Source organism: Scomber scombrus, chromosome 23 (assembly GCF_963691925.1).
Source record: "Scomber scombrus chromosome 23, fScoSco1.1, whole genome shotgun sequence".
Classification (NCBI taxonomy): Eukaryota; Metazoa; Chordata; class Actinopteri; order Scombriformes; family Scombridae; genus Scomber; species Scomber scombrus.
The window spans coordinates 8,692,005-8,827,508 of record NC_084992.1 but is presented as its reverse complement, the minus strand read 5'-3'; the positions used below and the strand labels follow the sequence as shown (position 1 = coordinate 8,827,508).

Genomic DNA, 135,504 nt, shown 5'->3' with positions numbered 1-135,504 from the left:
GTCCTGGTTAAAATATGTGCAGCAGCTTTCTGTATTAAGCTGCAATCACTTTTCTCAGTTTTTGAGAGAGAGCAGAAAAGAGACTATTGCAGTAGTCGAGTCTAAGGTTACAGCGAGCTTTATAAATAGTAAGCCAAATGTCAGAATAAGAGTTCTAGAGCAATGGAAATGTAACTGGCCTAAGCCACCAGGGCCCGGGAGTACAGTGACTGGGAAGTGCAAACCAACAATATAAAATGTGAAACACTTTACAATGTTTGAGACAAATTTACAGTTTGAAAAACATTTTGACATATCATAAAACAAAATTACATTAGCAAAACATTTTTACCAGTCCCGTAACAAATTTACATCTTAGAAAACAAATTAACAAGACGAGAAACACTTTTACAAGCGCCGAGACAAATTTACAAGTCCCAAAACACTTTAACAAATGACACAAACCGGAAAGGGCAAGTACCAAATACCAGACGTGACATGGAAGTGATAAAGTGAGGGGTGACAGTCTGTACCAGTACACCAGTATGTTTACTCAGCTGCTTGATAAACCATATATATATATGGTAGAAATATATATATATATATATATATATATATATATATATATATATATATATATATATATATATATATATATATATATATATATATATATATATATATATATATATATATATATATATATATATATATTTCTATGAACTAAGCTAGCTAGCTGCTACTGTCTTGCCATTTACAACACTGAACGGAGTTTTCTTCTTCTCTGGACACTTTCACAACTACAGTCTCTACAGCACCACCTAGTGACGGAATTTGTACAACGCTTAACTCGCTAACTCGTCATAAACTCCTGGGGCTGCTAACAACAGTTAATTTAAACAAAGAAACTGTGGTTCAATCATATACACTTGTGGGGTTTTTGTGAGTAATTTAGTTCATTTAATGGATTAGTTTGCATTGCAATCGGTCCATTCACGAGTTAAGCGTTGTATAAATTCCGCCACCAGGTGGTGCTGTAGGGTCAGTAAAAAGTGTTGAACATAGCATGACAGTAGCAGCTAGCTTAGTTCATAGACACGTATATGTATGGTTTGATGACGGTCCAACGTATGCTCAGGTTAACCGTCACAATAAAGGCAAAGCCAAGAAACACAAAGGTAGGTAAAGTTTACACTCATCATCATGTTGGTCTCAGACACAGTTAAAATCTTGCAATAACTGAGCACATTACACTGTTTGTGATGATTACATTGAATATCTTGTGTTTGAATGTGTGTTAATTTTACATTATGTGTGTAAAATCAGCTCCTGCAGCAACTGATGAAGCTGTTTATTCTGAAGTTAAACCAGGAACAGCTCATGGTAATAATTCTGTTATGTTATGTTCAGACTTAAATAATTAATCATACTTATAATTAGATGAATAATCTCATATTGCGATTTCCAAAGCGTTATATTCTGAATAACCCAACACGTCTATCTTTTTCTGCAGCAACTGATGAAGCTGTTTATTCTAAAGTTGAACCTGTTTTAGATGACGGTCCAACGTATGCTCAGGTTAACCGTCACAATAAAGCCAAGAAACACAAAGGTAGGCAAAGTCTACACTCACCATCATGTTGGTCTCAGGCACAGTGTCATGTATGTAATGTGCTCAGTATTTCCAAAATTCTAAGTATTTGTAATGATTACTTTTTCATTTCATACTTTGTGTTTGAATGTGTGTTTATTTTACATTATGTGTGTTTGCAGTGCTGAAGAACAGTATTTATACATCAGTGTGTATATTCATTATCAGTATGTTTACTAAATTCAGTAAAAGTCATAATACTCTGCTTTGAGCAATGTGAGCATCATTGTACCGTTATTCTTTAATTATCAGTGGAGACATTTACCCTGACAACCCTTCAGTACATTATCATTATAAATTATAACATTACTGACAAATGTTTAATCTTCTCTCCATTTAAAGGAAAATCAGCTCCTGCAGCAACTGATGAAGCTGTTTATTCTGAAGTTAAACCAGGAACAGCTCATGGTAATAATTAATCATACTGATAATTAAATAGATTATATGTCACAATAATAATGGGTATTACAACACCTTGCCAAAAGGACAGCCTGATGGCTAACTCTGGCACTTTTACAGAAATGTTGATCAATGTGCAATGTCCTTTTTAAATGAAATGAAAACTATATAAATAAATAAATAATAATAATAATAACATTTTGAAAGCATCTTTACATCTTGAATAATTATACATCTATTTGTTTTGTGCTTGTCTTTCAGGTCTGTAAAGACAGCTGTGTGGACAAGGCCAAATAAATATGCATTTTATAACCATTGTGTGCATCTCTGCTATCCAAATATCAGCCATGCTCAATGCTTCGTACAGTTAATATAATAAGATTATATGAAATAAATACATCATGTGGATTTACTACTTTGTTTTTTAGCAGAAAGTACAAGACTACTGAGGTTTAGTTTTTATGCACTGTATTATTATTTTATTTGTACAGTTTTGTTACTTAAAACTAATTTTGAAGTTTGATTGCAGCTATTTCAAAAAGCAGCAGGAGGTATCAGTTTGAAATGTGTAAATGATTTTAACCAGGTGATACTGCAGCTTTAAACTCTGCATATTTTTCAGTGTTAGATGAAAAAGCTTCAGGATGAACGTCAACAGTTACTTTTGTATTTGTAATAAACTGCTATCAAATGTTACGTGTAAGTTTTTTCTGTTGTAATACTGGAAAGTTTTCCTGAATTTACTGGTGTTATATGTGCTTCAGTGTTTTTTGGCATCAATAAACTTTTTAAAGAATCAAATAATCAGTGGTGTATTATTTTTTTTTATATATTTGAATCATATATATTTAATGTATTTATAGTGAGCTAGAGTTTAGTATGTTTAATTATTAAATTTGAAGCTCTAGGAACATCTGGGGGAACAAAACATTTAGCTTTTTCCTCCTGATCTTAAGAAATGTTGCCATCCAATATCACATGTGAATATTACCTAATATGATCTGATCAGAGAGCAGACAGAGTTGAGGAAGCAGAGAGGAGAGTGGTGCACTACTGATCCATATCTAATCATGAAAAGCTGAACATCAAATAACAAATACAGATTGCAATTAATGCCAACTGTTATGAATAGAAAGGTCAAACAATGAAGAGTCACCCATCAAATAGTGAATACAGAGGTAGAACAGTCATTAAACATGAAGAAAGAACCTCCACACAAATTAAATTCCATCCTTTTTTATTTGAGGGTCTATGTCTAGTTTTCACCACTAGATGGCACAATTTCATCATTTGATGTGAGCCTTCATTATTTATTGCTGCCACATTCATCATATTAGCTGTTTGCCTTAACTGTCAATCAAACCTGCCATCAAAGGCTCCACCCATGTCTGCAGAGCAAGAGTCCTGCAGGAGAGTTGAACCAATTAAAATGAGGAAATAGAGTTTTTTGTTAAAACCAAATGTATGCTGTCAGCCAGATGACGTGTTTCACAGCTGGTTGACAGACTGAGGTGATAGGGAGTGTTCAAGATGCATAGTGAGATCTTTAATGTCAGATTATCCCACAATGACCCTTCCGGCTTTCTGTGCTTCATCATCAAATCCATTCCTCTTTGCTTATTGAGAGAAAGCCCAAATCAATGAAAATCCATCCCACTGTAGCCCAATAAACCCCCTGCCAGTGTTTCAAGGGACAAGGATGTGAAATTGAGCTTAACTTTACTTTAATACTAGGAGGCATCTTGTCATATAATGAGAAATGTTGTTTTCAGCCAGATGACATGCTTCACACCTGATTGACAGCAGATAACAGACTGAGGTGATGAGGGAGCGTTCAAGATGTGAACTTCCTGTTAAATGAATGGTCAGACTAAGAAATGACTGTCCACTTCCTCATGTCATAGTATCATGCACCTCTTCTTTTCTGTGAATTAAAAGATTAGCTCTGGTGATAACACATGAAGTATGTGTTAGCATAAAACCAACATGTTTTATTTACTGTATGTGTAAAGAGGAAGTGGTAGCCTACACTGGTTTGCTTCTCTCATGCTGATCAGCAGTGGTTTGGCTTGTTTCCACTCTGACTCTTGTTGCTTAGTGTGTTTGGCACAATGGGGCAAAATGCAACAGTTTACTTTTAATATATTTCATTTTTTGTAATTTTTCCCCTTTATGCATTTATTAGTTATTTATCATTGTTATGATCTGTGGTTCTGGGCCATGTTTTGTTTTGCCTGTGTTGTGACGGCTCTCTCTCCCAGCTCTCAGTGACTGCAAATCCGGGTGTGTGGGTGATTGACTACAGGTGTTCTGGATGGTCTGCTGACGGATTGCTGATGGCTGATTGGTTGGACCTGGTTTTTTAAACTGGCTGCTGCTGGACCTCTGCTCCTCTCTCCTTCCCATTCCCAACAATGGAGGCCATGCTGTTGATTGTTCTGTGATGTCTGTTATCTGAAGTACTTAACATGTGTGCCTGTTTGTCATCCAGATAGCCAAAAGTAGGGAGGAGAAGCCCTTTCTTTTTGTTTGAAACATTTTTCTCCTGTTTATACAGTGAGGAGTTAGGTTTAAGTTTTGTCTTTTGTTTTCTCTTGTTTACTGTGCGAGTTAAGATCAGGGCCAGGTTTAGAAGTTTAGTTTATTGTTTTGGGCATTTGTTTCTCCTGTCCGAATTAAGGAAAGAAACGGCTATTTTCTGGACCTTCAACCATGGTTTGGCTGCACATTCTTGGGGATGGGAAGAGCGGGGACTCTTGATCATGTTGGGCCCAGGTTCCCTAGGCCAGGGTGTAACAATCATTACAAAGTTAGGTAGGCAGACAGCAACACTGATGTTGGAGGTTTATTTGTACAACTCCAAATTTTTGGGAACAAATCTGAATTTCAGACCATCGATCGATGTGTTGTTTAAATTTATTAGGTTATTCATGCTGCAAGTGTCAAATAATTGAAATATGATTATACTGTTTCTGAATAATGATGAGATAAAACAATTTGATTTTAATTTGTAATTGAAAAGGGATGTTTGACATTTTGATGGGTTAAGATGAGTCTTTTTATTTGCTTTCTTTTGTTTAAATCTATCATATCAATACAATTGCTTTTGTTCTTTGGAGGCAACACATTTGTTAGTCAGGGCTTCTACACACAACACTTATTGTTGATACCTTTTTAAATGACATTTTCACAAACCTTTGCAGAAGACACAAGCTAAAATAGTTCTGCAGTAGCCAGGAAGTGTAAAGGTGTCAACGTTTGCTGCGGTTAAACCAACTGAAGTGGTCTGAGCTTCGGACATAAGGGAAGGAAACACAGGCAGGCTAAACTCAGAGTTGAGAAAAACTCTGATCTCATATTCATATGAAATGCAACTTCTCTCTTTCTGCTGCATTATTATTGAAGCAAAGTAGAAACATTTGTCAGACTGGGAGCAGCTGAGTGACAGAGTGTCAGTGCTGGATGTGAGGATGAGGTCCACTTTGATCTGTGTGCTGGGATTATTCTGTAAGTACATTACTGACTTTGTTTGCATGGCACAGATTAAAGAACATGTTCCTGATTAGTCACAATTACAGAGTATCACTGGTTTCATCAGTTTCTCTGAGAGCTTGAACAGAGCTTGCTTATGGTTTTTAACTACAGGTTATTTTATAGTCCAGATGTTGGTTGGTGACTTGGCTCAGTTCAGATTGGAGGGCTGTTTTTTTTGAAGCAATTATTTCTGCACAAATACTGTACTGCACCATGCATGTACATTGTTTAAGGTATTGTTGTGTATGTGGGTTTTGAATTGAATCTTTTTAATTTATTTTACATATTTTCATTTTAAAGAGTTGTTTCCTTTTAACTGTTACCTGTATATACTACAGATGATGTAGTTTTAAATGACTTTTATTATGAATTGTGACTATTTTTCAGTTTGATTTTGTCTGATTAAGTTTCAATTTTCTTTTTTAGTGCTGAATACACTCTGCTACTGACTATATAAATGTGACTAATTTCTTAGTATTTATTATATATACATATTTATCTCTTATTTGTCATCCTATTTATTATTCTTAAACGTATCCCATTTTTATGTTTAAGTTTTATCATGTAAATATGTTTTTACTCCATGTATCAATACACATTTTGAAATGGCTTCATTATTGCCTAAAAGTGTAAAACAGCATTTCCCTCGAAATGCATGTTCATGCAGGCCAGATGTTGACCTTATGCTTTATGATAAATCCCACTTCTTTTCTGGGCAGGACTCACTCTACTCTCCGATTGGCTAGTACTTGTTGCTTTGGCAGTTAGATTTAGATATGAGGAGTTAGATTGGTTGCTTATATATCGGGGTAAGACAAACAGATGCAGAGTAGTGTGGGTCTTGCCAAGGAAAGCAGTGGGGTCCATTATAATACTATCATAATATTCTTACCTTAACCCTAACTAACCTCACTCTTAGCCAATCAGATGCAGAGTAGTGTACTTTATGTAATTGGTATATTAAATTGATATGCATTGGATTTGACTCAAGTAAATCGTTTTCACTTATTTTTTAACTTGCTATTGCCAAAAAAATATGATTGTACATGCTGCATAGTACCATGCACCTCTTCTGTGTATTAAAACATTAGCTCTGGTGTGAATGTGTATGTGTTGGGATAAAAACAACATATATTATTTAAGCTACTGTATGTGTAAAGAGGAAGTGCTTCACTGGTTTGTTGCTGATAAGCAGTGGTTTGGCTTGTTTCCACTCAGGCTCTTGTTGCTTAGTGTGTGCAGCACAATGGGGCAAAATGTGCAACAGTTTACTTTTAATTAGGAATGAGTCGATCAGATATTTCGAATCTCGATCCGATCTGAGCGTAGTGTTAATGATGCACTGACTGTCGGCCATTTCAAACATGCACCTCTATATATTCAGGCTTTGAGCATATTCAAAGAGAGCTGAATATGCCTCCGAATTGTTTCCATCCAGAGTCCAAAGAGTTAGATCAGCAGCTTTTACATGATCCAGATCGTCACTGAGCAGAAACACACAGTCTCATGGCTCCTTCCTGCAAACAGTCACCAGAGTCAGAGCAGAGGACGTGAGACGAGCCGGTGAAATAGTCCGCACACTGCTGCAGAGTTAGAGGCAAAGTAGAGGTAGCTTTTAGTCCTTCGTTCAACTCATTTACCTGTAAGTGATGGTTCTTTAACCAGATGTTATGTTTGCTGGTGAAGTGAAGAAGTTACTCCAGGATCATTTTGTGTTGTTTTTTTGACTGAGAAATGACTGCTGCTGCCACTTTGTAGTAATGCATTCACAATTTAGAGTTAGGTAGTCTGTCATCAATGACAGTAGCAGGTACATAATAATACGTTTATTAATTATTTTTCATTGCTGGTAACTGTTTCTAATTTTAAAGTTATTGCTATTTTATACTCAGACCTTTGCACAATACTGCACTTTAAATATCACTGAAAGTTAAAATAAAAAGAAGCATCAATATTTCACAGCTTTCTGATGTTGTGGGCTTCATGTTTTCCTTCAGTGGAAATTGTGTTTCACATGTGGACGTTTACTTTGGCAAGATTGGCAAAATGCATCCAGACAAATGTATTCTGATCATCAATAGTTGTTTAAGTGCGGGGAAAAAAACATTATATTTATATCGGTATCAACAGATACTCAGTTATGGTATTCGTCCTGAAAAAGTGGTATCATGCCATCCCTATATTTAATATACTGTAATTTGTTTTGTTTTCCCCTTTATACATTTATCATTTCTCAAAATAAAACATAAAAAAACAGGAAATGAAATTCATAAACAGAGGATGTAGTGCAGGTCAATGACAGTAAACATAAGCAGCCTTTATAACCTAATACCAGACATTTGTACAATGAGTCCTGACATTTGGCTTCTGTTTGAATATGTGATGTTTGCTCAGATTAACCAACCACAATAACAGTTAAGCTAACCATGATGAAGTTATGTAGGCAGACGGTAACACTGTGATGTTGAAGGTTTATTTCTACAAATTCAAGAATTGGAAATTCAGATCATAGATGGATGTTGATTGACTTTGAATTTAGTTGGATTATTCATGCTGTAAATGACAAATACTAGAAATAATGTGGTTATACTGTTTCTGAATAATGAGGTTGATATAAAACATAATTAGTTTGCTGTAAATGAAATATGAATATTCAACATTTAACTCAGTGATGGGTTAAGATCTTAAGATCTGTGCTCTAAGATATATCACCACCACTGCTTTTGCTCTTTGGAGGCAACAAATCTGTTGGTCAGGGCTTCTACACATAGACACACAACACACACCTCACCACAATGCAGCATTGTTGTTGCAAGAGCACTGAACGTGTTCTGTAAAACATGCACAAATAAACACCCAATTAAATGTTAATTATGTACAGTATATGATGTGATATGATTAAAGTAAATGGTTTTATGGTTCATGGATGTAAAATAAATAATTATTGTTCATATATTTAATAACATTTTCCAGGCCCAAACCTTTGCACAAGAATTAAGCTAAGATATTTCTGCAGTGGTCAGGAGGTGAAACGGTGTCAAAGTTTGCTGTGGTCAAACCACCTGATGTGGTCTGAACTTTCCCTATAAAAGAAAGAACCACAGGCTGACTAAACTCAATACCAGCTTGAGAAAAACTCTGATCTCGTATTCATATGAAATGTAGATTGGAGGACTGTTTTTTGAAGCATTTTTTTTGCCATGTAAAATGTTTAAGGTATCGTTATGTATGTGGGTTTTGAATTTCATGGTTTTTCTTATTTTATTTAAAAAAAAATGTTTTAAAGAGTTGTTTCATTTTAACTGTTAACTGTATATACTACAGACTATGAAGTTTTAAATGACTTTATTATGAATGTTTCAGTTTGATTTTGTCTGATTAAGTTTCAATCTTTTTTCAGTGATGAATAAACTCTGCTATGGACAAGATGAAGGTGAGTAATTTCTTAATATATGTTATATATAAATATTTCATCATCCACAATATTATTCTTAAACTCCCATTTTAAAGTTTAGATTTTATTAAGTATATCATTTTACTCCATGTATCAATATAACTTATTAAATGACTACATTACTGCCCAGAAGTGTAAAACAGTATTTTCCTCAAAATACATGTTCATGTAGAGAGCTGGGTCTGTACTATGAAGAAGTTCAACATATCTAGGATATCTTTATGTTAACTGGCTTCACTGAGTCTAACATTGGCCGTCCAGATAATCAGTACTACGAAGCTCGCCATCAACCAGCTCAGTGAACTCTGGGTTTTCCTATCCATGAATGAAGCACATGTGCTGTGAGATGAAACAGTGTTATTAAGTACCTGTGGAAAACTTCTGTTTTAGGGACAGAACAAAAGTCATATTTAAGTAAGTGAAACAAACTAAAATAAGATGTTGAAACACTAGAAATAATGTACATTTAGGCTTAAAATGAATGCAGGTAATCTTATCTATGATTTAACTCTGACTGGCTAGCACTGAGGTTTAGGAATGAGGAGTTAGATAACCAATCAGAGGCAGAGTAGTGCAGGTCTTACAAGGAAATGGGATCTGTAATATCACCTTAAATCCTGGACTTTGGCATTTTGACCGTCAACATCTTAGATATTAGGAGCAAGAAGTGATGAGAAGTGATCACATTTAGATGAGAGGGAGACTGCTAGCTGACAGTTTGGTTTGCATGGTGCATTTACAGTCTTCTGATAACTGTGATAATGCTGATACTAATGCTAGTTTACAGGAGGCGACCAGAATGTTACATTTAACTTTCATGAACTGAAAACACACTGAAATAGCGACGCTACAGCTATATATACTATGAATATGTAGTTATGCTATGTTCACGTTTTCTTACCACTGTTGTAACCATGGTAGCAACTTGTCAGTCACAACGTAGCCACACCCTAAAATATAGCATGCTTTATCTTTATCTTTAAATTAAACCATGAATTACATCATCATCATCATCATGCTGTGTTTAAGAGGACTTGAAACTAGTGATTGAGACCAAAAATAAATCAAGTGAGAGTAAGGTCATTTTCTCATGTATACAACCTGACTTCTTTTTGGAGCCAGTAGAGGCCATGTTTTTATTCATCATCTTATAATTGTGAAAGCAAAGTTCAGGATTAACCTGTATGAGCAATATTATGCTTATAACTGTGAAACTAAATATAGAGTTGCTTTTATTTGGGACAGACATGTTTAGTGGACATTTATTACAGTAAATGTGACTTCAACTAACTCTTAATCCAATTTGATGCTAAATTCTCACAACACACTTTAAAACCGTTATATATGTTTAACAATGATATTATATTTAGATAAATCACTGATGTAATAGCTTTGTTTATTTAAAATATTTCTAACAATTTACAGTAACTGACATGACTAATGAACCAAGACTACACCTTTGTTGTACAGATGTGATCTTGGAAAGTCCTTCATTCACATTGTTTGAGGGAGACTTAGTGATTATGTGCTGTAGGCATCGTCCTCCTGGAAATGAGAAGAAAGCCACTTTCTACAGAGATGGATCGCCTCTTGAAATGGACACAAACCATCAATCACGTAGAATATCAGTCACTACTGTAGAAATGACCATTCATTCAGTATCAGTGTCAGACAGAAACTTATATAAGTGTAAGTTTGATGGAGGAGGAGAATCAGGTGGAAGGTAATTAGCTGTTATACTGTGATGAAAAAATGTCCACAAAATAATCTTAGCTCAAAAAGTCCACTTAGCTTTTCTGATCTTTAACTACAGTTAAATATTTCTTTTGTCTACATCAGGGCTGTCAAAGTAAACGCTAATTCGTTTTAATGGCATTATTTTTTGTAATACATTATAAAATACATACACATACATTTGCATAAAGCAAGCATATGTATCCACTCCCATGTTAAGATTATTAAAACTTGAAAACATTTAATACATTTAGAAAAAAATATCGATTGACAGCCCTAGTCTAAATGTTTTCATAGAGTCACTAAACGAGAAACTGAAGTCAAGAAGTGGTTTGACTTATGTTTACTAAAGTCTTCAATTCAAAGCTTAATGCGCTGATTCACAGGTAAATGTAGCAGAAAACACATATTGAGCATTTAGAGAGAAAAGTTGGAGTTTGTTTATAAACAAATATGCAAACAGAGACTAAATTCATTTGATGTTCATTACAGTGATTTCTTTGTTTTATTGTTTTTCTAAACTTAACAGCAGGTAGACGTGAGATTACACTGACAGCAGACAGTTACACCATACGAGGACAGCAGAGTGTGACTCTGACCTGCAATGTGGAGAACTCTGCTGACTGGAAATATGAGTGGTCCAGACAAACCTCACCGGTTTCTGAAAAAACCTTTCAGACAGCAAACGATGGTGAATCAAACAGATTCAGTATCTCACAGGGAGGCATTTACACCTGCAGAGGAAGGAGAAGGGGATCAAGTGTTGTCACACCTGAAAGTAATCCAGTCACCATTGAGAAAACTGGTGAGTTAAGTCATTTGTTTTTGAATAAAACAACATTTATTCTTTAAATGTAATTCTTAAACAGTGACTGAAGTGTGGAAGAGAACCATATGTGGTAACAAGAACCTGAATGAATGGATGATGTAGTCCAGTACCTCTTAGCTCTCTGAAGGAAGTTTGAACATGTATTAAATCCTTTATCATGGTAATAATGCAACATTTGATTAATACTTCAGTTTGTATACAGATGTGGTGAGCAGAGTGCTTTAGGTACAATTATGTAATGTTACATGTCTGTACACTTTCAAGGGTTTTAGGGTAATAAGGTTAGGTGGGTATTAATACGCCCTTACTAACCTAACAAGTTACTAGACAACGACACCTTGGGAATTTCACCCCAATAATTATTTACCTTTTACAAGACACACGTTAGTATACTCCATAAGCAAGAGATGTGGTTCCAAGTTTAAAAAAGGTGAACATTATATAAAAAAAAAAAGTTTAAAAACTACAAAACACACCATTCATACAGGAAGGGGGAAAGAGAACCTAATCAGGAGCTGAGGCCTACTGGTGGGACAGGAACTAGTGAGGGGAGAGGGAGCCAACAATAAGTCACCCAGGCACACATGACAGTCACATACACTTTGTGAGATCACCTAAAATCCCAGGAGAGCACAGCACACAGGAAGGAGATACTGCCACCCAGATCACCACCGACCTGCAGCAACTGAAAGGGGGATAAAACAAATTAGGAGTTACACCAAGTAAAATGAATTAACCAAAACATAAAAAACAAATTATAGCTACAAACTGAAGGAATGGGCAGGTTACAACAAACAAGCTAAACAAAACAAATGATAGCAAAATAGGAACAAACAATGTAAAGTAAACACAGATTACATAAAGAAAATCACAAAATCAGCCATTGAAATTAAATGTGCAGTTAGGGGCGACTGAACCAAATTCAGTAACTCCACACAATCATAGGCCTACTATTAAAATGAGGGGATCAAACTCAGGCTAAAAGTGGTGTCTGCAGCTCACCGAGCAGCCAAGCAGACAGACTACGACCCGGGCCACGAAGCAACGCCAGTAAGAAAAGACTAACACAACAGCATAGAAAAATAAACACCAAGCAGAACAATATGAAGCAGATCCGTGGAGAAAAGCAGCAGTTAACACAAAACAGGGAGACAAAGCAGCAGCGGATCCAACCAGGTGATGGTGACGTCATGTGTCGAACCAGCTGATGAGTTTCACTTAATTATAAACCAAAAAGTTAGTCACATTTATACCCAGCCCGCTCTCCATAATTGGTTACCAGCAGCGTTCAATTAAATGCTGCGACTAGAGTATAGAAATAAATAATCACATTTCTATGCTGCTACACACAATAATGGAGTTGAGGGTTCTTCCCTAATGCTGCTCAGTTTAACTCATAAATATCTGGAAAACACATGACTGTTTAATGCAGTATTATTTATGGACTTTTCCTTGACATTGAATATCATTTAACTCAATGTTTCAGCTGAAATAGTTTTCCTTTGTTTCAATCTAGATTTTAAATAGGTGAGGTGGCTTTCAGATGATATTATTGAGTATATTTTAAAATGATCAGAGTCAGTGACGGTAGGTCAGATTCTTTACTCCAATGGCTCCCCCGAGTGGTGACTCCTTTCTCAGCATGAGATCTGACACATCATTACATTTACTGACAGTACTGTGATCCTCAGTTTATTACTTCACCAACTTTTTCCCTGCTACAAATCATCTTTTCATACAGTGAATGTTTATAAGAAACATGGCTGTGAACAGACTGTCCTGGAGTGCAAATAAAAGCTTTTCACAACAAACCTCAACATCTGTTTTTATTGTATAAATGTTAAATCGTAATGTTGAATAATATATAATAAAATTTAATATTTTTTTTCATTTCTAGTAATCTACCTGCTTGGTAACCTAGACAACAAAGACACAACTACAGGAGATTTTTTAAACTGTCCCTATAAATTGACTAATGTTGAACAGTCAGGTCTCTCTGCACTGTGAGATAAATGAATCCTGTAAGAGTTTAGGTTTAGGTGTTCTGGAGGACTGTTGTCCTCAGTAAAACCTGTTTATCTGACAAACACATGTGATTACAAAGGTCTGTTCATACTACTTGATTTTTTTTCTCTCTTAATTTTATATTTCTAGTTGTGTCCTAACTGTGTATTTCTGGTTTGAACAGTTTCCAACAAGGCTGTTGTGACTCTGCAACCCAACGGTCCTCTGATATACAGTGGTGAGACAATCACTGTCAGATGTGAGATAGGAGGCAGAAACACTCGATGGGAATATGAATGGAGAGTAAACAACACAAACATATCTCACAAAGATCATGAATACAAGATTATCAGAGCTTCTGTTTCCCACAGTGGAGACTACAGGTGTAAGGGTAGAAAGGACTCATATTACTCAACAGAGTGGAGTGATGTCTCCACATTGACAGTATCATGTAAGTCAAACTATCTATCATCCATTTTCCAAATGTCCTGTTTTTCATTTCACATCTAAGTAAGATAACAGAAAATATTTTCTCCCTCCAACTATGATGCAGCCTCCTATGAGCAGCGCAGTAACAAGAGGTTGTTTGTTAGTGTGGAAACAGAATTACTGAAAATGAGCTGTTAGTGTTTCAAGTCTGTTGTGTAACAGTATGATGGAGTAAAAACACTAAAAGTCAAATCTCATTACAATTGTTATAGTTGTTGTTTTGTGTTTTTCTCCCAGCAAATAAACCCAAACCCACACTGACAGCAGACAAAACCATCATACCAGTAGGAGGCAGTGTGACACTGACCTGCTCTGTGGACGGTTCTGCTGACTGGTCATACATGTTGTACAGACAAACCTCTGAGTCTTCTGAAGCTCAGCACATGGCATATTTTAGCCATGACGGAGACATAAGTGTTAATCAAGGAGGCATCTACTACTGCAGAGGAGGAAGAGGAGACTCAGTCTTCTACACAGAGGACAGCAATAAAGTTACTATTCAGGAAACTGGTGAGTTGAGTCATTTATTTTTGAATAAAACAACATTTATTCTTTAAATGTAATTCTTAAACAGTGTCTGAAGTGAGGAAGAGAACCATATGTGGTAACAAGAACCTGAATGAATGGATGATGTAGTCCAGTACCTCTTAGCTCTCTGAAGGAAGTTTGAACATGTATTCAATCCTTTATCATGGTAATAATGCAACATTTGTTTAATACTTCAGTTTGTACACAGATGTGGCGAGCTTAAGGCTCTAGATACCATGGTGTGATGTTACACGTCTGTACACTTTCAAGGGTTTTAGGGTAATAAGGTTAGGTGGGTATTGCGCCCTTACTAACCTAACAAGTTGCTAAACAACGACACCTTGGAAATTTCACCAAACTAATTTACTTTTTAACAAGACACATGCTCGTCTACTCAATAGGCTAGAGACGTGGTTCCAAGTTTAAAAAAGGTGATTATAAAACCAAATATATTTAAAAACTACAAAAACACACCATTCATACAGGAAGGGAGAAGGGAACCTAATCAGTAACTAAGACCAACTAGTATAAAACATGATAGCTACAAACTGAAGGAATGGGCAGATTACAACATAAACCAGCTCAACAAAATACCTGCCCAAATAAAATAAATTATAGCAAAATAGGAACAAACAATGTAAAGAAAACAAAAGAACATTTGTCCCAAACAAATATTACATAAAGAAAATCACAAAATTAAAATCAGCTATTGAAATTAAATGTGCAGTTAGGGCCAAATTAACAAAAGAAAAACACAATTGTACAAATCATACCATTAACATGAGGGGATCAAACTCAGGCTAAAAGTGGTGTCTGCAGCCCACCGAGCAGCCAAGCAGACAGACTGCGGCCCGGGCCACGAAGCAACACCAGTAAGACAAGACAAAATACACAAAATAAAGCAGATCCGTGGAGAAAGTGCCAGGGTTTTTTGCACATAAAATATACATAGGACTAGATAACATATAAATATAAATATATATATAAGAGCCCTGAGGGTTAGGGTTAGTGCAGGAGACTGTGCCAGGCACCAAAGAAAAGAAATATCTATTCTGCATTCAGCAGCTTAATCTCAGAGGGAATGAATGAACTGGAGTAGCGGTTTGTCTTTCTGGGTGGGGGCAAGTAACGCCGCCCTGACGTCATCAGTGTAAATTCTTTGGATAGAGCATACTCGCTGTTGATGATACTTATTGCTTTCTGGAGGACTGTTAGACAAAGCAGCAGTCGGGTCGTTAGTGTGCGTCCATAAAAATGTGAGTGTGCTTTGTTCTGTTATAGTTTATATGTCGCTATGAGAGCTAGCTGCCAGGTTGTTACTTTATGAATGTGAAGTTATGATGCTAGTCAACGCTTCTGTACAATCCCCTTCGCTTTTTATTTTAATTTTAATTTGATTTCAGCCAACATTTATTTTACTCAGTAACGGATGTAATTTAAAATGTGTCAAAGTACAACACTTAAAACAAAACATACTAAAGTAAAAGTAAAAATAAAGATTTTTAAAACTACTTTAAAAAGTACGAGTACACAAAACACTACAGTAATAGCCATTATTATATAATATGTATAATTAGCCATACTGTTGTCCTCAGTAAAAACCTGTTTATCTGACAAACAGATGTGATTACAAAGGTCTGTTCATACTACTTGATTTTATAATTTAATTTTTCAACTGTTCATTTGATCTTGCCTTGCATTTTTTGTCTTTTCTCTTAATTGTATTTATTTATTTATTTTTTCATTTATTTCCACATGTGTCCTAACTGTGTATTTTTGGTTTGAACAGTTTCCAACAAGGCTGTTGCGACTCTGCAACCCAACTGGCCTCTGATATACAGTGGTGAGACAATCACTGTCAGATGTGAGATAGAGAGAGGTGGAAACACTGGATGGGAATATGAATGGAGAGAAAACAACAGGGTGTCATCTCAGAAAGACAAAGAATTCAGAATCAGTGCTTCTTCATCCAGTAATGTAAACTTCATGTGTAAGGGTAGAAGAGGTGTTTATTTCTCAACAGAGTGGAGTGAAGCCGTCACACTGAGACGATCATGTAAGTCAAATATGTTCATATCATATTCATGTTTTTCTATGTTTCAATCTATCTCGATAAAGTAACAGTAAATATTTTCTCCTTCCTATAATAACGTAGCTTCCTATGAGCAGCAAGAGACTCGAATTCTGTTTTAGTTTGAGAACAGAATAACTTAAGAAGAGACAATATACAGTGTACTTTTGATTTATAATGATTCACATGGAAATGTGCAGAAAACAACATAAAATATAAAATATCAGCTGTCTTCCAACAGGTGAATAAATATTAATAAATATAATAATAAATGACAGTGAATCATGTGTTGAACTTAACAACAGAGGCTTAGCACCAGTGTTACCACATGATCATCACAACTTGTCTGGTGTTAATCAAAAATAAAACAAATATAAAATAATCAATAAAAACTGTTCTGCAACAACCCCAAATCAGTCAAAGACCAAGATGAGTCATATGTTGCTCTGTTTGTAACTTCTATATGATGGTTTTGGGTAAATGAGTTTTTCTAAGTGAAATTTCATCCAATTTGATACTAGTTTGTTTTTTCTCTGAACTGAACAGTGAATAAAGCCAAGCCGACACTGACAGCAGACAAAACCATCATACCAGTAGGTGGCGATGTGACACTGACCTGCTCTGTGGATTCCTCTGCTGACTGGAAATACTACTGGTTTAGACGTGACTCAGGTTCTTCTGCTCTTCAGCCCATAACAAATGTTAAACCAGTTAACAAGGTCTCAGAAGGAGGCATCTATCAGTGCAGAGCAGGAAGAGGAGACCCAGAGATCTTCACAGAGTACAGCAGAGCAGTCACTGTTAGGAAAACTGGTGAGTTTAATTATTTGTTGTGGAAAAATAAAACATGTATTATTTAAATCTATTATCAGTAGTGTAAAAATAGTCATTTTGGTATTTATAACAAAAAAGGAGAATATTAATGAAAAAGTGATTATATGTTAGTAGCTCTTGTTCCTCTGATGCCTGTTCAGGTTGTGTAAAGATGTGAAACAAGAGTATATTTTATTTATTGTATTTTTAATTTTATTTGGACATTAAAACATTAATCTTGTATAAAACAAAACGGGATGCACTGCACCATTTCATATGAAATTTTACAAGCATTGCCATTCCCATATTCCCACCCCACCTAATCAGGATATTTCACTTCCTTAAACCAGTTCGCCCACCACAACCCCAATTTTCATAAATATGTGCAAGGTATATATGTAATGTAATTAATTTTCATTCGTGTGTGTGTGTCTTTAGAATAATCCATTTTGGTTCATCTCAGGGTTTTGTCTCAATTTAATTTAAATGTTTTTGCCTAAAACATGTTGCTTGATACGTTTTCACACTTCTGTCTTCAAACTTTTTTTAATTAATAAATTTTTTTATGTGAACAGTCACAAATAAGGCTGTTGTGACTCTTCAACCCAACTGGACTGAGATATACAGTGGAGAGACGATCATGCTGAGATGTGAGATCCATGATGGAGACACAGAGTGGGAGTATGAATGGAAGAGTCCTCGTTACACATCTACAAATAACCATGAATACATGATTAGCAAAGCTTCTTCATACCACAGTGGAAACTACAGGTGTAGAGGCAGAAAGAAAAATGCAGAACGTATTTCAACAGAGTGGAGCGCTGACATCAAATTGACAGTATCTGATAGTAAGTCTGATCATATTTAATTTTATACTGAAAATGTCAAATGTTCAAAAAAATTATATTTCGGTGGTCCATATTTAGATATAAAATATATGAATATAGATTATAATTCTAAAATAGAGACTAAAGTTGTATCATAAAAAATGTGCAATAATATACTGTATTCTCAATTTTTAACATTTTTATTAATTTTCTTTTTATATTGTCAACATTTTTATCTCTGGTGTTTCCTAACTCCAGATTAATGAATTATGATAGTGTTTCTTCATCTTAATATCGTTCAGCTACCTAATAACTCATTATATTTATATTATATATTATATTTAATTTATTTTATATCTGAAATAATTCCTAGACGCTTTTGATTGGACACAAAATGAACAGAGAAAGAGTCTAACAGCACAAGCAACACATCTTTCATATTAAGATATAAAATATCTATATGATTTATTTACTGTTCATTTTATAAGTTTTATCATAACATGTTTTCATTCTGAGAAAATCACTTTCCAACAGATCCACCAGCAGCTGTCCTCACTGTGTCTCCATTATGGCTGAGTCCTGGAGACTCAGTAACTCTGAGCTGTGAGGTTGAACATCCATCTGCAGGATGGAGGTTTTACTGGTATAAGACTGTTCCCAAACTATCAGACAACTTCTACATCTATGAGCTGCTACCTGGTAGCATCAATGGGACTGAACAGGATTCCTACATCATTCATGGACCGACACACACAGCAGGATATAAGTGTAGAGCTGGAAGAGGAGACCCAGTGTATTACACTCAATACAGCAAACCTGGGTTTGTTTGGTCTGGAGGTGAGTTTGTTTGTTTTTGTCTCCTTCTGTCAAGAAGCAGTTGTGATGTCATTATCTGGGTATTGATTGTGGTGAACCTATGACCTTTCTCCATCAAGTCCAGATTTCAGTTTTTCACCAAACACAATGTTGATGTTCAATTATTTTACATAATGGACTGAGCTGGATTTCCTTCTTTACAACTTCAACAATCAAACACTAAAAGCGGATTTAAAAAGGTGAGTCTTTAGAAGTGATTTAAATGTGAGTTCCAGAGAGTCAGTACAGAAACAACTAGAAACCTGAGAAAACCCATCAAGGGAAGATGTGTCCAAACATTTGACTAGTACTTTATATAGAGACAATGAATAATAATAATAATAATAATAATAATAATAATAATAATAATAATAATGATATTAATACATCTTAATATAAAGTGCTTTTAACAATATTCAAAGACACTTTACAGAATCAAAGACAATTAAAACAATAAAACCGTACATAATGAATTAAAACAATCAATAAAAGCAGAAAAGAAGAAACAAAACAAATAAAATAAAACAACAAAAGAAAATATCAAAACAATCAAACATTAAAAGCGGATTTAAAAAGGTGAGTCTTTAGAAGTGATGTGAATGTGAGTTCAAGAGAGTGGGGACAGCAACTGAGAAGGCTCTGTCCCCTCAGGTCTGGTGCTTGGTCCTGAGAGGAGTGGAGAGGAGGTTAATATCTGATGAACGGAGGTTACAGGAAGTAGAGTACAGGTGGAGCAGGTCAGTGAGGTGAGAGGGGGCGACGTTGTGGAGGGATTTGAAGTTTATATTGGATGCGGTGAGGGATGAAGAGCCAGTGGAGGTTCTGGAGGACGGAGGTGATGCGGTCATTACAGGTTTGAGTGAGGAGTCTGGCAACAGAATTAATTATTTTGATGATTTGTTGTCGGTGAGAAAAGATTTAAACCAGGTGAAAGCGGTGCCAGTGATGTTGAGGAAAGATTGGAGACGGGAGAGGAGGCTGCAGAGAGATCGAGGATGATGTTGAACTGTCTAGAATCCGAGTAGTTCATTAGTTGGTTATTGAGGAGGGCTTCACAGTGAACAGTTGTTGTAGTTATCTTGGTAGCAAGTTTTCAAGATAGAAAAAATAATCCAAACATCCATAAAACAGCTCAAACCACTCTGTAGCACACTTCACGTCTCCACTGTCAGTCCATATGCTCTGTATGTTCTTAACACTCAGTTTCACCTAAACACAGCATCTGATGCACCATTTATATGATTCAGATGTTTTTATTCTCAACAATAAATAATATTAAAAGTACAAATAAGATAATTATTTGCATTGTGATCTTTTTAAATGTAATATCTCTCTTCTTGGTTTTTCATTACATGTTCATCAGATGTTCATTCAGCAGTGACTCTCAAAGTGAGTCCTGACAGAGTGCAGCACTTCACCTCTGACTCTGTCTCACTGAGCTGTGAAGGAAACTTTACTGAGTGGAGAGTGAGGAGGTTTCCTGAGGATCGCTACAGGTCAGACTGTTATAACTGGAGGTCCATGACTGGATCCACATGCAACATCAGCAGTTCACAGCAGAGTGATGCAGTGTACTGGTGTGAGTCTGGATCAGGAGAGTTCAGCAATGCAGTCAACATCACTATACAGAGTATGTTTTCATCTTGTATTTAAATTATTTTCAACATGGTGTCACTAACTACACTTCCTGTGTAGACAAACAAGTTATATACCTAACCTTTTGATAGAAATGATGTTATATTGTTTTCTTTAACAAATAACTGAAAGGTTATCAAACTATTATTTCTTAAGATTATCATAAAGAAATACAATGTAATCAATCAGAAAATCAGATGTACTCTGCACAATGTAAAAAGCAAAAAAATGCAAAAGCATAAAAAATATGAAATTACACCAACCAACAGATTCTTCATATTTATTTAAACAAGTAGAAATTAATATTTTGAAAGGTCAAATATGTTTTGTCCACAGCTTTTTTGGTGTACAGCAAGACCTTTTCAATCCATTCGAAAATTAAATATATATATTTATAGATTCAGTATATTTGGTCCACAACAAGATTTTTCTTTATTCTTGATGATATTAAAATGCTGATTTAGTCAGAGGTGTTTTTGTGACAGTAGCCATCCACTGTTTCTGTCATATGTACTGTTAGCTCTAGAGCTAACTAGCCATAGCTATATTTACAGTTATGTAATAAAGCTGAAATGTTGGGTCTTTGTTCAGCTACACTGATTCTGTGAGATTTATTAGTTGGAGAAAAATAAAGGTATATGTGTGATCTCTTCTTATAGTTTTATGTCACCTTGTTCTAAAGGTCTCCAGCTGGTCTCTGACTGAAACTTCTTATTCTTTGACTGTTTTACAGGAGCAGATATTATCCTGGTGAGCCCTGTGCATCCTGTGACTGAGGGACAGTCTGTTACTCTTGGCTGCAAACTGAAGAGAGGACAATTACTTTCCAACGTGTTTTTCTATCAAAATGACAAACTTATCCAAAATGATACCAGAAGAGAGCTGAAGATCTCTGCAGTGTCAAAGTCAGACGAAGGTTTCTACAAGTGTGAATACTCAGGAGAAGAATCAGCACAGAGTTGGATGTCAGTTCAGGGTGAGTAGGATTAAAACAATTCATACATTTAATTTTTTGTAAACTGTGTTGCTGTCTTTGGATGAAATGTGGTCGAACAGAAATTCCAATTTACAGGTTTAGTTTCAGCTGATTTTACATATTGTAATATATTATAAATAAAAACCCAAATCTACTGTAAATGAACGATCAGTCAAAGGTTGTTTTCTTTTGTGCTGAAGAGAAGTTGCATCAGCGGCTGGTTTATTGTGTGTTTAGTGTGTAAAGTGTATATTTGTGTTTTTATACTTCTAGATTTGTACATTAATGTGTTTCTTTTCACGTGTATGTTCTTTGGAAGTCAACTTCTAAATCAGATTTTAAGTTAAACGAGTTTAAGAAAAGTGCTGTGAAGTTTACCTGATTTTATTAATATTTATAATGTATTATCTCTTGCAGCAGTGTCCAGGCCTGAAAACTCTTCATCTCTTATACGATTAATTGTTGGGCTGGTTTGTGGAGTTGTATTTATTATTCTCCTGATCCTGTTGTATCTCTACAGACGATCCAAAGGTGAAACTTTTTCCATCTGATGTTGAATGTTTTATGATTTAATTATTCAGATACAAAGCTGTATTCTGATGTCATGATGTGGAATAGCAGAAACAATATTTACAAAACCAAACCATGTAATATTAAATATGCTTTTCACAGATTCTCACTCTGTCAGGTTGGTACAAACCTCTCCTCTCTTTTATTATGATCATAACAGCAGTACCTTCAATGTAACTTATTAAATTCATTGTATTTGCTAAATGTTTTAGACCAATCCAGTCTGAGAGCACCAATCAGGACTCTGCCACACATCACATGGTCAACCTGAATGAAACTCAAGATCCCATCTACAATTCTCTTCTTCATGGTCAGTCTTCAAACTAATCTTTATCAATTCTGTCATTTTATATTTACTTTAACTGTAACCTTACATTTCTATTACAGTCTACAAATACAGTAAAGGCTCTAAAACATTTAAGATTCCGTCTTTGCAATATTAAAATCACATTTAAAAAAGAAACCTGAGGATTTTTGTTGAAAAGGTGATAGTTGATTGGTATCATGCATTTAAAATATTACATTTGACCTCAGTTTGATTTTAACTTGTTGCTCACAGGTGATGTTTGTGTCTATGAATCAATCAGAGGCTCTGAACACCCTGAAAACGGTAAAGTATAAACCTTAACATGGAGCAGTCTGAAATGCAACTATTGTATAATTTAAGAGAAAATCATTTACAAAACAAAACCATTTAACACCAAATATCCTTTTCACAGATTCACACTCTGTCAGGTTGGTACAAACCTCTCCTCTCTTTTATTATGAACATAACAGCAGTACCTTCTATGTAACTTATTAAATTCATTGTTTCTGCTAAATGTTTTAGACCAATCCAGTCTGAGAGCACCAATCAGGACTCTGCCACACATCACATGGTCAACCTGAATGAAACTCAAGATCCCATCTACAATTCTCTTCTCCATGGTCAGTCTTCAAACTAATACTCATTCATTTTGTCATTTTATATTTACTTTAACTGTAACCTAACATTTCTATTACAGTCTACAAATACAGTAAAGGCTCTAAAACATTTAAGATTCCGTCTTTGCAACATTAAAATCACATTTAAAAAAGAAACCTGAGGATTTTAGTTGGAAAGGTGATAGTTGATTGGTGTCATGCATTTAAAATATTACATTTGACCTCAGTTTGATTTTAACTTGTTGCTCTCAGGTGATGTTTGTGTCTATGAATCAATCAGAGGCTCTGAACACCCTGAAAACGGTAAAGTATAAACCTTAACATGGAGCAGTCTGAAATACAACTATTGTATAATTTAAGAGAAAATCATTTACAAAACAAAACCATTTAACACCAAATATCCTTTTCACAGATTCACACTCTGTCAGGTTGGTACAAACCTCTCCTCTTTTTTATTTTGAACATAACAGCAGTACCTTAGATGTAACTTATTATATTGTATTTGCTAAATGTTTTAGACCAATCCAGTCTGAGAGCACCAATCAGGACTCTGCCACACATCACATGGTCAACCTGAATGAAACTCAAGATCACATCTACAATTCTCTTCTCCATGGTCAGTCTTCAAACTAATCCTGATTCATTCTGTGATTATTTATTAACTCTAACTCTTACTCCAACATTTCTATTATATTGTTAGAAGTGATATTTGATTGGTGTCATGCATTTTAAAATGATTAATTTGACTTTGGCTTGACTTTTACTTTTTGCTCACAGGTGATACTTGTCTCTATGAATCAATCAAAGGCTCTGAAGACCCAAATTGTAAGTGTTTGTAATTATTACTTTTTCACTGAATATTTTGTGTTTGAATGTATGTTTATTTTACATTATGTGTGTTTGCAGTGCTGAAGAACAGTATTTATACATCAGTGTGTATATTCAGTATCAGTATATTTACTAAATTCAGTAAAAGTCATAATACTCTGCTTTGTGACTGCTTTGAACACTGTGGACATTATAATACTGTTATTCTTTTATTATCAGTGGAGACATTAACCCTGACAACCCTTCAGTACATTATCATTATAAATTATAATATTACTGACAAATGTTTAATCTTCTCTCCATTTAAAGGAAAATCAGCTCCTGCAGCAACTGATGAAGCTGTTTATTCTGAAGTTAAACCAGGAACAGCTCATGGTAATAATTCTGTCATGTTATGTTCAGACTGTAATAATTAATCATACTGATAATAAGATGAATTATCTCATATTGCGATTTCCAAAGCATTAAATTCTGAATAACCCAACACAGCTGTGTGGACAAGGCCAAATAAATATGGTTAACAGCATTTTATAACCATTGTGTGCATCTCTGCTATCCAAATATCACCCATGCTCAATGCTTCGTACAGTTAATAAGATTATATGAAATAATTACATCATGTGGATTTAATACTTTGTTTTTTAGCAGAAAGCACAAGACTACTGAGGTTTAGTTTTTATGCACTGTATTATTATTTTATTTGTAAAGTTATTTTGTTACTTCATCTTAAAAGTTTGATTGCAGCTATTTCAAAAAGCAGCAGGAGGTATCAGTTTGAAATGTGTAAATGATATTAACCAGGTGATACTGCAGCTTTAAACTCAGCAGTTTTTTCAGTGTTAGTTTCAAAAGCTTCAGGATGTAATAAACTTTTTCTGTTATTATACTGGAAAGTTTTCATGAATTTACTGGTGTTATATGTGCTTCAGTGTTTTTGGCATCAATAAACTTTTTAAAGAATTAAATAATCAGTGGTGTTTTAATTTGTTTATATTTTGATAATATTAATGTAATATATTTATATAACTGAGTGAGCTAGAGTTTTATTATTTTTAATTATTAAATTTGAAGCTCTAGGAACATCTGGGGGAACAAAACTTTTAGCTTCTTCCTCCTGATCTTAAGAAATGTTGCCATCCAATATCACATGTGAATATTACCTAATATGATCTGATCAGCGAGCAGACAGAGTTGAGGAAGCAGAGAGGAGAGTGGTGCACTACTGATCCATATCTAATCATGAAAAGCTGAACATCAAATAACAAATACACATTGCAATTAATGCCAACTGTTATGAATATAAAGGTCAAACAATGAAGAGTCACCCATCAAATAGTGAATACAGAGGTAGAACAGTCATTATATATGAAGAAAGAACATCCACACAAATTAAACTCCATACTTTATTATTTGTGGGTCTATGTTTAGTTTTCACCACTAGATGGCACAATTTCATCATTTGATGTGAGCCTTCATCATTTATTGCCTCCATATTCATCTTCTGATGTGGTGATTTGTTATTTGATGTGAGCTGTGTGCCTGAACTGTCAATCAAACCTGCCATCAAAGGCTCCACCCATGTCTGCAGAGCAAGAGTCCTGCAGGAGAGTTGAACCGATTAAAATGAGGAAATAGAGTTTTTTGTTAAAATCAAATGTATGCTGTCAGCCAGATGACGTGTTTCACAGCTGGTTGACAGACTGAGGTGATAGGGAGTGTTCAAGATGCATAGTGAGATCTTTAATGTCAGATTTTCCCACACTGACTCTTCCGGCTTTCTATGCTTCATCATCAAATCCTTTCCTCTTTGCTTATTGAGAGAATGCCCAAATCAATGAAAACCCATCCTACGTTTTCACTGCTACCTTACGCCCAGCCAGATTCTCACACAGCTTGCTGTCATCCTGCATCTTTGTATAACAAAGAGGGACAAACCTATGTGAGGAAATCCCCTCTGCACATTATTATACCCCAATTCACAATGTGTCAGTCTGTGGTGAGAAATTGATCCCAATGATTTAGTTTGCCACTGACGTTGTCTTTAAAGGTGTGGTGTGAACTAAACTAACAGTCATCATTATAGTTATCGTTATCGTTCTTGCTGTGTACGGCCCTTTACCCAGGAAAAAAAATCATCCTGTACAGCCTACATCCTATCACATTGTTCTTCATTGATTCACTCCTCCCTTTCTTCTCTCTTCCTCTCTCCTCAAATCCAGACTTCCATTTCCACTTCTGTCCTGCTCTCCTCCTAGCTCCTCATCACACATTTTTCTCTCTCTTTCTGTTAACTTCTGCTTTTCACTTCTTCCTCACTCTGCTCATCATTTCTCCTCCTCTTGCCCTGCTTCCTCCCCTCTGTCCTCTCCTTTTTGCTCTCACTCATTTTCCCTCGTGGCTCGTCCAGAAGTTAATTAAGTGACATGACAGAATGTAACACAACACACACATCAGCCCTTTATGACAATGGAGAGACTGAGAGGAAAAAGTTATTTTTATTTTTTGCACAAAGTTTAAGTTGTTTTAAAAACTTAAAAGGTTTGGGGCTTTATAAAAACATTTCGGGTGGAGCCCAAGAAACCTCCTGCCAGTGTTTCTATGGATGTTTCAAGGGACAAGGATGTTAAATTGAGCTTAACTTTACTTTAATGCTATGAGTCATATTATAAGAAATGTTGTTTTCAGGCAGATGACATGCTTCACACCTAATTGACAACAGATAAGAGACTGAGGTAATATGGAGTGTTCAAGATGTGAACTTCCTGTTAAATGAAGGGTCAGACTGAGAAATGACTGTCCACTTCCTCATGTCACAGTATTGTACACCTCTTCTTTTGCGTGAATTAAAAGATTAGCTCTGGTGATAACACATGAAGTATGTGTTGGGATAAAAACAACTCATATTATTTACTATATGTCTAAAGAGGAAGTGCTAAACTGGTTTGATTATCTCACGCTGATAAGCAACTGTTTGGCTTGTCTCCACTCGGACTCTAGTTGCTTAATGTGTTTAGCACAACGGGGCAAAATGTGCAACAGTTCACTTTTATTATATTTTATTTTTTATTTGTTTTCCTCTTTATGCATTTATTATTTCTAAAAAACACAGGAGATTAAATGCATAAACACAGAATATAGTATAAGTAAATGACAGTAAACATAAGCAGCCTTTATAACCTAGTTAAGGTTAGATGCAGAACTTATTCTCTTACATATACTCCTGGAACCTCTGCTCTACTTCACTCCTCTATTCTTCACTCCCTTCTTCTCAAACACATTTTTATCTCTTGTGCCTCTTCCTCTTCGCCTACTTTCTCCACAAGTTTCCACATCTCATTTCTTATTCTCTCCTATATGTGTTTCCTGACTTCCTCTTTCGCTCCTCCCTTTTTTCCTCTCTCTTCCTCTCTCCTCAAATCCAGACTTCCACTTTCATTTCTGTCCTCTTCTCACCAATTCTCTCCTCCTGGCTCCTCATCACACATTTTTCTCTCTCCTTCTATTAACTTCTGATTTTCACTTCTTTCTCACTCCACTCATCATCTGTCCTCATCTTGTCCTGCTTCCTCTGTCCTCTCCTCTTCAGTCTCTCATACTTTTTCCCTCATGGCTCGTTAATAATCTAGTTAGGTGACATGACAAAGTGAAACCCAACACACACATCAACCCTTCACAACAATGTCAGGACAGACCTACAGATGGCGATAACAGAACTTTTGCTTCATTGATTTTCCAGTGCACTCAGAGAGGCTGAGGGGAAATGGCACAAAGTTTATTTTAAAAAGCTAAAATGTGCCTTTAAAAAACATTTGGGGCTGGAGCCCAAGAAGCCCCCTGCCACTGTTTCTAGGAATGTTTCAAAGGACAAAGATGTAAAAATTGGGTTTTACTGTAATGCCTTGAGGTGTTTTTTCAGAGCATGAGAAATGTTATTTAAAAGATTAAAACGTATCTAATATTGATTATTTCCAGACACAGACATCTAACGCACTGTTGATGCAAAACCAGCAGGTGGAGACAACCACAGGGGTCTGTACCTACACCCAGGGTCTCTACCTCTTCAAATCAAATGTAGATTAAAATGTAGATGCACTATGTGACAGCCAGAGCAGAAACCCAACCATCAGCCCGAGGGAAGACTTGGGGTCAGTGCAAGAGTGACAACAGAAAAGATACAAAAGGACACAAGAAGATGTGAGAGGCTTCAGAGTCTGTTACCCTGGATGAGGCCGAGCACACCAGTGTGTTGAAAAGGCCCAAAAATCTGAAGTCACAACATCATAAACAGGCAGAATATGACGTGCAGAAACCAAAGACATGAACATGAATTTAGAAAGCACTCATTCATTGTGATTATTCCCGTTAAATAATGAATATAGAGGTAGAATATTGTAGACATTGATCTAGCTTTTGCCACTGGATGTTGCATTATCATTATTCATTATTTGATGTTGACCTTTTTTATTTATTGCTGCCTCATTCATCGTTCAATGCGGGAATTTCTTATTTGATGTGTGCTGTGTGCCCAACCTGTCAATCAAACCTGCCATCAAGGGCTCCACCCATGTCTGCAGAGCACAAGTCCTGCAAGGGAGACTCAACGAACCGATTAAAATGAGGAAATACTGTATAATCTTTATTTAAAGCCACATGTATCTTGTCAGCAAGATGACATGTTTCACAACTGATTGACAGCCGATAACAGACTGAGCTGATGAGGGAGCGGTCAATATGCAAAACACAGTGTTAACTTCCCACGCTGACCCCTCTGGCTTTCTGTTAAATTAAGTGTCAGACTGAGAAATGACTGTCCACTTCCTCATGTCACAGTATCGTACATCTCTTCTTTTCCGTGAATTAAAAGATTAGCTCTGGTGACAACACATGAAGTATGTGTTAAGATAAAAGCAACATGTGTTATTTACTGTATGTGTAAAGAGGAAGTGGTACACTGGTTTGCTTCTCTCATGCTGAGCAGCAGTGGTTTGGCTTGTTTCCACACGGACTCTTGTTGCTTAGTGTGTTTAGCACAATGGGGCAAAATGTGCAACAGTTTACTTTTATTATATTTCATTTTTTATAAGTTTTTTCCTTTATGCATTTATTAGTTATTTATCATTACAAAGTTAGGTAGGCAGACAGCAACACTGATGTTGGAGGTTTATTTGTACAACTACACATTTTTGGGAAAGAATCTGAAATTCAGACCATCGATAGATGTGTTAAGTTCAAATGTTGATTGAGTTTAAACTTATTAGGTTATTCATGCTGTAAGTGTCAAATAATTAAAATAATATGATTATACTGTTTCTGAATAATGATGATGATATAAAACAGAATTTGATTTGAATTTGTAATTGAAAAATGGATGTTTGACATTTTGATGTGTTAAAATGAGTCTTTTTATTTGCTTTCTTTTGTTTAAATCTATCATATCACTACAATTGCTTTTGTTCTTTGGAGGCAACACATTTGTCACTCAGGGCTTGTACACACAACACACAACACACAACACATACCTCACCACAATGCAGGAACTGTTGTTGCAAGAGCACTGTGCGTGTGCTGTGAAACATGCACAAATGAACACATTATTAAATGTGAAGCATGTACATGAAATTATATGATTAAGTTTGATGATTTTATGGTTTATGGATGCGAAATAAATGCTTATTGTGAATATAACGTTTTAAATGCAATATTTTCACAAACCTTTTCACGAGAATTAAGCTAAGATATTTCTGAAGTGGCCAGGAAGTGTAAAGGTGTCAACGTTTGCTGCAGTCCAACCAACTGACGTGGTCTGAGCTTCACGTATAAGGGAAGGAAACACAGGCAGGCTAAACTTAGAACTAGTTTGAGAAAAAACTCTGATCTCATATTCGCATGAAATGCAACTTCTCTCTTTCTGCTGCATTATTATTGAAGCAAAGTAGATACATTTGTCAGACTGGGAGCAGCTGAGTGACAGAGTGTCAGTGCTGGATGTGAGGATGAGGTCCACTTTGATCTGTGTGCTGGGATTATTCTGTAAGTACATTACTGACTTTGTTTGCATGGCACAGATTAAAGAACTTGTTCCTGATTAGTCACAATTACAGAGTATCACTGGTTTCATCAGTTTCTCTGAGAGCTTGAACAGAGCTCGCTTATAGTTTTTAACTACAGGTTATTTTATAGTCCAGATGTTGGTTGGTGACTTGGCTCAGTTTAGATTGGAGGACTGTTTTTTGAAGCAATTATTTCTGCACAAATACTGTACTGCACCATGCATGTACATTGTTTACGGTATTGTTGTGTATGTGGGTTTTGAATTGAATCTTTTTAATTTATTTTACATATTTTCATTCTAAAGAGTTGTTTCATTTTAACTGTTACCTGTATATACTACAGATGATGTAGTTTTAAATGACTTTTATTATGAATTGTGACTATTTTTCAGTTTGATTTTGTCTGATTAAGTTTCAATTTTCTTTTTTAGTGCTGAATACACTCTGCTACTGACTATATAAATGTGACTAATTTCTTAATATGTATTATATATACATATTTATCTCTTATTTGTCATCCTATTTATTATTCTTAAGCTTTTCCCATTTTTATGTTTAAGTTTTATCATGTAAATATGTTTTTACTCCATGTATCAATACACATTTTGAAATGGCTTCATTATTGCCTAAAAGTGTGAAACAGCATTTCCCTCGAAATGCATGTTCATGCAGGCCAGATGTTGACCTGATGCTTTATGATAAATCCCACTTCTTTTCTGGGCAGGACTCACTCTACTCTCCGATTGGCTAGTACTTGTTGCTTTGGCAGTTAGATTTAGATATGAGGAGTTAGATTGGTTGCTGATATATCGGGGTAAGACAAACAGATGCAGAGTAGTGTGGGTTTTGCCAAGAAAAGCAGTGGGGTCCATTATAATATTATTATAATATTCTTACCTTAACCCTAACCAACCTCACTCTTAGCCAATCAGATGCAGAGTAGTGTACTTTATGTAATTGGTATATTTAATTGATATGCATTGGATTTGACTCAAGTAAATAGTTTTCACTTATTTTTTAACTTGCTATTGCCAAAAAAATATGATTGTACATGCTGCATAGTACCATACACCTCTTCTGTGTATTAAAACATTAGCTCTGGTGTGAATGTGTATGTGTTGGGATAAAAACAACATATATTATTTAGGCTACTATGTATAAAGAGGAAGTGCTTCACTGGTTTGTTGCTGATAAGCAGTGGTTTGGCTTGTTTCCACTCAGGCTCTTGTTGCTTAGTGTGTGCAGCACAATGGGGCAAAATGTGCTACAGTTTACTTTTAATTAGGAATGAGTCGATCAGATATTCAGGATCGGTATCGGTTCGATATTGGCCAAAATCCGATCTGAGCGTAGTGTTAATGATGCACTGACTATCGGCCATTTCAAAAATGCACCTATATATATTCACGCTTTGAGCATATTCAAAGAGAGCTGAATATGCCGCCGAATTTTCTCCATCCAGAGTCCAAAGAGTTAGATCAGCAGCTTTTACATCATCCAGATCCTCACTGAGCAGAAACACACAGTCTCATGGCTCCTTCCTGCAAACAGTCACCAGAGTCAGAGCAGAGGACGTGAGACGTGCCGGTGAAATAGTCCGCACACTGCTGCAGAGTTAGAGGCAAAGTCGAGGAAGCTTTTAGTCCTTCATTCAACTCATTTACCTGTAAGTGGTGGTTCTTTAACCAGATGTTATGTTTGCTGGTGAAGTGAAGAAGTTACTCCAGGATCATTTTGTGTTGTTTTTTTGACTGAGAAATGATTTTAATACCGATGATATATACATTCACATTTAGAGTTAGGTAGTCTGTCATCAATGACAGTAGCAGGTACATTGGAAATACACATCATGATAATAATGATGATGATAATAATAATAATACGTTAATTATTTTTCATTGCTGGTAACTGTTTCTAATTTTAAAGTTATTGCTATTTTATACTCAGACCTTTGCACAATACTGCACTTTAAATATCACTGAAAGTTAAAATAAAAGGAAGCATCAATATGTCACAGCTTTCTGATGTTGTGGGCTTCATGTTTTCCTTCAGTGGAAATTGTGTTTCACATTTGGACGTTTACTTTGGCAAGATTGGCAAAATGCATCCAGACAAATGTATTCTGATCATCAATAGTTGTTTAAGTGCGGGGAAAAAAACATTATATTGATATCGGTATCGAGAGATACTCAGTTATGGATTGGACCAGAAAAAGTGGTATCATGCCATCCCTACTTTTAATAGGCTATATTTAATTTTTGTTTTGTTTTTCCCTTTATACATTTATCATTTCTGAAAAACACAGGAAATTAAATGCATAAACACAGGATGTAGTGCAGGTCAATGACAGTAAACATAAACAGCTTTTATAACCTAATAGCAGACATTTGTACAATGAGTCCTGACATTTGGCTTCTTTTTGAATATGTGATGTTTGCTCAGATCAACCAACCACAATAACAGTTAAGCTAACCATGATGAAGTTATGTAGGCAGACAGTAACACTGTGATGTTGGAGGTTTGTTTCTACAACTCCACATTTTTTGAATATAATTGGAAATTCAGACCATAGATGGATGTGTTGAGTTCAAATGTTGATTGACTTTGAATTTAGTTGGATTATTCATGCTGTAAATGACAAATAATTGAAATAATGTGATTGTACTCTTTCTGAATAACGAGGTTGATATAAAACATAATTTGTTTGCTGTAATTGAAAAATGGAGGTTTGACATTTAACTCAGTGATGGGTTAAGATGAGTCTTTTTATTTGCTCTGTGTTCTAAGATATATCACCACCACTGCTTTTGCTCTTTGGAGGCAACAAATCTGTTGGTCAGAGCTTCTACACATAGACAAACGACACATACCTCACCACAATGCAGCGTTGTTGATGCAAGAGCACTGAACGTGTTCTGTAAAACATGCACAAATAAACACATGATTAAACGTTAAGCATGTATATGATGTGATATGATTAAAGTCAATGGTTTTATGGTTCATGAATGTAAAATAAATACTTATTGTTCATACATGGAAGTGTAAAGGTGTCAAAGTTTGCTGCGGTCAAACCACCTGATGTGGTCTGAACTTTCCCTATAAAGAAAGAACCACAGGCTGATTAAACTCAATACCAGTTTGAGAAAAACTCTGATCTCGTATTCATATGAAATGTAGATTGGAGGACTGTTTTTTGCAGCAATTTTTTGCATGTAAAATGTTTAAGGTATCGTTATGTATGTGGGTTTTGAATTTCATGGTTTTTCTTTTATTAAATATTTCATTTTAAAGAGTTGTTTCATTTTAACTGTTACCTGTATATACTACAGACTGTTGTTTTAAATGACTTTATTATGAATGTTTGAGTTTGATTTTGTCTGATTAAGTTTCAATCTTTTTTCAGTGACGAATAAACTCCACTACGGACAATCTGAAGGTGAATCCACAATATTATTCTTAAACTCCCATTTTTATGTTCAGATTTTATCATGTATATCATTTTACTCCATGTATCAATATAAATTCTGAAATGGCTACATTACTGCCCAGAAGTGTAAACCAGCATTTTCCTCAAAATGTATGTTCATGTAGAGAGCTGGGTCTATACTATGAAGAAGTTCAACATGTCTAGAATATCTTTATGTTAGCTGGCTTCACTGAGTCTAACATTGGCCGTCCAGATAATCAGTACTATGAAGCTCATCATCAACCAGCTCAGTGAACTTTTCCTATCCATGAATGAAGCACATGTGCTGTGAGATGAAACAGTGTTATTAAGTACCTGTGGAAAACTTCTGTTTTAGGGACAGAACAATAGTCATATTTTAGTAAGTGAAACAAACTAAAATAAGATGTTGAAAGACTAGAAATAATTTACATTTAGGCTTAAAATGAATGCAGGTATTTTTATCTATGATTTAACTCTGACTGGGTAGCACTAAGGTTTAGGAATAAGGAGTTAGATAACCAATCAGAGGCAGAGTAGTGAAGGTCTTACAAAGAAAAGGGATCTGTAATACCACCTTAAATCCTGGACTTTGGCATTTTGACCGTCAACATCTTAGATATTAGGAGCAAGAAGTGATGAGAAGTGATCACATTTAGATGAGAGGGAGACTGCTAGCTGGCAGGTTGGTTTGCATGGTGCATTTAAAGTCTTCTGATAACTGTGATAATGCTGATACCAATGCTAGTTTACAGGAGGCGACCAGAATGTTACATTTAACTTTCATGAACTGAAAACAAACTGAAAGACGCTAAAGCTATATATACTCTGAATATGTAGTTATGCTATGTTCACGTTTTCTTACCACTTTTGTAATCATGGTAGCAACTTGTCAGTCACAACGTAGCCACACCCTAAAATATCTTTAAATTAAATTAAACCATGAATTACAACATCATCATCATGCTGTGTTGAAGAGGACTTGAAACTAGTGATTGAGACCAAAAATAAATCAAGTGAGAGTAAGGTCATTTTCTCATGTATACAACCTGACTTCTTTTTGGAGCCAGTAGAGGTCGTGTTTTTATTCATCATCTTATAATTGTGAAAGCAAAGTTCAGGACTAGCCTCTATGCACAATTTTCTGCTTATAATTGTGAAACTAATGTAGAAAACCTGTGAATATAGAGATGCTTTTATTTGGGACAGACCTGTTTAGTGGACATTAATCTTTACAGTAAATGTGACTACAACTTCCTCTTAATCCAATTTGATCCTGAATTATCACAACACACTTTAAAACCTTTATATGTTTAACAAAGATATTATATTTAGCTAAATCACTGATGTAATAGCTTTGTTTATATAAAATATATAAAAATGTACAGTAACTGAGATGATTAACGAACCAAGTACTTTGTTGTACAGATGTGACCTTGGAAAGTCCTTCATTCACATTGTTTGAGGGAGACTCAGTGACTCTGCGCTGTAAGCCTCGTCCTCCTGGATATCATAAAGTCACTTTCTACAGAAATGGATCGCCTCTTGAAATGGACACAAACCCTCAATCAGATAGAATATCAGACACTGCTGTAGAAATGATTTATTCAGTGTCAGTGTCAGACAGCGGTGCCTATAAGTGTAAGTTTGATGGAGGACGAGAATCAGAAAAGAGACAACTACAAGTGGAAGGTAAGTAGCTGTTATACTGTGATGAAAAAAAATGTCCACAAAATAATATTAGCTCAAAAGTTCTACTTATCTTTTCTGAGCTTTAACTACAGTTCAAATTATTCATACAGCAAAGATGTTTTTGTCTAAATTAGGGCTGTCAAAGTTAACGCTAATTCATTTTAATGGTTTTATTTTTATTTTTTTTATTTATTATAATAAAACATTTATGTATAAATATAAAATACATAAACATACATTTGCATAAAGCAAGCATATGTATCCACACCCATGTTAAGAGTATAAAATCTTGAAAAAAGTAAAATACATTTAGAAATTTTTTTTAAAAATCCCAATTTTAATCTAAAAAAAAAGTCAAGTACACATTTTTTCTGCCTTCACCTCACGAGTCACTAAACAAGTTGTTTGACACAAGTATTTTGACTAATACCTGTGAACTAAAGTCTTCAATTCAAAGCTTAATGCGCTTTCACATGTAAATGTAGCAGAAAACACATATTGAGCATTTAGAGAGAAAAGTTGTTGTTTATAAACAAATATGCAAACAGAGACTAAATTCATTTGATGTTTATTACAGTAATTTCTTTGTTTTGTTGTTTTTCTAAACTTAACAGCAGGTAGACGCAGGATTACACTGACAGCAGACAGAAAGACACTGACCTGCAATATGGACGACTCTGCTGGCTGGAAATATGAGTTGTTCAGACAAACCTCAACAGGTTCTGGAAAAACTAGTCAGACAGCAGACGGTGGTGAATCAGACAGATTCAGTGTCTCACAGGGAGGCATTTACACCTGCAGAGGATGGAGAAGTGACCCAGATGCCTTCACACCTGAAAGTGATGCAGTCATCATTGAGGAAACTGGTGAGTTAAGTTTGTTTTAGAATAAAACAACATTTATTCTTTAAATGTAATTCTTAAACAGTGTCTGAAGTGAGGAAGAGAACCATATGTGGTAACAAGAACCTGAATGAATGGATGATGTAGTCCAGTACCTCTTAGCTCTCTGAAGGAAGTTTGAACATGTATTAAATCCTTTATGATGGTAATAATGCAACATTTGATTAATACCTCAGTTTGTATACAGATGTTGCGTGCCGAGGGCTTTAGGTACAATGATGTAATGTTACACATCTGTACACTTTCAAGGTTTTTAGGGTAATAAGGTTAGGTGGGTATTACGCCCTTACTAACCTCACAAGTTTACTAGACAGCGACACCTTGGGAATTTCACCCCAATAATTATTTACCTTTTACAAGACACACGTTAGTCTACTCAATAGGCAAGAGATGTGGTTCCAAGTTTAAAAAAGGTGAACATTATATATATATATATATGTAAAAAAAAGTTTACAAAACTAAAAAACACACCATACATACAGGAAGGGGGAAAGGGAACCTAATCAGGAGCTGAGTCCTACTGGTGGGACAGGAACTAGTGAGGGGAGAGGGATCCAACAATAAGTCACTCAGGCACACATGACAGTCACACACACTTTGTGAGATCACCTAAAATCTCAGGGGAGCACAGCATACAGGAAGGAGATACTGCCACCTAGATCACCACCGACCTGCAGCAACTGAAAGGGGGATAAAACAAATTAGGAGTTACACCAAGTAAAATGAATTAACTTAAATATAAACAATTATAGCTACAAACTGAAGGAATGGGCAGGTTACAACAAACAAGCTAAACAAAACAAATGGAAAAATAGGAACAAACAATGTAAAGTAAACACACATTACATAAAGAAAATCACAAAATCAGCCATTGAAATTAAATGTGCAGTTAGGGGCGACTGAACCAAATTCAGTAACTCCACACAATCATAGGCCTACTATTAAAATGAGGGGATCAAACTCAGGCTAAAAGTGGTGTCTGCAGCTCACCGAGCAGCCAAGCAGACAGACTACGACCCGAGCCACGAAGCAACGCCAGTAAGAAAAGACTAACACAACAGCATAGATAAATAAACACCAAGCAGCACAATATGAAGCAGATCCGTGGAGAAAAGCAGCAGTTAACACAAAACAGGTTGACAAACAGCAGCGGTCCCATTCAGCTGATGGTGACGTCATGTGTCGAACCAGCTGATGAGTTTCACTTAATTATAAACCAAAAAGTTAGTCACATTTATATCCAGCCCGCCCTAAATAATTGGTTACCAGCAGCGTTCAATTAAATGCTGCGACTAGAGCATAGAAATAAATATCACATTTCTATGCTGCTACACACAATAAAGGAGTTGAGGGTTCTTCCCTAATGCTGCTCAGTTTAACTTATAAATATCTGGAAATCACATGACTGTTTAATACAGTATTATTTATGGACTTTTCCTTGACATTGAATATAATTTAACTCAATGTTTCAGCTGAAATAGTTTTCCTTTGTTTCAATCTAGATTTTAAATAGGTGAGGTGGCTTTTAGATGATTTTATTGAGTATATTTTAAAATGATCAGAGTCAGTGACGGTAGGTCAGATTCTTTACTCCAATGGCTCCCCCGAGTGGTGACTCCTTTCTCAGCATGAGATCAGACACATCATTACATTTACTGACAGTACTGTGATCCTCAGTTTATTACTTCACCAACTTTTTCCTCCTGCTACAAATCATCTTTTCATACAGTGAATGTTTATAAGAAACATGGCTGTGAACAGACTTTCCTGGAGTGCAAATAAAAGCTTTTCACAACAAATCTAAACAACATCTGTTTTAATTGTATAAACTTTAAATCGTAATGTTGAATAAAATGTTCTCATTCTTCTCTTTTCAAAGAAAATTTAATTTAATTTTTTTTTTCATTTCTAGTAATCTACCTGCTTGGTAACCTAGACAGCAAAGACACAACTACAGGAGATTATCAAACTGTTCCCCAAAATGATTAATGTTGAACAGTCAAGTCTCTCTGCACTGTGAGATAAATGAATCCTGTAAGAGTTTAGGTTTAGGTGTTCTGGAGGACTGTTGTCCTCAGTAAAACCTGTTTATCTGACAAACACATGTGATTACAAAGGTCTGTTCATACTACTTGAATTTTTTTCTCTCGTAGTTTTATATTTCTAGTTGTGTCCTAACTGTGTATTTTTGGTTTGAACAGTTTCCAACAAGGCTGTTGTGACTCTGCAACCCAACGGTCCTCTGATATACAGTGGTGAGACAATCACTGTCAGATGTGAGATAGGAGGCAGAAACACTCGATGGGAATATGAATGGAGAGTAAACAACACAAACATATCTCACAAAGATCATGAATACAAGATTATCAGAGCTTCTGTTTCCCACAGTGGAGACTACAGGTGTAAGGGTAGAAAGGACTCATATTACTCAACAGAGTGGAGTGATGTCTCCACATTGACAGTATCATGTAAGTCAAACTATCTATCATCCATTTTCCAAATGTCCTGTTTTTCATTTCACATCTAAGTAAGATAACAGAAAATATTTTCTCCCTCCAACTATGATGCAGCCTCCTATGAGCAGCGCAGTAACAAGAGGTTGTTTGTTAGTGTGGAAACAGAATTACTGAAAATGAGCTGTTAGTGTTTCAAGTCTGTTGTGTAACAGTATGATGGAGTAAAAACACTAAAAGTCTAATCTCATTACAATTGTTATATTTGTTGTTTTGTTTTTGCTTCCAGCAAATAAACCCAAACCCACACTGACAGCAGACAAAACCATCATACCAGTAGGAGGCAGTGTGACACTGACCTGCTCTGTGGACGGTTCTGCTGACTGGAAATACGACTGGTTCAGACAAACCTCTGAGTCTTCTGAAGCTCAACTCATAAGAAATGTTAACCCAAACAGAGTCATAAGTGTTTATCAAGGAGGCATCTACTACTGCAGAGGAGGAAGAGGAGACTCAGTCTTCTACACAGAGAACAGCAACAAAGTTACTATTCAGGAAACTGGTGAGTTAAGTCATTTGTTTTTGAATAAAACAACATTTATTCTTTAAATGTAATTCTTAAACAGTGTCTGAAGTGAGGAAGAGAACCATATGTGGTAACAAGAACCTGAATGAATGGATGATGTAGTCCAGTACCTCTTAGCTCTCTGAAGGAAGTTTGAACATGTATTAAATCCTTTATCATGGTAATAATGCAACATTTGTTTAATACTTCAGTTTGTATACAGAAGTGGCGAGCGTAAGGCTCTAGGTACCATGGTGTGATGTTACACGTCTGTACACTTTCAAGGTATTTAGGGTAATAAGGTTAGGTGGGTATTATTACGCCCTTACTAACCTAACAAGTTGCTAGACAACGACCCCTACTTTTTAACAAGACACATGCTCGTCTACTCAATAGGCTAGAGACGTGGTTCCAAGTTTAAAAAAGGTGATTATAAAACCAAATATGTTTAAAAGCTACAAAAACACACCATTCATACAGGAAGGGAGAAGGGAACCTAATCAGTAACTAAGACCAACTAGTATAAAACATGATAGCTACAAACTGAAGGAATGGGCAGATTACAACATAAACCAGCTCAACAAAATACCTGCCCAAACAAAACAAATTATAGCAAAATAGGAACACCAATAGCAATGTAAAGAAAACAAAAGAACATTTGCCTCAAACAAATATTACATAACGAAAATCACAAAATTAAAATCAGCCATTGAAATTAAATGTGCAGTTAGGGCCAAATTAACAAAAGAAAAACAAAATTGTACAAATCATTCTTAGATAAATCATACCATTAAAATGTAGGGATCAAACTCAGGCTAAAAGTGGTGTCTGCAGCTCACCGAGCAGTCAAGCAGACAGACTGCGGCCCGGGCCACGAAGCAACATCAGTAAGATAAGACAAACACACACAGCATAGAAAAATAAACGGCAAGCAGCACAATATAAAGCAGATCCGTGGAGAAAAGCAAAACAGGGAGACAAAGCAGCAGCGGTGAGTGTTGCTCTGAATAGAGTAAAGTGACAGGGTTTTTTGCACATAAAATATACATAGGCCTAGATAACATATAAATATATATAAATAAGAGCCCTGAGGGTTAGGGTTAGTGCAAGAGACTGTGCCAGGCACCAAAGAAAAGAAATATCTATTCTGCATTCAGCAGCTTAATCTCAGAGGGAATGAATGAACTGGAGTAGCGGTTTGTCTTTCTGGGTGGGGGCAAGTAACGCCGCCCTGACGTCATCAGTGTAAATTCTTTGGATAGAGCATACTCGCTGTTGATGATACTTATTGCTTTCTGGAGGACTGTTAGACAAAGCAGCAGTCGGGTCGTTAGTGTGCGTCCATAAAAATGTGAGTGTGCTTTGTTCTGTTATAGTTTATATGTCGCTATGAGAGCTAGCTGCCAGGTTGTTACTTTATGAATGTGAAGTTGTTGTATCATGCTAGTTAACGCTTCTGTACAATCCCCTCTGCTTTATTTTACTCAGTAACGGATGTAATTTAAAATGTGTCAAAGTACAATACTTAAAACAAAACATACTAAAGTAAAAGTAAAAATAAAGATTTTTAAAACTACTTTAAAAAAACACTACAGTAATAGCCATTATTATATAATATGTATAATTAGCCATACTGTTGTCCTCAGTAAAAACCTGTTTATCTGACAAATAGATGTGATTACAAAGGTCTGTTCATACTAATTGATTTTAATATTTTTTTTAACTTTACATTTGATCTTGCCTTGCATTTTTTCTTTTTTTTCTTTTTCTCTCTTAATTTTATTTATTTATTTATTTTTTCATTTATTTCCACATGTGTCCTAACTGTGTATTTTTGATTTGAACAGTTTCCAACAAGGCTGTTGTGACTCTGCAACCCAACTGGCCTCTGATATACAGTGGTGAGACAATCACTGTCAGATGTGAGATAGAGGGAGGTGAAGACACTGGATGGGAATATAAATGGAGAGTAAACAACAGGTTCTCATCTCAGAAAGACAAAGAATTCAGAATCAGTGCTTCTTCATCCAGTAATGTAAACTTCATGTGTAAGGGTAGAAGGTATTTATATTCCTCAACAGAGTGGAGTGAAGCCGTCATACTGACACGATCATGTAAGTCAAATATGTTCATATCATATTCATGTTTTTCTATGTTTCAATCTATCTCGATAAGGTAACAGTAAATATTTTCTCCTTCCTATAATAACGTAGCTTCCTATGAGCAGCAAGAGACTCAAATTCTGTTTTAGTTTGAGGACAGAATAACTTAAGAAGAGACAACATACAGTGTACTTTTGATTTATAATGATTCACATGGAAATGTTCAGAAAACAACATAAAATATAAACTATCAGCTGTCTTCCAACAGGTGAATAAATATTAATAAAAATAAATAATAAATGACAGTGAATCATGTGTTCGACTTAACAACAGAGGTTTAGCACCAGTGTTACCACATGATCATCACAACTAGTCTGCTGTTAATCAAAAATAAGATATATAAAATATATATAATCAAATAAAAAACAGTTCTGCAACAACCCCAAATCAGTCAAAGACCAAGAAGAGTCAAATGTTGCTCTGTTTGTAACTTCTATATGATGGTTTTGGGTAAATGACTTAATTTATGTTCAGAGTTTTTCTAAGTGAAATTTCATCCAATTTGATACTAGTTTGTTTTTTCTCTGAACTGAACAGTTAATAAAGCCAAGTCGACACTGAGAGCAGACAGCGACATCATACCAGTAGGTGGCAGTGTGACACTGACCTGCTCTGTGGACTCCTCTGCTGATTGGAAATACTACTGGTTTAGAGAGTATTCTGCTCTTCAGTCCATAAGAAATGTTAAACCAGTTAACAAGGTCTCAGAAGGAGGCATCTATCAGTGCAGAGCAGGAAGAGGAGACCCAGAGATCTTCACAGAGTTCAGCAGTGCAGTCACTGTTTGGAAAACTGGTGAGTTTAATAATTTGTTGTGGAATAATAAAATATGTATTAATTAAATGTATTATCAGTAGTGTAAGAAGAGTCATTTTGATATTGAGAGGAGGATTAAGGAGAATGTTAATGAAAAAGTGAGTATATGTTAGTAGCTCTTATTCCTCTGATGATGGACTGTTCAGGTTGTGTAAAGATGTGAAACAAGAGAAGCTTCCTCAACACATTTATCCTGTTAAAGTATTTGTGAATTTGTGTTGGCCTTTGAAGACCATTCAGCCCCATTCAGTTTTTTAAACTTTATTTAGACAGGGACAGTGCACAATAAGACATTAACCTTGTATAAAACAAGGAGAGATGCATTTCACCATTTCATGGAATTTGGCTGTTGAGTTGTGATTGTTTTCTTTTAATGTGAACAGTCCCAAATAAGACTGCTGTTGTGACTCTGCAACCCAACTCGACTGAGATATACAGCGGAGAGACGATCATGCTGAGATGTGAGATCCATGATGGAGACACAGAGTGGGAGTATGAATGGAAGAGTCCCCGTTACACATCTTCAAATAAAAATGAATACATGATTAGCTATGCTTCCTCATACGACAGTGGAAACTACAGGTGTAGAGGAAGAAAAATGAAAAATGCAGAATATAATTCAACCGAGTGGAGTGCTGACATCAAATTGACAGTATCTGATAGTAAGTCTGATATTATTTAATTTTACACTGAAAATATTCAATATTCAATACAAATATTTAGATAGAATGTAGCTCAATAATAGATAAAATGATACTTGTCTTATATGAGATATATTTACTGTGTAGGGACTAAAGTTTTATCATAACATGTTTTTCATTCTGAGAAAATCACTTTCCAACAGATAAACCAGCATCTGTCCTCACTGTGTCTCCATTATGGCTGAGTCCTGGAGACTCAGTAACTCTGAGCTGTGAGGTTGAACATCCATCTGCAGGATGGAGGTTTTACTGGTATAAGATTGTTCCCAAACTATCAGACAACTCCTACATCTATGAGCTGCTACCTGGTAGCATCAATGGGACTGAACAGGATTCCTACATCATTCATGGACCGACACACACAGCAGGATATATGTGTAGAGCAGGAAGAGGAGACCCAGTGTATTACACTCAATACAGCAAACCTGGGTTTGTTTGGTCTGGAGGTGAGTTTATTTGTTTTTGTCTCTTTCTGTCAAGAAGCAGTTGTGATGTCATTATAATATACATATAGTATGAGGTAATTACAAAAAATTATAATAATTTCTTCATTTCGTTTATTTCTTTTTTTTTTCAATTACAACTTTCTTCCTTTCTTTAAAATTTATAATGGGGTCAAAACGTTGGGTTATCTGCTCCACCTAGAGAACATAATCCTCCCTTGATAGACAGGTGAGGTTAAATAACTTTATGTATTGATCAGGTAACGTAAAAACATTCAAAACAGTCAAAATCTAGGAATGAAAAACCATAAAAGTCAACCATGGAGTCAAAATGTTCAGGTAATTTTTCACTTTCAATTTTTCTTCTTTTTTTTCTCTAATGGAGTCCCTTGTATGTTCTGTTAGTGAGCAGACTTACTGTACTGCAGCTCCTCATAGTCCTTCATGCAGCCTGTCGACCATTTCAGCAGCACTCCAATCATACTCTGTCAGATATGGGTGCTGTAAGATCTGGAAACAGCAAGAGGCAGTGAGGCAGCTCCACAGCTTTATTTCTTTTTGTAATATGTGGTTAGGACAGGAGTCAACATCATTTGCAGGTGCTGTGTCTGTTGATTTTGGTTATCCAGCAAAGCTTGGAGACATTTTGGGGCCCTGTCCAGCTCAGAAGGGCCTGCTGTAACTTCTTCAGTCATTTTATTATTTTGTTCTTGTTCATTCAACTTCTCCTCTCTCGCTCCTCCACTCTTCTCCAGTAATGGGATGCACTGTAACATACATACATACACACATATGTATATAGTATGTATATATATACCTACCTCTCTCTCTCTCTGTCTCTGTCTGTTTCCTGTCGGCCTCTTTACCAGCTACTGTTAAATTAAGGTGAAAGTGCCCAAACATAAAACTTTAAAACAAAAGAAATGTGACTCTTGCACCGAAACGTTAACACTTTTGTAGTTGTTGTGTGTATAACGGCATTTAGGTGTTGCTTTCAAATAGACAATATTAAATACTGGCAGTGTTGGGATGGCTGAAAAATTGACTTTCTTTTTTGCTTACAAGATTTCACTAAGTACTGAAATATATCACATGTTGAATATAGCCACTGAAGGCTGTTTAATGAGGGCAGGCTAAACAACATCACAGTTGCTTGTAATGAAATGATACCTGACTTGTTTGAGCTATATTTTTATATTTCATCTTCAGTTGCTGCCAAGCAGGCCTACGTTTTGTACCTGTTGGGGTCTGCATGAATATTAAATGCGCTCACACACACATACACAGAATATAAATGTCAAATAAGTGGGCCACTCGAGACAAAACATCAGTTTTTTTGACTCGGTCAGTTATTTTCTGCCACCTCAACTCATGTTCTTTTGCTGCTGCTACTGTATTGTTCTTTTTCTTAAATATATTCTTATCAACAGTCAAAATCTAGGCACGAATAACCAGAAAAATCAGCAGGCGAAAAATCAGATGAATGGACAAAGTACAGAAACAACTTGAGAAAACCCATTCAAGGGAAGATGTGTACAAACGTTTGACTAGTACTTTATATAGAGACAATGAATAATAATAATAATAATAATAATAATAATAATAATAATAAAAATAATAATAATAATAATAATAATAATAATAATAATACATCTTAATATAAAGTGCTTTTAACTATACTCAAAGATGCTTTACAGAATCAAAGACAATTAAAACAATAAAACCGTACATAATAAATTAAAACAATCAATAAAAGCAGAAGAAGAAACAAAACAGAAAAAAACAAACAAATAAAACAAAACAACAAAAAAATCAAACATTAAAAGCAGATTAAAAAAAAAAAAAAGTTGACTCTTTAGATGATTTAGTGATTTGAATGTGATGAGATCAGTATGGTCACGGAGGGATTTGGGGAGTGAGTTCAAGAGAGTGAGGACGGCAACTGAGAAGGCTCTGTCCCCTCAGGTCTGGTGCTTGGTCCTGAGAGGAGTGGAGAGGAAGATAGTATCTGATGAACAGAGGTTGCAGGAAGTAGAGTACAGGTGGAGCAGGTCAGTGAGGTGAGAGGGGGCGACGTTGTGGAGGGATTTGAAGTTTATATTGGATGCGGTGAGGGATGAAGAGCCAGTGGAGGTTCTGGAGGACGGAGGTGATGTGGTCATTACAGGTTTGAGTGAGGAGTCGGGCAGCAGAATTAAGGATGTACTGGAGTTTATTGAGAGCTTTGGAGGTGGAACCGTAGAGAATATTATTGCAGTAGTCTAGACGGGAAGTGATAGGTGTGGTGTGAATGAGATTTTCAGCAGCTGAAAAAGAGAAATGGGCGGAGACGGGTGATGTCAAAGGTGGAAGAAAGCAGTTTTGGTTATCTGATTTATGAATTTTTGATGATGTCAAATATGAATTTTTGTCAGTCAGTGAGAAAGGTGAGGGTGGTGCCAGTGATGTTGAGGGAGGATTGGAGACGGGAAAGTAGGATGGAGTGTTTGATGGTGTCAAAGGCTGCAGAGAGGTCGAGGAGGATGTTGAACTGTCCAGAATCCGAGGAGAGGAGGAAATCATTGGTTGGTTATTGAGGAGGGCTGATTCTGTGCTGTGTTTAGTGCGAAATCCAGACTGAAACGTTTCATAGAATGAAACATCATTTAGTATGAAAAACACACTCCTGTATGTTTGAAAGGTGACAGGTAAAGGTTGTTTACAGCTTCACAGTGAACAGCTTCCTGTAGTTATTTTGGTAGCAAGTTTTCAAGATAGAAAAAATAATCCAAACATCCATAAAACAGCTCAAACCACTCTGTAGCACACTTCACGTCTCCACTGTCAGTCCATATGCTCTGTATGTTCTTAACACTCAGTTTCACCTAAACACAGCACCTGATGCACCATTTATATGATTCAGATGTTTTTATTCTCAACAATAAATAGTATTAAAAGTACAAATAAGATAATTATTTGCATTGTGATCTTTTTAAATTTAATATCTCTCTACTTGGTTTTTCATTACATGTTTTTCAGATGTTCATTCAGCAGTGACTCTCAAAGTGAGTCCTGACATAGTGCAGCACTTCACCAATGACTCTGTCTCACTGAGCTGTGAAGGAAACTTTACTAAGTGGAGAGTGAGGAGCTTTCCTGAGGACTACTCAGACTGTTATAACTGGAGGTTCATGACTGGCTCCACATGCAACATCAAGAGATATCAGCAGAGTGATGCAGTGTACTGGTGTGAGTCTGGATCAGGAGAGTTCAGCAATGCAGTCAACATCACTATACAGAGTATGTAATCAGTAATAAAAATACAAATGTAAATGAATGATCAGTCAAATATTGCTTAAATACTTGTAAATTCAGCTTAATGAAATTGTTTTAGAAGTTTATTAAAGTAATTAATATTTATTATGTCTTACAGCAGTGTCCAGGCCTGAAAACTCTTCATCTCTTCTTCCATTAATTGTTGGGCCAGTTTGTGGAGTTGTATTTATTATTCTCCTGATCCTGTTGTATCTCTACAGACGATCCAAAGGTGAGAATTCTTCCTTTTCATGTTAAATGTTTTATGATTTAATTATTCAAATACAAAATTGTATTCTGATGTCATGATGTGGAATAACACAAAAATAATTTATAAAGTATAAGTATAAACCCTAACATGGAGCAGTCTGAAATAAAACTATTGTATAATTTAAGAGAAAATCATTTACAAAACAAAACCATTTAACACCAAATATCTTTTTCACAGATTCTCACTCTGTCAGGTTGGTACAAACCTCTCCTCTCTTTTATAATAACATAACAGCAGTACCTTCAATGTAACTTATTAAATTCATTATATTTTCTAAATGTTTTAGGCCAATCCAGTCTGAGAGCACCAATCAGGACTCTGCCACACATCACATGGTCAACCTGAATGAAACTCAAGATCACATCTACAATTCTCTTCTTCATGGTCAGTCTTCAAACTAATACTCATTAATTTTGTCATTTTATATTTACTTTAACTGTAACCTTACATTTCTATTACAGTCTACAAATACAGTAAAGGCTCTAAAACATTAAAAATAGAAACCTGAGGATTTTTGTTGAAAAGATGATAGTTGATTGGTATCATGCATTTAAAATAATACATTTGACCTCAGTTTGATTTTAACTTGTGCTCACAGGTGATGTTTGTGTCTATGAATCAATCAGAGGCTCTGAAGACCCTGAAAACGGTAAAGTATAAACCTTAACATGGAGCAGTCTGAAATACAACTATTGTATAATTTAAGAGAAAATCATTTACAAAACAAAACCATTTAACAACAAATATTCTTTTCCCAGATTCTCACTCTTTCAGGTTGGTAAAAAACTATATTCATTTCATTTTGAACTTATCAGAAGTACTTTAGATGTAACTTATTAAATTCATTGTTTCTGCTAAATGTTTTAGACCAATCCAGTCTGAGAGCACCAATCAGGACTCTGCCACACATCACATGGTCAACCTGAATGAAACTCATGATCACATCTACAATTCTCTTCTCCATGGTCAGTCTTCAAACTAATCCTGATTCATTCTGTGATTATTTATTAACTCTAACTCTTACTCCAACATTTCTATTATATTGTTAGAAGTGATATTTGATTGGTGTCATGCATTTTAAAATGATTAATTTGACTTTGGCTTGACTTTTACTTTTTGCTCACAGGTGATACTTGTCTCTATGAATCAATCAAAGGCTCTGAAGACCCAAATTGTAAGTGTTTGTAATTATTACTTTTTCACTGAATATTTTGTGTTTGAATGTATGTTTATTTTACATTATGTGTGTTTGCAGTGCTGAAGAACAGTATTTATACATCAGTGTGTATATTCAGTATCAGTATATTTACTAAATTCAGTAAAAGTCATAATACTCTGCTTTGTGACTGCTTTGAACACTGTGGACATTATAATACTGTTATTCTTTTATTATCAGTGGAGACATTAACCCTGACAACCCTTCAGTACATTATCATTATAAATTATAATATTACTGACAAACATTTAATCTTTTCTCCTTTTAAAGGAACATCAGCTCCTGCAGCAACTGATGAACCTGTTTATTCTGAAGTTAAACCAGGAACAGCTCATGGTAATAATTCTGTCATGTTATGTTCAGACTGTAATAATTAATCATACTGATAATAAGATGAATAATCTCATATTGTGATTTCCAAAGCATTAAATTCTGAATAACCCAACACAGCTGTGTGAACAAGGCCAAATAAATATGGTTAACAGCATTTTATAACCTTTGTGTGCATCTCTGCTATCCAAATATCAGCCATGCTCAATGCTTCGTACAGTTAATATAATAAGATTATATGAAATAATTACATGTAGATTTAATACTTTGTTTTTAGCAGAAAAACTGAGGTTCATGTAGTATTTATACACTGTATTATTATTTATTTATTTTGAATTTATTTGTACAGCTATTTTGTTAATTACTTTTAAAAAGTTTGATTGCAGCTATTAACTTTTTCTGTTATACTGTAAAGTTTTCATGAATTTACTGGTGTTATTTGTGCTTAAGTGTTTTTGGCATCAATAAACTTTTTAAAGAATTAAATAATCAGTGGTGTATTAATTTGTTTTTAGATAATATATATATTTTATATATTAGATATATATAATTTAGATAATATATATTTAATATATTCATATAACTGAGTGAGCTAGAGTTTAGTATTTTTAATTATTAAATTTGAAGCTCTAGGAACATCTGGAGGAACAAAACATTTAGCTTCTTCCTCCTGATCTTAAGAAATGTTGCCATCCAATATCACATGTGAATATTACCTAATATGATCTGATCAGAGAGCAGACAGAGTTGAGGAAGCAGAGAGGAGAGTGGTGCACTACTGATCCATATCTAATCATGAAAAGCTGAACATCAAATAACAAATACACATTGCAATTAATGCCAACTATTATGAATAGAAAGGTCAAACAATGAAGAGTCACCCATCAAATAGTGAATACAGAGGTAGAACAGTCATTAAACATGAAGAAAGAACCTCCACACAAATTAAACTCCATCCTTTTTTATTTGTGGGTCTATGTCTAGTTTTCACCACTAGATGTCACAATTTCATCATTTGATGTGAGCCTTCATCATTTATTGCCTCCATATTCATCTTCTGATGTGGTGATTTGTTATTTGATGTGAGCTGTGTGCCTTAACTGTCAATCAAACCTGCCATCAAAGGCTCCACCCATGTCTGCAGAGCAAGAGTCCTGCAGGAGTGATGAACCGATTAAAATGAGGAAATAGAATTTTCTGTTAAAACCAAATGTATGCTGTCAGCCAGATGACGTGTTTCACAGCTGGTTGGCAGACTGAGGTGATAGGGAGTGTTCAAGATGCATAGTGAGAACTTTAATGTAACATTTTCCCACACTGACCCCTCAGGTTTTCTGTGCTTCATCATCAAATCCATTCCTCTTTGCTTATTGAGAGAATGCCCAAATCAATGAAAACCCATCCTACGTTTTCACTGCTACCTTACGCTCAGCCAGATTCTTACACAGCTTGTTGTCATCCTGCATCTTTGTATAATAAAGAGGGACAAACCTATGTGAGGAAATCCCCTCTGCACGTTATTATACCCCAATTCACAGTGCGTCAGTCTGTGGTGAGAAAGGAGCAAAACTGCATTAAAATAAATAAAGTCATAAGTCAGTTATCAGAAGTAAAAAGACATATGCAGGTTTTGAAGTTTAATGTCAGGCTGGATGGAGATTTTCTCATGCTGGAAGGTTTAGGGGACATATTTTGATTTGCTGTCAGTGTTTCTATTGTTCATTTATATGTCCTGAAATTGATCCCAATGATTTTTGTTTGCCACTGCCACTGTCTTTAAAGGTGTGGTGTGAACTAAACTAACAGTCATCATTATAGTTATCGTTCTTGCTGTGGACGGCCCTTTACCCAGGAAAAAAAATCACCCTGCACAGCCTACATCCTATCACATTGTTCTTCATCGATTCACTCCTCCCTTTCTTTTCTCGTCCTCCCTCCTCACATCCAGACTTCCATTTCCACTTCTGTCCAACTCTCCTCCCAGCTCTTCATCACACATTCTTCTCTCTCTTTCTGTTAACTTCTGCTTTTCAGTTCTTTCTCACTCTGCTCATCATCTCTCTTCCTCTTGCCCTGCTTCCTCCCCTCTGTCCTCTCCTCTGCGCTCTCACTCATTTTCCCTCGTGGCTCGTCCAGAAGTTAATTAGGTGACACGACAGAATGTAACACAACACACACATCATCCCTTTATGACAATGGAGACACTGAGAGGAAATGGCACAAAGTTTAAGTTGTTTTAAAAACTTAAAAGGTTCGGGGCTTTATAAAAACATTAAGAAACCTCCTGCCGGTGTTTCTATGGATGTTTCAAGGGACAAGGATGTAAAATTGAGCTTTACTTTAGTTTAATGCTAGGAAGCATCTTGTCATATTATGAGAAATGTTGTTTTCAGGCAGATGACATGCTTCACACCTGATTGACAGCAGATAACAGACTGAGGTGATGAGGGAGCGTTCAAGATGTGAACTTCCTGTTAAATGAATGGTCAGACTAAGAAATGACTGTCCACTTCCTCATGTCATAGCATCATGCACCTCTTCTTTTCTGTGAAGTAAAAGATTAGCTCTGGTGATAACACATGAAGTATGTGTTGGGATAAAAACAACTCATATTATTTACTGTATGTCTAAAGAGGAAGTGCTAAACTGGTTTGATTATCTTACGCTGATAAGCAGTGGTTTGGCTTGTCTCCACTCGGACTCTAGGTGCTTAATGTGTTTAGCACAACGGGGCAAAATGTGCAACAGTTCACTTTTATTATATTTTATTTTTGATTTGTTTTCCCCTTTATGCATTTATTATTTCTAAAAAACACAGGAGATTAAATGCATGAACACAGAATATAGTGCAAGTAAATGACAGTAAACATAAGCAGCCTTTATAACCTAGTTAAGGTTAAATGCAGAACTTATTCTCTTACATATACTCCTGGAAACTCTACTTCACTCCTCTATTCCTCACTCCCTTCTTCTTAAACACATTTTTATCTCTTGTGCCTCTTCCTCTTCAGCTGTTTTCTCCACAAGTTTCCACATCTGTTTCTTATTCTCTCCTATATGTGTTTCCTGACTTCCTCTTTCACTCCTCCCTTTTTTCCTCTCTCTTCCTCTCTCCTCAAATCCAGACTTCCACTTTCATTTCTGTCCTCTTCTCATCAACTCTCTCCTCTTGGCTCCTCATCACACATTTTTCTCTCTCCTTCTGTTAACATCTTATTTTCACTTCTTTCTCATTCCACTCATCATCTCTCCTCATCTAGTCCTGCTTCCTCCCCTCTGTCCTCTCCTCTTCAGTCTATCACACTTTTTCCCTCATGGCTTGTTAATAATCTTGTTAGGTGACACAACAAAGTGAAACCCAACACACACATCAACCCTCCACGACAATGTCAGGACAGACCTACAGATGGCGATAACAGAACTTTTGCTTCATTGATTTTCCAGTGCACTCAGAGAGGCTGAGGGGAAATGGCACAAAGTTTATTTTAAAAAGCTAAAATGTGCCTTTAAAAAACATTTGGGGCTGGAGCCCAAGAAGCCCCCTGCCACTGTTTCTAGGAATGTTTCAAAGGACAAAGATGTAAAAATTGGGTTTTACTGTAATGCCTTGAGGTGTCTTTTCAGAGCATGAGAAATGTTATTTAAAAGATTAAAACGTATCTAATATTGATTATTTCCAGACACAGACATCTAACGCACTGTTGATGCAAAACCAGCAGGTGGAGACAACCACAGGGGTCTGTACCTAGACCCAGGGTCTCTACCTCTTCAAATCAAATGTAGATTAAAATGTAGATGCACTATGTGACAGCCAGAGCAGAAACCCAACCATCAGCCCGAGGGAAGACTTGGGGTCAGTGCAAGAGTGACAACAGAAAAGATACAAAAGGACACAAGAAGATGTGAGAGGCTTCAGAGTCTGTTACCCTGGATGAGGCCGAGCACACCAGACAGACTGACACAGTGTACAGTGTGTTGAAAAGGCCGAAAAAGTCACAGAATCATAAACAGGCAGAACATGATGTGCAGAAGCCAAAGACATGAACATGAATGTAGTAAGCACTCATTCATTGTGATTATTCCCGTTAAATAATGAATAGAGGTAGAACAATGTAGACATTGATCTAGCTTTTGCCACTGGATGTTGCATTATCATTATTCATTATTTAATGTTGACCTTTTTTATTTATTGCTGCCTCATTCATCGTTCAATGTGGGAATTTGTTATTTGATGTGTGCTGTGTGCCTGACCTGTCAATCAAACCTGCCATCAAGGGCTCCACAATGTCTGCAGAGCACAAGTCCTGCAAGGAAGACTCAACGAACCGATTAAAATGAGGAAATACTGTATAATCTTTATTTAAAGCCACATGTATGTTGTCAGCCAGATGACATGTTTCACAACTGATTGACAGCCGATAACAGACTGAGGTGATGAGGGAGCGGTCAAGATGCAAAACACAGTGTGAACTTCCCACGCTGACCCCTCTGGCTTTCTGTTAAATTAAGTGTCAGACTGAGAAATGACTGTCCACTTCCTCATGTCACAGTATCGTACACCTCTTCTTTTCCGTGAATTAAAAGATTAGCTCTGGTGACAACACATGAAGTATGTGTTAAGATAAAAGCAACATTTATTATTTACTGTATGTGTAAAGAGGAAGTGGTACACTGGTTTGCTTCTCTCATGCTGAGCAGCAGCGGTTTGGCTTGTTTCCACACGGACTCTTGTTGCTTAGTGTGTTTAGCACAATGGGGAAAAATGTGCAACAGTTTACTTTTAATATATTTAATATTTATTAGTTTTCCCCTTTTTGCGTTTATTAGTTATTTATCATTACAAAGTTAGTTAGGCAGACAGCAACACTGATGTTGGAGGTTTATTTGTACAACTCCAAATTTTTGGGAAAGAATCTGAAATTCAGACCATCGATGGATGTGTTGAGTTCAAATGTTGATTGAGTTCAAACTTATTAGGTTATTCATGCTGTAAGTGTCAAATAATTAAAATAATATGATTATACTGTTTCTGAATAATGAGGTTGATATAAAACATAATTTGATTTGAATTTGTAATTGAAAAATAGATGTTTGACATGTTAAAATGAGTCTTTTTATTTGCTTTCTTTTGTTTAAATCTATCATATCACTACAATTGCTTTTGTTCTTTGGAGGCAACACAGTTGTCACTCAGGGCTTCTACACACAACACACAACACACAACACATACCTCACCACAATGCAGGAACTGTTGTTGCAAGAGCACTGGGCGTGTGCTGTGAAACATGCACACATGAACACATGATTAAATGTGAAGCATGTACATGAAATTATATGATTAAGTTTGATGATTTTATGGTTTATGGATGCGAAACAAATGCTTATTGTGAATATAACTTTTTAAATGCAATATTTTCACAAACCTTTTCACAAGAATTAAGCTAAGATATTTCTGCAGTGGCCAGGAAGTGTAAAGGTGTCAAAGTTTGCTGCGGTCAAACCAACTGACGTGGTCTGAGCTTCACGTATAAGGGAAGGAAACACAGGCAGGCTAAACTTAGAACTAGTTTGAGAAAAAACTCTGATCTCATATTCACATGAAATGCAACTTCTCTCTTTCTGTTGCATTATTATTGAAGCAAAGTAGAAACATTTGTCAGACTGGGAGCAGCTGAGTGACAGAGTGTCAGTGCTGGATGTGAGGATGAGGTCCACTTTGATCTGTGTGCTGGGATTATTCTGTAAGTACATTACTGACTTTGTTTGCATGGCACAGATTAAAGAACTTGTTCCTGATTAGTCACAATTACAGAGTATCACTGGTTTCATCAGTTTCTCTGAGAGCTTGAACAGAGCTCGCTTATAGTTTTTAACTACAGGTTATTTTTTAGTCCAGATGTTGGTTGGTGACTTGGCTCAGTTTAGATTGGAGGACTGTTTTTTGAAGCAATTATTTCTGCACAAATACTGTACTACACCATGCATGTACATTGTTTAATGTATTGTTATGTCTGTGGGTTTTGAATTGAATCTTTTTATTTTACATATTTTCATTTTAAAGAGTTGTTTCCTTTTAACTGTTACCTGTATATACGACAGACTATGTAGTTTTAAATGACTTTTATTATGAATTGTGACTATTTTTCAGTTTGATTTTGTTTGATCAAGTTTCAATTTTCTTTTTTAGTGCTGAATACACTCTGCTACTGACTATAAAAATGTGACTAATTTCTTAGTATTTATTATATATACATATTTATCTCTTTTTTGTCATCCTATTTATTATTCTTAAACGTATCCAATTTTTATGTTTAATTTTTATCATGTAAATATGTTTTTACTCCATGTATCAATACACATTTTGAAATGGCTTCATTACTGCTCAAAAGTGTAAAACAGCATTTCCCTTGAAATGCATGTTCATGCAGGCCAGATGTTGACCTTATGCTTTATGATAAATCCCACTTCTTTTTTGGGCAGGACTCACTCTACTCTCCGATTGGCTAGTACTTGTTGCTTTGGCAGTTAGATTTAGATATGAGGAGTTAGATTGGTTACTAGTATATCGGGGTAAGACAAACAGATGCAGAGTAGTGTGGGTCTTGCCAAGGAAAGCAGTGGGGTCCATTATAATACTAGTATAATATTCTTACTTTAACCCTAACTAACCTCACTCTTAGCCAATCAGATGCAGAGTAGTGTACTTTATGTAATTGGTATATTTAATTGATATGCATTGGATTTGACTCAAGTAAATCGTTTTCACTTATTTTTTAACTTGCTATTGCCAAAAAAAATATGATTGTACATGCTGCACAGTACCATGCACCTATGTGTATTAAAACATGAGTTCTGGTGTGATTGTGTATGTGTATGTGTTGGGATAAAAACAATATATATTATTTAGGCTACTATGTATAAAGAGGAAGTGCTTCACTGGTTTGGTGCTGATAATCAGTGGTTTGGCTTGTTTCCACTCAGGCTCTTGTTGCTTAGTGTGTGCAGCACAATGGGGCAAAATGTGCAACAGTTTACTTTTAATTAGGAATGAGTCGATCAGATATTCAGGATCGGTATCGGTTCGATATTGGCCAAAATCCGATCTGAGCGTAGTGTTAATGATGCACTGACTATCGGCCATTTCAAAAATGCACCTCTATATATTCACGCTTTGAGCATATTCAAAGAGAGCTGAATATGCCTCCGAATTGTCTCCATCCAGAGTCCAAAGAGTTAGATCAGCAGCTTTTACATGATCCAGATCCTCACTGAGCAGAAACACACAGTCTCATGGCTCCTTCCTGCAAACAGTCACCAGAGTCAGAGCAGAGGACGTGAGACGTGCCGGTGAAATAGTCCGCACACTGCTGCAGAGTTAGAGGCAAAGTAGAGGTAGCTTTTAGTCCTTCGTTCAACTCATTTACCTGTAAGTGATGGTTCTTTAACCGGATGTTATGTTTACTGGTGAAGTGAAGAAGTTACTCGTTTTGTGTTGTTTTTTTGACTGAGAAATAACTTCAGATACTGTTTAGTGGACATTGCTGCTGCTGCCACTTTGTAGTAATACATTCACATTTAGAGTTAGGTAGTCTGTCATCAATGACAGTAGCAGGTACATTGGAAATACACATCATGATAATAATGATGATGATGATAATAATAATAATACGTTAATTATTTTTCATTGCTGGTAACTGTTTCTAATTTTAAAGTTATTGCTATTTTATACTCAGACCTTTACACAATACTGCACTTTAAATATCACTGAAAGTTAAAATAAAAGGAAGCATCAATATGTCACAGCTTTCTCATGTTGTGGGCTTCATATTTTCCTTCAGTGGAAATTGTGTTTCACATTCGGACGTTTACTTTGGCAAGATTGGCAAAATGCATCCAGACAAATGTATTCTGATAATCAATAGTTGTTTAAGTGCGGGTAAAAAAACATTATATTTATATCGGTATCAACAGAGACTCAGTTATGGTATTCGTCCTGAAAAAGTGGTATCATGCCATCCCTATATTTAATATAATTAATTTGTTTTGTTTTCCCCTTTATACATTTATCATTTTCTCAAAATAAAACATAAAAACACAGGAAATTAAATGCATAAACACAGGATGTAGTGCAGGTCAATGACAGTAAACATAAGCAGCCTTTATAACCTAATACCAGACATTTGTACAATGAGTCCTGACATTTGGTTTCTATTTGAATATGTGATGTATGCTCAGATTAACCAACCACAATAACAGTCAAGCTAACCATGATGAAGTTATGTAGGCAGACAGTAACACTGTGATGTTGGAGGTTTGTTTCTACAAATTCAAGAATTGGAAATTCAGATCATAGATGGATGTTGATTGACTTTGAATTTAGTTGGATTATTCATGCTGTAAATGACAAATACTAGAAATAATATGATTGTACTGTTTCTGAATAATGAGGTTGATAGAATACAGAATTTGTTTGCTGCAGTTGAAATATGAATGTTCAACATTTAACTCATTGATGGGTTAAGATGAGTCTTTTTATTTGCTCTGTGCTCTAAGATATATCATCACCACTGCTTTTGCTCTTTGGAGGCAACAAATCTGTTAGTCAGAGCTTCTACACATAGACACACAACACATACCTCACCACAATGCAGCGTTGTTGATGAACGTGTTCTGTAAAACATGCACAATTAAACACAATTAAATGTAAAGCATGTATATGATGTGATATGATTAAAGTCAATGGTTTTATGGTTCATGGATGTAAAATAAATACTTATCGTTCATATATTTTAATATAACATTTTCCAGGCACGAACCTTTGCACAAGAATTAAACATAAGATATTTCTGCAGTGGTCAGGACGTGAAACGGTGTCAAAGTTTGCTGCGGTCAAACCACCTGATGTGGTCTGAACTTTCCCTATAAAAGAAAGAACCACAGGCTGACTAAACTCAATACCAGCTTGAGAAAAACTCGTATTCATATGAAATGTAGATTGGAGGACTGTTTTTTTGCAGCAATTTTTTGCATGTAAAATGTTTAAGGTATCGTTATGTATGTGGGTTTTGAATTTCATGGTTTTTCTTTTATTAAATATTTCATTTTAAAGAGTTGTTTCATTTTAACTGTTACCTGTATATACTACAGACTGTTGTTTTAAATGACTTTATTATGAATGTTTGAGTTTGATTTTGTCTGATTAAGTTTCAATCTTTTTTCAGTGACGAATAAACTCCACTATGGACAATCTGAAGGTGAGTAATTTCTTAATATGTCTTATAGATATTTCATCATCCACAATATTATTCTTAAACTCATCCCATTTTAAAGTTTAGATTTTATTATGTATATCATTTTACTCCATGTATCAATATAAATTATTAAATGACTACATTACTGCCCAGAAGTGTAAAACAGCATTTTCCTCAAAATACATGTTCATGTAGAGAGCTGGGTCTGTACTATGAAGAAGTTCAACATATCTAGGATATCTTTATGTTAACTGGCTTCACTGAGTCTAACATTGGCCGTCCAGATAATCAGTACTATGAAGCTCGCCATCAACCAGCTCAGTGAACTCTGGGTTTTCCTATCCATGAATGAAGCACATGTGCTGTGAGATGAAACAGTGTTATTAAATACCTGTGGAAAACTTCTGTTTTAGGGACAGAACAAAAGTCATATTTTAGTAAGTGAAACAAACTAAAATAAGATGTTGAAACACTAGAAATAATTTACATTTAGGCTTAAAATGAATCCAGGTATTCTTATCTATGATTTAACTCTGACTGGCTAGCACTAAGGTTTAGGAATGAGGAGTTAGATAACCAATCAGGGGCAGAGTAGTGAAGGTCTTACAAAGAAAAGCAACGGGATCTGTAATACCACCTTAAATCCTGGACTATGGCATTTTGACCGTCAACATCTTAGATATTAGGAGCAAGAAGTGATGAGAAGTGATCACATTTAGATGAGAGGCAGACTGCTAGCTGGCAGGTTGGTTTGCATGGTGCATTTAAAGACTTCTGATAACTGTGATAATGCTGATACCAATGCTAGTTTACAGGAGGCGACCAGAATGTTACATTTAACTTTCATGAACTGAAAACACACTGAAATAGCAACGCTACAGCTATATATACTATGAATATGTAGTTATGCTATGTTCACGTTTCCTTACCACTGTTGTAACCATGGTAGCAACTTGTCAGTCACAACGTAGCCACACCCTAAAATATAGCATGCTTTATCTTTAAATTAAATTAAACCATGAATTACATCATCATCATCATCATGCTGTGTTTAAGAGGACTTGAAACTAGTGATTGAAACCAAAAATAAATCAAGTGAGAGTAAGGTCATTTTCTCATGTATACAACCTGACTTCTTTTTGGAGCCAGTAGAGGCCGTGTTTTTATTCATCATCTTATAATTGTGAAAGCAAAGTTCAGGACTAGTCTGTATGAGCAATATTCTGCTTATAATTGTGAAACTAATGTAGAAAACAGGTGAATATAGAGTTGCTTTTATTTGGGACAGACATGTTTAGTGGACATTAATCATTACAGTAAATGTGATTTCAACTTCCTCTTAATCCAATTTGATCCTGAATTATCACAACACACTTTTATATATGTCTAACAGTGATATTATATTGTGTTAAATCACTGATGTCATAGCTTTGTTTATATAAAATATAAAAATGTACAGTAACTGAGATGATTAATGAACCAAGACTACACCTTTGTTGTACAGATGTGACCTTGGAAAGTCCTTCATTCAGATTGTTTGAGGGAGACTTAGTGACTCTGCGCTGCAGCCATCGTCCTCCTGGAAATGAGAAGAAAGCCACTTTCTACAGAGATGGATCGCCTCTTGAAATGGACACAAACCATCAATCACGTAGAATATCAGACACTGCTGTAGAAATGACCATTCATTCAGTATCAGTGTCAGACAGAAACGTTTTTAAGTGTAAGTTTGATGGAGGAGGAGAATCAGAAGAGAGAGAACTACAAGTTAAAGGTAAGTAGCTGTTGATGTAACTGTGATGAAAAAAAATGTCCACAAAATAATATTAGCTCAAAAGTTCTACTTATCTTTTCTGATCTTTAACTACAGTTCAAATTATTCATACAGCAAAGATGTTTTTGTCTAAATTAGGGCTGTCAAAGTTAACACTAATTCATTTTAATGGTTTTATTTTTATTTTTTTAATTTATTATAATAAAACATTTATGTATAAATATAAAATACATAAACATACATTTGCATAAAGCAAGCATATGTATCCACACCCATGTTAAGAGTATAAAAACTTGAAAAAAGTAAAATACATTAAGAAAACAATTTAAAAAATCCCAATTTTAATCTAAAAAAAAGTCAAGTACACATTTTTTCTGCCTTCACCTCACGAGTCACTAAACAAGTTGTTTGACACAAGTATTTTGACTAATACTTGTGAACTAAAGTCTTCAATTCAAAGCTTAATGCGCTGATTCACATGTAAATGTAGCAGAAAACACATATTGAGCATTTAGAGAGAAAAGTTGTTGTTTATAAACAAATGTGCAAACAGAGACTAAATTCATTTGATGTCCATTACAGTAATTTCTTTGTTTTGTTGTTTTTCTTAGCTCAAAATGTCCACTTAGCTTTTCTAAGCTTTTAACTGTTTTTCAAGTTGTTGTTTTTTGTCTTTAATGTTTCAAAAAAACAAGAAACGAAGTGAATGCTGAACAAGTCCATCTTTTTTCTGCCTTCAGCTCATCTGTCTTTAAACAAAAGAGAGAAACTGATGTCAAGTTGTTTCACACAGAGTTAGTCACAAGGGTACAAGGAGGTTGAGAGAGCTTAATGCACTGCAACTTAAGATTCACATATAAATGTAGCAGAAAACACACATGCAGCATTTAGAGAGAAAAGTTTGTTTATAAACATAAATGTGCAAACAGAGAGACTAAATTCATTTGAGTTATACTCAGTTTGAAGTGTTTTCATTGTGTTCTGTAACAATATAAATACATTTTGATTTCCATTACAGTAATTTCTTTGTTTTATTGTTTTTCTAAACTTAACAGCAGGTAGACGCAGGATTACACTGACAGCAGACAGAAAGACCATACGAGGACAGCAGAGTGTGACTCTGACCTGCTATGTGGAGAACTCTGCTGGCTGGAAATATCAGTGGTTCAGACAAACCTCAACAGGTTCTGGAAAAACTCGTCTTCAGACAGCAGACGGTGGTGAATCAAACAGATTCAGTATCTCACAGGGAGGCATTTACACCTGCAGAGGAAGGAGAAGTGAACCAGATGCCTTCACACCTGAAAGTAATGCAGTCACTATTAATGAAACAGGTGAGTTAAGTCATTTGTTGTTGAATAAAACAACATTTATTCTTTAAATGTAATTCTTAAACAGTGTCTGAAGTGAGGAAGAGAACCATATGTGGTAACAAGAACCTGAATGAATGGATGATGTAGTCCAGTACCTCTTAGCTCTCTGAAGGAAGTTTGAACATGTATTTAATCCTTTATCATGGTAATAATGCAACATTTGTTTAATACTTCAGTTTGTATACAGATGTGGTGAGCGGAGGGCTTTAGGTACAATGATGTAATGTTACACATCTGTACACTTTCAAGGGTTTTAGGGTAATAAGGTTAGGTGGGTATTACTCCTTTACTAAACTAACAAGTTGCTAGACAACGCCATCTTGGAAATTTCACCCAAAGAACCTTTTACAAGACACACATTTGTCTATTCAATAAAATCAAAAACAAAATGTTTAAAAACTAAAAAACACACCATTCATACAGGAAGGGGGAAAGGGAACCTAATCAGGAGCTGAGGCCTACTGGTGGGACAGGAACTAGTGAGGGGAGAGGGAACATACAAATATTAGTCACCCAGGCACACATGACAGTCACACACACACTTTGTGAGATCACCTAAAATCCCAGGGGAGCACAGCACACAGGAAGGAGATACTGCCACCCAGATCACCACCGACCTGCAGCAACTGAAAAGGGGATAAAACAAATTAGGAGTTACACCAACTAAAATGAATTAACCAAAATATAAATCAACAAATTATAGCTGCAAAACAAATTACCTTCTCGTATGTAAAGAATACAAAAGAACACTTACCCCAAACAAATACTACATTAGGAAAATCACAAAATTAAAATCAGCCATTGAAATTAAATGAGCAGTTAGGGGCGGCTGAACCAAACTAACAAAAGAAAAGAGGTTACAACAAACAAGCTAAACAAAACAAATGATAGAAAAATAGGAACAAACTATGTAAAGTAAACACACATTACATAAAGAAAATCACAAAATCAGCCATTGAAATTAAATGTGCAGTTAGGGGCGACTGAACCAAATTCAGTAACTCCACACAATCATAGGCCTACTATTAAAATGAGGGGATCAAACTCAGGCTAAAAGTGGTGTCTGCAGCTCACCGAGCAGCCAAGCAGACAGACTAAGACCCGAGCCACGAAGCAACGCCAGTAAGAAAAGACTAACACAATAGCATAGAAAAATAAACACCAAGCAGCACAATATGAAGCAGATCCGTGGAGAAAAGCAGCAGTTAACACAAAACAGGGAGACAAAGCAGCAGCGGATCCAACCAGCTGATGGTGACGTCATGTGTCGAACCAGCTGATGAGTTTCACTTAATTATAAACCAAAAAGTTAGTCACATTTATATCCAGCCCGCCCTAAATAATTGGTTACCAGCAGCTTTCAATTAAATGCTGCGACTAGAGCATAGAAATAAATATCACATTTCTATGCTGCTACACAGACACAATAAAGGAGTTGAGGGTTCTTCCCTAATGCTGCTCAGTTTAACTTATAAATATCTGGAAAACACATGACTGTTTAATGCAGTATTATTTGTGGACTTTTTCTTGACATTGAATATAATTTAACTCAATGTTTCAGCTGAAATAGTTTTCCTTTGTTTCAATCTAGATTTTAAATAGGTGAGGTGGCTTTTAGATGATTTTATTGATTATATTTTTAAAATGATCAGAGTCAGTGACGGTAGGTCAGATTCTTTACTCCAATGGCTCCCCCGAGTGGTGACTCCTTTCTCAGCATGAGATCAGACACATCAATACATTTACTGACAGTACTGTGATCCTCAGTTTATTACTTCACCAACTTTTTCCTCCTGCTACAAATCATCTTTTCATACAGTGAATGTTTATAAGAAACATGACTGTGAACAGACTGTCCTGAAGTGCAAATAAAAGCTTTTCACAACAACTCAACATCTATTTTTATCATATAAACTTTTAATCTTTAACTTTAAAATCTTTATACATTTTTTAATGTCCAGCAATCTGTCTGCTTGGTAACCTAGACAACAAAGACACAACTACAGGAGATTATTAAACTGTTCCCCAAAATGACTAATGTTGAACAGTCAAGTCTCTCTGCACTGTGAGATAAATGAATCCTGTAAGAGTTTAGGTTTAGGTGTTCTGGAGGACTGTTGTCCTCAGTAAAACCTGTTTATCTGACAAACACATGTGATTACAAAGGTCTGTTCATACTACTTCATTTAACTTTTTAGGCTTTTGATGTTGCCTATGATGTTGCCTTTCTCTCTTAATTTCATATTATTAGTTGTGTCCTAAATGTGTATTTTTGTTTGTTTGAACAGTTTCCGACAAGGCTGTTGTGACAAATTTTCTAAATTTTTTTTAAAAATTTGTGAACAGTTAAGGCTGTTGTGACTCTGCAACCCAACTGGCCTCTGATATACAGTGGTGAGACAATCACTGTCAGATGTGAGATAGAGGGAGGCGGAAACACTCGATGGGGATATGAATGGAGAGTAAACAACAGGCTCTCATCTCAGAAAGACAAAGAATTCAGAATCAGTGCTTCTTCATCCAGTAATGTAAACTTCATGTGTAAGGGTAGAAGAGATGTTTATTTCTCAACAGAGTGGAGTGAAGCCGTCACACTGAGACGATCATGTAAGTAAAATATGTTCATATCATGTTCATGTTTTTCTATGTTTCAATCTATCTCGATAAGGTAACAGTAATATTTTCTCCTTCCTATAATAACGTAGTTTCCTCTGAGCAGCAAGAGACTCAAATTCTGTTTTAGTTTGAGAACAGAATAACTAAAAATAAATAAGAGACAATATACAGTGTACTTTTGATTCATAATGATTCACATGGAAATGTGCAGTAAACAACATAAAATATAAAATATCAGCTGTCTTCCAACAGGTGAATAATAAATGACAGTGAATCATGTGTTGAACTCATCAGCAGAGGCTTAGCACTACATGATCATCCCTATCTATGCTGGTGTTAATCAAAAATAAAACAAAAATAAAAGAATCAAATAAAAATCAGTGCAATTTTTTTTTTAAAGGTTTAATGAACAGGGACAATGCATATTAATAAAACATTTTGACAAACGTAAACATGCCAGAATTAACCAAAAGGCTATTTTACATCTGCTGTCCCTGGACTGATATTAAGTAGTCACCCTAAAAGGATATAAAAAGATTTAATTTTAAGCATACAAGTAATACATTAAAAAAAGAAGACTAAATATAAATAAAAATTAAAAAGCAGAAAAAAATGCAAAAATCCACACATACACACGCAAGCTAACAAAGACTCAGCTCAAACAGCAGACAGTTGCTACAGACAAAAACAAGAACAACATTAAGCAGCAACACCAACATCAACAAAATTGATTACACAAGACACAATCACAAACTAGCAGGCCACAAGCAAACAGGACATAGACAATAGCCACATTATAAAAACAATAAATAATAAATAATAAATAATGCTAGACAATTAATAAACTGACAGACAACATGATGGATGGCATCAGGAAGCACTGACAGGCAGAGCAGCAAACGTGGAGGAAAATTAAGCACTACAATTTAATGTTGACAGCTTTGACCACTAATTAACCACTTTAAAAAAATAATAATATAAAAGCAGATGTCTAATTTGAGTTGGAATGGAGGTCCTCTCACGAGCAGCCCTGATTGAAAATGCAGACTGGCTAAAAGCACCTTTTCTAAACGGGACAATATGTACATAAGACAGGAGTGTGAATATTTAATCAGGTTTTCCCAGTGTAACAACTTGTACTTCGATAAAATATGGCAGTGATGGTAATTGTTGGATTTCCTGTCCAGCACTTTGAGAGTTTTTTTATATAGAGAAAAATAATTAAACGTCAACCATACCTTGTTTGTTAGTTCAGCAGCAACTCCTGTTTCCCAAATCAGTCAACGACCAATAAGAGTCTCTGTTGCTCTGTTTGTAACCTCTATGATGGTATTAGCTAAATGACTTAATTGATATTAAAACATGTTCTAAGTGAAATTTCATCTCATTTGAAACTAGTTTTATTTTTTTCTTCTCTCTGAACTGAACAGTGAATAAAGCCAAACCGACACTGAGAGCAGACAGCGACATCATACCAGTAGGAGGCAGTGTGACACTGACCTGCTCTGTGGATTCCTCTGCTGATTGGAAATACTACTGGTTTAGACGTGACTCAGGTTCATCTGCTCTTCAGTCCATAACAAATGTTAAACCAGTTAACAAGGTCTCAGAAGGAGGCATCTATCAGTGCAGAGCAGGAAGAGGAGACCCAGAGATCTTCACAGAGGACAGCAGAGCAGTCACTGTTTGGAAAACTGGTGAGTTTAATTATTTGTTGTGGTATAATAAAACATCAAACATGTATTAATTAATTGTATTATCAGAAGTGTAAAAAAAAGTCATTTTTGGTATCGATCGAAAAAAATGAAAGAGTGAGTATGTGTTAGTAGCTCTTATTCCTCTGATGTCTGTTCAGGTTGTGTAAAGATGTGAAACAAGAGAAGCTTCCACAACACATTTATCCTGTTAATGTATTTGTGGATTTCTCCTGAGGAGCTGCTCTCCTGTTTCAGTCCAGAGTTTAAATTAGACTTTTAAAGTTTTTATATAATTGTCCTTTAATCCCACTTCTATATTTAATATGTTTAAAAATGAAAGACTGTCTTTTATTTATTGCATTTTTTTCTTCTGGTAATAATAAAAAGGCAATTTTGCTCTTTTTTAATTTAAATGTTTGCCTCTAATGTGTATTTCTCACTTTTCACTGTTCTTTCTGATGTTTTTAGGATTTTTTCTGCAAATTAGTTGCTTGACATGTTTTCACACTTCTGTCTTCAAACTACTTATTATTATTACTATTATTACAAAAATCTAATTTTCTAAATGTTTTTTTTTTTATGTGAACAGTTAAGGCCACTGTGATTTACATTTTTGTCATTCTTGTATCCTCGTTGGTAATTCTTAACAATGAAGTTCCCAATAAGGCTGTTCTCAGTCTGCAACCCAACTGGCCTGAGATATACAGTGGTGAGACAGTCACCATCAGATGTGAGATCCAGGGAGGTGGAGACACTAAGTGGACGTATCAATGGAGTCCAGACAACTTAAACACATCTCCACCACTCAGTGAACACAAGATTAGCAGCACAGATTACGACAGTGGAGGATACAGTTGTAGAGGACTGAAGGACTCATATTCCTTTACAGAGTGGAGTAATGTCTTCAGACTGACAGTAACATGTAAGTTGGACATCTGTCATCCATAATGAACATGTTATGTTTTATATTGTTTTCATCTGTTGTTTAGTTCATCAATACCATGTGATATCACTTGCTGAACTACCTAATAACTCAGTATATTTATTCAATTAATTTTTTTTCAGAAATTATTCCTGGAAGCTTTAAATGTTCTTTCTTTTAAACTTTAAAGGACCTGAGAAATATTGTAAAAGCAGGAGCCACACATGTTTCATATTTAGTCAGATCATCAAAACGAAAAACAAATTAACAGAGTAGAATATGTCTTCATTTTGTTAAAAATTAAACTGTTAGTTTAATAGTGTGCTTGTACTCCCATACTCTCAATATAATTAAGTAAGTTACTTTTCCAGTGACCTGTGGCTTCTGAAATATACTTAATTGATTAATTATGAACAGATCAAAGAAAATATAAAATAATGACTCATGATGCAGATCACAGTGATTAAATTAATTTTCATTTTTATCAAGTTATTTAAATTGGACTATATCACAGGACAATAATGATCTTTTAATGTCTTTGTTCTAAACTGAACAGCAAATAAACCAAAGACCAAACTGAGAGCTGACAACAGAGATATTCCAGTAGGGGGCAGTGTGACCCTGACCTGCTCTGTGGACTCATCATCATCTGGTTGGAAATACTACTGGTACAGAGGAGAGAAAACCTCTGAACCCCTGACCACACAAGATGCTGTTTTACAATCAAATAGACAAATCAGTGTCTCACAGGGAGGATCCTACTGGTGCAGAGGAGGGAGAGGAGACCCAGTTTACCTCACAGAGTACAGTGATTATATCAGGATCAACAATATTGGTGAGTTTGACAATGAGATTTGTTACACACAGTTTAGAAAAAGAACTCATTGTGTAATCATGTTTAGTGATTGAGATTTAGGCTAAAAACAACATTCTGACTGTTATTGATTTAACTTTTGTCATTCTTGTATCCTCATTGGTAATTCTTAACCATGAACAGTCCCAAATAAGGCTGTTGTGACTCTGCAACCCAACTGGCCTGAGATATACAGCGGAGAGACGATCATGCTGAGATGTGAGATCCATGATGGAGACACAGAGTGGGAGTATGAATGGAAGAGTCCCCGTTACACATTTCCAAAGAAAAATGAATACATGATTAGCAAAGCTTCTTCATACCACAGTGGAAACTACAGATGTAGAGGCAAAAAGAAAAATGCAGAACATATTTCAACAGAGTGGAGTGCTGACATCAAATTAACAGTATCTGATAGTAAGTCTGATCATATTTAATTTTACACTGAAAATATTCAATATTCAATAAAATAAATGTTGTTAGTAAATATTTATTTAGTATATCACTAAGACTATATTACATATTTAGATATAAAATATATTAGGACAGAATGTAATTCTAAAATAGATAAAATTATACTTGTGTTAGATAATATATATTTTCTGTTTAGAGACTAAAGTTTTATCATATCATGTTTTCATTCTGAGAAAATCACTTTCCAACAGATCCACCAGCACCTGTCCTCACTGTGTCTCCATTATGGCTGAGTCCTGGAGACTCAGTAACTCTGAGCTGTGAGGTTGAACATCCATCTGCAGGATGGAGGTTTTACTGGTATAAGACTGTTCCCAAACTATCAGACAACTCCTACATCTATGAGCTGCTACCTGGTAGCATCAAAGGGACTGAACAGGATTCCTACATCATTCATGGACCGACACACACAGCAAGATATAAGTGTAGAGCTGGAAGAGGAGACCCAGTGTATTACACTCAACACAGCAAACCTGGGTTTGTTTGGTCTGGAGGTGAGTTTGTTTGTTTTTGTCTCCTTCTGTCATGGAGCAGTTGTGATGTCATTATAATATACATATAGTATGAAGTAATTTTTTTATTATAGTTTAACAAAAAACATTTTCCTCATTTCATTTATTTAGTTGTAGTTTTTTTCAATTTCAACTTTTTTTTTCCTTTCTTTAAATGTTCTAATGGAGTCAAAACGTTGTGTTATCTGTTATACCAAGAGAACATAATCCTACCTTTCTAGACAGGTGAGGTTAACTAACTTTATCTATTGATAAGGTAACGTAAAAACATTCAAAACAGTCAAAATCTAGGAATAAAAAACCATAAAAGTCAACCATGGAGTCAAAATGTTCAGGTAATTTTTCACTTTCAATGTTTCTTCTTTTTTTTTCCTAATGGAGTCAAAATGCTCCACCAGGAGAATATAATCATCAACATAATCGTCCCTTGTATGTTCTGGTAGTGAGCAGACTTACTGTACTGCAGCTCTTTGTAGGCCTTCATGCAGCCTGTTCACCATTTCAGCAGCTCTCCAACCATACTCTGTCAGATATGGGTGCTGTAAGATCTGGAAACAGCGAGAGGCAGTGAGGCAGCTCCACAGCTTTATTTCTTTTTGTAATATGTGTTAGGAGGACAGGGGCCTACATTATCTGCAGGTACTGTGTCTGTTGATTTTGGTTATCCAGCAAAGCTTGGAGCCATTTTGGAGCTCTTTCCAGCTCAGAAGGGCCTGCTGTAACTTCTTCAGTCATTTTATTATTTTGTTGTCCTTGTTCATTCAACTTCTCCTCTCTCGCTCCTCCACTCTTCTCCAGTAATGGGATGCACCGTAACATACATACACACACACACACACACATATATATATATATATATACCTACCTCTCTCTCTCTCTCTGTCTCTGTCTCTGTCTCTGTCTCTCTCTCTCTCTCTCTCTCTCTCTCTCTCTCTCTCTCTCTCTCTCTCTCTCTCTCTCTCTCTCTCTCTCTCTCTCTCTCTCTCTCTCTCTCTCTCTCTCTCTCTCTCTCTCTCTCTCTCTCTCTCTCTCTCTCCTCTCTCACTGTCTCCGTCTCTCTGTCTCTCTCTCTCTCTCTCTCTCTGTCTCTCTGTCTCTCTGTCTCTGTCTGTTTCCTGTCGGCCTCTTTACCAGCTACTGTTAAATTAAGGTGAAAGTGCCCAAACATAAATCTTTAAAACAAAAGAAATGTGACTCTTGCACTGAAACGTTTACACCCTTTTTAGATGTTGTATGTTTAAAGGCATTTAGATGTTGCTTTCAAATAGACAATATTAAATACTGGCAGTGTTGGGATGGCTGAAAAATTGACTTTCTTTTTTGCTTACAAGATTTCACTAACTACTGAAATATAGCACATGTTGAATGTAGCCACTGAATGCTGTTTGATGAGGGAAGGCTACACAACATCACAGTTGCTTGTAATGAAATGATACCTGACTTGTTTGAGCTATATTTTTATATTTCATTTTCAGTTGCTGCCAAGTAGACCTACGTTTTGTACCTGTTGGGGTCTGCATGAATATTAAATGCAGTACACACACATACACAGAATATAAATGTCAAATAAGTGGGCCACTCGAGACAAAACATCAGTTTTTTTGACTCGGTCAGTTATTTTCTGCCACCTCAACTCATGTTCTTTTGCTGCTGCTACTGTATTTTTCTTTTTCTTAAATATAGTCTTATTATCTGCAACAGTCAAAATCTAGTCAAGAATAACCAGAAAAATCAGCAGGCGAAAAAATCAGGTAAATGGACAAAGTACAGAAACAACTTAGAAACCTGAGAAAACCCATCAAGGGAAAAAGTGTTCAAACGTTTGACTAGTTACAATAATAATAATAATAATAATAATAATAATAATAATAATAATAATAATAATAATACTAATACTAATAATAATAATAATAATAATAATAATAAATAATAATAATAATAATAATAAATAATATATAAAGTGCTTTTAACTATACTCAAAGACAATCAAAACAATAAAACCATACAGAATAAATTAAAACAGTCAATAAAAGCAGAGAAGAAACAAAACAGAAAAACAAAACAATCAAACATTAAAAGCAGATTTAAAAAGGTGAGTCTTTAGAAATGATGTGAATGTGAGTTCAAGAGAGTGGGAGCAGCAACTGAGAAGGCTCTGTCCCCTCAGGTCTGGTGCTTGGTCCTGAGAGGAGTGGAGAGGAGGTTAATATCTGATGAACGGAGGTTACAGGAAGTAGAGTACAGGTGGAGCAGGTCAGTGAGGTGAGAGGGGGCGACGTTGTGGAGGGATTTGAAGTTTATATTGGATGAGGTGAGGGATGAAGAGCCAGTGGAGGTTCTGGAGGACGGAGGTGATGCGGTCATTAGAACAGGTTTGAGTGAGGAGTCTGGCAACAGAATTAAGGATGTACTTGAGTTTATTGAGAGCTTTGGAGGTGGAACCGTAGAGAATATTATTACAGTAGTCTAGACGGGACGTGATAAAGGCGTGAATGAGATTTCCACAGCTGAAAAAGAGAGATGGGCGGAGATGGGCAATGTCAAAGCAGTTTTGGTTATGATGATGTCAAATATGAATTTTTGATGATGTCAAATATGAATTTTTGTCAGTCAGTGAGAAAGGTGAGGGTGGTGCCAGTGATGTTGAGGGAGGATTGGAGACGGGAAAGTAGGATGGAGTGTTTGAAGGTGTCAAAAGCTGCATATAGGTCGAGGAGGATGTTGAACTGTCCAGAATCCGAGGAGAGGAGGAGATCAGTGGTTGGTTATTGAGGAGGGCTGATTCTGTGCTGTGTTTAGTGCGAAATCCAGACTGAAAAGTTTCATAGAATGAAACATTGTTTAGTATGAAAAACACACTCCTGTATATTTGAAAGGTGGCAGGTAAAGGTTGTTTACAGCTTCACAGTGAACAGTTTCAGTAGTTATCTTGGTAGCAAGTTTTCAAGATAGAAAAAATAATCCAAACATTCATAAAACAGCTCAAACCACTCTGTAGCACACTTCACGTCTCCACTGTCAGTCCATATGCTCTGTATGTTCTTAACACTCAGTTTCACCTAAACACAGCACCTGATGCACCGTTTATATGATTCAGATGTTTTTATTCTCAACAATAAATAGTATTAAAAGTACAAATAAGATAATTATTTGCATTGTGATGTTTTTAAATGTAATATCTCTCTACTTGGTTTTTCATTACATGTTTTTCAGATGTTCATTCAGCAGTGACTCTCATAGTGAGTCCTGACAGAGTTCAGCACTTCACCTCTGACTCTGTCTCACTGAGCTGTGAAGGAAACTTTACTAAGTGGAGAGTGAGGAGCTTTCCTGAGGACCGCTACAGGTCAGACTGTTATAACTGGAGGTCCATGACTGGATCCACATGCAACATCTACAGTGATCAGCAGAGTGATGCAGTGTACTGGTGTGAGTCTGGATCAGGAGAGTTCAGCAATGCAGTCAACATCACTATACAGAGTATGTTTTCATTACATATATTTTATTTTCATCTTGTATTTAAATTATTTTCAACATGGTTTCACTAACTACACTTCCTGTGTAGACAAACAAGTTATATACCTAACCTTTTGATAGAAATGATGTTATATTGTTTTCTTTAACAAATAACTGAAAGGTTATCAAACTATTATTTCTTAAGATTATCATAAAGAAATACAATGTAATCAATCAGAAAATCAGATGTACTCTGCACAATATAATAAGTTAGTTGGTTTCAAAAACAAGTAATGCAAAAGCATAAAAAATATGAAATTACACCAACCAACAGATTCTTCATATTTATTTAAACAAGTAGAAATTAATATTTTGAAAGGTCAAAGATGTTTTGTCCACAGCTTTTTTGGTGTACAGCAAGACCTTTTCAATCCATTCGAAAATTAAATATATATATTTATAGATTCAGTATATTTGGGCCACAACAAGATCTTTCTTTATTCTTGATGATATTAAAGTGCTGATTCAGTCAGAGGTGTTTTGTGACAGTAGCCATCCACTGTTTCTGTCATGTGTACCTGTTAGCTCTAGAGCTAACTAGCCATAGCTATATTTACAGTTATGTAATAAAGCTGAAATGTTGGGTCTCTGTTCAGCTACACTGATTCTGTGAGATATATTAGTTGGAGAAAAATAAAGGTATATGTGTGATCTCTTCTTATAGTTTTATGTCTCCTTGTTCTAAAGGTCTCCAGCTGGTCTCTGACTGAAACTTCTTATTCTTTGACTGTTTTACAGAAGCAGATATTATCCTGGTGAGCCCTGTGCATCCTGTGACTGAGGGACAGTCTGTTACTCTTGGCTGCAAACTGAAGAGAGGACAATTACTTTCCAACGTGTTTTTCTATCAAAATGACAAACTTATCCAAAATGATACCAGAAGAGAGCTGAAGATCTCTGCAGTGTCAAAGTCAGACGAAGGTTTCTACAAGTGTGAATACTCAGGAGAAGAATCAGCACAGAGTTGGATGTCAGTTCAGGGTGAGTAGGATTAAAACTATTCATACATTTAATTTTTTGTAAACTGTGTTGCTGTCTTTGGATGAAATGTGGTCGAACAGAAATTCCAATTTACAGGTTTAGTTTCAGCTGATTTTACATATTGTAATATATTATAAATAAAAACCCAAATCTACTGTAAATGAACGATCAGTCAAAGGTTGTTTTCTTTTGTGCTGAAGAGAAGTTGCATCAGTGGCTGGTTTATTGTGTGTTTAGTGTGTAAAGTGTATATTTGTGTTTTTATACTTCTAGATTTGTACATTAATGTGTTTCTTTTCACGTGTATGTTCTTTGGAAGTCAACTTCTAAATCAGATTTTAAGTTAAACGAGTTTAAGAAAAGTGCTGTGAAGTTTACCTGATTTTATTAATATTTATAATGTATTATCTCTTGCAGCAGTGTCCAGGCCTGAAAACTCTTCATCTCTTATACGATTAATTGTTGGGCTGGTTTGTGGAGTTGTACTTATTATTCTCCTGATCCTGTTGTATCTCTACAGACGATCCAAAGGTGAGACTTTTTCCATCTGATGTTAAATGTTTTATGATTTAATTATTCAGATACAAAGCTGTATTCTGATGTCATGATGTGGAATAGCAGAAACAATATTTACAAAACCAAACCATGTAATATTAAATATCCTTTTCACAGATTCTCACTCTGTCAGGTTGGTACAAACCTCTCCTCTCTTTTATTATGATCATAACAGCAGTACCTTCTATGTAACTTATTAAATTCATTGTTTCTGCTAAATGTTTTAGGCCAATCCAGTCTGAGAGCACCAATCAAGACTCTGCCACACATCAGATGGTCAACCTGAATGAAACTCAAGATCACATCTACAATTCTCTTCTCCATGGTCAGTCTTCAAACTAATACTCATTAATTTTGTCATTTTATATTTACTTTAACTGTAACCTTACATTTCTATTACAGTCTACAAATACAGTAAAGGCTCTAAAACATTTAAGATTCCGTCTTTGCAATATTAAAATCACATTTAAAAAAGAAACCTGAGGATTTTTGTTAAAAAGGTGATAGTTGATCGGTATCATACATTAAAAATATTAAATTTGAAATCATTAGATTTTAACTTGTTGCTCACAGGTGATGTTTGTGTCTATGAATCAATCAGAGGCTCTGAAGACCCTGAAAACGGTAAAGTATAAACCTTAACATGGAGCAGTCTGAAATGCAACTATTGTATAATTTAAGAGAAAATCATTTACAAAACAAAACCATTTAACACCAAATATCCTTTTCACAGATTCACACTCTGTCAGGTTGGTACAAACCTCTCCTCTCTTTTATTATGAACATAACAGCAGTACCTTAGATGTAACTTATTACATTGTTTCTGCTAAATGTTTTAGACCAATCCAGTCTGAGAGCACCAATCAGGACTCTGCCACACATCACATGGTCAACCTGAATGAAACTCAAGATCACATCTACAATTCTCTTCTCCATGGTCAGTCTTCAAACTAATCCTGATTCATTCTGTGATTATTTATTAACTCTAACTCTTACTCCAACATTTCTATTACAGTCTACAAAGACAGTAAAGTTTCTCTTTAAACATTTAAGAGTCCCTGTCTGCACTTATCTTCACCATCAAAACCAACATCTGATGATTTTTGTTAGAAGTGATATTTGATTGGGGTCATGCATTTTAAAATGATTAATTTGACTTTGGCTTGACTTTTACTTTTTGCTCACAGGTGATACTTGTCTCTATGAATCAATCAAAGGCTCTGAAGACCCAAAATAGTAAGTGTTTGTAATTATTACTTTTTCATTGAATATTTTGTTCTTGAATGTGTGTTTATTTCAGAGCTGGGGACTCGGACTCGCGACTCGGACTCGAGTTGCACTTAAGTCTCACTAAACTGTGACTTCAGACTCGACTTGGACTCGACCTCAAAAGACTTGAGACTTGACTTGGACTTGTAAAAAATGACTTGTAAACAGCTCTGGTTTATTTTACATTATGTGTGTTTGCAGTGCTGAAGAACAGTATTTATACATCAGTGTGTATATTCAGTATCAGTATGTTTACTAAATTCAGTAAAAGTCATAATACTCTGCTTTGTGACTGCTTTGAACGCTGTGGACATTATAATACCGTTATTCTTTTATTATCATTGGAGACATTAACCCTGACAACCCTTCAGTACATTATCATTATAAATTATAACATTACTGACAAACATTTAATCTTCTCTCCATTTAAAGGAAAATCAGCTCCTGCAGCAACTGATGAACCTGTTTATTCTGAAGTTAAACCAGGAACAGCTCATGGTAATAATTCTGTCATGTTATGTTCAGACTGTAATAATTAATCATACTGATAATTAGATGAATAATCGCATATTGTGATTTCCAAAGCATTAAATTCTGAATAACCCAACACATCTATCTTTTTTGTGATTGTCTTTCAGGTGTGTAAAGACAGCTGTGTGGACAAGGCCAAATAAATATGGTTAACAGCATTTTATAACCATTGTGTGCATCTCTGCTATCCAAATATCAGCCATGCTCAATGCTTCGTACAGTTAATAAGATTATATGAAATAATTACATCATGTGGATTAAATACTTTGTTTTTAGCAGAAAAACTGAGGTTCATGTAGTATTTATGCACTGTATTATTATTTATTTATTTTGAATTTATTTGTACAGCTATTTTGTTACTTAATTTAAAAAGTTTGATTGCAGCTATTTCAAAAAGCAGCAGGAGGTATCAGCTTGAAATGTGTAAATGATATTAACCAGGTGATACTGCAGCTTTAAACTCAGCATATTTTTCAGTGTTAGATGAAAAAGCTTAAGGATGGACGTCAACAGTTACTTTTGTATTTGTAATAAACTGCTATGAAATGTTACATGTAACTTTTTCTGTTATTATACTGGAAAGTTTTCATGAATTTACTGGTGTTATATGTGCATCAGTGTTTTTTGGCATCAATAAACTTTTTAAAGAATTAAATAATCAGTGGTGTATTAATTTGTTTTTAGATAATATATATATTTTATATATTAGATATATATAATTTAGATAATATATATTTAATATATTCATATAACTGAGTGAGCTAGAGTTTAGTATTTTTAATTATTAAATTTGAAGCTCTAGGAACATCTGGAGGAACAAAACATTTAGCTTTTTCCTCCTGATCTTAAGAAATGTTGCCATCCAATATCACATGTGAATATTACCTAATATGATCTGATCAGAGAGCAGACAGAGTTGAGGAAGCAGAGAGGAGAGTGGTGCACTACTGATCCATATCTAATCATGAAAAGCTGAACATCAAATAACAAATACACATTGCAATTAATGCCAACTGTTATGAATATAAAGTTCAAACAATGAAGAGTCACCCATCAAATAGTGAATACAGAGGTAGAACAGTCATTAAACATGAAGAAAGAACCTCCACACAAATTAAACACAATCCTTTATTATTTGAGGGTCTATGTCTAGTTTTAGCCACTAGATGTCACAATTTCATCATTTGATGTGAGCCTTCATCATTTATTGCCTCCACATTCATTGTTTGATGTGGTGATTTGTTATTTGATGTGAGCTGTGTGCCTGAACTGTCAATCAAACCTGCCATCAAAGGCTCCACCCATGTCTGCAGAGCAAGAGTCCTGCAGGAGAGTTGAACCGATTAAAATGAGGAAATAGAGTTTTTTGTTAAAATCAAATGTATGCTGTCAGCCAGATGACGTGTTTCACAGCTGGTTGACAGACTGAGGTGATAGGGAGTGTTCAAGATGCATAGTGAGATCTTTAATGTCAGATTTTCCCACACTGACTCTTCCGGCTTTCTGTGCTTCATCATCAAATCCTTTCCTCTTTGCTTATTGAGAGAAAGCCCAAATCAATGAAAACCCATCCTACGTTTTCACTGCTAGCTTACGCCCAGCCAGATTCTCACACAGTTTGCTGTCATGCTGCATCTTTTTATAATAAAGAGGGACAAACCTATGTGAGGAAATCCCCTCTGCACGTTATTATACCCCAATTCACAATGTGTCAGTCTGTGGTGAGAAAGGAGCAAAACTGCATTAAAATGAATAAAGTCATAAGTCAGTTATCAGAATTAAAAAGACATATGCAGGTTTTGAAGTTAAATGTCAGGCTAGATGGAGATTTTTTCATGCTGGAAGGTTTAGGGGACATATTTTGATTTGCTGTCTCTGTGTTTCTATTGTTTATTAATATGTCCTGAAATTGATCCCAATGATTTAGTTTGCCACTGACGTTGTCTTTATAGGTGTGGTCTGAACTAAACTAACAGTCATCATTATAGTTATCATTCTTGCTGTGGACGGCCCTTTACCCAGGAAAAAGAATCATCCTGTACAGCCTACATCCTATCACATTGTTCTTCATCCATTCACTCCTCCCTTTCTTCTCTCTTCCTCTCCTTTCTTCTCTCTTCCTCTCTCCAGACTTCCATTTCCACTTCTGTCCTGCTCTCCTCCTGGCTCCTCATCACACATTTTTCTCTCTCTTTCTGTTAACTTCTGCACACACATCAGCCCTTTATGACAATGGAAAGACTGAGAGGAAATGGTACAAAGTTTAAGTTATTTAAAAAACTTAAAAGGTTCGAGGCTTTTAAAAAACATTTGGGGCTGGAGCCCAAGAAACCTCCTGCCAGTGTTTCTATGGATGTTTCAAGGGACAAGGATGTTAAATTGAGCTTAACTTTACTTTAATGCTATGAGTCATATTATAAGAAATGTTGTTTTCAGCCAGATGACATGCTTCACACCTAATTGACAGCAGATAAGAGACTGAGGTAATAGGGAGTGTTCAAGATGTGAACTTCCTCTTAAATGAAGGGTCAGACTAAGAAATGACTGTCCACTTCCTCATGTCACAGTATTGTACACCTCTTCTTTTCCGTGAATTAAAAGATTAGCTCTGTTGATAACACATGAAGTATGTGTTGGGATAAAAACAACTCATATTATTTACTGTATGTCTAAAGAGGAAGTGGTACACTGGTTTGATTATCTCACGCTGATAAGCAACGGTTTGGCTTGTTTCCACTCAGTCTCTAGGTGCTTAATGTGTTTAGCACAACGGGGCAACATGTGCAACAGTTCACTTTTATTATATTTTATTTTTTATTTGTTTTCCTCTTTATGCCTTTATTATTTCTAAAAAACACAGGAGTTTAAATGCATAAACACAGAATATAGTGCAAGTAAATGACAGTAAACATAAGCAGCCTTTATAACTTAGTTAAGGTTAGATGCAGAACTTCTCTTACATATACTCCTGGAACCTCTACTTCACTCCTCTATTCCTCACTCCCTTCTTCTCAAACACATTTTTATCTCTTATGCCTCTTCCTCTTCGCCTACTTTCTCCACAAGTTTCCACATCTGTTTCTTATTCTCTCCTCTATGTGTTTCCTGACTTCCTCTTTCGCTCCTCCCTTTTTTCCTCTCTCTTCCTCTCTCCTAAAATCCAGACTTCCACTTTCATTTCTGTCCTCTTCTCACCAATTCTCTCCTCCTGGCTCCTCATCACACATTTTTCTCTCTCCTTCTACTCACTTCTTTCTCACTCCACTCATCATCTGTCCTCATCTTGTCCTGCTTCCTCTGTCCTCTCCTCTTCAGTCTCTCATACTTTTTCCCTCATGGCTCGTTAATAATCTAGTTAGGTGACACGACAAAGTGAAACCCAACACACACATCAACCCTCCACGACAATGTCAGGACAGACCTACAGATGGCGATAACAGAACTTTTGCTTCATTGATTTTCCAGTGCACTCAGAGAGGCTGAGGGGAAATGGCAGAAAGTTTATTTTAAAAAGCTAAATCGTGCTTTTAAAAAACATTTGGGGCTGGAGCCCAAGAAGCCCCCTGCCACTGTTTCTAGGAATGTTTCAAAGGACAAAGATGTAAAAATTGGGTTTTACTGTAATGCCTTGAGGTGTCTTTTCAGAGCATGAGAAATGTTATTTAAAAGATTAAAACATATCTAATATTGATTATTTCCAGACACAGACATCTAACGCACTGTTGATGCAAAGCCAGCAGGTGGAGACAACCACAGGGGTCTGTACCTAGACCCAGGGTCCCTGCCTCTTCAAATTAAATGTAGATTAAAATGTAGATGCACTATGTGACAGCCAGAGCAGAAACCCAACCATCAGCCCGAGGGAAGACTTGGGGTCAGTGCAAGAGTGACAACAGAAAAGATACAAAAGGACACAAGAAGATGTGAGAGGCTTCAGAGTCTGTTACCCTGGATGAGGTCGAGCACACCAGACCGACTGACACAGTGTAGTGTGTTGAAAAGGCCGAAAAAGTCACAGAATCATAAACAGGCAGAACATGATGTGCAGAAGCCAAAGACATGAACATGAATGTAGAAAGCACTCATTCATTGTGATTATTCCCGTTAAATAATGAATAGAGGTAGAACAATGTAGACATTGATCTAGCTTTTGCCACTGGATGTTGCATTATCATTATTCATTATTTAATGTTGACCTTTTTTATTTATTGCTGCCTCATTCATCGTTCAATGCGGGAATTTGTTATTTGATGTGTGCTGTGTGCCCAACCTGTCAATCAAACCTGCCATCAAGGGCTCCACAATGTCTGCAGAGCACAAGTCCTGCAAAGGAGACTCAACGAACCGATTAAAATGAGGAAATACTGTATAATCTTTATTTAAAGCCACATGTATGTTGTCAGCCAGATGACATGTTTCACAACTGATTGACAGCCGATAACAGACTGAGGTGATGAGGGAGCGGTCAAGATGCAAAACACAGTGTGAACTTCCCACGCTGACCCCTCTGGCTTTCTGTTAAATTAAGGGTCAGACTGAGAAATAACTGTCCACTTCCTCATGTCATAGTATCATGCACCTCTTCTTTTCCGTGAATTAAAAGATTAGCTCTGGTGACAACACATGAAGTATGTGTTAAGATAAAAGCAACATGTGTTATTTACTGTATGTGTAAAGAGGAAGTGGTACACTGGTTTGCTTCTCTCATGCTGAGCAGCAGTGGTTTGGCTTGTTTCCACACGGACTCTTGTTGCTTAGTGTGTTTAGCACAATGGGGCAAAATGTGCAACAGTTTACTTTTATTATATTTCATTTTTTATAAGTTTTTTCCTTTATGCATTTATTAGTTATTTATCATTACAAAGTTAGGTAGGCAGACAGCAACACTGATGTTGGAAGTTTATTTGTACAATTTCACATTTTTGGGAAAGAATCTGAAATTCAGACCATCGATAGATGTGTTAAGTTCAAATGTTGATTGAGTTTAAACTTATTAGGTTATTCATGCTGTAAGTGTCAAATAATTAAAATAATATGATTATACTGTTTCTGAATAATGATGTTGATATAAAACAGAATTTGATTTGAATTTGTAATTGAAAAATGGATGTTTGACATTTTGATGTGTTAAAATTAGTCTTTTTATTTGCTTTCTTTTGTTTAAATCTATCATATCAATACAATTGCTTTTGTTCTTTGGAGGCAACACAGTTGTCACTCAGGGCTTCTACACACAACACACAACACACAACACATACCTCACCACAATGCAGGAACTGTTGTTGCAAGAGCACTGGGCGTGTGCTGTGAAACATGCACACATGAACACATGATTAAATGTGAAGCATGTACATGAAATTATATGATTAAGTTTGATGATTTTATGGTTTATGGATGCTTATTGTGAATATAACGTTTTAAATGCAATATTTTCACAAACCTTTTCACAAGAATTAAGCTAAGATATTTCTGCAGTGGCCAGGAAGTGTAAAGGTGTCAACGTTTGCTGCAGTCAAACCAACTGACGTGGTCTGAGCTTCACGTATAAGGGAAGGAAACACAGGCAGGCTAAACTTAGAACTAGTTTGAGAAAAAACTCTGATCTCATATTCATATGAAATGCAACTTCTCTCTTTCTGCTGCATTATTATTGAAGCAAAGTAGAAACATTTGTCAGACTGGGAGCAGCTGAGTGACAGAGTGTCAGTGCTGGATGTGAGGATGAGGTCCACTTTGATCTGTGTGCTGGGATTATTCTGTAAGTACATTACTTACTTTGTTTGCATGGCACAGATTAAAGAACATGTTCCTGATTAGTCACAATTACAGAGTATCACTGGTTTCATCAGTTTCTCTGAGAACTTGAACAGAGCTCGCTTATAGTTTTTAACTACAGGTTATTTTATAGTCCAGATGTTGGTTGGTGACTTGGCTCAGTTTAGACTGGAGGACTGTTTTTTGAAGCAATTATTTCTGCACAAATACTGTACTGCACCATACATGTACATTGTTTAAGGTATTGTTGTGTATGTGGGTTTTGAATTGAATCTTTTTCTTATTTATTTTACATATTTTCATTCTAAAGAGTTGTTTCCTTTTAACTGTTACCTGTATATACCACAGACTATGTAGTTTTAAATGACTTTTATTATGAATTGTGACTATTTTTCAGTTTGATTTTGTCTGATTAAGTTTCAATTTTCTTTTTTAGTGCTGAATACACTCTGCTACTGACTATATAAATGTGACTAATTTCTTAATATGTATTATATATAAATATTTATCTCTTATTTGTCATCCAATTTATTATTCTTAAGCTTATCCCATTTTTATGTTTTGTAATGTAAATATCTTTACTCCATGTATCAATATACATTTTGAAATGGCTTCATTACTGCTCAAAAGTGTAAAACAGCATTTCGCTCAAAATGCATGTTCATGCAGGCCAGATGTTGACCTGATGCTTCATGATATATCCCACTTCTTTTCTGGGCAGGACTCACCCTACTCTGCCTCTGATTGTACTTGTTGCTTTGGCAGTTAGATTTAGATATGAGGAGTTAGATTGGTTACTAGTATATCGGGGTAAGACAAACAGATGCAGAGTAGTGTGGGTCTTGCCAAGGAAAGCAGTGGGGTCCATTATAATAATATTATAATATTCTTACCTTAACCCTAACCAACCTCACTCCTAGCCAATCAGATGCAGAGTAATGTACTTTATGTAATTGGTATATTAAATTGATATGCATTGGATTTGACTCAAGTAAATCGTTTTCACTTATTTTTTAACTTGCTATTGCCAAAAAAAAATATGATTGTACATGCTGCACAGTACCATGCACCTCTGTGTATTAAAACATTAGCTCTGGTGTGAATGTGTATGTGTTGGGATAAAAACAACATATATTATTTAGGCTACTGTATGTGTAAAGAGGAAGTGCTTCACTGGTTTGTTGCTGATAAGCAGTTGTTTGGCTTGTTTCCACTCAGGCTCTTGTTGCTTAGTGTGTGCAGCACAATGGGGCAAAATGTGCAACAGTTTACTTTTAATTAGGAATGAGTCGATCAGATATTCAGGATCGGTATCTGGTCGGTATTGGCCAAAATTCGATCTCGATCCGATCTGAGCGTAGTGTTAATGATGCACTGACTATCGGACATTTCAAACATGCACCTCTATATATTCAGGCTTTGAGGATATTCAAATAGAGCTGAATATGCCGCCGAAGTGTCTCCGTCCAGAGTTCAAAGAGTTAGATCAGCAGCTTTTACATGATCCAGATCCTCACTGAGCAGAAACACACAGTCTCATGGCTCCTTCCTGCAAACAGTCACCAGAGTCAGAGCAGAGGACGTGAGACGAGCCTGTGAAATAGTCCGCACACTGCTGCAGAGTTAAAGGCAAAGTAGAGGTAGCTTTTAGTCCTTCATTCAACTCATTTACCTGTAAGTGATGGTCTTTAACCGGAAGTATTAAACTGGACGTGAGTTACAGACCGCTGGCTGTGACTTAGTCTGCTACTACTGACTGACATGTTACCATGGTAACGATGGTTAACACTAAAACAGGACATACAGCTCTGACTTCATGTTAGGGAGGTTCAAACATGACTATTTATGTTTAAAATGACTTCAGAGACTGTTTAGTTTAGTTGATGAACATGAAAAAAAACTTTTAACATCAGTGGACATTGCTGCTGCTGCCACCTTGTAGTAATACATTCACATTTAGAGTTAGGTAGTCTGTCATCAATGACAGTAGCAGGTACATTGGAAATACACATCATGATGATAATATTGATACGTTTATTACTTATTTTTCATTGCTGGTAACAGTTTTTAATTTTAAGTTGTTGCTATTTTATACTCAGACCTTTGCACAATACTGCACTTTAAATATCACTGAAAGTTAAAATAAAAGGAAGCATCAATATTTCACAGCTTTCTCATGTTGTGGGCTTCATATTTTCCTTTAGTGGAAATTGTGTTTCACATTTGGTCGTTTACTTTGGCAAGATTGCCAAAATGCATCCAGACAATGTATTCTGATCATCAATAGTTGTTTAAGTGCGGGGGAAAAAACCGTATATTGATATCGGTATCGAGAGATACTCAGTTATGGATTGGACCAGAAAAAGTGGTATCATGCCATCCCTACTATTAATAGGCTATATTTAATTTTTGTTTTGTTTTTCCCTTTATACATTTATCATTTCTGAAAAACACAGGAAATTAAATGCATAAACACAGGATGTAGTGCAGGTCAATGACAGTAAACATAAGCAGCCTTTATAACCTAATACCAGACGTTTGTACAATGAGTCCTGACATTTGGCTTCTATTTGAATATGTGATGTATGCTCAGATTAACCAACCACAATAACAGTCAAGCTAACCATGATGAAGTTATGTAGGCAGACAGCAACACTGTGATGTTGGAGGTTTGTTTCTACAACTCCACATTTTTTGAAAAGAATTGGAAATTCAGACCATAGATGGATGTGTTGAGTTCAAATGAATTTAGTTTGGTTATTCATGCTGTAAATGACAAATAATATGATTGTACTGTTTCTGAATAACGAGGTTGATAAAATACAGAATTTGTTTGCTGCAGTTGAAATATGAATGTACAACATTTAACTCAGTGATGGGTTAAGATGAGTCTTTTTATTTGCTCTGTGCTCTAAGATATATCACCACCACTGCTTTTGCTCTTTGGAGGCAACAAATCTGTTAGTCAGAGCTTCTACACATAGACACACAACACACACCTCACCACAATGCAGCGTTGATGCAAGAGCACTGAACGTGTTCTGTAAAACATGCACAATTAAACACAATTAAATGTTAAGCATGTATATGATGTAGTATGATTAAAGTCAATGGTTTTATGGACCATGAATGTGAAATAAATACTTATCGTTCATATATTTTAATATAACATTTTCCAGGCACGAACCTTTGCACAAGAATTAAACATAAGATATTTCTGCAGTGGTCAGGACGTGAAATGGTGTCAAAGTTTGCTGTGGTCAAACCACCTGATGTGGTCTGAACTTTCCCTATAAAAGAAAGAACCACAGGCTGATTAAACTCAATACCAGTTTGAGAAAAACTCTGATCTCGTATTGATATGAAATGTAGATTGGAGGACTGTTTTTTGCAGCAATTTTTTGCATGTAAAATGTTTAAGGTATCGTTATGTATGTGGGTTTTGAATTTCATGATTTTTCTTTTATTTCATTTTAAAAGGTTGTTTATTTTAACTGTTACCTGTATATACTACAGACTGTGTTGTTTTAAATGACTACTGTGAATTTGAGTTTGATTTTGTCTGATTAAGTTTCAATCTTTTTTCAGTGATGAATAAACTCTGCTACGGACAAGATGCAGGTGAGTAATTTCTTAATATATGTTATATATAAATATTTCATCATCCACAATATTATTCTTAAACTCATCCCATTTTAAAGTTTAGATTTTATTATGTATATCATTTTACTCCATGTATCAATATAAATTATTAAATGAATACATTACTGCCCAGAAGTGTAAACCAGCATTTTCCTCAAAATACATGTTCATGTAGAGAGCTGGGTCTGTACTATGAAGAAGTTCAACATATCTAGGATATCTTTATGTTAGCTGGCTTCACTGAGTCTAACATTGGCCGTCCAGATAATCAGTACTATGAAGCTCGCCATCAACCAGCTCAGTGAACTCTGGGTTTTCCTATCCATGAATGAAGCACATGTGCTGTGAGATGAAACAGTGTTATTAAGTACCTGTGGAAAACTTCTGTTTTAGGGACAGAACAAAAGTCATATTTTAATAAGTGAAACAAACTAAAATAAGATGTTGAAACACTAGAAATAATGTACATTTAGGCTTAAAATGAATGCAGGTAATCTTATCTATGATTTAACTCTGACTGGCTAGCACTAAGGTTTAGGAATGAGGAGTTAGATAACCAATCAGAGGCAGAGTAGTGCAGGTCTTACAAGGAAATGGGATCTGTAATATCACCTTAAATCCTGGACTTTGGCATTTTGACCGTCAACATCTTAGATATTAGGAGCAAGAAGTGATGAGAAGTGATCACATTTAGATGAGAGGGAGACTGCTAGCTGACAGTTTGGTTTGCATGGTGCATTTACAGTCTTCTGATAACTGTGATAATGCTGATACTAATGCTAGTTTACAGGAGGCGACCAGAATGTTACATTTAACTTTCATGAACTGAAAACACACTGAAATAGCGACGCTACAGCTATATATACTCTGAATATGTAGTTATGCTATGTTCACGTTTCCTTACCACTGTTGTAACCATGGTAGCAACTTGTCAGTCACAACGTAGCCACACCCTAGAATATAGCCTGCTTTATCTTTAAATTAAATCAAACCATGAATTACATCATCATCATCATGCTGTGTTGAAGAGGACTTGAAACTAGTGATTGAGACCAAAAATAAATCAAGTGAGAGTAAGGTCATTTTCTCATGTATACAACCTGACTTCTTTTTGGAGCCAGTAGAGGCCATGTTTTTATTCATCATGTTAAAATTGTGAAAGCAAAGTGCAGGACTAACCTGTATGAGCAATATTATGCTTATAACTGTGAAACTAATGTAGAAAAGAGGTGAATATAGAGCTGCTTTTATTTGGGACAGACCTGTTTAGTGGACATTAATTATTACAGTAAATGTGACTTCAACTTCCTCTTTATCCAATTTGATCCTGAATTCTCACAACACACTTTAAAACCTTTATATATGTTTAACAAAGATATTATATTTAGCTAAATCACTGATGTAATAGCTTTGTTTATATGAAATATAAAAATGTACAGTAACTGACATGATTAATGAACCAAGACTACACCTTTGTTGTACAGATGTGATCTTGGAAAGTCCTTCATTCACATTGTTTGAGGGAGACTTAGTGATTCTGCGCTGTAGCCATCGTACTCCTGGATATCAGAAAGTCACTTTCTACAGAGATGGATCGCCTCTTGAAATTGACACAAACCATCAATCCCATATAATATCAGACACTGCTGTAGAAATGATTTATTCAGTATCAGTGTCAGACAGAAACTTTTATAAGTGTAAGTTTGATGGAGGAGGAGAATCAGAAGAGAGACAACTACAAGTGGAAGGTAAGTAGCTGTTATACTGTGATGAAAAAATGTCCACAAAATAATATTAGCTCAAAAAGTCCACTTAGCTTTTCTGATCTTTAACTACAGTTCAAATTATTCATACAGCAAAGATTTTTTTGTCTACATTAGGGCTGTCAAAGTTAACACTAATTCATTTTAATGGCATTATTTCTTTTGTAATAATAAAACATTTAATTATAAATACATAAACATAGATTTGCATAAAACAAGCATATGTATCAACGCCCATGTTAAAAGTATTAAAACTTGAAGAAAAAAAAAACATTTAGAAAAAATAAAATTCCCAATTTTAAATCGATTGATAGCCCAAGTCTAAATGTTTCATACTTCTCAAAAAACACTAGTACAAGTTTTTTCTGCCTTCATCTCACAAGTCAGTCAACAAGTTTTTTGACTTGTGTACTAATCTAAATGTAGCAGAAAACACAAACATCTGAAGAAAACACATATTGAGCATTAAGAGAGAAAAGTTGGAGTTTGTTTATAAACAAATATGCAAAAATAGTCTAATTTCATTTGATGTTCATTACAGTGATTTCTTTGTTTTTCTAAACTTAACAGCACGTAGACGCAGTATTACACTGATAGCAGACAGGAAGACGATACGAGGACAGCAGAGTGTGACTCTGACCTGCAATGTGGAGGACTCTGCTGGCTGGAAATATCAGTTATTCAGACAAACTCAGACAGCAGACAGTGGTGAATCAAACAGATTCAGTGTCTCACAGGGAGGCATTTACACCTGCAGAGGATGGAGAAGTGACCCAACTGCCCACACACCTGAAAGTAATACAGTCACCATTGAGGAAACTGGTGAGTTAAGTCATTTGTTGTTGAATAAAACAACATTTATTCTTTAAATGTAATTCTTAAACAGTGTCTGAAGTGTGGAAAAGAACCATATGTGGTAACAAGAACCTGAATGAATGGATGATGTAGTCCAGTACCTCTTAGCTCTCTGAAGGAAGTTTGAACATGTATTAAATCCTTTATCATGGTAATAATGCAACATTTGATTAATACTTCAGTTTGTATACAGAAGTGGTGAGCAGAGGGCTATAGGTACAATGATGTAATGTTACACATCTGTACACTTTCAAGGGTTTTAGGGTAATAAGGTTAGGTGGGTATTATTACACCCTTACTAACCTAACAAGTTACTAGACAACGACACCTTGGGAATTTCACCCAAAGAATTATTCACCTTTAACAAGACACACGTTAGTCTACTCAATAGGCAAGAGATGTGGTTCCAAGTTTAAAACACTATATAAAAACTAAATTAAATTAACAAAAAAAGAAACTAAATTATAAAAACAAAATGTTTAAAAACTACAAAACACACCATTCATACAGGAAGGGGGAAAGGGAACCTAATCAGGAGCTGAGTCCTACTGGTGGGACAGGAACTAGTGAGGGGAGAGGGATCCAACAAAAAGTCACCCAGGCACACGTGACAGTCAAATACACTTTGAGAGAAGGGGATACTGCCACCCAGATCACCAACACTACTGACCTGCAGCAACTGAAAGGGGGATAAAACAAATTAGGAGTTACACCAATTAAAATGAATTAACCAAAACATAAAAAACAAATTATAGCTACAAACTGAAGGAATGGGCAGATTACAACAAACAAGCTAAACAAAACAAATTATAGCAAAATAGGAACAAAACAATGTAAAGTAAACACACATTACATAAAGAAAATCAGCCATTGAAATTAAAATGTGCATTTAGGGGCGACTGAACCAAATTCAGTTCAAAATGAGGGGATCAAACTCAAACAAAAGTGGTGTCTGCAGCTCACCGAGCAGCAAAGCAGACAGACTACGACCCGAGCCACAAAGCAACGCCAGTAGGAGACGACTAACACAATAGCATAGAAAAATAAACACCAAGCAGCACAATATGAAGCAGATCCGTGGAGAAAAGCAGCAGTAAACACACAAAACAGGGAGACAAACAGCAGCGGTCCCAATCAGCTGATGGTGACGTCATGTGTCGAACCAGCTGATGAGTTTCACTTAATTATAAACAAAAAACTTAGTCACATTTATACCCAGCCCGCCCTAAATAATTGGTTACCAGCAGCGTTCAATTAAATGCTGCGACTAGAGCATAGAAATAAATAATCACATTTCTATGCTGCTACACACAATAAAGGAGTTGAGGGTTCTTCCCTAATGCTGCTCAGTTTAACTTATAAATATCTGGAAAACACATGACTGTTTAATGCAGTATTATTTGTGGACTTTTCCTTGACATTGAATATAATTTAACTCAATGTTTCAGCTGAAATAGTTTTCCTTTGTTTCAATCTAGATTTTAAATAGGTGAGGTGGCTTTTAGATGATTTTATTGAGTATATTTTAAAATGATCAGAGTCAGTGACGGTAGGTCAGATTCTTTACTCCAATGGCTCCCCCGAGTGGTGACTCCTTTCTCAGCATGAGATCAGACACATCATTACATTTACTGACAGTACTGTGATCCTCAGTTTATTACTTCACCAACTTTTTCCTCCTGCTACAAATCATCTTTTCATACAGTGAATTTTTATAAGAAACATGGTTGTGAACAGACTGTCCTGGAGAGCAAATAAAAGCTTTTCACACCAAATCTCAACATCTGTTTTTATTGTATAAATGTTAAATCGTAATGTTGAATAATATATAATAAAATGTAATATTTTTTTTTCATTTCTAGTAATCTACCTGCTTGGTAACCTAGACAACAAAGACACAACTACAGGAGATTTTTTAAACTGTCCCTATAAATTGACTAATGTTGAACAGTCAAGTCTCTCTGCACTGTGAGATAAATGAATCCTGTAAGAGTTTAGGTTTAGGTGTTCTGGAGGACTGTTGTCCTCAGTAAAACCTGTTTATCTGACAAACACATGTGATTACAAAGGTCTGTTTATACTACTTGATTTTTGTGCCTTATTTTCTATGTTTCTATTTTTCTCTTAATTTTATATTTCTAGTTGTGTCCTAACTGTGTATTTTTGGTTTGAACAGTTTCCAACAAGGCTGTTGTGACTCTGCAACCCAACTGGCCTCTGATATACAGTGGTGAAACAATCACTGTCAGATGTGAGATAGAGGGAGGTGGAAACACTCGATGGGAATATGAATGGAGACCACCCAACTTAAACACGTCTCCAACACTCAGTGAATACAAGATTATCAGAGCTTCTGTTTCCCACAGTGGAGACTACAGGTGTAAAGGTAGAAAGGACTCATATTCCTCAACAGAGTGGAGTGATGTCTTCACATTGACAGTATCATGTAAGTCAAACTATCTGTCATCCCTTTTCCAAATGGCCTGTTTTTCATTTCATATCTAAGTAAGATAACAGAAAATATTTTCTCCCTCCAACTATGATGCAGCCTCCTATGAGCAGCGCAGTAACAAGAGGTTGTTTGTTAGTGTGGAAACAGAAATACTGAAAATGAGCTGTTAGTGTTTCAAGTCTGTTGTGTAACAGTATGATGGAGTAAAAACACTAAAAGTCAAATCTCATTACAATTGTTATAGTTGTTGTTTTGTTTTTTTCTTCCAGCAAATAAACCCAAACCCACACTGACAGCAGACAAAACCATCACACCAGTACGAGGCAGTGTGAGACTGACCTGCTCTGTGGACGGTTCTGCTGACTGGAAATACGACTGGTTCAGACAAACCTCTGAGTCTTCTGGACCTCAACTCATAAGAAATGTTAACCTGAACAGAGTCATAAGTGTTAATCAAGGAGGCATCTACTACTGCAGAGGAGGAAGAGGAGACTCAGTCTTCTACACAGAGGACAGCAACAAAGTTACTATTCAGGGAAATGGTGAGTTAAGTCATTTATTTTTGAATAAAACAACATTTATTCTTTAAATGTAATTCTTAAACAGTGTCTGAAGTGAGGAAGAGAACCATATGTGGTAACAAGAACCTGAATGAATGGATGATGTAGTCCAGTACCTCTTAGCTCTCTGAAGGGAGTTTGAACATGTATTGAATCCTTTATCATGGTAATAATGCAACATTTGTTTAATACTTCAGTTTGTATACAGAAGTGGCGAGCGTAAGGCTCTTGATACAATGATGTAATGTTACACGTCTGTACACTTTCAAGGGTTTTAGGGTAATAAGGTTAGGTGGGTATTGCGCCCTTACTAACCTCACAAGTTGCTAAACAACGACACCTTGGGAATTTCACCCAACTAATTTACTTTTTAACAATACACATGCTCGTCTACTCAATAGGCTAGAGACGTGGTTCCAAGTTTAAAAAAGGTGATTATAAAAACAAATATGTTTAAAAACTACAAAAACACACCATTCATACAGGAAGGGAGAAGGGAACCTAATCAGTAACTAAGACCAACTAGTATAAAACATGATAGCTACAAACTGAAGGAATGGGCAGATTACAACATAAACCAGCTCAACAAAATACCTGCCCAAACAAAACAAATTATAGCAAAATAGGAACAAACAATGTAAAGAAAACAAAAGAACATTTGTCCTAAACAAATATTACATAAAGAAAATCACTAAATTAAAATCAGCCAAATTAAATGTGCAGTTAGGTCCAAATTAACAAAAGAAACAAAATTGTACAAATCATTCTTAGATAAATCATACCATTAAAATGAGGGGATCAAACTCAGGCTAAAAGTGGTGTCTGCAGCCCACCGAGCAGCCAAGCAGACAGACTGCGGCCCGGGCCACGAAGCAACATCAGTAAGATAAGACAAACACACACAGCATAGACAAATAAACACCAAGCAGCACAAAATAAAGCAGATCCGTGGAGAAAAGCAGTAGTAAACACAAAACAGGGAGACAAAGCAGCAGCGGTGAGTGTTGCTCTGAATAGAGTAAAGTGACAGGGTTTTTTGCACATAAAATATACATAGGCCTAGATAACAAATAAATATATATATAAGAGCCCTGAGGGTTAGGGTTAGTGCAGGAGACTGTGCCAGGCACCAAAGAAAATAAATATCTATTCTGCATTCAGCAGCTTAATCTCAGAGGGAATGAATGAACTGGAGTAGCGGTTTGTCTTTCTGTGTGGGGGGCAAGTAACGCCGCCCTGACGTCATCAGTGTAAATTCTTTGGATAGAGCATACTCGCTGTTGATGATACTTATAAAAGCAGCAGTCAGGTAGTTAGTGTGCGTCCATAAATATGTGAGTTTGTTATGTTCTGTTATAGTTTATATGTCGCTATGAGAGCTAGCTGCCAGGTTGTTACTTTATGAATGTGAAGTTATTGTATCATGCTGGTTAATGCTTCTGTGCAATGTTTATTTTATTCAGTAACGGATGTAATTTAAAATGTGTCAAAGTACAATACTTAAAACAAAACATACTTAAGTAAAAGTAAAAATAAAGATTTTTAAAACTACTTTAAAAAGTACAAGTACACAAAACACTACAGTAATAGCCATTATTTTATAATATGTATAATTAGCCACAGTGGCGTGCACAGACAATTTGGGGGGCAGGTGCTCAGTGAAAAATAAGGGCACTTTGTGCGGCATGTGGAACTGCCGGCTGCCTTATTATAGCAGTGTGAGATTTATCTACCTCATCTTCCATGCTAGTAGAGCTGCTTCCCTGCTGTAGCTGCCTAGAATAGAATAATAATAGTTTTAATAATAGCCTATTTTTTAAGTTTTAATAATAGCCTATTAAGGTAAATACAAGATTATTGCAAGTCTTGTAACATAGAAATAACTTAATAATATAATTAGCTAATATAGCTTCATGCCTGATTTAGTACCGCCACACCACTTTGTGTAGTTAAATTAAAATGTGGACAGCTTTTAAGATGTTTCAATAGAATTAGAGGAACTGTTCAACTTTAAAATCTGAGTTTTAAAAGGCCCTAAACAGTTAACATGACTCTGGTCTTGACTCTGACCTTTCATCTTCATCTTCCTCTTCCTCCTTGCTGCTGGTGGATGCTTTTATCCAGGAGAGCAGAGAGCTGCTTCCCTGGGCAGCCTGCTGTAGCTCCCTTTCTTTTTCCTTTCTTACCCTCTCCTTTCTAGGCATTAGGCTGCAATTAGTAAATAAAAAGAGACCAAAAGTATGAATAAGACTGTTTGGTGACATTACAACAAGGCAGAAGGCTACTTTTTCTGCAGGAAATTGGGAATTGCCTGTTTGTCAGTTAGCAAATAAATTACTGCAAGTGTTAATGATGTATCCTAATGTAAACCTACACAAGACTAAATATTCAGCTTAAGTATTCTGATAGATTCACTTGCGACATTAATTGTGTGGTAGTCATCTCGTCATATCTATTATTGATTTGGGATAGCATCGCTATAGCTTGGCAACTGAGGCTTAGGGGGCTAACAATACACTCGACTCGATTCATTTATGTGTTACCTGGCTGGTGGGGCAGGGGAGGAGGTGTGTGTGGGGGCTGCAGCTGTGCACTGCTGCTGCAACGCACCTCCGTTTGTGTCCGCTCTGCGCGTTCACGTTGACAAAGGAAGAGAGGTGTGTGCGGAGGAGGAAGGAGAAGGAGGAGGGAGGGCGTATATTGGGGCATTATTATTATCACACGCTTTTAATCGTCGAGTATTTATAGATGATCATGTCAACATGGGCCACTTACAGTACACTGTTAAAAAAAAAAAAAAAAAAAACGAACTTTCAAAAGGGCACTTGCTTGGTCCAGAGGGCAAAGTGCAGGTGCTATAGCACCACCTGGTGTCTATCTGTGCACGCCACTGATTAGCCATACTGTTGTCCTCAGTAAAACCTGTTTATCTGACAAACAGGTGTGATTACAAAGGTCTGTTCATACTAATTGATTTTAATATTTTTTAAAACTGTTCATTTGATCTTGCCTTGCATTTTTTGTCTTTTTCTTTTTCTCTCTTAATTTTATTTATTTATTTATTTTTTCATTTATTCCCACATGTGTCCTAACTGTGTATTTCTGGTTTGAACAGTTTCCAACAAGGCTGTTGTGACTCTGCAACCCAACTGGCCTCTGATATACAGTGGTGAGACAATCACTGTCAGATGTGAGATAGAGGGAGGTGGAAACACTCGATGGGAATATGAATGGAGAGAAAACAACATGGTCTCACCACAGAAAGACAAAGAATATAGAATCAGTGCTTCTTCCTCCAGTAATGTAAACTTCATGTGTAAGGGTAGAAGAAATGTATATTCCTCAACAGAGTGGAGTGAAGCCGTCACACTGAGACGATCATGTAAGTCAAATATGTTCATATCATATTCATGTTTTTCTATGTTTCAATCTATCTCGATAAGGTAACAGTAAATATTTTCTCCTTCCTATAATAACGTAGCTTCCTATGAGCAGCAAGAGACTCAAACTCTGTTTTAGTTTGAGGACAGAATAACTTAAGAAGAGACAACATACAGTGTACTTTTGATTTATAATGATTCACATGGAAATGTGCAGAAAACTACATAAAATATAAAATACCAGCTGTCTTCCAACAGGTGAATAAATATTAATAAATATAATAATAAATGACAGTGAATCATGTGTTGAACTTAACAACAGAGGCTTAGCACCAGTGTTACCACATGATCATCACAACTTGTCTGGTGTTAATCAAAAATAAAACAAATATAAAATAATCAAATAATAAACTGTTCTGCAACAACCCCAAATCAGTCAAAGACCAAGAAGAGTCATATGTTGCTCTGTTTGTAACTTCTATATGATGGTTTTGGGTAAATGACTTAATTTATGTTCAGAGTTTTTCTAAGTGAAATTTCATCCCATTTGATACTAGTTTTGTTTTGTTTGTTTTTTCTCTGAACTGAACAGTGAATAAAGCCGAGCCGACACTGACAGCAGACAGTGACATCATACCAGTAGGAGGCGATGTGACACTGACCTGCTCTGTGGACTCCTCTGCTGATTGGAAATACTACTGGTTTAGACGTGACTCAGGTTCTTCTGCTCTTCAGTCCATAACAAATGTTAAACCAGTTAACAAGGTCTCAGAAGGAGGCATCTATCAGTGCAGAGCAGGAAGAGGAGACCCAGAGATATTCACAGAGGACAGCAGAGCAGTCACTGTTAGGGAAACTGGTGAGTTTAATAATTTGTTGTGGAATAATAAAATATTTATCATTTAAATATATTACCAGTAGTTTAAAAGGAGTCATTTTAATATTAATAACAAAAAAGAATATTAATAAAAAAAGTGAGTATATGTTAGTAGCTCTTGTTCCTCTGATGCCTGTTCAGGTTGTGTAAAGATGTGAAACAAGAGTGTATTTTATTTTTTGTATTTTTTGTTTTATTCAGACATTAAAACATTAATCTTGTATAAAACAAAATGGGATGCACTGCACCATTTCATGAAATTTTACAAGCATTGCCATTCCCATATTTCCACCCCACCTAATCACGATATTTAACTTCCTTAAACCAGTTCGCCCACCACAACCCCAATTTTCATAAATATGTGCAAGGTATATATGTAGTTTAATTAATTTTCATTTGTGTGTGTGTGTGTCTTTAGATTAATCTATTTTGGTTCATCTCAGGGTTTTGTCTCAATTTAATTTAAATTTTTTCTCCTTAAACATGTTGCTTGATACGTTTTCACACTTCTGTCTTCAAACGTTTTTTTTAATTAATCATTTTTTTAATGCGAACAGTCACAAATAAGGCTGTTGTGACTCTTCAACCCAACTGGACTGAGATATACAGCGGAGAGACGATCATGCTGAGATGTGAGATCCATGATGGAGACACAGAGTGGGAGTATGAATGGAAGAGTCCTCGTTACACATCTACAAATAATGAATACATGATTAGCAAAGCTTCCTCACAACACAGTGGAAACTACAGGTGTAGAGGCAAAAAGAAAAATGCACAATATCTTTCAGAGTGGAGTGCTGACATCAAATTGACAGTATCTTATAGTAAGTCTGATCATATTTAATTTTACACTGATAATGTCAAATGTTCAAAAAAAATATTTTTTGGTGGTCCATATTTAGATCGATTAATTAAATTAAACATATTTAGATATTAAATATATGAATATAAATTATAATTCTAAAATAGAGACTAAAGTTGTATCATAAAAATATGTATTGATATACTGTATTCTCAATTTTTAACATTTTTATCCTACCTCTGGTGTTTCCTCACTCCAGATTAATGAGTTATGATAGTGTTTCTTCATCTTAATATCGTTCAGCTACCTAATAACTCATTATATTTATATTGTATATTATATTTAATTTATTTAATATCTGAATTAATTCCTAGACGCTTTTGATTGGACACAAAATGAACAGAGAAAGAGTCTAACAGCACAAGCAACACATCTTTCATATTAAGATATAAAATATCTATATGATTTATTTACTGTTCATTTTATAAGTTTTATCATAACATGTTTTCATTCTGAGAAAATCACTTTCCAACAGATCCACCAGCAGCTGTCCTCACTGTGTCTCCATTATGGCTGAGTCCTGGAGACTCAGTAACTCTGAGCTGTGAGGTTGAACATCCATCTGCAGGATGGAGGTTTTACTGGTATAAGACTGTTCCCAAACTATCAGACAACTCCTACCATGATGAATTGTTACCTGGTAGCATCAATGGGACTGTGCAGAATATCTACACTGTTAACGGGTCGACACACACAGCAGGATATAAGTGTAGAGCTGGAAGAGGACACTCAGTGTATTACACTCAATACAGCAAACCTGGGTTTGTTTGGTCTGGAGGTGAGTTTGTTTGTTTTTGTCTCCTCCTGAAAGCATTAAAGCACCAAAAAACTGAGATATTAGTATTTTACTTGTTGTTTAAACCAAACTCTCCTCTTTGCAATGAATACTTTGGATACCTGAGATCATCTTACAGTCGATACTCATTACTTTTACTTACCCAGCAGGCTGGAAAAGTGTGGTTAAATGAGACTTTATCTAGTGGTCAGGCAACGCATAAACATACAAAATCTACTAATGGAAAACCAGAAAAGTCAGCAGGCAACAAATCAGGCAATTTTTTTTCTTTAATTATCAACTTTCCTTCTTCTTCCTTTCATTTATTTATTTATTGTATTTTTGGTATCTTTTTTCATTTCTATATCAACTTTTCTTCTCTTTTTTTCTAATGGAGTCAAAATGTTCCACCAAGAGAACATAATCCTTGTACGTTCTGGTAGTGAGCAGACTTACTGTACTGCAGCTCCTATTAGGCCTTCATGCAGCTTGTTCACCATTTCAGCAGCTCTCCAATCATACATCCTGGTTTGGCCATCAAAGGTGTTTAGTTTAGGTCTATGCACTTCCTGCAGAGTGTGCTGATTATTTATTTTGGTTGGTGCTATTCAGCCTTTGTTAATCACTATAGGGAAGCCAGCGCTGGGTCTCACGCTCAGAGTCTCTAGTGTCTCTCTGTCTACTGTCAGGTTCAGGATTTGTGGTCCTCCTGGTGAGGCCAAAGTTGCAACATGATATCCAACTCTGCTGCAAACGGGCAACAGGCATGATCTCTGGCTTTACTGGTATTTCCCAGGAGGCCGAAGGTGTCACATCAGGCTCAGGTGCATGTCTGTCAGATACGGATGCTGTAAGATTTGGAAACAACAAGATGCAGTGAGGCAGCTCCACAGCTCCTCTTGTAATATTTGTTAGGAGGACAGGGGCCAACATCATCTGCAGGTGCTGTGAGCGAGAGAGAGAGAGAGAGATTTAGATGTTGCTTTCAAATAGACAATATTAAATATTGGCAGTGTTGGGATGGCTGAAAAATTGACTTTCTTTTTTGCTTAGAATATTTCACCACCTACTGAAATATATCACATGTTGAATGTAACCACTGAATGCTGTTTAATGAGGGCAGGCTAAACAACATCACAGCTGCTTGTAATGAAACTATACCTGACTTGTTTGAGCTATATTATATATTATATATATTTCATCTTCAGTTGCTGCCAAATATGCCTACGTTGTACCTGTTGGGGTCTGCATGAATATTAAATGCGCTCACACACACACACACACACACACACACACACACACACACACACACACACACACACATACACACAGAATATACTGTAAATGTTAAATACCACTCGAGACAAAACATCTGTTTTTTTTCATTAATACTCACACATTGACTCGGTCCGTAATTTTCTGCCACGTCAGCTCATGTTCTTTTGCTGCTGCTTCTGTATTGTTCTTTTTCTTAAATATAGACTCAAAATTATAGTCACGAATAACCAGAAAAATCAGCAGGCGAAAAAATCAGGTAAATGGACAAAGTACAGAAACAACTAGAAACCTGAGAAAACCCATCAAGGGAAGATGTGTCCAAACGTTTGACTAGTAATAATAATAATAATAATAATAATAATAATAATAATAATAATAATGATAATGATATTAATAAATCTTAATATAAAGTGCTTTTAACTATACTCAAAGACGCTTTACAGAATCAAAGACAATTAAAACTATAAAACCGTACATAATGAATTAAAACAGTCAATAAAAGCAGAGAAAAAGAAACAAAACAGAAAAAAACAAACAAATAAAACAAAACAACAAAAAAATCAAACATTAAAAGCAGATTTAAAAAAAAAAAAAAAGTTGAGTCTTTAGATGATTTAGTGATTTAAATGTGATGAGATCAGTACGGTTGGGGAGTGAGTTCCAGAGAGTGGGAGCAGCAACTGAGAAGGCTCTGTCCCCTCAGGTCTGGTGCTTGGTCCTGAGAGGAGTGGAGAGGAGGTTAATATCTGATGAACAGAGGTTACAGGAAGTAGAGTACGGGTAGAGCAGGTCAGTGAGGTGAGAGGGGGCGACGTGGTGGAGGGATTTGAAGTTTATATTGGATGAGGTGAGGGATGAAGAGCCAGTGGAGGTTCTGGAGGACGGAGGTGATGTGGTCATTAGAACAGGTTTGAGTGAGGAGTCGGGCAACAGAATTAAGGATGTACTTGAGTTTATTGAGAGCTTTGGAGGTGGAACCGTAGAGAATATTATTGCAGTAGTCTAGACGGGAAGTGATAAATGTGTGAATGAGATTTTCAGCAGCTGAAAAAGAGAGGTGGGCGGAGACGGGCGATGTCAAAGGTGGAAGAAAGCAGTTTTGGTTATATGATTCAGATGTTTTTATTCTCAACAATAAATAGTATTAAAAGTACAAATAAGATAATTATTTGCATTGTGATGTTTTTAAATTTAATATCTCTGTACTTGGTTTTTCATTTCATGTTTTTCAGATGTTCATTCAGCAGTGACTCTCAAAGTGAGTCCTGACAGAGTGCAGCACTTCACCTCTGACTCTGTCTCACTGAGCTGTGAAAGAAACTTTACTAAGTGCAGAGTGAGGAGCTTTCCTGAGGACTACTCAGACTGTTATAACTGGAGGTTCATGACTGGATCCACATGCAACATCAAGAGATATCAGCAGAGTGATGCAGTGTACTGGTGTGAGTCTGGATCAGGAGAGTTCAGCAATGCAGTCAACATCACTATAGAGAGTATGTTTTCATTACATATATTTTATTTTCATCGTGTATTTAAATTATTTTCAACATGGTGTCACTAACTACACTTCCTGTGTAGACAAACAAGTTATATACCTAACCTTTTGATAGAAATGATGTTATATTGTTTTCTTTAACAAAGAACTGAAAGGTTATCAAACTATTATTTCTTAAGATTATCATAAAGAAATACAATGTAATCAATCAGAAAATCAGATGTACTCTGCACAATATAATAAGTTAGTTGGTTTCAAAAACAAGTAATGCAAAAGCATAAAAAAATATGAAATTACATCAACCAACAGATTCTTCATATTTATTTAAACAAGTAGAAATTAATATTTTGAAAGGTCAAAGATGTTTTGTCCACAGCTTTTTTGGTGTACAGCAAGACCTTTTCAATCCATTCGAAAATTAAATATATATATTTATAGATTCAGTATATTTGGGCCACAACAAGATCCTTCTTTATTCTTGATGATATTAAAGTGCTGATTTAGTCAGAGGTGTTTTTGTGACAGTAGCCATCCACTGTTTCTGTCATGTGTACCTGTTAGCTCTAGAGCTAACTAGCCATAGCTATATTTACAGTTATGTAATAAAGCTGAAATGTTGGGTCTCTGTTCAGCTACACTGATTCTGTGAGATATATTAGTTGGAGAAAAATAAAGGTATATGTGTGATCTCTTCTTATAGTTTTATGTCTCCTTGTTCTAAAGGTCTCCAGCTGGTCTCTGACTGAAACTTCTTATTCTTTGACTGTTTTACAGAAGCAGATATTATCCTGGTGAGCCCTGTGCATCCTGTGACTGAGGGACAGTCTGTTACTCTTGGCTGCAAACTGAGGAGAGGAGAATTACTTTCCAACATGTTTTTCTATCAAAATGACAAACTTATCCAAAATGATACCAGAAGAGAGCTGAATATCTCTGCAGTGTCAAAGTCAGACGAAGGTTTCTACAAGTGTAAATACTCAGGAGAAGAATCAGCACAGAGTTGGATGTCAGTTCAGGGTGAGTAGGATTAAAACTATTCATACATTTAATTTTTTGTAAACTGTGTTGCTGTCTTTGGATGAAATGTGGTCGAACAGAAATTCCAATTTACAGGTTTAGTTTCAGCTGATTTTACATATTGTAATATATTATTAATAAAAACCCAAATCTACTGTAAATGAACGATCAGTCAAAGGTTGTTTTCTTTTGTGCTGAAGAGAAGTTGCATCAGTGGCTGGTTTATTGTGTGTTTAGTGTGTAAAGTGTATATTTGTGTTTTTATACTTCTAGATTTGTACATTAATGTGTTTCTTTTCACGTGTATGTTCTTTGGAAGTCAACTTCTAAATCAGATTTGAAGTTAAACGAGTTTAAGAAAAGTGCTGTGAAGTTTACCTGATTTTATTAATATGTATAATGTATTATCTCTTACAGCAGTGTCCAGGCCTGAAAACTCTTCCTCTCTTATACGATTAATTGTTGGGCTGGTTTGTGTAGTTGTATTTATTATTCTCCTGATCCTGTTGTATCTCTACAGACGATCCAAAGGTGAAACTTTTTCCATCTGATGTTAAATGTTTTATGATTTAATTATTCAGATACAAAGCTGTATTCTGATGTCATGATGTGGAATATTTACAAAACCAAACCATGTAATATTAAATATCCTTTTCACAGATTCTCACTCTGTCAGGTTGGTACAAACCTCTCTTCTCTTTTATAATAACATAACAGCAGTACCTTCTATGTAACTTATTATATTCATTGTTTCTGCTAAATGTTTTAGACCAATCCAGTCTGAGAGCACCAATCAGGACTCTGCCACACATCACATGGTCAACCTGAATGAAACTCAAGATCCCATCTACAATTCTCTTCTTCATGGTCAGTCTTCAAACTAATCCTGATTATTTTTGTCATTTTATATTTACTTTAACTGTAACATTTCTATTACAGTCTACAAATACAGTAAAGGCTCTAAAACATTTAAGATTCCGTCTTTGCAATATTAAAATCACATTAAAAAAAAGAATTTCACCTCAGTTTGATTTTAACTTGTTGCTCTCAGGTGATGTTTGTGTCTATGAATCAATCAGAGGCTCTGAACACCCTGAAAACGGTAAAGTATAAACCTTAACATGGAGCAGTCTGAAATGCAACTATTGTATAATTTAAGAGAAAACCATTTACAAAACAAAACCATGTAACACCAAATATCCTTTTCACAGATTCACACTCTGTCAGGTTGGTACAAACCTCTCCTCTCTTTTATTATGAACATAACAGCAGTACCTTCAAAGTAACTTATTATATTGTGTTTGCTAAATGTTTTAGACCAATCCAGTCTGAGAGCACCAATCAGGACTCTGCCACACATCACATGGTCAACCTGAATGAAACTCAAGATCACATCTACAATTCTCTTCTCCATGGTCAGTCTTAGAACTAATCCTGATTCATTCTGTGATTATTTATTAACTCTAACTCTTACTCCAACATTTCTATTATATTGTTAGAAGTGATATTTGATTGGTGTCATGCATTTTAAAATGATTAATTTGACTTTGGCTTGACTTTTACTTTTTGCTCACAGGTGATACTTGTATCTATGAATCAATCAAAGGCTCTGAAGACCCAAATTGTAAGTGTTTGTAATTACTACTTTTTCATTCAATATCTTGTGCTTGATTGTAATTTATTTTACATTATGTGTGTATGAAGTGCTGAAGAACAGTATTTATACATCAGTGTGTATATTCAGTATCAGTATATTTACTAAATTCAGTAAAAGTCATAATACTCTGCTTTGTGACTGCTTTGAACACTGTGGACATTATAATACTGTTATTCTTTTATTATCAGTGGAGACATTAACCCTGACAACCCTTCAGTACATTATCATTATAAATTATAACATTACTCACAAATGTTTAATCTTCTCTCCTTTTAAAGGAAAATCAGCTCCTGCAGCAACTGATGAAGCTGTTTATTCTGAAGTTAAACCAGGAACAGCTCATGGTAATAATTCTGTCATGTTATGTTCAGACTGTAATAATTAATCATACTGATAATAAGATGAATAATCTCATATTGCGATTTCCAAAGCATTAAATTCGGAATAACCCAACACAGCTGTGTGGACAAGGCCAAATAAATATGGTTAACAGCATTTTATAACCATTGTGTGCATCTCTGGTATCCAAATATCAGCCATGCTCAATGCTTCGTACAGTTAATATAATAAGATTATATGAAATAATTACATCATGTGGATTAAATACTTTGTTTTTAGCAGAAAAACTGAGGTTCATGTAGTATTTATGCACTGTATTATTATTTATTTATTTTGAATTTATTTGTACAGCTATTTTGTTACTTACTTTTAAAAAGTTTGATTGCAGCTATTTCAAAAAGCAGCAGGAGGTATCAGTTTGAAATGTGTAAATGATTTTAACCAGGTGATACTGCAGCTTTAAACTCAGCATATTTTTCAGTGTTAGATGAATAAGCTCCAGGATGGACGTCAACAGTTACTTTTGTATTTGTAATAAACTGCTATCAAATGTTACATGTAACTTTTTCTGTTGTAATACTGGAAAGTTTTCATGAATTTACTGGTGTTATATGTGCTTCAGTGTTTTTTGGCATCAATAAACTTTTTAAAGAATTAAATAATCAGTGGTGTATTAATTTGTTTTTAGATAATATATATATTTTATATATTAGATATATATAATTTAGATAATATTAATGTAATATATTTATATAACTGAGTGAGCTAGAGTTTAGTATTTTTAATTATTCAATTTGAAGCTCTAGGAACATCTGGGGGAACAAAACATTTAGCTTTTTCCTCCTGATCTTAAGAAATGTTGCCATCCAATATCACATGTGAATATTACCTAATATGATCTGATCAGAGAGCAGACAGAGTTGAGGAAGCAGAGAGGAGAGTGGTGCACTACTGATCCATATCTAATCATGAAAAGCTGAACATCAAATAACAAATACACATTGCAATTAATGCCAACTGTTATGAATAGAAAGGTCAAACAATGAAGAGTCACCCATCAAATAGTGAATACAGAGGTAGAACAGTCATTAAACATGAAGAAAGAACCTCCACACAAATTAAACTCCATACTTTATTATTTGTGGGTCTATGTTTAGTTTTCACCACTAGATGGCACAATTTCATCATTTGATGTGAGCCTTCATCATTTATTGCCTCCATATTCATCTTCTGATGTGGTGATTTGTTATTTGATGTGAGCTGTGTGCCTGAACTGTCAATCAAACCTGCCATCAAAGGCTCCACCCATGTCTGCAGAGCAAGAGTCCTGCAGGAGAGATGAACCGATTAAAATGAGGAAATAGAGTTTTTTGTTAAAATCAAATGTATGCTGTCAGCCAGATGACGTATTTCACAGGTGGTTGACAGACTGAGGTGATAGGGAGTGTTCAATATGCATAGTGAGATCCTTAATGTCAGATTTTCCCACACTGACTCTTCCGGCTTTCTGTGCTTCATCATCAAATCCATTCCTCTTTGCTTATTGAGAGAATGCCCAAATCAATGAAAACCCATCCTACGTTTTCACTGCTACCTTACGCCCAGCCAGATTCTCACACAGCTTGCTGTCATCCTTCATCTTTGTATAATAAAGAGGGACAAACCTATGTGAGGAAATCCTCTCTGCACGTTATTATACCCCAATTCACAATGCGTCAGTCTGTGGTGAGAAAGGAGCAAAACTGCATTAAAATAAATAAAGTCATAAGTCAGTTATCAGAATTAAAAAGACATTTGCAGGTTTTGAAGTTTAATGTCAGGCTAGATGGAGATTTTCTCATGCTGGAAGGTTTAGGGGACATATTTTGATTTGCTGTCACTGTTTCTATTGTTCATTAATATGTCCTGAAATTGATCCCAATGATTTTGTTTGCCACTAACGTTGTCTTTTTAGGTGTGGTGTGAACTAAACTAACAGTCATCATTATAGTTATCATTCTTGCGGTGGACGGCCCTTTACCCAGGACAAAAAATCATCCTGTACAGCCTACATCCTATCACATTGTTCTTCATCGATTCACTCCTCCCTTTATTCTCTCTTCCTCTCTCCTCAAATCCAGACTTCCATTACCACTTCTGTCCTGCTCTCCTCCTAGCTCCTCATCACACATTTTTCTCTCTCTTTCTGTTAACTTCTGCTTTTCACTTCTTGCTCACTCTGCTCATCATCTCTCCTCCTCTTGCCCTGCTTCTTCCCCTTTGTCCTCTCCTTTTCGCTCTCACTCATTTTCCCTCGTGGCTCGTCCATAAGTTAGTTAGGTGACACGACAGAATGTAACACAACACACACATCAGCCCTTTATGACAATGGAGAGACTGAGAGGAAAAAGTTATTTTTATTTTTGGCACAAAGTTTAAGTTGTTTTAAAAACATTTGGGGCTGGAGCCCAAGAAGCCTCCTGCCAGTGTTTCTATGGATGTTTCAAGGGACAAGGATGTTAAATTGAGCTTAACTTTACTTTAATGCTATGAGTCATATTATGAGAAATGTTGTTTTCAGCTAGATGACATGCTTCACACCTAATTGACAACAGATAAGAGACTGAGGTAATAGGGAGTGTTCAAGATGTGAACTTCCTGTTAAATGAAGGGTCAGACTGAGAAATGACTGTCCACTTCCTCATGTCACAGTATTGTACACCTCTTCTTTTCCGTGAATTAAAAGATTAGCTCTGGTGATAACACATGAAGTATGTGTTGGGATAAAAACAACTCATATCATTTACTGTATGTCTAAAGAGGAAGTGCTAAACTGGTTTGATTATCTCACGCTGATAAGCAGTGGTTTGGCTTGTCTCCACTCAGTCTCTAGTATCTTAATGTGTTTAGCACAACGGGGCAAAATGTGCAACAGTTCACTTTTATTATATTTTATTTTTGATTTGTTTTCCTCTTCATGTATTTATTATTTCTAAAAAACACAGGAGTTTAAATGCATGAACACAGAATATAGTGCAAGTAAATGACAGTAAACATAAGCAGCCTTTATAACCTAGTTAAGGTTAGATGCAGAACTTATTCTCTTACATATACTCCTGGAACCTCTACTTCACTCCTCTATTCTTCACTCCCTTCTTCTTAAACACATTTTTATCTCTTATGCCTCTTCCTCTTCAGCTGTTTTCTCCACAAGTTTCCACATCTGTTTCTTATTCTCTCCTCTATGTGTTTCCTGACTTCCTCTTTCACTCCTCCCTTTTTTCCTCTCTCTTCCTCTCTCCTCAAATCCAGACTTCCACTTTCATTTCTGTCCTCTTCTCACCAACTCTCTCCTCCTGGCTCCTCATCACACATTTTTCTCTCTCCTTCTGTTAACTTCTGATTTTCACTTCTTTCTCACTCCACTCATCATCTGTCCTCATCTTGTCCTGCTTCCTCTGTCCTCTCCTCTTCAGTCTCTCATACTTTTTCCCTCATGGCTCGTTAATAATCTAGTTAGGTGACACGACAAAGTGAAACCCAGAACACACATCAACCCTTCACAACAATGTCAGGACAGACCTACAGATGGCGATAACAGAACTTTTGCTTCATTGATTTTCCAGTGCAGTCAGAGAGGCTGAGGGGAAATGGCACAAAGTTTATTTAAAAAAGCTAAAACGTGCCTTTAAAAAACATTTGGGGCTGGAGCCCAAGAAGCCCCCTGCCACTGTTTCTAGGAATGTTTCAAAGGACAAAGATGTAAAAATTGATGATGTGCAGAAGCCAAAGACATGAACATGAATGTAGAAAGCACTCATTCATTCTGATTATTCCCGTTAAATGATGAATACAGAGGTAGAACATTGTAGACATTGATCTAGCTTTTGCCACTGGATGTTGCATTATCATTATTCATTATTTGATGTTGACCTTTTTTATTTATTGCTGCCTCATTCATCGTTCAATGTGGGAATTTGTTATTTGATGTGTGCTGTGTGCCTGACCTGTCAATCAAACCTGCCATCAAGGGCTCCACAATGTCTGCAGAGCACAAGTCCTGCAAGGGAGACTCAACGAACTGATTAAAATGAGGAAATACTGTATAATCTTTATTTAAAGCCACATGTATGTTGACAGCCAGATGACATGTTTCACAACTGATTGACAGCCGATAACAGACTGAGGTGATAGGGAGCGGTCAATATGCAAAACACAGTGTTAACTTCCCACGCTGACCCCTCTGGCTTTCTGTTAAATTAAGTGTCAGACTGAGAAATGACTGTTCACTTCCTCATGTCACAGTATTGTACACCTCTTCTTTTCCGTGAATTAAAAGATTAGCTCTGGTGACAACACATGAAGTATGTGTTAAGATAAAAGCAACATGTGTTATTTACTGTATGTGTAAAGAGGAAGTGGTACACTGGTTTGCTTCTCTCATGCTGAGCAGCAGCGGTTTGGCTTGTTTCCACACGGACTCTTGTTGCTTAGTGTGTGTAGCACAATGGGGAAAAATGTGCAACAGTTTACTTTTAATATATTTAATATTTATTAGTTTTCCCATTCATGCATTTATTAGTTATTTATCATTACAAAGTTAGGTAGGCAGACAGCAACACTGATGTTGGAGGTTTATTTGTACAACTCCAAATTTTTGGGAAAGAATATGAAATTCAGACCATAGATGGACGTGTTGAGTTCAAATGTTGATTGAGTTTATTCTTATTAGGTTATTCATGCTGTAAGTGTCAAATAATTAAAATAATATGATTATACTGTTTCTGAATAATGATGTTGATATAAAACAGAATTTGATTTGAATTTGTAATTGAAAAATGGATGTTTGACATTTTGATGTGTTAAAATGAGTCTTTTTATTTGCTTTCTTTTGTTTAAATCTATCATATCAATACAATTGCTTTTGTTCTTTGGAGGCAACACAGTTGTCACTCAGGGCTTCTACACACAACACACAACACACAACACATACCTCACCACAATGCAGGAACTGTTGTTGCAAGAGCACTGGGCGTGTGCTGTGAAACATGCACACATGAACACATGATTAAATGTGAAGCATGTACATGAAATTATATGATTAAGTTTGATGATTTTATGGTTTATGGATGCGAAATAAATGCTTATTGTGAATATAACGTTTTAAATGCAATATTTTCACAAACCTTTTCACAAGAATTAAGCTAAGATATTTCTGCAGTGGCCAGGAAGTGTAAAGGTGTCAACGTTTGCTGCAGTCAAACCAACTGACGTGGTCTGAGCTTCACGTATAAGGGAAGGAAACACAGGCAGGCTAAACTTAGAACTAGTTTGAGAAAAAACTCTGATCTCATATTCGCATGAAATGTAACTTCTCTCTTTCTGTTGCATTATTATTGAAGCAAAGTAGAAATATTTGTCAGACTGGGAGCAGCTGAGTGACAGAGTGTCAATGCTGGATGTGAGGATGAAGTCCACTTTGATCTGTGTGCTGGGATTATTCTGTAAGTACATTACTGACTTTGTTTGCATGGCACAGATTAAAGAACATGTTCCTGATTAGTCACAATTACAGAGTATCACTGGTTTCATCAGTTTCTCTGAGAGCTTGAACAGAGCTCGCTTATAGTTTTTAACTACAGGTTATTTTATAGTCCAGATGTTGGTTGGTGACTTGGCTCAGTTTAGATTGGAGGACTGTTTTTTGAAGCAATTATTTCTGCACAAATATTGTACTGCATCATGCATGTACATTGTTTAAGGTATTGTTATGTCTGTGGGTTTTGAATTGAATCTTTTTATTTTACATATTTTCATTTTAAAGAGTTGTTTCCTTTTAACTGTTACCTGTATATACCACAGACTATGTAGTTTTAAATGACTTTTATTATGAATTGTGACTATTTTTCAGTTTGATTTTGTTTGATCAAGTTTCAATTTTCTTTTTTAGTGCTGAATACACTCTGCTACTGACTATATAAATGTGACTAATTTCTTAGTATTTATTATATATACATATTTATCTCTTATTTGTCATCCTATTTATTATTCTTAAACGTATCCAATTTTTATGTTTAAGTTTTATCATGTAAATATGTTTTTACTCCATGTATCAATACACATTTTGAAATGGCTTCATTACTGCTCAAAAGTGTAAAACAGCATTTCCCTCGAAATGCATGTTCATGCAGGCCAGATGTTGACCTTATGCTTTATGATAAATCCCACTTCTTTTCTGGGCAGGACTCAATCTACTCTCCGATTGGCTAGTACTTGTTGCTTTGGCTGGTTAGATTTAGATATGAGGAGTTAGATTGGTTACTAGTATATCGGGGTAAGACAAACAGATGCAGAGTAGTGTGGGTCTTGCCAAGGAAAGCAGTGGGGTCCATTATAATACTATTATAATATTCTTACCTTAACCCTAACTAACCTCACTCTTAGCCAATCAGATGCAGATTAGTGTACTTTATGTAATTGGTATATTTAATTGATATGCATTGGATTTGACTCAAGTAAATCGTTTTCACTTATTTTTTAACTTGCTATTGCCAAAAAAAATATGATTGTACATGCTGCACAGTACCATGCACCTCTGTGTATTAAAACATGAGTTCTGGTGTGAATGTGTATGTGTTGGGATAAAAACAACATATATTATTTAGGCTACTATGTATAAAGAGGAAGTGCTTCACTGGTTTGGTGCTGATAAGCAGTGGTTTGGCTTGTTTCCACTCAGGCTCTTGTTGGTTAGTGTGGGCAACATGTGCAACAGTTTACTTTTAATTAGGAATGAGTCCATCAGATATTCAGGATCGGTATCGGTTCGATATTGGCCAAAATCCGATCTGAGCGTAGTGTTAATGATGCACTGACTGTCGGCCATTTAAAAAATGCACCTCTATATATTCAGGCTTTGAGCATATTCAAATAGAGCTGAATATGCCGCCGAATTGTCTCGATCCAGAGTCCAAAGAGTTAGATCAGCAGCTTTTACATGATCCAGATCGTCACTGAGCAGAAACACACAGTCTCATGGCTCCTTCCTGCAAACAGTCACCAGAGTCAGAGCAGAGGACGTGAGACGTGCCGGTGAAATAGTCCGCACACTGCTGCAGAGTTAGAGGAAAAGTAGAGGTAGCTTTTAGTCCTTCGTTCAACTCATTTACCTGTAAGTGATGGTTCTTTAACCGGATGTTATGTTTGCTGGTGAAGTGAAGAAGTTACTCCAGGATCATTTTGTGTTGTTTTTTTTGACTGAGAAATGACTGCTGCTGCCACTTTGTAGTAATGCATTCACAATTTAGAGTTAGGTAGTCTGTCATCAATGACAGTAGCTGGTACATAATAATACGTTTATTACTTATTTTTCATTGCTGGTAACTGTTTCTAATTTTAAAGTTATTGCTATTTTATACTCAGACCTTTGCACAATACTGCACTCTAAATATCACTGAAAGTTAAAATAAAAGGAAGCATCAATATTTCACAGCTTTCTGAAGTTGTGGGCTTCATGTTTTCCTTCAGTGGAAATTGTGTTTCACATTCGGACGTTTACTTTGGCAAGATTGGCAAAATGCATCCAGACAAATGTATTCTGATCATCAATAGTTGTTTAAGTGCGGGGAAAAAAACCTTATATTGATATCGGTATCGAGAGATACTCAGTTATGGATTGGACCAGAAAAAGTGGTATCATGCCATCCCTACTTTTAATAGGCTATATTTAATTTTTGTTTTTTTTTTCCCTTTATACATTTATCATTTCTGAAAATCACAGGAAATTAAATGCATAAACACAGGATGTAGTGCAGGTCAATGACAGTAAACATAAACAGCTTTTATAACCTAATAGCAGACATTTGTACAATGAGTCCTGACATTTGGCTTCTTTTTGAATATGTGATGTATGCTCAGATTAACCAACCACAATAACAGTTAAGCTAACCATGATGAAGTTATGTAGGCAGACAGCAACACTGTGATGTTGAAGGTTTATTTCTACAACTTCACATTTTTTGAAAATAATTGGAAATTCAGACCATAGATGGATGTGTTGAGTTCAAATGTTGATTGACTTTGAATTTAGTTGGATTATTCATGCTGTAAATGACAAATAATTGAAATAATGTGATTGTACTCTTTCTGAATAACGAGGTTGATATAAAACATAATTTGTTTGCTGTAATTGAAAAATGGAGGTTTGACATTTAACTCAGTGATGGGTTAAGATGAGTCTTTTTATTTGCTCTGTGTTCTAAGATATATCACCACCACTGCTTTTGCTCTTTGGAGGCAACAGATCTGTTGGTCAGAGCTTCTACACATAGACACACAACACATACCTCACCACAATGCAGCGTTGTTGATGCAAGAGCACTGAACGTGTTCTGTAAAACATGCACAAATAAACACATGATTAAACGTTAAGCATGTATATGATGTAGTATGATTAAAGTCAATGGTTTTATGGTTCATGGATGTAAAATAAATACGTATCGTTCATATATGTTAATATAACATTTTCCAGGCACAAACCTTTGCACAAGAATTAAACATAAGATATTTCTGCAGTGGTCAGGACGTGAAACGGTGTCAAAGTTTGCTGCGGTCAAACCACCTGATGTGGTCTGAACTTTCCCTGTAAAAGAAAGAACCACAGGCTGACTAAACTCAATACTAGCTTGAGAAAAACTCTGATCTCATATTCATATGAAATGTAGATTGGAGGACTGTTTTATGAAGCATTTTTTTGCATGTAAAATGTTTAAGGTATCGTTATGTATGTGGGTTTTGAATTTCATGATTTTTCTTATTTTATTTTAAATATTTCATTTTAAAGAGTTGTTTCATTTTAACTGTTACCTGTATATACTACAGACTGTTGTTTTAAATGACTTTATTATGAATGTTTGAGTTTGATTTTGTCTGATTAAGTTTCAATCTTTTTTCAGTGACGAATAAACTCCACTACGGACAATCTGAAGGTGAGTAATTTCTTAATATATGTTATATATAAATATTTCATCATCCACAATATTATTCTTAAACTCATCCCATTTTTATGTTCAGATTTTATCATGTATATCATTTTACTCCATGTATCAATATAAATTCTGAAATGGCTACATTACTGCCCAGAAGTGTAAACCAGCATTTTCCTCAAAATACATGTTCATGTAGAGAGCTGGGTCTGTACTATGAAGAAGTTCAACATATCTAGAATATCTTTATGTTAACTGGCTTCACTGAGTCTAACATTGGCCGTCCAGATAATCAGTACTATGAAGCTCATCATCAACCAGCTCAGTGAACTCTGGGTTTTCCTATCCATGAATGAAGCAGATGTGCTGTGAGATGAAACAGTGTTATTAAGTACCTGTGGAAAACTTCTGTTTTAGGGACAGAACAAAAGTCATATTTTAGTAAGTGAAACAAACTAAAATAAAATGTTGAAACACTAGAAATAATTTACATTTAGACTTAAAATGAATGCAGGTATTTTTATCTATGATTTAACTCTGACTGGCTAGCACTAAGGTTTAGGAATGAGGAGTTAGATAACCAATCAGGGGCAGAGTAGTGAAGGTCTTACAAAGAAAAGCAACGGGATCTGTAATACCACCTTAAATCCTGGACTTTGGCATTTTGACCGTCAACATCTTAGATATTAGGAGCAAGAAGTGATGAGAAGTGATCACATATAGATGAGAGGGAGACTGCTAGCTGGCAGGTTGGTTTGCATGGTGCATTTAAAGACTTCTGATAACTGTGATAATGCTGATACTAATGCTAGTTTACAGGAGGCGACCAGAATGTTACATTTAACTTTCATGAACTGAAAACACGCTGAAATAGCGACGCTACAGCTATGCCTATACTCTGAATATGTATCTAATTAAGATAACAGAAAATATTTTCTCCCTCCAACTATGATGCAGCCTCCTATGAGCAGCGCAGTAACAAGAGGTTGTTTGTTAGTGTGGAAACAGAATTACTGAAAATGAGCTGTTAGTGTTTCAAGTCTGTTGTGTAACAGTATGATGGAGTAAAAAAACTAAAAGTCAAATCTCATTACAATTGTTATAGTTGTTGTTTTCTGTTTTGTTTCCAGCAAATAAACCCAAACCCACACTGACAGCAGACAAAACCATCATACCAGTAGGAGGCAGAGTGATACTGACCTGCTCTGTGGACGATTCTGCTGACTGGAAATACGACTGGTTCAGACAAACCTCTGAGTCTTCTGCACCTCAACTCATAAGAAATGTTAACCTGAACAGAGTCATAAGTGTTTATCAAGGAGGCATCTACTACTGCAGAGGAGGAAGAGGAGACTCAGTCTTTTACACAGAGAACAGCAACAAAGTTACTATTCAAGAAACTGGTGAGTTGAGTCATTTGTTTTTGGATAAAACAACATTTATTATTTTAATGTAATTCTTAAACAGTGTCTGAAGTGAGGAAGAGAACCATATGTGGTAACAAGAACCTGAATGAATGGATGATGTAGTCCAGTACCTCTTAGCTCTCTGAAGGAAGTTTAAACATGTATTAAACCCTTTATCATGGTAATAATGCAACATTTGTTTAATACTTCAGTTTGTATACAGAAGTGGCGAGCGTAAGGCTTTAGGTACAATGATGTAATGTTACACATCTGTACTATTATTACACCCTTACTAACCTAACAAGTTGCTAGACAACGACACCTTGGAAATTTCACTCAACTAATTTACTTTTTAACAAGACACATGCTCGTCTACTCAATAGGCTAGAGACGTGGTTCCAAGTTTAAAAAAGGTGATTATAAAAACAAATATGTTTAAAAACTACAAAAACACACCATTCATACAGGAAGGGGGAAGGGAACCTAATCAGTAACTAAGACCAACTAGTATAAAACATGATAGCTACAAACTGAAGGAATGGGCAGATTACAACATAAACCAGCTCAACAAAATACCTGCCCAAACAAAATAAATTATAGCAAAATAGGAACAAACAATGTAAAGAAAACAAAAGAACATTTGTCCCAAACAAATATTACATAAAGAAAATCACAAAATTAAAATCAGCTATTGAAATTAAATGTGCAGTTAGAGCCAAATTAACAAAAGAAAAACAAAATTGTACAAATCATACCATTAACATGAGGGGATCAAACTCAGGCTAAAAGTGGTGTCCGCAGCCCACCGAGCAGCCAAGCAGACAGACTGCGGCCCGGGCCACGAAGCAACACCAGTAAGACAAGACAAAATACACAAAATAAAGCAGATCCGTGGAGAAAGTGACAGGGTTTTTTGCACATAAAATATACATAGGCCTAGATAACATATAAATATAAATATATATATAAGAGCCCTGAGGGTTAGGGTTAGTGCAGGAGACTGTGCCAGGCACCAAAGAAAATAAATATCTATTCTGCATTCAGCAGCTTAATCTCAGAGGGATGAATGAACTGGAGTAGCGGTTTGTTTTTCTGGGTGGGGGCAAGTAACGCCGCCCTGACGTCATCAGTGTAAAGTCTTTGGATAGAGCATACTCGCTGTTGATGATACTTATTGCTTTCTGGAGGACCGTTAGACAAAGCAGCAGTCGGGTCGTTAGTGTGCGTCCATACATATGTGAGTTTGTTATGATCTGTTATAGTTTATATGTCGCTATGAGAGCTAGCTGCCAGGTTGTTATAGGCTGCAATACTTTATGAATGTGAAGTTATGATGCTAGTTAACGCTTCTGTACAATCCCCTTCGCTTTTTATTTCAATTTTAATTTGATTTCAGCCAACATTTTTTTTTACTCAGTAACGGATGTAATTTAAAATGTGTCAAAGTACAATACTTAAAAAAAACATACTTAAGTAAAAGTAAAAATAAAGATTTTTAAAACTACTTTAAAAAGTACAAGTACACAAAACACTACAGTAATAGCCATTATTATATAATATGTATAATTAGCCATACTGTAAAACCTGTTTATCTGACAAACAGATGTGATCATAAAGGTCTGTTCATACAAATTGATTTTGATATTTTTTTAACTGTTCATTTGATCTTTCCTTGCATTTTTTGTATTTTTCTTTCCTAATTTTATTTATTTATTTATTTTTTCATTTATTTCCACATGTGTCCTAACTGTGTATTTTTGGTTTGAACAGTTTCCAACAAGGCTGTTGTGACTCTGCAACCCAACTGGCCTCTGATATACAGTGGTGAGACAATCACTGTCAGATGTGAGATAGAGGGAGGTGGAAACACTCAATGGGAATATGAATGGAGAGAAAACAACAGGGTCTCATCTCAGAAAGACAAAGAATATAGAATCAGTGCTTCTTCATCCAGTAATGTAAACTTCATGTGTAAGGGTAGAAGAGATGTTTATTTCTCAACAGAGTGGAGTGAAGCCGTCACACTGAGACGATCATGTAAGTCAAATACGTTCATATCATATTCATGTTTTTCTATGTTTCAATTTATCTCGATAAGGTAACAGTGAATATTTTCTCCTTCCTATAATAACGTAGCTTCCTATGAGCAGCAAGAGACTCGAATTCTGTTTTAGTTTGAGGACAGAATAACTTAAGAAGAGACAACATACAGTGTACTTTTGATTTATTATGATTCACATGGAAATGTGCAGAAAACAACATAATATATAAAGTATCAGCTGTCTTCCAACAGGTGAATAAATATTAATAAATATAATAATAAATGACAGTGAATCATGTGTTGAACTTAACAACAGAGGCTTAGCACCAGTGTTACCACATGATCATCACAACTATTCTGCTGTTAATCAAAAATAAATAAAACAACCAAATAAAAGAATCAAACTAAAATGCACGAATTTGCAGCAACTCCTGTTTCCCAAATCAGTCAAAGACCAAGAAGAGTCATATGTTGCTCTGTTTGTAACTTCTATATGATGGTATAATAAAAGCTAAATGACTTAATTGATATTCAAAGTTGTTCTAAATGAAATTTAATCTCATGTGATACTAGTTTTGTTTTTTTCTTCTCTCTGAACTGAACAGTGAATAAAGCCAAGTCGACACTGACAGCAGACGAAACCATCATACCAGTAGGAGGCAGTGTGACACTGACCTGCTCTGTGGATTCCTCTGCTGATTGGAAATACTACTGGTTTAGACGTGACTCAGGTTCTTCTGCTCTTCAGTCCATAACAAATGTTAAACCAGTTAACAAGGTCTCAGAAGGAGGCATCTATCAGTGCAGAGCAGGAAGAGGAGACCCAGAGATCTTCACAGAGGACAGCAGAGCAGTCACTGTTTGGAAAACTGGTGAGTTTAATAATTTGTTGTGAAATAATGAAACATGTATTATTTAAATATATTATCAGAAGTGGAAAAATAGTCATTTTGGTATTGATAGGAACAAAGGAGAATATTAATGAAAGAGTGAGTATATGTTAGTAGCTCTTATTCCTCTGATGCCTGTTCAGGTTGTGTAAAGATGTGAAACAAGAGAAGCTTCCACAACACATTTGTCCTGTTAAAGTATTTGTGGATTTGTGTTGGCCTTTGAAGACCATCAGCCCCTTTTTGTAATTTGTATTTTTAATTTGAACCTAAAACAAGTAGAGATGCATTGCACCATGTTACAAACATTGTCATTCCTATATCCCACCACACCTAATCACCATAATTCACATCATAAAACCAGTTTGCCCATCACCACCCCAACCTTCATAAATGGTATGAAAGGCTGTCAGTTTTAATTAGTGTGTGTGTGTGTGTGCGCACGCGTGCGTGTGTGCGCGCTTGTTTGTGTGTGTGTGTATGTGTGTGTGTGTGTACGTGTGTGTGTGCGCGCGCGTGTGTGTGTGCTTGTTTGTGTGTGTGTGCTTGTTTGTGTGTGTGTGTGTGTGTAGTCTCAAATAAGGCTGTTCTCAGTCTGCAACCCAACTGGACTGAGATATACAGAGGTGAGACAGTCACCATCAGATGTGAGATCCAGGGAGGTGGAGACACTAAGTGGACGTATCAATGGAGACCAGACCACTTAAACACATCTCCAAGACTCAATGAACACAAGATTAGCAGCACCGATTACGACAGTGGAGGATACAGTTGTAGCGGACTGAAGGACTCATATTCCTTTACAGAGTGGAGTAATGTCTTTGAAGTGTCATGTAAGTTGGACATCTGTCATCCATAATGAACATGTTATGTTTTATATTGTTTTCATTTGTTTAGTTCATCAATACCATGTGATATCACTTGCTGAGCCATCTAATAACTCAGTTTATTTATTTACTTTAATTTATTTTATCTCTGAAATTATTCCCAGAAGCAGGAGCAACATGTTTCATATTTAGTCAGATGATCAAAAGAAAACAAATTAACAGAGTAGAATATGTCTTCATTTTGTTAAAGATTGATCTGTTAGTTTAATAGTGTTACATGTCGGCCTGGAAGCAGCTTGTACTTTACTCTTAATATAATTAAGTAACAAAATTTACCTGAGGTAAATTTCCAGTGACCTGTAGCATTTGAAATGTCATATCAAAGAAAATATAAAATAAAGACTTATGCTCCAGATCATAGTGATTAAATTAATTCTCATTTTCATCAAGTTATTTAAATTGGACTATATCACAGGACAATAATGACCTTTTAATGTCTTTGTTCTAAACTGAACAGCAAATAAACCAAAGGCCAAACTGAGAGCTGACAACAGAGATGTTCCAGTAGGGGGCAGTGTGACCCTGACCTGCTCTGTGGACTCATCATCATCTGGTTGGAAATACTACTGGTACAGAGGAGAGAAAACCTCTGAACCCCTGACCACACAAGATGCTGTTTTACAATCAAATAGACAAATCAGTGTCTCACAGGGAGGATCCTACTGGTGCAGAGGAGGGAGAGGAGACCCAGTGTATTACACTCAATACAGCAAACCTGGGTTTGTTTGGTCTGGAGGTGAGTTTGTTTGTTTTTGTCTCTTTCTGTCAAGAAGCAGTTGTGATGTCATTATAATATACATATAGTATGAAGTAATTTAAAAAAAAAAAAAAAAAAAACTTTTTTCTTCATTTCATTTATTTATTGTTTTATTTTTTTTCAATTTCAACTCATCTTCCTTCCTTTAAATTTTTGAATGGAGTCAAAACGTTGGGTTATCTACCTCCCTTGATAGACAGGTGAGGTTAAATAACTTTATCTATTGATCAGGTAACGTAAAGACATTCAATACAGTCAAAATCTAGGAATGAAAAACCATAAAAGTCAAAATGGAGTCAAAATGTTCAGGTCATTTTTCACTTTCTTTTCTCTAATTGAGTCAAAATGCTCCACCAGGAGAATATAATCATTAACATAATCGTCCCTTGTACGTTCTGGTAGTGAGCAGACTTACTGTACTGCAGCTCCTCATAGTCCTTCATGCAGCCTGTTCACCATTTCAGCAACTCTCCAACCATACTTCCTGACCTGGTGATATGGGTGCTGTAAGATCTGGAAACAGCAAGAAGCAGTGAGGCAGCTCCACAGCTTTATTTATTTTTGTAATATCTGTTAGGACAGGGGCCAACATCATCTGCAGGTGCTGTGTCTGTTGATTTTGGTTATCCAGCAAAGCTTGGAGCCATTTTGATGCTCTGTCCAGCTCAGAAGGGCCTGCTGTAGCTCTTTGTACTTCAGTCATTTTATTATTTTGTTGTTCTTGTTCATTCAACTTCTCCTCTCTCGCTCCTCCACTCTTCTCCGGTAATGGGATGCACCGTATCATACATATATACACACACACACATATACACATATATATATACCCCTCTCTCTCTCTCTCTCTCTCTCTCTCTCTCTCTCGCGCTCTCTCTCTCTCTCTATCTCTCTCTCTACTGTTAAGATTTCACTAACTACTGTAATATACCTTACTTGTTTGAGCTATATTTTTATATTTCATCTTCAGTTGCTGCCAAGTAGGCCTACGTTTTGTACCTGTTGGGGTCTGCATGAATATTAAATGCGCTCACACACACACACACACACACACACACACACACACACACACACACACATACACACACACACACATACACAAAATATAAATGTTAAATAAGTTGAACACTCAAGACAAAACGTCTGTTTTTTTCATTAATGCTCACACATTGACTTGGTCAGTAATTGTCTGCCACGTCAGCTCATGTTCTTTTGCTGCTGCTACTGTATTGCTCTTTTTCCTAAATATAGACTCATTATCTGCAACAGTCAAAATCTAGTCACGAATAACCAGAAAAATCAGCAGGCGAAAAAATCAGGTAAATGGACAAAGTACAGAAACAACTTAGAAACCTGAGAAAACCCATCAAGGGAAGATGTGTCCAAACGTTTGACTAGTAATAATAATAATAATAATAATAATAATAATAATGATATTAATAAATCTTAATATAAAGTGCTTTTAACTATACTCAAAGACACTTTACAGAATCAAAGACAATTAAAACAATAAAACCGTGCAGAATAAATTAAAACAGTCAATAAAAGCAGAGAAGAAGAAGCAAAACAAATAAAACAAAACAACAAAACAATCAAACATTAAAAGCAGATTAAAAAAAAAAAAAAAGTTGAGTCTTCAGATGATTTAGTGATTTGAATGTGATGAGATCATTACAGTCACGGAGGGATTTGGGGAGTGAGTTCCAGAGAGTGGGGACGGCAACTGAGAAGGCTCTGTCCCCTCAGGTCTGGTGCTTGGTCCTGAGAGGAGTGGAGAGGAGGTTAATATCTGATGAACAGAGGTTACAGGAAGTAGAGTACGGGTAGAGCAGGTCAGTGAGGTGAGAGGGGGCGACGTTGTGAAGGGATTTGAAGTTTATATTGGATGAGGTGAGGGATGAAGAGCCAGTGGAGGTTCTGGAGGACGGAGGTGATGCGGTCATTAGAACAGATTTGAGTGAGGAGTTGGGCAACAGAATTAAGGATGTACTTGAGTTTATTGAGAGCTTTGGAGGTGGAACCGTAGAAAATATTATTACAGTAGTCTAGACGGGAAGTGATAAAGGCGTGAATGAGATTTTCATTCACGCAGAAGAAAGCAGTTTTGGTTATGATGATGTCAAATATGAATTTTTTATTATGTCATATATGAATTTTTGTCAGTCAGTGAGAAAGGTGAGGGTGGTGCCAGTGATGTTGAGGGAGGATTGGAGACGGGAAAGTAGGATGGAGTGTTTGATGGTGTCAAAGGCTGCAGAGAGGTCGATGAGGATGTTGAACGGTCCAGAATCCGAGGAGAGGAGATCAATGGTTGGTTATTTAGGAGGGCTGATTCTGTGCTGTGTTTAGTGCGATATCCAGACTGAAACGTTTCATAGAATGAAACATTGTTTAGTATGAAAAACACACTCCTGTATGTTTGAAAGGTGGCAGGTAAACGTAGGTTGTTTATAGCTTCACAGTGAACAGTTGTTGTAGTTATTTTGGTAGCAAGTTTTCAAGATAGAAAAAATAATCCAAACATCCATAAAACAGCTCGAACCACTCTGTAGCACACTTCACGTCTCCACTGTCAGTCCATATGCTCTGTATGTTCTTAACACTCAGTTTCACCTAAACACAGCATCTGATGCACCGTTTATATGATTCAGATGTTTTTATTCTCAACAATAAATAGAATTAAAAGTACAAATAAGATAATTATTTGCATTGTGATCTTTTTAAATGTAATATCTCTCTACTTGGTTTTTCATTACATGTTCTTCAGATGTTCATTCAGCAGTGACTCTCAAAGTGAGTCCTGACAGAGTGCAGCACTTCACCTCTGACTCTGTCTCACTGAGCTGTGAAGGAAACTTTACTAAGTGGAGAGTGAGGAGCTTTCCTGAGGACTACTCAGACTGTTATTACTGGAGGTCCATGACTGGATCCACATGCAACATCTACAGTGATCAGCAGAGTGATGCAGTGTACTGGTGTGAGTCTGGATCAGGAGAGTTCAGCAATGCAGTCAACATCACTATACAGAGTATGTTTTCATTACATATATTTTATTTTCATCTTGTATTTAAATTATTTTCAACATGGTGTCACTAACTACACTTCCTGTGTAGACAAACAAGTTATATACCTAACCTTTTGATAGAAATGATGTTATATTGTTTTCTTTAACAAAGAACTGAAAGGTTATCAAACTATTATTTCTTAAGATTATCATAAAGAAATACGTGTAATGTAATCAATCAGAAAATCAGATGTACTCTGCACAATATAATAAGTTAGTTGGTTTCAAAAACAAGTAATGCAAAACCATAAAAAAATATGAAATTACACCAACAACTCAGATGTGGCCCAAATTAAAGATTCTTCATATTTATTTAAACGAGTAGAAATTAATATTTTGAAAGGTCAAAGATGTTTTGTCCACAGCTTTTTTGGTGTACAGCAAGACCTTTTCAATCCATTCGAAATATATTAAATTATATCTAATTAGAAAATTATATATATTTATAGATTCAGTATATTTGGTCCACAACAAGATCTTTCTTTATTCTTGATGATATTAAAATGCTGATTTAGTCAGAGGTGTTTTTGTGACAGTAGCCATCCACTGTTTCTGTCATGTGTACCTGTTAGCTCTAGAGCTAACTAGCCATAGCTATATTTACAGTTATGTAATAAAGCTGAAATGTTGGGTCTTTGTTCAGCTACACTGATTCTGTGAGATTTATTAGTTGGAGAAAAATAAAGGTATATGTGTGATCTCTTCTTATAGTTTTATGTGTCCTTGTTCTAAAGGTCTCCAGCTGGTCTCTGACTGAAACTTCTTATTCTTTGACTGTTTTACAGAAGCAGATATTATCCTGGTGAGCCCTGTGCATCCTGTGACTGAGGGACAGTCTGTTACTCTTGGCTGCAAACTGAAGAGAGGACAATTACTTTCCAACGTGTTTTTCTATCAAAATGACAAACTTATCCAAAATGATACTAGAAGAGAGCTGAATATCTCTGCAGTGTCAAAGTCAGACGAAGGTTTCTACAAGTGTGAATACTCAGGAGAAGAATCAGCACAGAGTTGGATAACAGTTCAGGGTGAGTAGGATTAAAACAATTCATACATTTAATTTTGTAAACTGTGTTGCTGTCTTTGGATGAAATGTGGTCGAACAGAAATTCCAATTTACAGGTTTAGTTTCAGCTGATTTTACATATTGTAATATATTATAAATAAAAACCCAAATCTACTGTAAATGAACGATCAGTCAAAGGTTGTTTTCTTTTGTGCTGAAGAGAAGTTGCATCAGTGGCTGGTTTATTGTGTGTTTAGTGTGTAAAATGTATATTTGTGTTTTTATACTTCTAGATTTGTACATTAATGTGTTTCTTTTCACGTGTATGTTCTTTGGAAGTCAACTTCTAAATCAGATTTTAAGTTAAACGAGTTTAAGAAAAGTGCTGTGAAGTTTACCTGATTTTATTAATATTTATAATGTATTATCTCTTGCAGCAGTGTCCAGGCCTGAAAACTCTTCATCTCTTATACGATTAATTGTTGGGCTGGTTTGTGGAGTTGTATTTATTATTCTCCTGATCCTGTTGTATCTCTACAGACGATCCAAAGGTGAGACTTTTTCCATCTGATGTTAAATGTTTTATGATTTAATTATTCAAATACAAAGCTGTATTCTGATGTCATGATGTGGAATATTTACAAAACCAAACCATGTAATATTAAATATCCTTTTCACAGATTCTCACTCTGTCAGGTTGGTACAAACCTCTCCTCTCTTTTATTATGATCATAACAGCAGTACCTTCTATGTAACTTATTAAATTCATTGTTTCTGCTAAATGTTTTAGGCCAATCCAGTCTGAGAGCACCAATCAGGACTCTGCCACACATCAGATGGTCAACCTGAATGAAACTCAAGATCACATCTACAATTCTCTTTTCCATGGTCAGTCTTCAAACTAATACTCATTAATTTTGTCATTTTATATTTACTTTAACTGTAACCTTACATTTCTATTACAGTCTACAAATACAGTAAAGGCTCTTAAACATTTAAGATTCCGTCTTTGCAACATTAAAATCACATTTAAAAAAAGAAACCTGAGGATTTTTGTTGAAAAGGTGATAGTTGATTGGTATCATGCATTTAAAATAATACATATGACCTCAGTTTGATTTTAACTTGTTGCTCTCAGGTGATGTTTGTGTCTATGAATCAATCAGAGGCTCTGAACACCCTGAAAACGGTAAAGTATAAACCTTAACATGGAGCAGTCTGAAATACAACTATTGTATAATTTAAGAGAAAATCATTTACAAAACAAAACCATGTAACAACAAATATCCTTTTCACAGATTCACACTCTGTCAGGTTGGTACAAACCTCTCCACTTTTTTATTATGAACATAACAGCAGTACCTTCTATGTAACTTATTATATTGTTTCTGCTAAATGTTTTAGACCAATCCAGTCTGAGAGCACCAATCAGGACTCTGCCACACATCACATGGTCAACCTGAATGAAACTCAAGATCACATCTACAATTCTCTTCTCCATGGTCAGTCTTCAAACTAATTCTGATTCATTCTGTGATTATTTATTAACTCTAACTCTTACTCCAACATTTCTATTACAGTCTACAAAGACAGTAAAGTCTTTAAACATTTAAGAGTCCCTGTCTGCACTTATCTTCACCATTAAAGCCAACATTTGATGGTTTTTGTTAGAAGTGATATTTGATTGGGGTCATGCATTTTAAAATGATTAATTTGACTTTGGCTTGACTTTTACTTTTTGCTCACAGGTGATACTTGTCTCTATGAATCAATAAAAGGCTCTGAAGACCCAAAATAGTAAGTGTTTGTAATTATTACTTTTTCATTGAATATTTTGTTCTTGAATGTGTGTTTATTTCAGAGATGGGGACTCGGACTCGCGACTCGGACTCGAGTTGCACTTAAGTCTCACTAAACTGTGACTTCAGACTTGACTTGGACTCGACCTCAAAAGACTTGAGACTTGACTTGGACTTGTAAAAAATGACTTGTAAACAGCTCTGGTTTATTTTACATTATGTGTGTTTGCAGTGCTGAAGAACAGTATTTATACATCAGTGTGTATATTCAGTATCAGTATATTTACTCAATTCTGTAAAAGTCATAATACTCTGCTTTGTGACTGCTTTGAACGCTGTGGACATTATAATACTGTTATTCTTTAATTATCAGTGGAGACATTAACCCTGACAACCCTTCAGTACATTATCATTATAAATTATAACATTATTGACAAACATTTAATCTTCTGAAGTTAAACCAGGAACAGCTCATGGTAATAATGCTGTCATGTTATGTTCAGACTGTAATAATTAAACATACTGATAATTAGATGAATAATCTCATATTGCGATTTCCAAAGCATTAAATTCTGAATAACCCAACACAGCTGTGTGAACAAGTCCAAATAAATATGGTTAACCGCATTTTATAACCATTGTGTGCATCTCTGCTATCCAAATATCAGCCATGCTCAATGCTTCGTACAGTTAATAAGATTATATGAAATAATTACATCATGTGGATTAAATACTTTGTTTTTAGCAGAAAAACTGAGGTTCATGTAGTATTTATGCACTGTATTATTATTTATTTATTTTGAATTTATTTGTACAGCTATTTTGTTACTTAATTTAAAAAGTTTGATTGCAGCTATTTCAAAAAGCAGCAAGAGGTATCAGTTTGAAATGTGTAAATGATATTAACCAGGTGATACTGCAGCTTTAAACTCAGCATATTTTTCAGTGTTAGATGAAAAAGCTTCGGGATGGACGTCAAGTTACTTTTGTATTTGTAATAAACTGCTATCAAATGTTACATGTAACTTTTTCTGTTGTAATACTGGAAAGTTTTCATGAATTTACTGGTGTTATATGTGCTTCAGTGTTTTTTGGCATCAATAAACTTTTTAAAGAATTAAATAATCAGTGGTGTATTAATTTGTTTTTAGATAATATATATATTTTATATATTAGATATATATAATTTATATATAGATATATATTTAATATATTCATATAACTGAGTGAGCTAGAGTTTAGTATTTTTAATTATTCAATTTGAAGCTCTAGGAACATCTGGGGGAACAAAACATTTAGCTTTTTCCTCCTGATCTTAAGAAATGTTGCCATCCAATATCACATGTGAATATTACCTAATATGATCTGATCAGAGAGCAGACAGAGTTGAGGAAGCAGAGAGGAGAGTGGTGCACTACTGATCCATATCTAATCATGAAAAGCTGAACATCAAATAACAAATACACATTGCAATTAATGCCAACTGTTATGAATAGAAAGTTCAAACAATGAAGAGTCACCCATCAAATAGTGAATACAGAGGTAGAGCAGTCATTATATATGAAGAATGAACCTCCACACAAATTAAACTCCATCCTTTTTTATTTGAGGGTCTATGTTTAGTTTTCACCACTAGATGTCACAATTTCATCATTTGATGTGAGCCTTCATTATTTATTGCCTCCACATTCATCTTCTGATGTGGTGATTTGTTATTTGATGTGAGCTGTGTGCCTTAACTGTCAATCAAACCTGCCATCAAAGGCTCCACCCATGTCTGCAGAGCAAGAGTCCTGCAGGAGAGATGAACCGATTAAAATGAGGAAATAGAGTTTTTTGTTAAAATCAAATGTATGCTGTCAGCCAGATGACGTGTTTCACAGCTGGTTGACAGACTGAGGTGATAGGGAGTGTTCAAGATGCATAGTGAGATCTTTAATGTCAGATTTTCCAACACTCACTCTTCCGGCTTTCTGTGCTTCATCATCAAATCCATTCCTCTTTGCTTATTGAGAGAATGCCCAAATCAATGAAAACCCATCCTACGTTTTCACTGCTACCTTACGCCCAGCCAGATTCTCACACAGCTTGCTGTCATCCTGCATCTTTGTATAATAAAGAGGGACAAACCTATGTGAGGAAATCCCCTCTGCACATTATTATACCCCAATTCACAGTGTGTCAGTCTGTGGTGAGAAATTGATCCCAATGATTTAGTTTGCCACTGACGTTGTCTTTATAGGTGTGGTGTGAACTAAACTAACAGTCATCATTATAGTTATCATTCTTGCTGTGGACGGCCCTTTACCCAGGACAAAAAATCACCCTGCACAGCCTACATCCTATCACATTGTTCTTCATCGATTCACTCCTCCCTTTCTTTTCTCGTCCTCCCTCCTCACATCCAGACTTCCATTTCCACTTCTGTCCAACTCTCCTCCTAGCTCCTCATCACACATTCTTCTCTCTCTTTCTGTTAACTTCTGCTTTTCACTTCTTGCTCACTCTGCTCATCATCTCTCCTCCTCTTGCCCTGCTTCCTCCCCTCTGTCCTCTCATCTTCGCTCTCACTCATTTTCCCTCGTGGCTCGTCCAGAAGTTAGTTAGGTGACACGACAGAATGTAACACAACACACACATCAGCCCTTTATGACAATGGAGAGACTGAGAGGAAATGGCACAAAGTTTAAGTTGTTTTAAAAACTTAAAAGGTTCGGGGGACTATAAAAACATTTCGGGTGGAGCCCAAGAAGCCTCCTGCCAGTGTTTCTATGGATGTTTCAAGGGACAAGGATGTTAAATTGAGCTTTACTTTACTTTAATGCTATGAGTCATATTATAAGAAATGTTGTTTTCAGCCAGATGACATGCTTCACACCTAATTGACAACAGATAAGAGACTGAGGTAATAGGGAGTGTTCAAGATGTGAACTTCCTGTTAAATGAAGGGTCAGACTAAGAAATGACTGTCCACTTCCTCATGTCATAGTATCGTACATCTCTTCTTTTCTGTGAAGTAAAAGATTAGCTCTGGTGATAACACATGAAGTATGTGTTGGGATAAAAACAACTCATATTATTTACTGTATGTCTAAAGAGGAAGTGCTAAACTGGTTTGATTATCTTACGCTGATAAGCAACGGTTTGGCTTGTTTCCACTCAGTCTCTAGGTGCTTAATGTGTTTAGCACAACGGGGCAAAATGTGCAACAGTTCACTTTTATCATATTTTATTTTTGATTTGTTGTCCTCTTCATGTATTTATTATTTCTAAAAAAACACAGGAGTTTAAATGCATGAACACAGAATATAGTGCAAGTAAATGACAGTAAACATAAGCAGCCTTTATAACCTAGTTAAGGTTAAATGCAGAACTTATTCTCTTACATATACTCCTGGAAAGTCTGCTCTACTTCACTCCTCTATTCTTCACTCCCTTCTTCTCAAACACATTTTTATCTCTTGTGCCTCTTCCTCTTCAGCTGCTTTCTCCACAAGTTTCCACATCTGTTTCTTATTCTCTCCTATATGTGTTTCCTGACTTCCTCTTTCACTCCTCCCTTTTTTCCTCTCTCTTCCTCTCTCCTCAAATCCAGACTTCCACTTTCATTTCTGTCCTCTTCTCACCAACTCTCTCCTCCTGGCTCCTCATCACACATTTTTCTCTCTCCTTCTGTTAACATCTTATTTTCACTTCTTTCTCACTCCACTCATCATCTCTCCTCATCTAGTCCTGCTTCCTCCCCTCTGTCCTCTCCTCTTCAGTCTATCACACTTTTTCCCTCATGGTTTGTTAATAATCTTGTTAGGTGACACAACAAAGTGAAACCCAACACACACATCAACCCTCCACGACAATGTCAGGACAAACCTACAGATGGCGATAACAGAACTTTTGCTTCATTGATTTTCCAGTGCACTCAGAGAGGCTGAGGGGAAATGGCACAAAGTTTATTTTAAAAAGCTAAAATGTGCCTTTAAAAAACATTTGGGGCTGGAGCCCAAGAAGCCCCCTGCCACTGTTTCTAGGAATGTTTCAAAGGACAAAGATGTAAAAATTGGGTTTTACTGTAATGCCTTGGGGTGTCTTTTCAGAGCATGAGAAATGTTATTTAAAAGATTAAAACGTATCTAATATTGATTATTTCCAGACACAGACATCTAACGCACTGTTGATGCAAAACCAGCAGGTGGAGACAACCACAGGGGTCTGTACCTAGACCCAGGGTCTCTACCTCTTCAAATCAAATGTAGATTAAAATGTAGATGCACTATGTGACAGCCAGAGCAGAAACCCAACCATCAGCCCGAGGGAAGACTTGGGGTCAGTGCAAGAGTGACAACAGAAAAGATACAAAAGGACACAAGAAGATGTGAGAGGCTTCAGAGTCTGTTACCCTGGATGAGGCCGAGCACACCAGACAGACTGACACAGTGTTCAGTGTGTTGAAAAGGCCGAAAAAGTCACAGAATCATAAACAGGCAGAACATGATGTGCAGAAGCCAAAGACATGAACATGAATGTAGAAAGCACTCATTCATTGTGATTATTCCCGTTAAATAATGAATAGAGGTAGAACAATGTAGACATTGATCTAGCTTTTGCCACTGGATGTTGCATTATCATTATTCATTATTTGATGTTGCCCTTTTTTATTTATTGCTGCCTCATTCATCGTTCAATGTGGGAATTTGTTATTTGATGTGTGCTGTGTGCCTGACCTGTCAATCAAACCTGCCATCAAGGGCTCCACAATGTCTGCAGAGCACAAGTCCTGCAAGGGAGACTCAACGAACCGATTAAAATGAGGAAATACTGTAGAGTCTTTATTTAAAGCCACATGTATGTTGTCAGCCAGATGACATGTTTCACAACTGATTGACAGCCGATAACAGACTGAGGTGATGAGGGAGCGGTCAAGATGCAAAACACAGTGTGAACTTCCCACGCTGACCCCTCTGGCTTTCTGTTAAATTAAGTGTCAGACTGAGAAATGACTGTCCACTTCCTCATGTCACAGTATCGTACACCTCTTCTTTTCCGTGAATTAAAAGATTAGCTCTGGTGACAACACATGAAGTATGTGTTAAGATAAAAGCAACATGTGTTATTTACTGTATGTGTAAAGAGGAAGTGGTACACTGGTTTGCTTCTCTCATGCTGAGCAGCAGCGGTTTGGCTTGTTTCCACACGGACTCTTGTTGCTTAGTGTGTTTAGCACAATGGGGCAAAATGTGCAACAGTTTACTTTTATTATATTTCATTTTTTATAAGTTTTTTCCTTTATGCATTTATTAGTTATTTATCATTACAAAGTTAGGTAGGCAGACAGCAACACTGATGTTGGAGGTTTATTTGTACAACTACACATTTTTGGGAAAGAATCTGAAATTCAGACCATCGATGGATGTGTTAAGTTCAAATGTTGATTGAGTTTATTCTTATTAGGTTATTCATGCTGTAAGTGTCAAATAATTAAAATAATATGATTATACTGTTTCTGAATAATGATGTTGATATAAAACATAATTTGATTTGAATTTGTAATTGAAAAATAGATGTTTGACATGTTAAAATGAGTCTTTTTATTTGCTTTCTTTTGTTTAAATCTATCATATCACTACAATTGCTTTTGTTCTTTGGAGGCAACACAGTTGTCACTCAGGCCTTCTACACACAACACACAACACACAACACATAACACACAACACATACCCCACCACAATGCAGGAACTGTTGTTGCAAGAGCACTGTGCGTGTGTAGTGAAACATGCACAAATGAACACATTATTAAATGTGAAGCATGTACATGAAATTATATGATTAAGTTTGATGATTTTATGGTTTATGGATGCGAAATAAATGCTTATTGTGAATATAACGTTTTAAATGCAATATTTTCACAAACATTTTCACAAGAATTAAGCTAAGATATTTCTGCAGTGGCCAGGAAGTGTAAAGGTGTCAACGTTTGCTGCAGTCAAACCAACTGACGTGGTCTGAGCTTCACGTATAAGGGAAGGAAACACAGGCAGGCTAAACTTAGAACTAGTTTGAGAAAAAACTCTGATCTCATATTCACATGAAATGCAACTTCTCTCTTTCTGCTGCTTTATTATTGAAGCAAAGTAGAAACATTTGTCAGACTGGGAGCAGCTGAGTGACAGAGTGTCAGTGCTGGATGTGAGGATGAGGTCCACTTTGATCTGTGTGCTGGGATTATTCTGTAAGTACATTACTGACTTTGTTTGCATGGCACAGATTAAAGAACATGTTCCTGATTAGTCACAATTACAGAGTATCACTGGTTTCATCAGTTTCTCTGAGAGCTTGAACAGAGCTTGCTCATAGTTTTTAACTACAGGTTATTTTATAGTCCAGATGTTGGTTGGTGACTTGGCTCAGTTTAGATTGGAGGACTGTTTTTTGAAGCAATTATTTCTGCACAAATACTGCACTGCACCATGCATGTACATTGTTTAAGGTATTGTTATGTCTGTGGGTTTTGAATTGAATCTTTTTATTTTACATATTTTCATTTTAAAGAGTTGTTTCCTTTTAACTGTTACCTGTATATACTACAGATGATGTAGTTTTAAATGACTTTTATTATGAATTGTGACTATTTTTCAGTTTGATTTTGTTTGATCAAGTTTCAATTTTCTTTTTTAGTGCTGAATACACTCTGCTACTGACTATATAAATGTGACTAATTTCTTAGTATTTATTATATATACATATTTATCTCTTATTTGTCATCCTATTTATTATTCTTAAACGTATCCAATTTTTATGTTTAATTTTTATCATGTAAATATCGTTACTCCATGTATCAATACACATTTTGAAATGGCTTCATTACTGCTCAAAAGTGTAAAACAGCATTTCCCTCGAAATGCATGTTCATGCAGGCCAGATGTTGACCTTATGCTTTATGATAAATCCCACTTCTTTTCTGGGCAGGACTCACTCTACTCTCCGATTGGCTAGTACTTGTTGCTTTGGCTGGTTAGATTTAGATATGAGGAGTTAGATTGGTTGCTGATATATCGGGGTAAGACAAACAGATGCAGAGTAGTGTGGGTCTTGCCAAGGAAAGCAGTGGGGTCCATTATAATACTATTATAATATTCTTACCTTAACCCTAACTAACCTCACTCTTAGCCAATCAGATGCAGAGTAATGTACTTTATGTAATTGGTATATTTAATTGATATGCATTGGATTTGACTCAAGTAAATCGTTTTCACTTATTTTTTAACTTGCTATTGCCAAAAAAAATATGATTGTACATGCTGCACAGTACCATGCACCTCTGTGTTTTAAAACATTAGCTCAGGTGTGAATGTGTATGTGTTGGGATAAAAACAATATATATTATTTAGGCTACTATGTATAAAGAGGAAGTGCTTCACTGGTTTGGTGCTGATAAGCAGTGGTTTGGCTTGTTTCCACTAAGGCTCTTGTTGCTTAGTGTGTGCAGCACAATGTGCAACCGTTTACTTTTAATTAGGAATGAGTCGATCAGATATTCAGGATCGGTATCGGTTCGATCTGAGCGTAGTGTTAATGATGCACTGACTGTCGGCCATTTCAAAAATGCACCTCTATATATTCACGCTTTGAGCATATTCAAATAGAGCTGAATATGCCGCCGAATTGTCTCCATCCAGAGTCCAAAGAGTTAGATCAGCAGCTTTTACATGATCCAGATCGTCACTGAGCAGAAACACACAGTCTCATGGCTCCTTCCTGCAAACAGTCACCATCAGAGCAGAGGACGTGAGACGTGCCGGTGAAATAGTCCGCACACTGCTGCAGAGTTAGAGGCAAAGTAGAGGTAGCTTTTAGTCCTTCGTTCAACTCATTTACCTGTAAGTGGTGGTTCTTTAACCAGATGTTATGTTTGCTGGTGAAGTGAAGAAGTTACTCCAGGATCATTTTGTGTTGTTTTTTTGACTGAGAAATGACTTCAGATACTGTTTAGTTTAGTTTATTAACTAGAAAATAAACTTTTAATACCAATGAAGTGAACATTGCTGCTGCTGCCACCTTGTAGTAATGCATTCACAATTTAGAGTTAGGTAGTCTGTCATCAATGAGCAGGTACATAATAATACGTTTATTAATTATTTTTCATTGCTGGTAACTGTTTCTAATTTTAAAGTTATTGTTATTTTATACTCAGACCTTTGCACAATACTGCACTTTAAATATCACTGAAAGTTAAAATAAAAAGAAGCATCAATATTTCACAGCTTTCTCATGTTGTGGGCTTCATATTTTCCTTTAGTGGAAATTGTGTTTCACATTTGGACGTTTACTTTGGCAAGATTGGCAAAATGCATCCAGACAAATGTATTCTGATAATCAATAGTTGTTTAAGTGCGGGGAAAAAAACATTATATTGATATCGGTATCGAGAGATACTCAGTTATGGATTGGACCAGAAAAAGTGGTATCATGCCATCCCTACTTTTAATAGGCTATATTTAATTTTTGTTTTGTTTTCCCCTTTATACATTTATCATTTCTGAAAAACACAGGAAATTAAATGCATAAACACAGGATGTAGTGCAGGTCAATGACAGTAAACATAAGCAGCCTTTATAACCTAATACCAGACGTTTGTACAAATGAGTCCTGACATTTGGTTTCTGTTTGAATATGTGATGTATGCTCAGATTAACCAACCACAATAACAGTTAAACTAACCATGATGAAGTTATGTAGGCAGACAGCAACACTGTGATGTTGGAGGTTTATTTGTACAATTCCACATTTTTTGAGAATAATTGGAAATTCAGATCATAGATGGATGTTGATTGACTTTGAATTTAGTTGGATTATTCATGCTGTAAATGACAAATACTAGAAATAATGTGGTTGTACTGTTTCTGATAACGAGGTTGATAGAATACATAATTAGTTTGCTGTAATTGAAATATGAATGTTCAACATTTAACTCAGTGATGGGTTAAGATCTTAAGATCTGTGCTCTAAGATATATCACCACCACTGCTTTTGCTCTTTGGAGGCAACAAATCTGTTGGTCAGAGCTTCTACACATAGACACACAACACATACCTCACCACAATGCAGCGTTGTTGATGAAAAAGCACTGAACGTGTTCTGTAAAACATGCACAATTAAACACAATTAAATGTTAATTATGTATATGATGTGATATGATTAAAGTCAATGGTTTTATGGTTCATGAATGTAAAATAAATACTTATCGTTCATATATGTTAATATAACATTTTCCAGGCACAAACCTTTGCACAAGAATAAAGATAAGATATCTCTGTAGTGGCCAGGACGTGAAACGGTGTCAAAGTTTGCTGCGGTCAAACCACCTGATGTGGTCTAAACTTTCCCTATAAAGAAAGAACCACAGGCTGACTAAACTCAATACTAGCTTGAGAAAAACTCTGATCTCATATTCATATGAAATGTAGATTGGAGGACTGTTTTATGAAGCATTTTTTTTTTTGCATGTAAAATGTTTAAGGTATCGTTATGTATGTGGGTTTTGAATTTCATGGTTCTTGTTTTATTTCATTTTAAAAGGTTGTTTATTTTAACTGTTACCTGTATATACTACAGACTGTTGTTTTAAATGACTATTGTGAATTTGAGTTTGATTTTGTCTGATTAAGTTTCAATCTTTTTTCAGTGATGAATAAACTCTGCTACGGACAAGATGCAGGTGAGTAATTTCTTAATATATGTTATAGATATTTCATCATCCACAATATTATTCTTAAACTCATCCCATTTTAAAGTTTAGATTTTATTATGTATATCATTTTACTCCATGTATCAATATAAATTATTAAATGAATACATTACTGCCCAGAAGTGTAAACCAGCATTTTCCTCAAAATACATGTTCATGTAGAGAGCTGGGTCTGTACTATGAAGAAGTTCAACATATCTAGGATATCTTTATGTTAGCTGGCTTCACTGAGTCTAACATTGGCCGTCCAGATAATCAGTACTATGAAGCTCGCCATCAACCAGCTCAGTGAACTCTGGGTTTTCCTATCCATGAATGAAGCACATGTGCTGTGAGATGAAACAGTGTTATTAAGTACCTGTGGAAAACTTCTGTTTTAGGGACAGAACAAAAGTCATATTTTAGTAAGTGAAACAAACTAAAATAAGATGTTGAAACACTAGAAATAATTTACATTTAGGCTTAAAATGAATGCAGGTATTATCTATGATATAAATCTGACTGGCTAGCACTAAGGTTTAGGAATGAGGAGTTAGATAACCAATCAGGGGCAGAGTAGTGAAGGTCTTACAAGGAAAAGGGATCTGTAATATCACCTTAAATCCTGGACTTTGGCATTTTGACGGTCAACATCTTAGATATTAGGAGCAAGAAGTGATGAGAAGTGATCACATTTAGATGAGAGGCAGACTGCTAGCTGCTAGGTTGGTTTGCATGGTGCATTTACAGTCTTCTGATAACTGTAATAATGCTGATACCAATGCTAGTTTACAGGAGGCGACCAGAATGTTACATTTAACTTCCATGAACTGAAAACACGCTGAAATAGCGACGCTACAGCTATGCCTATACTAAGAATATGTAGTTATGCTATGTTCACGTTTCCTTACCACTGTTGTAACCATGGTAGCAACTTGTCAATCACAACGTAGCCAAAACCTAAAATATATTAGACTAGTATAATAAATTAGACCATGAATTACATCATACAGAGGAGTACAGTCATTTTCTCATGTAGTCTTCTATACAACCTGACTTCTTTTTGGAGCCAGTAGAGGCCATGTTTTTATTCATCATCTTATAATTGTGAAAGCAAAGTTCAGGATTAACCTGTATGAGAAAAATCTGCTTATAATTGTGAAACTAATGTAGAAAACCAGTAAATATAGAGATGCTTTTATTTGGGACAGACATGTTTAGTGGACATTATTTATTACAGTAAATGTGACTACAACTTCCTCTTTATCCAATTTGATGCTAAATTCTCACAACACACTTTAAAACCTTTATATGTTTAACAAAGATATTATATTTAGCTAAATCACTGATGTCATAGCTTTGTTTATATGAAATATAAAAATGTACAGTAACTGAGATGATTAACGAACCAAGACTACACCTTTGTTGTACAGATGTGATCTTGGAAAGTCCTTCATTCAGATTGTTTGAGGGAGACTTAGTGACTCTGCGCTGTATCCATCGTACTCCTGGATATCAGAAAGCCACTTTCTACAGAGATGGATCGTCTCTTGAAATGGACACAAACCCTCAATCACATAGAACATTTGACACTGCTGTAGAAATGACCATTCATTCAGTATCAGTGTCAGACAGCGGTGCTTATAAGTGTAAGTTTGATGGAGGACGAGAATCAGAAGAGAGAGAAATACAAGTTAAAGGTAAGTAGCTGTTATACTGTGATGAAAAAATGTCCACAAAATAATATTAGCTCAAAAAGTCCACTTAGCTTTTCTGAGCTTTAACTACAGTTCAAATTATTCATTCATTTTTGTCTACATTAGGCTGTCAAAGTTAACGCTAATTCATTTTAATGGCATTTTTTTTGTTGTAATAATAAAACATTTATTTATAAATATAATATACATACACATACATTTGCATAAAGCAAGCATATGTATCCACGCCCATGTTAAGAGTATTAAAACTTGAAAAAAGTAAAATACATTTAGAATTTATTTTTTTAAATCCAAATTTTAACCGATTAATAAGCCGTAGTTTAAATGTTTTCATACTTCTCTTGTAGAAGTATTCAATTCAAAGCTTAATGCGCTGATTCACATATAAATGTAGCAGAAAACACATATTGAGCATTTAGAGAGAAAAGTTGGAGTTTGTTTATAAACAAACATGCAAACAGAGTCTAAATACATTTTGATGTTTATTACAGTAATTTCTTTGTTTTATTGTTTTTCTAAACTTAACAGCAGGTAGACGCAGGATTACACTGACAGCAGACAGAAAGACCATACGAGGACAGCAGAGTGTGACTCTGACCTGCTATGTGGAGGACTCTGCTGGCTGGAAATATGACTGGTTCAGACAAACCTCAACAGATTCTGCAAGAACTCAACTTGAGACAGCAGACAATGGTGAATCAAACAGATTCAGTGTCTCACAGGGAGGCATTTACACCTGCAAAGGATGGAGAAGTTACCCAGATGTCATCACACCTAAAAGTAATGCAGTCACCATTCAGGAAACTGGTGAGTTAAGTCATTTGTTTTTGAATAAAACAACATTTATTCTTTAAATGTAATTCTTAAACAGTGTCTGAAGTGAGGAAGAGAACCATACGTGGTAACAAGAACCTGAATGAATGGATGATGTAGTCCAGTACCTCTTAGCTCTCTGAAGGAAGTTTGAACATGTATTAAATCCTTTATCATGGTAATAATGCAACATTTGTTTAATACTTCAGGTTGTATACAGATGTGGTGAGCAGAGGGCTTTAGGTACAATGATGTAATGTTACACATCTGTACACTTTCAAGGGTTTTAGGGTAATAAGGTTAGGTGGGTATTATTACACCCTTACTACCCTAACAAGTTACTAGACAACGACACCTTGGGAATTTCACCCCAATAATTATTTACCTTTTACAAGACACACGTTAGTCTACTCAATAGGCAAGAGATGTGGTTCCAAGTTTAAAAAAGGTGAACATTATATATATATGTAAAAAAAATTTACAAAACTACAAAACACACCATACATACAGGAAGGGGGAAAGGGAACCTAATCAGGAGCTGAGGCCTGCTGGTGGGACAGGAACTAGTGAGGGGAGAGGGATCCAACAATAAGTCACTCAGGCACACACGACAGTCACACACACTTTGTGAGATCACCTAAAATCCCAGGAGAGCACAGCACACAGGAAGGAGATACTGCCACCCAGATCACCACCGACCTGCAGCAACTGAAAAGGGGATAAAACAAATTAGGAGTTACACCAAGTAAAATGAATTAACTTAAATATAAAAAACAAATTATAGCTACAAACTGAAGGAATGGGCAGGTTACAACAAACAAGCTAAACAAAACAAATGGAAAAATAGGAACAAACAATGTAAAGTAAACACACATTACATAAAGAAAATCACAAAATCAGCCATTGAAATTAAATGTGCAGTTAGGGGCGACTGAACCAAATTCAGTAACT

At 35.7% G+C, this 135,504-nt stretch overlaps 4 protein-coding genes and 4 long non-coding RNA genes across 8 annotated transcripts; all 8 read left to right on the top strand.

Moving 5' to 3' along the window:
- The first annotated feature begins 1,045 nt into the window (after window positions 1–1,045).
- Window positions 1,046–23,292, top strand: LOC134005511 (uncharacterized). The gene is made up of 17 exons (XM_062444436.1): window positions 1,046–1,157; window positions 1,306–1,362; window positions 1,493–1,591; window positions 13,769–14,035; window positions 14,311–14,583; window positions 16,391–16,657; window positions 17,219–17,485; window positions 18,061–18,333; window positions 18,847–19,149; window positions 20,531–20,797; window positions 21,536–21,778; window positions 22,196–22,309; window positions 22,451–22,466; window positions 22,561–22,658; window positions 22,908–22,958; window positions 23,068–23,083; window positions 23,178–23,292. The coding sequence occupies exons 1-17, from the start codon at window positions 1,046–1,048 to the stop codon at window positions 23,290–23,292; spliced, it is 2,838 nt and encodes a 945-aa protein (XP_062300420.1).
- Window positions 23,293–23,766: 474 nt separating this feature from the next.
- LOC134005676 (uncharacterized) lies at window positions 23,767–24,633 on the top strand. Its single transcript, XR_009927877.1, has 3 exons — window positions 23,767–23,888; window positions 24,050–24,097; window positions 24,410–24,633. It is a non-coding gene; the product is annotated as an uncharacterized LOC134005676 (long non-coding RNA).
- Window positions 24,634–35,954: 11,321 nt separating this feature from the next.
- LOC134005510 (basement membrane-specific heparan sulfate proteoglycan core protein-like) lies at window positions 35,955–47,554 on the top strand. The gene is made up of 12 exons (XM_062444435.1): window positions 35,955–36,153; window positions 38,391–38,657; window positions 38,932–39,204; window positions 41,055–41,321; window positions 41,907–42,164; window positions 42,569–42,847; window positions 43,030–43,332; window positions 46,348–46,608; window positions 46,845–46,855; window positions 47,072–47,091; window positions 47,181–47,278; window positions 47,493–47,554. Exons 1-12 carry the CDS (start codon window positions 35,955–35,957, stop codon window positions 47,552–47,554), a joined length of 2,298 nt encoding a protein of 765 aa, XP_062300419.1.
- A 213-nt stretch (window positions 47,555–47,767) lies between these two features.
- On the top strand, window positions 47,768–48,641 carry LOC134005675 (uncharacterized). Its single transcript, XR_009927876.1, has 3 exons — window positions 47,768–47,859; window positions 48,021–48,068; window positions 48,381–48,641. It is a non-coding gene; the product is annotated as an uncharacterized LOC134005675 (long non-coding RNA).
- A 5,513-nt stretch (window positions 48,642–54,154) lies between these two features.
- LOC134005680 (uncharacterized) lies at window positions 54,155–60,641 on the top strand. The gene is made up of 3 exons (XR_009927881.1): window positions 54,155–54,181; window positions 57,662–57,694; window positions 60,521–60,641. It is a non-coding gene; the product is annotated as an uncharacterized LOC134005680 (long non-coding RNA).
- Window positions 60,642–63,305: 2,664 nt separating this feature from the next.
- LOC134005509 (Fc receptor-like protein 5) lies at window positions 63,306–74,201 on the top strand. Its single transcript, XM_062444434.1, has 12 exons — window positions 63,306–63,445; window positions 64,885–65,151; window positions 65,807–66,073; window positions 66,630–66,908; window positions 67,071–67,343; window positions 67,592–67,894; window positions 71,126–71,392; window positions 72,167–72,409; window positions 72,827–72,940; window positions 73,082–73,097; window positions 73,804–73,901; window positions 74,152–74,201. The coding sequence occupies exons 1-12, from the start codon at window positions 63,376–63,378 to the stop codon at window positions 74,199–74,201; spliced, it is 2,247 nt and encodes a 748-aa protein (XP_062300418.1). The 5' UTR covers window positions 63,306–63,375.
- A 36,757-nt stretch (window positions 74,202–110,958) lies between these two features.
- On the top strand, window positions 110,959–121,306 carry LOC134005508 (Fc receptor-like protein 5). Its single transcript, XM_062444432.1, has 10 exons — window positions 110,959–110,968; window positions 111,585–111,857; window positions 113,631–113,897; window positions 114,507–114,773; window positions 115,364–115,624; window positions 116,136–116,414; window positions 119,200–119,460; window positions 120,282–120,524; window positions 120,940–121,053; window positions 121,183–121,306. Exons 1-10 carry the CDS (start codon window positions 110,959–110,961, stop codon window positions 121,263–121,265), a joined length of 2,058 nt encoding a protein of 685 aa, XP_062300416.1. The 3' UTR covers window positions 121,266–121,306.
- A 7,141-nt stretch (window positions 121,307–128,447) lies between these two features.
- Window positions 128,448–134,362, top strand: LOC134005677 (uncharacterized). Its single transcript, XR_009927878.1, has 3 exons — window positions 128,448–128,527; window positions 131,981–132,013; window positions 134,269–134,362. It is a non-coding gene; the product is annotated as an uncharacterized LOC134005677 (long non-coding RNA).
- Window positions 134,363–135,504: the final 1,142 nt, after the last annotated feature.

Coding starts and splice junctions, on each gene's coding strand:
- LOC134005508 (XM_062444432.1), top strand. Junction 114,774..115,363: donor AGTCACTGTTTGGAAAACTG/GTGAGTTTAATA, acceptor GTGTGTGTGTAG/TCTCAAATAAGGCTGTTCTC. Junction 116,415..119,199: donor TGGGTTTGTTTGGTCTGGAG/GTGAGTTTGTTT, acceptor CATGTTCTTCAG/ATGTTCATTCAGCAGTGACT.
- LOC134005510 (XM_062444435.1), top strand. CDS start 35,955: ATGGACGACTCTGCTGGCTGGAAATATGAGTTGTTCAGACAAACCTCA. Junction 39,205..41,054: donor AGTTACTATTCAGGAAACTG/GTGAGTTAAGTC, acceptor TGATTTGAACAG/TTTCCAACAAGGCTGTTGTG. Junction 42,165..42,568: donor AGTCACTGTTTGGAAAACTG/GTGAGTTTAATA, acceptor TAATGTGAACAG/TCCCAAATAAGACTGCTGTT.
- LOC134005511 (XM_062444436.1), top strand. CDS start 1,046: ATGACAGTAGCAGCTAGCTTAGTTCATAGACACGTATATGTATGGTTT. Junction 1,592..13,768: donor TAAAGCCAAGAAACACAAAG/GTAGGCAAAGTC, acceptor TGGTTTGAACAG/TTTCCAACAAGGCTGTTGTG. Junction 18,334..18,846: donor CAAATTGACAGTATCTGATA/GTAAGTCTGATC, acceptor ACTTTCCAACAG/ATCCACCAGCAGCTGTCCTC.
- LOC134005509 (XM_062444434.1), top strand. CDS start 63,376: ATGTGTAAGGGTAGAAGAGATGTTTATTTCTCAACAGAGTGGAGTGAA. Junction 67,344..67,591: donor CAAATTAACAGTATCTGATA/GTAAGTCTGATC, acceptor ACTTTCCAACAG/ATCCACCAGCACCTGTCCTC. Junction 71,393..72,166: donor AGTCAACATCACTATACAGA/GTATGTTTTCAT, acceptor ACTGTTTTACAG/AAGCAGATATTATCCTGGTG.